The following is a 144,179-nucleotide window of genomic DNA, read 5'->3' on the forward strand; positions in this document are numbered from 1 at the left end:
TGTTTATAATTCATAAAGTCAATGAATGGTTTCCTAGCAACTTCTTGTATAACTATTATGAAATAATATTCTTTCACTTTCTCCCTTAGTCATGCTCTCTCTCTCTCCCTCCTTCCTTCCCCACCTTCCCTCCCTGTTTCTCTCTCATATCCTCTCCCTGACCACCAAGGAGTCTTTTTCTATTTTAAATAACAGAACATATTGAGGATTTGATTTTTTAAAACTGCAAACCTCTCCCTAGAAAAATACATGTAAATAGACACATACTCATTCACACTTCTGTGCATACAGTTCAAGCAGTTCATAGCACCCCCTGAAACCTACCCATAGAACCCACTTAATAACCCTTTCCTACACAGGTAACATCCCCTTAGTTTGACTTCTCTCTTATCCTGACAAGAAAAAAAATGGCTATGGGGTGGTTATTCTGGCAAAAACTTGACGAACTAAGCTTACTTCAATCTCCTCCACCCGTCCCCAGCATTACACATTCTAATCCCAAAGCATCGTTTCGCCTGCCCAGCAGCATCTGTTCTGCCTGTCTCTCCCTGCTTCCCTCCAGCTAGCTAGCTGGCAGCTAGCACATGTGAACACACTTTATGATTGCCTGAGAAAATGCCATTAACACAAGGCACCTGCAAAGCTTTCAATATGCATGTCACCAGTCTCCTCTCTCAGCCTGAGCCGCCACTGGGTGTTGGCGAGAGCCACGGCCAAATGCAAATGCTGGAATACCCTGCTCTCTCACACTCCTAAACACAGCCCAAGGATGAATTCACTGCTTCATGAGGCCCAGGGGCCTTGTAAATGTCAGGTGGTTTGGGGATAACCAGTCACTTCAGCATCATCAAGTTGGAACATCTCCTTGATCAATCCTTTATAAAATGAGAAAGAGAATAAAGGCAGATGCTACCAATGATCTCTTAGTATTTATTATGATTACGTTCCAGGCACTGGGTTAGATGCTCACCTTACATATCCTTCTTTTGTCTAAGGTATCACTTCCAGGAGTCAGTATGGTGTGGAAATTAAATAGGCAGCCTCTAGAGAGAGAGTATCCTGCTTGGAAGCCCATCTCTGCTACGCACCAGCTATGTGACTTTGGCCAAGTTGTTTAGCCTCTCTGTGCTTCAGTTTTTCATCTATAAAAGAACCCTCCTTTTACATCATTTACGTCACTATTCTAACAATGCTTTCAAATATCTCTGTTATAGGGTTGTCGCGAGGATTAAGAGAACCATTAAATATATTACATTTGGAACAACCTAGGACTTCCCAGGTGGCTCAAGTGGTAAAGAGTCTGCCTGCCAGTTTAGGAGCCTTATGAGATGCAGTTTTAATCCCTGCATCAGGAAGATCTCCTAGAGGAGGAAGTGGCAACCCACTCCAGTATTCTTGTCGGGATAACCCCATGGACAGAGGAGCCTAACAGGCTACAGTCCATGGGGTTGCAAAGAGTTGGACACGAATGAAGAGACTGAACACACACACAGACTGGCAGTAGTTAAGTGCCTGATAATGTAAGCCAATACCACTCTATCTATTTTACAGATTATAACACAAAGCCTGAGAGAGGTGAAGTAACTATCTCAAGTCGTACTTCTCAACTACATCTCTGACAAGTGATCCTAAGGCATGGAGTCATAACCAATTTGTGATGTTTCCAGTCTTTCTTGAATTCTAAACCCTTTGAAATGCTCGCCTTTTCAAAGTCAGTCATTATAACACCACATTATTCCCATGATATTTCTGTCCAAAATGCAAACCTGCATCTAACTTATAAGGAAACATCAGATAAATCCAAATTGAGAGCCATTCCAAAAATAACTGGCCCCCACTCTTGACAAACATCAAGGTCATGAAAGACAAAACTGAGGACAATCTTACATTTCAAGAACTAAAGAGACTTCAAGTATATTCAACACAGGAGCCTGAAATGGATCCAGAGTTAGAAAAATGTTTTTTTCCTTTGCTATAAAGGATATCATTAGGCCAGCTGGCAAAACTGAACAAGATCTGTGAATTACAAATAACATTACATCAATGTGACTTGCCTGATTTTGATCACTGTGAGAGACAGTCCTTGTTCTGGAGGGAATACACACTGAAGCATTCAGAGGTAAGGGGACATTGTGTCTGCAACTTCCCCTCAAGAAGGTCAGAAAAAGAAATGATAATATGTATAGAGAGAGAATGACAAGGTGAATCTAGTAGAATGCACTTTGTGGAAATCTAAGAATATTGGGGTAATCTTTGTAATATACTTGCTACTTTTCTATAGATCTGGAATTACTTTGAAATAAAGTGGTTTGGCTGGGCTTCCATAGTAGCAGAAGGAATCCACCTGCAATGCAGGAGATGCGGGTTCAATCCCTGGGTCGGGAAGATCCCCTGGAGAAGGAAATGATAACCCACTCCAGTATTCTTGCCTGGGAAATCCCAAGGACAGATGAGTCTGGCAGGCTACAGTCCATGAAGTTGCAAGGAGTTGAACACAACTGAGCAGACAAAACAAGAACAAAAACAAAGTGTTTTGGGGAAAAATAAAAAAAAGACAAAGCATCAATCTTTGTCCATGATTACCCCTGAGCATACTAGCTGCGGGGCATGTTTTCTTACATTCTTACGTATAGACACAGCCTCATTCCAGAGAAGGCTTCCTTCTTGATGTTAAGACCATAGTAGATATGCTTTTCCAAGAGAGATAATACTCCTAAACCTTCCACTGGACACTTCACACTAAATGAGAGACTTTTAAAATTAGAAGGCATTGTTCTTTTTTGTCCAAGAGGATGTAACAATTCCTTATCCCTTTCCCCACTCCTAAAAAAAAAGTGTCCATGGCTACACTCATCATCTAACACCCACTCACAAAACCCTTTTTTGTCTGCCAGATTTTCACAGGCTTCTAAAGAATGCGGTGAATTTGCTGTTGCTGAATGTGGTTCATTTGAGCAAAATTCCTCAACCCCCTATTTCCATCCTCACTTTCATCATCCCTGCCCTTTTCCCCAATAGGTCACTTAAAAACAGGACCAGAGAATGAGGGGAGGAATGGCAAGGGCAAGGGAGGCTGCAGCTCATTCTTCCGAGTAAGATTTGTCTAGTGAGCCCCTACTATGTGCTGCCAACAGGGACAGGGACCCAGCAAGAAGGAGGAGCCTGACCTGCCTGCATGGAGATTGCCTTGCAGAAGGAAAGTGGGAGCTGCTAACCAAAGCGTAGAGAGTGCTCCAGAAAAGGAGGTGCAGGGTGCTGGTGGGGCATGTAGAAAGAGAACAGGTCAAGGAAAATCTTATACCTGAAGGATGACCACATGCCAGTTAGATCAGAGGGGGTCTGGGTGAGGAGTGGGAAGGAAAAAGAATGATTTTTCACTCATAAAAATAAACACCTTACTCTCCCCCTGCCCCATGACCACGTGTCGATTCTCTGCGTCTGTGTCTCTATTCCTGCCCTACAAAAATCTGCACCATTTTCCTAGATTCCATTTAATTCGCTCAGTCATGCCCAACTCTTCAAGACCCCATGGACAGTAGCCCACCAGGCTCCTCTGTTCATGGAATTCTCCAGGCAAAAATACTGGAGTGGGCTGCCATTCTCTTCTCCAGGGGATCTTCCCAACTCAGGGATCAAACCTGGGTCTCCTGCACTGCAGGCAGATTCTTTACCATCTGAGCCACTTGGGAAGATTCCATATATATGCATTAATATATATTTGTCTTTCTCTTTCTAACTTACTTCACTCTGTATAAAGGGCCTAGGTCCATCCACATCTCTACAAATAATCCAATTTCCTTCTTTTTTATGTAGACATATATACACTACCATGTGTAAAATAGATAGCTCTGAGAAGATGTTAGCACAGAGAGCCCAGCTCGGTGCTCTGTGATGACCTAGAGGGGTAGGATGGGGCAGGGAGGTTCAAGAAGGAGGGGATATATGTATATGTATGTCTGATTCACTTTGTTCTACAGCAGGAACTAACATTGTAAAGCAATCATACTCCAATTTTTTTAATTAAATTTAAAAAGTAAGCATGTATATACTTTCTTAAAGCAAAACCGAACAGTAGTAGAAGGAAATAATACAGGTCAGAGCAGAAATAAATGAAATTTTAAAATGATAGAAAAGTTCAATAAGTTCTAAGTAAGAGCAGTTCTTTGAAAAGATAGACAAGATTGATAAACCTTCAGCCATCCAAGAAAAAAAAAAATAGACCAAGGAAAAAAGAGAGAGGGTCCAAATAAATAAAATTAGAAATAAAAAAGAAGTTATAAAATGACATCCCAGAAATACAAAGGACCATAAGAGATCACTAGGAATAATTATATGCCAATAATATGGATAGCCTAGAAGAAATAGATAAATTCCTAGAAATGTACAATCCAATATCAAAACCTCAAGTTCTAATCCAAGCTGAAATTTCTCCCTCCAGACCCTGCCCCCTGCCCAGCACTCGGTTCAAGCCACACTCCAGTCTGGAAGCTGCCATTGAGGAGTGGGGACCCGAGGGTCTTTTCTCGCCCTGCTCCAGCTCCTCTCCTACTCCCTAATGCTGTTTCTGGTCCCTCAGGGGCAGGGGGTGAGCAGGAGCTAAAGGAAGCTCTGACTTGGTTGGTACTTGCCAGGTGGCCAGCCGTGCAGCAGATGAGAATGATTTTGTGGTGGTTGGAGATTCTCTCCCTGGTACTTCTCTCTAGCCCTTCTCTGGCCTAGGTGACCCACCCCGACTGACCGATTGCCGCAGCCTTCTCCCATCACCCCGCACAGCCCGCAGCTCACCTGGCAGTTCCAAGGAGAGGCGTGGGTCCTGCCATGGTGGTCTGCCATGGCTCCCTCATCCATCCTCCACCACTGCTGCCCCAGCATTGGCTATCCTGTCACGAGCCACTCAAACCAGCGTCTCGCCTTTAAACCTCTCCAAGCCAGAATCTAGCAACAGTCCCTGCATCTCTGCATCGATCCCCAGACATCCCCAGATTCTCCCAAGAGCTCTCTAATTACACTCATCTCCAACCCAATGGAGGCCTGGAGGCCAGGAGTTTGCACAACTCGGGCAGTATCAGGGCAATGGGCATATTTGTTTGCTTCCTGGTGGCCCTCTCTACACTCTGTGAAGGGGAGCTCCCAGGCTCTGACAGCTTTCTGTACACAAAATCCCCCCTCCCCTTCTTTCCTTGCTCTGTCTCATATCTTTCGGTTTAGTCACTCAGTCATGTCCGACTCTTTGTGACCCCATGGACTGCAGCATGACAGGCCTCCCTGTCCATCACCAACTCCAGGAGTTTATTCAAATTCACGTCCATTGAATTGGTGACGCCATCCAACCATCTCATCCTCTGTCATCCCCTTCTCTTCCTGCCTTCAATGTTTCCCAGCACCAGGGTCTTTTCCAATGAGTCAGTTCTTCAAGTCAGGTGGCCAAAGTATTGGAGTTTCAGCTTCAGCATCAGTCTTTCCAATGAATATTCAGGACTGATTTCCTTTAGGATGGACTGGTTGGATCTCCTTGCTGTTCAAGGGACTCTCAAGAGTCTTCTCTTGAGCACTGGCTGAAACGAGTGATGGCTACAGGTCACAGAGCTGGTCTGGGACCACCCTGTACATGGGTGGTCTAGCACAGTGGGTCTCAACAGGAACAGTTTTGTGCCCTCCTCCACTTCAGGGACATTTGACAGCGTCTAGGTTGTCACACCTGGAGGGGTGTTACTGGCATCTAGAGGGCTGAGAGGTAAGGGTGTTGCTAAACATTCCACAGTGAGCAGGACAGCCTTTCATAGCAAAGAACTAGCTGGTGCAAAATGTCAATAGTGCCGAGATATGGAGAAACTTGGCCTTGTACCTCCCTTTATATAATGTTGGGGGGAGTGGAGAAGTGCCTCTCAGGTTTGGGACCTTGGTCAAGAGTAAAAAAAGTCCCATTAGACATCTGTCCTTTATTATTTTTATTAAGAGCTCCCGAGGGAGAGTAGCTCTAGACTGGATCAATCTAGTACCTCAGCCCTGCTTCAAGGGCCCTTTGAGAGGGACTGGGGCATCCCCGGTGCCAAACTCACCGTGCTAGTCCACCTGCTTAGGCTGGCTCCACTCATGTTCCCAAGAGGGCTGCTTCACCTTCCAGACTCGAAGTCTGGGGACAGAAGAGGGAATGTGCATGCATGCATGCATGAGTGCTAAGGCTTTTCAGTCGTGAATGCGACCCTATGGACAGTAGCCACCAGGCTCCTCTGTCCATGAGATTCTCCAGGCAAGAATACTGGAGTGGGTTGTCATGCCCTCCTGCAGGGGATCTTCCCAACCCAGGGATTGAACCCATGGCTTCTGCAGGTGGATTCTTCACTGAGCCACTGGGGAAGCCCCAGAAGAGGGAGTGATTATCTTTTTAATCCACAAGGATAGCTATTCACAAAGACCCTGTTGACATCCGTTCCTATCTCCCTGCCAGCACTGGGTCACTGCGGCAGCAAGGAGGATCCCTGGCTTTCACTAGTCTGGATTTGAGGTTGGAAGTGTCCAGTCTCACCAGGACACAGCCACCCATGACCTCACACTAAGTTTTGTCCTGGCAGCAAGTACAAAGTGGAAGGGTGGCTGATGGGTAGGAACCCAACAGTGTCTGCCACGTCCTGATCCTATGTCCCTGGCCTACCCCTCTCACAGCTCAAACAACTTCTTCACATAGTGGCCCTAGGGCAGCGCTTCTCCAGTATCAACACACATCACTGCCACCTGGAGACAGAAGCTTCTGCACTGGGACCCTTGCAGATTTCCCCTGTGTACCACTTCCTCTGATTGCTCATGTGTGTCCTTTAAATGGTCATCATTCAGAATAGAGTTTCCCTGAGTTCCATCAGGTCTTTCTAGTGAATTATCAGACCTGGGGCCTAGGTATCATGGGAAAACAAAAAAAAAGTGAAAGTATTAGTCACTCAGTTGTGTCCAAATCTTTTTGACCCCATGGGTTGTTGCCCACCAGGCTCTTCTGTCCATGGAACTCTTCCAGCAAGAATACTAGAATGGGTTACCATTCCCTTCTCCAGGGGATCTTCCTAACCCAGGGATCAAACACGGGTCTCCCGCACTACAGGCAGATTCTTTACTGTCTGAGCCACCAAGGAAGCCCCAGGGATCATGGGGACTGCTGAATTTGTAGCCAAGTCAGGTAGGATGTGTGTAGCCTGGAGACTCCCACTTGCTTCTCACATCTGAAGTAACAGCCGTCTTGTTGGGGACCTGACTTGTGGAACCTGATGCTAACTGCAGGTAGTTAGTGTCAGAATTGAATTGTGGGACACCCATTTGTTGGCAGAGAATTGCTGCTGGAATGCATCAATCATTGAATTGATATTATACACATATGTTCTAATCATTCCCATTTTAGAGATGAGAAACTGAGACCGAGTGGATTCACACACCCACAATCACACAGGAGGAAGCCATAGAGCCCAAATTTACACTCAGATTTGTTTATCTCCAAAGCCTGAGCACGGTGCCAGGGGTAGTGCTAACATTTTGTTCATGTGGATGATCCTCCTGCCATTGTGCATTATTGTGAAATGCACAACAGCACTTCCCCAGCATTGGCCGGACTTGCCTGATCACCAAAATCACCTGGGGCATGTAAACAGGCACCCCCCCCCTCCTCCGATGGCTCTGACTCAGTAAGTTTGGGGTGGGGCCTGGGAATTTTTATTTTTAACAAGTTCCCCCCAGTGATTCTGACAATCAGGTGGTTTGGCAAACACTGCACTGCATTTACCAGCCTCCTCGCTCAGGTGTGTCCACCTGCCCCAGAACCCAGCCCTCCTGTTTGTCAGGGACCTGACGTATCTCTGTGCAGAGTTTCTAAGAGCTGGATATAGCCTTTTCCAATCTCCATTCTGTTGCTCATTCTTACATGGGAAGACTTTTCACAAATCAGGCAGTGTGAGTCCAACTCAGCAAGGCCAAAGCCAAAGCCATCAACAGCCCCCCTTCTGCTTCCTGCTCTTCCTCCTACGTTCTCCAGCTCAGCAAAGGACCCACCATCCACCCAAACAGCAGAGCCAGGAATCTTTGGCACATCTTTGCTCCACTTTCTCCTTTACTCCTCATTTCCTGAGCACAATTTTCTAGTGATTTCTACCTCCCACATAATACAAATCAAGCCCTCCTCTTCTTCTCCTCTTTGTTACTGCTTATTTGACATCCAACTCCACTTTTCACCCAGACCAGCTTGCTAATAAGGCTTTCTGCCATCATCTTCTGTTCCCATAGGAGACAGATTGCATAGTCCAAAGATAGTTACAGTATCTCCCATCTCATACATTCTTCTAGAATCTTGCCACTACTCCATCAAAAGGTAGGGTATAATATCCCTTCTCTTGACTATAGACATGCTTTTGTTACTACTTCAATCAATAGAGTATGCAAAAATGATGCTATATGACTTCTGAGGCTAATTCCTAAAGGTGATTCAGATAACCCTTTACTCACTATGACACTCACTCTTGACACCTCTAGTCTCCATCTATGCGTCCACACCAATAGTCAACTGTTCTGAGATCACCATGGTGAGAGGAAGCCCAAATTAGCTCACAAGAGAGATCTCTTGACATTGCCTTGAAACTACACAGAGAAAGAGAGATGTCTGATCAACCCCCAGTTGCTCCACTCCAGCACTATTAACAACCCCAGCCATCTCCAGCAACAATTGCACAAGAGACCCCAAACAAGAAGTGACCAACTGTGCACCTCCCAAAATGCAAAGAAATCATGCTGCTGCTGCTGCTGCTAAGTCACTTCAGTCATGTCCGACTCTGTGCGACCCCATAGACGGCAGCCCACCAGGCTCCTCTATCCCTGGGATTCTCCAGGCAAGAACACTAGAGTGGGTTGCCATTTCCTTCTCCAGTGCATGAAAATGAAAAGTGAAACGGAAGTCGCTCAGTCGTGTCCAACTCTTAGCGACCTCAAGGACTGCAGCCTACCAGGCTCCTCCGTCCATGGGATTGTCTAGGCAAGAGTACTGGAGTGGGGTGCCATTGCCTTCTCTGAAGAAATCATGAGAGATAATAATAAAATAATTGTTCTAAACCAGGAAGTTTTAATAGTGACCTTTTTGTGCAGTAAACCGTGAACTTCCTGATGTTCAAGCTGGTTTTAGAAAAGGCAGAGGAGCCAGAGATCAAATTGCCAACATCTGCTGGATCATCGAAAAAGCAAGAGAGTTCCAGAAAAACATCTATTTCTGCTTTATTGACTATGCCAAAGCCTTTGACTGTGTGGATCACAATAAACTGTGGAAAATTCTGAGAGAGATGGGAATACCAGACCACCTGACCTGCCTCTTGAGAAATCTGTATGCAGGTCAGGAAGCAACAGTTAGAACTGGACATGGAACAACAGACTGGTTACAGATAGGAAAAGGAGTACGTCAAGGCTGTATATTGTCACCCTGCTTATTTAACTTATATGCAGAGTACATTATGAAAAACGCTAGACTGGAAGAAACACAAGCTGGAATCAAGATTGCCAGGAGAAATATCAATAACCTCAGATTTGCAGATGACACCACCCTTATGGCAGAAAGTGAAGAGGAACTAAAACACCTCTTGATGAAAGTGAAAGAGGAGAGTGAAAAAGTTGGCTTAAAGCTCAACATTCAGAAAATGAAGATCATGGCATCTGGTCCCATCACTTCATGGGAAATAGATGGGGAAACAGTGGAAACAGTGTCAGACTTTATTTTTGGGGGCTCCAAAATCCCTGCAGATGGTGACTGCAGCCATGAAATTAAAAGACGCTTACTCCTTGGAAGAAAAGTGATGACCAACCTAGATAGCATATTCAAAAGCAGAGACATTACTTTGCTAACTAAGGTCTGTCTAGTCAAGGCTATGGTTTTTCCAGTAGTCATGTATGGATGTGAGAGTTGGACTATGAAGAAGGCTGAGTGCCAAAGAATTGATGCTTTGAACTGTGGTGTTGGAGAAGACTCTTGAGAGTCCCTTGGACTGCAAGGAGATCCAACCAGTCCATTCTGAAGGAGATCAGCCCTGGGTGTTCTTTGGAAGGAATGATGCTGAAGCTGAAACTCCAGTACTTTGGCCACCTCATGTGAAGAGTTGACTTATTGGAAAAGACTCTGATGCTGGGAGGGATTGAGGGCAGGAGGAGAAGGGGACAACAGAGGATGAGATGGCTGGATGGCATCACGGACTCGATGGACGTGAGTCTGAGTGAACTCAGGGAGTTGGTTGTGGACAGGGAGCCCTGGCGTGCTGTGTTTCATGGGGTCGCAAAGAGTCGGACACGACTGAGCGACTGAACTGAAAGTTAACCAGAGCCTCATTCGATGGGCACACAGTGGCCAGAACTGCATGAAACATAACTACACAAAGTGTGGCCCCTGGCCCAGGGCTGGAGAGTGAATTGTTTGTTACCAGTCAGTATAGAAAATGAGAGTGAGTATTAAGAAGCTTTCTTGGGGTGGTTTTTTGAATCTAATAATTTTAAAAAGTTGGACTTTTGTTCTGTCTGGATGTGGGCAGACCTGGGTTCAAAGAGCAGAGAGGAAAGCATTTTCGATTGGTTGGTTAGACACAGCCCCTTTGGGAGACAGCAAGGCATTGAAATGATGGAGAAAGGCCTTGGGTGAGGAGCACGAGGAGAAAGAAGACCAAGCAGAGGTGAGAGTATAAGGCAAGTCCCAATCTAACACAAGAAAAAGAGTGACACGTTCAGGGGACTAAATGCAAGTGAGGTGTCTTTAGACAAATGCTCACCTTGAGAATCCCTTAGCTGCATGTCTCAGGAAGCCCTTCTCCAGGGGCTTAAATAAATTGTGGTTTATTTTTCTCGTTGCATCAGAATCTTGTTGTGGCACCCCCATATCCTCTTGGCAGTGGACGCTTCTTGTGCACACCAGGCAGTCTTCCAGAGGCCAGAAAGTACAACTCTTCGAGGGCTTTCTCCAAAGTTCCAGAAGGTCATTCTGCCCTTGGGGAGGATGAGGAGTGTGTGTTCTGTATGGGCTCCCAGATGCCCAAGCAGGATTCAGCCCCAGGTGCCCAGAGGGGTCATACTGAATAACCCACCTTTTATCGCCTTTCTTCTCCCCCCTGTCTTCTGCTCCATGTCTCTCATCCACATTTCCAGGGATCACTTACTAAATAAACTACTTGCATTCTACAGAGCCAAAGCAGCCTGAGCAAGATAGAGAATGGTCGGTGGTAAGTAGAGACCAGAGAGACAGAAGGGAGTAGACTTGCCTGCAGACACACAGAAATCATCACCCAGCTAAAATTAGAAGATGCTCCCACGTGGTAAGTCTGTCTATTTCATGAGGCTGCATTGTGCTTACTTAGAAGTCTGGAGCAGAATGGTCAGCCTCAAGTTGCCTCCAAAACCATCCTGGTGATTCTTCCTACAAAGGACTCCACCCAAATTCTTAACTCCTCATGGGTTCCTCCAGCCAGGTAGCACCTACCTCAGAGACTCTTAGACCAAAAACAAAGAAAAAAAAAAAAAAGGTTCAGAGGGCCTGGGAGTGTCCCTACTAGTATGTCCACATCAGTCAGGTTGAAGTGGAAGAAACAGCCCTTGAAGTCACAGACTCTGCTGCACGTATGCCTCCTCTGTCTGCTTGCTGTGCGACTAAGGGAAATTTTATTAATTTTTCTGTGCCTTTTCTGTAAATAGACATAAGCTCACAATGCTGTCTTGCTGGGTCATTTTGAAATAAAACATGGAAAAATGCTGAAGTTGTGCCTAACACCCATTAAGTGCTCAGTAATGGCCAATCTCCTCTAATACATTCCCTTTCACTACAGAAGGAAAGGTCAAGGAAAGATATATTGGCCAAATAATCAGCTGCATTGCCTGGCATTTCTCATCCCACTTGCTTCACATGATTATTTCTATGAGGCTAATACCTCATACAGTATCACTGCACTCTAATACCAGCGGGTCCATAAAAAGAGGCCCAACTAAAATAAAACCATTATAATCATGGCCCAGTTTTAATCACTGGCCAGTGGGCTCCCCAGTGGTTTGATTAAGAGCCAGGCCATAGTCAAATAATCAAACTGCAGATGCTAGGAGAGCAAGTCAGCTTGGATTTAAACAGTGGCAGCAACTCAAATGGCAGTGGGGAGAAAAATGAGATGAGGAGTGGAGAGGCAACCTTGCACAATGCTGGAATTTCCCTTCCATGTCCTCCCGAGTTAATTGGCCCATAAAATAACCAGGCTTGTTAATGAATAATAGGCTCATTCCTGAGTAGTCCCTGGGTCAGGCAGTCACTCGGGCCCTGCTGGCTGTCAACTCTGCTCTTAGAGCTGAAAGGAACCCCAAGGGTGACATGAAGGCAGAGGCACTGTGATCTCTTCACACTGACTGCTCACGAGAAAGAGAATCCTGAGTCCTAGAACCAGTCAGGAGAGGAAAGAAGAGACAGATTAGCTTGAGGAGCCTCAAGCTTGTTCCCTAGTGGCTTAGTGATAAAGAATCCACTTGCCAATGCAGGAAATGCAGGGTTCGATCCCTGGGCTGGGAAGATCCCCTGGAGGAGGGCATGGCAACCCACACCAGTATTCTTGCCTGAAGAATCCCATGGACAGAGGAGCCTGGCCGGCTACAGTTCATGGGGTTGCAGAGTTGGATTCAGCGGAGCGACTGAGCACGCACACACACAAAGCTTATACAACTGGGGTGGGGGTGGGGAGGTCCTCTTCGAGAAAAACCAGACAAAACTATGCACATAGAATATGCAATACCACCTTGGAGGAACACCATTCAGTACCACCTTGGTCATCCCAAGTCCGCTCAACCCAAGAAGTGTGAAGAAGATGAAGTGGAGTGGAACGAGAACAGCAGGCGGAGCCCACTGCAGCTAAAATAGCTTTAAAAAGCCCACAGCCAGGTGAACACGAAGCCAGGGACACACCTAAGCAACTGGGGGGCCCTCAAAGCTTCATTAGCTTCATGGTAAACTCAACCAGTCCATTCTGAAGGAGATCAGCCCTGGGATTTCTTTGGAAGGAATGATGCTGAAGCTGAAACTCCAGTACTTTGGCCACCTCACGCGAAGAGTTGACTCATTGGAAAAGACTCTGATGCTGGGAGGGATTGGGGGCAGGAGGAGAAGGGGACGACAGAGGATGAGATGACTGGATGGCATCACTGACTCAATGGACGTGAGTCTGAGTGAACTCCAGGAGTTGGTGATGGACAGGGAGGCCTGGCATGCTACGATTCATGGGGTCGCAAAGAGTCGGACACAACTAAGCGACTGAGCTGAACTGAACTGAAACTCATCTCTGATGGAGACATAAGACCATGAACTCCTGAGTTTTCCAGATTTTGTTTCCTGATGTCATTTCATCAAACCAAGAACCTGATGCTGCCTAACTTCAGAGCTCGACTGTCAATAAGAGCGTGGCTTAACTAGTCATGCTGAGCAGGGCAGAGGATACCTGAATGTGAATGACAGCAAGTAAGACTGTTTCCAAAACCAAATCATCAAGGGATTTTGATTCCCCAAGTTGTTCTCTCTTCTATCCATAAGAAACTACTTTAAAGCTAGATACTTCAAGAAATAGGTGGATACTGAAGCCCAAATTCTTCAAAGGAACCTGGACATTCAAAGAGAACTACCGTTTGGACCCTCACTGGGCAGACTGTCAGTGGCTGAGACCATCATGGTTAAAAGTATAGGTTTAGGGGCTTTCTCATTTTTTAATTGGAGGAAAATTGCTTTACAATGTCATGTTTGTTTCTGCTGTGCAGCAACATGAGTCAGCCGGGTGTCCCCTCCCTCTTGAGTTTCCCTCCCCTCCATCCATGCTGCCCGCCTTGGTCGTCACAGAGCACCAGGCTGGGCTCCCTGTGTTATACAGCAACTTCTCACCAGCTATCTATTTTACACATGATAGTGTAGGTTTTTAAATTAGGCAGATTTGGGCTCAAGTTCCGCTGTGCTGTTACTAGTTCTGTGACCTGAGATAACTTACTTAACTGCCTTCAACATCAGTTGCCTCTTATGTAAAATTGAGGTAAAGATAATATCTATTTCATAGAGACTAAAGGGTTAATTAAGATAATTCACATAAAGCACTTAGTCCAGTTTCTGACATATAATCACAGGAGACAGATTCACTGAGATTAAGAATAAATCTGCTGTCCCTTTCTCTAGCCTGAAAGTTTGTTACCTCCCCAAAATTCATATGTTGATGCCCCAGCCCGCAGTGGAGATAGGGCTTTTGTGGAGGTAATTAAGGCAAATGAGGTTATAAGGTGGGTCCCTGATCCAGTGGGGTTAGTGTCCTTATAAGAAAAGATAGCTACCAGACAGTTCTCCAGGTGAGGACACAGGGAAAGGGCCCTTTTAAATGTCTTTTGTTTAAGCCACTCCAAGCACTATCTAGGGACTGCCAGTCTTCCCAACCCCATCTCCAGCTACGGGGGTGGGCCAGCAATCCAAGATAGCCAACCAGAACACTTTATCTCTGCAGCTACAGGAACTGGACAAGAAGTGGACACGTGACCTGAGCCAGGTTAATCAGTCTTCACTGAGACTTTTCTGTTAAAGCTATCTGGGAGGACAACTTCCTGTTACGGGGGTTCTTGGGAGGATGGGTAGTTACAGCTTCCAGGTAATCTTCCTCTATCACAGGGAGTTAACCTGTCTATAGGAGGAGAAAATAAGGTCAATGCAGAGAAGGAAAAAGAGCAAAGAGATGAAGAAAAATAGAGCACTCTGAAACTGAGTGAGGCTTTGATCCAACTATGCCTGAAACCTACCTTGGACTTGCCAGTTACATTTTATATTTTCCTTAAGCTAATTTGGCTTGGGTGGCTGTGGATTTTTGTTGTTGTTGTTGTTGTAACTTTTGTCAAAGAGAGTCCTAATACACTTCATAAGATACACAACCTGACCGAATATTTTTGGCTTCATTCAGTCAGATGGGTCACTGTTGGGCAGCATTCTCCCACATTACTCCATACTCAAAAGTGGCCATTCTTCCTTGTCGTCCAGTCCTTAGCCACCAAGTGGCATCAGTGGTATCATGCCTACAGGCCTCTGCAAAGCACATGACCCACACCACAGCATTTAAAGCGGGAAAAACCAAGTCAGGGCTGCTCTGCTTAAGTCTATCCCAGGCACCTTTAAAACTTGCAAAGGCACTTACCTGAGGGAAAGTTGGTGGAGTCTGCCAGCCCAACAGGTTCAGCCTGAGGGAGGGATCAAAGTTTTTTCTATCGCTCCCACAGCTGGCTTCCAAAGCTGCAACCACAGTTCCAACGTCTGCTCCGGAGAGAGATGCAGTTTGTCTGTCTCGGCTCCTCTGCGCTGAGGAGGAGCCAGCACTTCTATTCACAGGACACAGAGAAGTGAAGCCAGCTTGATCTGAAGAGTGGCCAAACCATCTGACGTGGGGCTGGGGGGCACCAGCTCCTGGGCAAAGCACATTCCCGTGTATTTGGTTGACAGCCCAGTGCAAGCGAAACAGAGCCATTGCTGGGCTGCCACGTCCGCCCCAGACTCGCTGGTGACAACACATCTGGGAAACAAGAAATCAGAGCTTCATAGCATTTCTTCCCCTTTAACCTGTGAGAGGCTTTCACAGACAGCAGCTCCATTCAAGTCTCCCCCAAGCCCAAGGATGGGAGGAGGGGACCAGGCAGAAGGGACTCTCTTCCATGTACTACCTAGGGACACTCAGGTTAAAACAGACTAAATTGGTTTTTCAAAGCCACACGGCCATTTCCTTGCCTCAATTTCCCTGCCTCAGCCCTTTCCAAGTGTGCCTTATTTTGGCCCTCTGACCCATCCACCCCCAAAACCCGGAAGTGATCCCTGCAGTGTCCTGTCTGAGCATCTTGGAATGAGGCAGAAATTTCTTCAACACACAGACAAACAGTTCCACACAAGCACATCTTCTTACACAGGCACACACACACACGTACTTACACTCATTCATATGTTCACAGACATGTCATGCCCCCAGGCTTATCACGAACACATACACAAATACCTATGCAGGATACACAACAAAAAGACACATTCACCTCTGGTAGAGTTTAGCACCTGGCACCCCTTTAGGCAAGGGTTTCCCTGGTGGTTCTGTCAGTAAAGAATCCACCTGTAATGCAGGAAACTCATGTTCGATCCCTGGGTCAGGAAGATCCCCTGGAGAAGGAAATAGCAACCCACTCCAGCATTCTTGCCTGGAGAATTCCATGGGCAGAGGAGCCTGGCAGGCTACAGTCCATGGGGTTGGAAAGGGTCAGACTTGACTTAGTGACTAAACCACTACTACCCCTCAGGCAGCTTCACAACACAGACCCTTAGAACTGATGCCTGCTTTCCTCTGTTGAACTGAGTCTTCCAGCCTGTGACCCCTCCCTTACACACCCAGAGCCTAGTGATTTCATCCAGAACCAAGATCTGAGTTTTTCTTTATTCAAAACTTCTTACTGATGCTCCAGGAATATAGGTCTGTCACAATAGCTGGAACAAAATGTGTCACTAACATATGTGGAAATGCAATGAAGAGGAGGTGTGATCCAGTGGAAAAACCAGCAATGGTTCACTTGTGCCAAAACTAAACATGGAGAAAATGCAAATAAAGAATCATAGTCCATATTCACTAAAATAGATGATAAATTCCAAATAAATATTAACATCAGATTTAGCACTGTAATAAAAGAAACACAGTCATGGAAAGAGTCATGAAGTAAGACATCCATGATTGTAACTTACTACATTAACTCATTCAAGAATACTTATTGTGTTGTTTGAACACTTACTCTTTGCCAATGTAGGACTGGCTCAAGTACAGAGCAATAGAACAAAATAGATGGATGACCATGATTAAGGCTAAATACATAACTGGAACAGGAGATCCCAGAGACAGACTGATATCTAGAGACATACCATACTTTTTCGATAAGGGTGACAATATAACTCAGAAAGGACAAAAAACTATTCAATACATGATGTTGACACAATAGCTCAATTACAAAGGGAAAAAATAAAATTAGATCCCACTCAATGCTATTCAAAATAATATATCCCAGATGCTTTAGATTTCAATATAAAAACCCAAATTACAGAGTATGTCCCATAATAAATGAATTCAGATAAAGCACCAGTGATTGGCAATTAATTCTCATCTTCAGGGCCTGAACACCAGCCCCACTTCTTAAGTGACAATATTTTGGGCCCCACTTCTAGGAACATGACGGGGTTTTAATATACCTAAAGAGAGCATGGGAGAATATTTTTACAATCTTGATCTGGGGAGAAGTCCATTGTAACTAAGACACAAATTCAGAATCTGTAAAGAAAAGACAGACAGATACAACTACACTACAGTTGGAAGTCCGACAGGGCCTCCCTGGTGGCTCAGTGGTAAAGAATCTGCCTGTCAATGCAGGGGATGCAAGTTCCATCCTGGATCAGGGAAGCCTTCATGCATCAGAGCAGCTAAGCCTTGTGCCATGCCTGCTGAGCCTGTGCTCTAGAACCTATGTGCCACAACTACTGAAGCCTGCATGTCCAGAACCTGTGTTCCGCAACAAGAGAAGCCACTGCAATGAGAAGCCTGCACACTGCAACTAGAAAGTAGCCCCCACTCTCAGCCAGTAGAGAAATCCCACACAGCAACAAGGACCCAGCACAGCCAAAAATGAATAAATAATTTTTTAAAGATAAATGAAAACCTGACAAAATATTTTTTTTAAAGAGAAGGCCCTGTTACATTAACAGCAAGTGAAGTTCCAAGGTGAAGCACTAAAGTAACCACTAATAAATGTAATAACATAATTGACCATCCAGTCTTTTGATGCAATCTTAGTTCAGTTCAGATCAGTTCAGTCACTCAGTTGTGTCTGACTCTTTGCGACTCCATGGACCAAAGCCTTACGTATGGAATTTTATATGGAATCTTAGTACTGGTTACCAAAAGTAATGCAAAGTTATATGTATACACGTGGAGAAAATTTCCTAAGACACAGAGCTGTGTCAAAAACGAGTCACAGAACTAATGGGATAGATGTGAGATGATAAATCTCACTCACATTTAAGGAGCAGCGTGAAAATTATCAGTGAACTCCATAGAAAATGAGTAACACTCATCCATGATGAAGCATTAATAAGAGCTATCGCTGAAAGTAGGCCAATAGGTAAGGGGAAATTTTCACTTTTCACTCTATATGCCTCTGAATTTTTGAATTTTTACAAAAAGAGTGCAGTTGTATATTCCATGTAAGAGACAAAGAAAATAACATGTGAAATCAGTCAAGCTGTCATCCTAGCTCCAACTTAGATCATCTTTCTGAGCTCTGGCAATTGACTCTGTCAAAATGAAGCAATAACACCCTCCTCATAATAATGTCCTGAGCACTGCATATATTATAACTACTGTTTATTGAGTACATACCTCATACCTTACATGCACTACGTGCTAAATCACTTCTGTCGTATCCAACTCTCTACATCTCTATGGGCTGTAATCCACCAGGTTCCTCTGTCCAAGGGATTCTTCAGGCAACAATACTGGAGTGGGTTGCCATGGCCTCCTCCAGGGGATCTTCCCAACCCAGGGATTAAAACCGTGTCTCCTACATATCCTGCATTGGCAGGCAGGTTCTTTACCACTAGCAGCACCACATTACCTTTTAAACTATTATCATGCTGAACTGTACTAGCAGCCTTGTCGCTATTGTGTTTTGCTTGTAAGGAAACTGAGACCCAGAGGGGTGAAGTGATTTGCCCAGGATCACAGAGCTGGTAAGGAGCAGAGCTGCAGAAAAACGTGGATCTTTTTGACTCCAAGATCCTCTCAGGGTCCTTTCATCTTCTCTCAGAGGGGTGATGCTTGCCCTGGGCTGAAGCAACAGTCCAGAATAAATCTTCGATCAGCTCCAGGACAGCCCCCAGCCTAGACCCTGCAGAAAGGGGACCAGGAATTCCTGACTCACAGCCGCAGCCGATTGCTCACAGACAGTGTCTGGAGGCGCCTATCTCCCACTTCCTCTGAAAGAGATAACAATGGCTATTTTAGCCTGAAATGCCCCTGGTGTAGACATACAAAGAGTGATAAATCTCGGTCTGAAAAAAACACTCTTTGTAAGATAGTTAAGGATAAGGAAGCCTGGCGTGCTGCAGTCCACAGGTTTGCAGAGTCAGACATGACTTAGCCACTGCACAATAACAGTAACAAAGTGACAGTCAGGGACTTTCAATTTAAACCCCCTTACCCTGCTACAGCCTGTGGAAACTCCCACTCTGGGGACCTCCTGCCAAAGAAAGGAGAGAAAGACCAGGGGACGGATAAAACAGTAGCAGGCTAATTAGAACCTTTAGTGGCAGAAGCTGAACAGATGTAATTAGCCAAGAATGGCTAATCGGCTATTGAATTTTTTATGGCAGGGTACAGATTTCCCTTGGTGAATCCGAAATGTTCAATATACCTGCAAATATTAGCCAACTCCTTTTAAAACGTATTATGTACCAGGAAGTGTCCTAGGAATTTTCACAAAATGACCCACTTAATCTCCACAATTTAATTATTATCTCAAATTTCCAGACGAGGAAACAGAGGCATAGAGAAAGTAGGTAAATTGTCCAAGGTCCCAAAGCTTGTGACAGGCCCGGGAAGTCTGACTTCAGAATCCCTGCCCTTCACTGCCATGCCACACTGCCTCTCAGACCTTTGAGGGAGAGGGGGTGCTTTGCATTGAAATCAAAGTAGGAGCTGAAAGTTAGGTTTGGGTTGATGTAGCTCAGAGAGGTTCATCTCAAGGCCAAAAATGGCCTAGGGAAGTCAGGAATATTCAGAAGTCTGGAGAAGAGAGTTGGACTGCCTGGAGAATGGGATGAGTTTTCAAACCAATCTTATCTGGATCTCAGGGGTTCCAGAAACCCAGCTGTTGTCTGAGTTATGTTTCTGAAAGACTTGACCACTTTTCCTCCCCCAGATCTCTTGGGAGGTCAAGAATTCCTAATGTGTGCTGGTCCTTGGCAGCTGGGTCTCTCCCTTCTAGTCCCCCTCTCATTCCCCAGTCCAGTTTCTGGACTGTTTTACCCTTGTCCTTGCTTGGCTGAGTTGGGATTTGAAGGGATCCATTCTCCTCTGCCATGAAGCCAGGCTTCAACAGCTGTGAAATTCCAGATGTTCAAGCTGGATTCAGAAAAGGCAGAGGAACCAGAGATCAAATTGCCAACATCCACTGGATCATGGAAAAAGCAAGAGAGTTCCAGAAAAACATCTATTTCTGCTTTATTGACTACACCAAAGCCTTTGACTGTGGATCACAACAAACTATGGAAAATTCTGAAAAAGATGGGGATACCAGACCACCTGACCTGCCTCCTGAAAAACCTGTATGCAGGTCAAGAAGCAAGAGTCAGAACTGCACATGGAACAACAGACTGGTACCAAATTGGGAAAGGAGTACATGAAGGCTGTATATTGCCACCCTGCTTATTTAACTTTATGCATAGTACATCACGTGAAATCCTGGACTGGATGAAGCACAAGCTGGAATCAAGATTTCCAGGAGAAATATCGATAACCTCAGATATGCAGAAGACACCACCCTTATGGCAGAAAGTGAAGAAGAACTAAAGAGCCTCTTAATGACAGTGAAAGAGGAGAGTGAAAAAACTGGCTTAAAACTCAACATTCAGAAAACGAAGATCATGGCATCTGGTCTCATGACTTCATAGCATAAGGAAACAATGGAAACAGTGAGAGACTTTATTTGTGGGGGCTTCATAATCACTGCAGATAGTGACTGCAGCCATGAAATTAAAAGATGTTCACTCCTTGGAAGAAAAGTTATGACCAATCTAGACAGTATATTAAAAGCAGAGACGTTACTTCACCAACAACAGTCCGTCTAGTCAAAGCTATGGTTTTTCCAGTAGTCATGTATGGATGTAAGAGTTGGACTATAAAGAAAGCTGAGCACCAAAGAATTGATGCTTTTGAACTGTGGTTGGAGGGGACTCTTGAGAGTCCCTTGGACTGCAAGGAGATCCACTTAGTCCATCCTAAAGGAAATCAGTCCTGAATATTCATTGGAAGAACTGATGCTGAAGCTAAAACTCCAACACTTTGGCCACCTGATGTGAAGAATTGACTCATTTGAAAAGACCCTGATTCTGAGAAAGATTGAGGGCAGGAGGAGAAGGGGGTGACAGAGGATGAGATGGTTGGATGGCATCACTGACTTAATGAACTTGAGTTTGAATAAGCTCCAGGAGTTGATGATGGACAGGGAAGCCTGGCGTGCTGCAGTCCATGGGGTCTCAAAGAGTCGGACCCGACGGAGTGACAGAACCAATTTGCCTCTGCTCTCTGCCCCCAGGGCAAAATACCTCTAGCACTATAAACACAGAAGTCAGGTGGGGGGTAAAGTGCTGATTTTGTATTGTCTGGCTGGAGAACACAGCTAATAGCTCCTGGCTAATGGGGTTCTTATGAGTTTCCCCAAATGTCCAGCCCAGTGCCATCCAGTTGAACTTTCTATGATGATGAATATGTCCTGTACCTGCACTGTCCAATAGGTAGTCATAAGCCATGTAAGGCTCTTGAGCAGTTGAAATGTGACCAGTACAATGGAGGAAGTGAATTTTAAATTTGTATTTAATTTTAATATCTACATATGGCTAGTTACTGGGTTTCCCTGGTGGCTCAATTCCTGAAAAATCTGCCTGCAATGCAGAAGACCCAAGTTCAATCCATGGGTCAGGAAGATCCCCTGGAAAAGGAAATGACAACCTACTCCAGTAATCTTGCCTGGGAAATCCCATGGACAGAGAAGCTTGGTGGGTTACAGTCCATGTGGTCTTAGGAGTCGAACACAACTTAGTGACTAAATCACCACCAATGGCTAGTGGCTACTGATGTGAACAACACAGCTCTAGACCTTGGAACACAGCCCATGAAGATGAGCCAGACACCACACAGCAAGAAGGGGAATTGCTGCCTAATAGCAATTGAGTCGTATTAGTATCTTACTGCTGCTGTAACAAATTACCCAAACTTCATGGCTAAAAGCAACACAAACATTATCTTATAGTCCTGAATGTCACAAACGTGTATTAATTTCACTGGGCTAAAACCCTATTGTCAATGGGCCGTGTTCCTTTCTGGTGGCTCTAGGGGAGAATCTTTCCTGCATTCCTTGGCTCACAGCCCCATCCTCAATCTTCAGAGACACCAGCACGCATCTTCAAGACTCTTTATCACATCACCTTCTGTCTATAATGACTCTGTGATTTAACTGGACCCACCCAGATAAACCAGAATGAGCATCTCAAGAAGACTCTTGAGAGTACCTTGGACAGCAAGGAAAACAGACCCGTAAAATCCTAAAGGATATCAATCCTGAATATTCATTGGAAGGACTGATGCTGAAGCTGAAGCTCCAATACTTTGGCCCTGTAATGTGAAGAGCTGACTCATTGGAAAAGACCCTGATGCTGGAAAAGATTGAAGGCAGGAGTAGAAGTGAATGACAGAGGAAGAGCTGGTTGGATGGCATCACCAACTCATGGACATGAGTTTGAGAAAGCTCCAGGATATGGTGAAGGACAGGGAAGCCTGATGTGCTGCAGTCCATGGGATCACAAAGAGTTGGACATGATTTACCCACTGAGCAACTCAAGATCCTTAACCTATTCACATCTGCAAAGTTCCTTTTGCCACATAAGGTAACATATTTGGAGGTTTGGGGGTTTAGGATGTGGATATCTTTGGGAGTGAGATGGCACTATTTTGACCACAAACAGCCTAAATGAGGAGAGCAAGAGATGCACTTGCCGACCTGCCTCTAAAAACTGTCTCTAAGCCCTGATCCAGAGGTGTTTTCCACTGGAGGCTGGAATTGGAGAAGAATGAAGGGCTAGCACCCTGCTCAACTCTAGGGAGTGCCATTGCCCCTTTATGCAAAGGACTGCAAGGAGTTCTGCAGTGCACAACATGAGCAGCTACATGTGGGAGCCCTGGGAGAAAGGTTTCGTCCTACAGACAGGTCATAATGAAGGAAGAAAGAGAGAAAGAGGTGGGCATATATGTTCATTCTTTCTCCAGGTTTGGCCAATCAGATTAGATCCTCTTCATCCCTTGAGGGAAGAGTCAGTGAGCAAAGGTGGAAAATGCATTATTTCCAAATACTTTCACCTCCTGGAAACATGAGGAAAGAGGGAAAATTTCTCCTGAAGGGCTTCTTGGTTCAAAGCATCCAGCTACTAGTTGGCCAGAGTAAAGATTCCTCCCCACATCGCAACACAACCCAAAACCTCCCCACCTCAAACGCTCCATGGACTGACGCAGCTGGAAGACCAATAAACCCCAAAGTCCCTCACAACCGAGATCACTAGATACAACTGGCCCACAAAAATGTCCTGTGGGGTTGGCTTTTTCCCATTGCAGAGGACCAAGTGAAATCAGCATTCCTTACCCCGCTCTCGGTCTCAGTCCCATTCACCATACCCTACCTCCCTTCAAGAAGAGGATTTGTCATTTAGCCACAGTTTTCCCCTCTACCCAGTACCAGTAACAAACAGAATTTCTCTGGCTCCAACCCCACACATCTCTCGGGAGATCCAGCCACCATCAGATTCCCCACAGTGAGCTGTGGGGGCCCCAGGTGGGGCTCAAGTGTGCTCACCAATGTCCCCTCCCAGAGAACAATGACCACTCTTCCATCCTGCTCCCACAATGACATGTCCTGGCCCTTGATGTCTGGGCCATCACATCCTCTCTCTTCTCTGACCATTATAGGCTGGGATAGGTCATAGCCTGACCTGCTCTCTGTTTCACAAAGGCTACAGTGCTGAGCCTGGAGACAGCAGGGACTAGCCATCAGGAGACTGGACACTTGGGATAGTCTGCCCACTAAGAAAGATGATTTGAGCAGAGTTTCTCAATGTCCACTTCCATGTCCCTCTAGAAGTGGCCAGATAGCATTCTGGCTGCAAAAATAAAATGAAACCCACAGATGCAGTAATAAATGAAATGCTCACTCACTTCATTAACAGTAGCTCCTCACTCAGTAAACGAACTACATCTGAAATATTAAATTGGTCACACCTTAAGTTGGCTGCTCTTATGCTACCACTGAAAATCTTCTAATGGTCTCCCATGCACTTTAAAAAAAATCATGGATACATCCTTATCCAGATGTTAAGGCAGCACTAGCAGCTGTATCAAGCACACGCCCAAATCTCAGTGGCCAAACCCAATAGAAGTTTAATTCTTACATCTGTGCTGTGGACTGAATGTTTGTGTCCACCCCCTCTCCAGCCCTGGCCCACCCAAATTCATATGTTGAAACCCTAATCATCTATGTCATGGTATTTGGGGATGGGGCCTTTGGGAGGTAATTAGCTATAGATGAGACCGTGATGGTAGAGCCCCCAGGATGGAATTGCTGTCCTCTTAAGAAGAGGAAGAGACTACAGCCATCTCCCTCTCCCTCCGTCTGTGTGTGTGTGTGTGTGTGTGTGTGAGCCATAGAGCATACAGCAAGAAGGCAACCATCTGCAAGAGAGACACCTGATCCTGGACTTTGCAGCCTGCAGAACTGTGAGAAATAAGCGTCCGTTGTTAAAGCCACCCGGTCTGTGCTGTTCTGTTATGGCAGCCAAAGCTGGCCATGTCATGGATAAAGTCCAGACAGGTGCTCCTGAATGAAGAGTACCTGGCCTCTAAACAATGATTCAGGATTCAGGCTCTTTCCATCTTATGGTTCCACCATCTTAAAATGTGGTTTCTAATGTTATCATATTGAAGAAAGAGCGTCAAGTACGGGGCTAATGGAGGTGCCATTGCCTAGAACTCAGTCGTGTGACGACACCTAACTTCAAGGAAGGCTGGAAATGGTAGTCTGTGTGCCCAGGAGGATGAGGAGGACATCTAATAGGCTTGCCCTCCAGGTTTACAATGTTCCTCACAATCTGGCTTTTGTCTACATCTCCCACTTTCTCCCAGGATCCTCCTGTTACCTGCTATCCTCAGTCTTCTTTCCATTTTTGAATACCAAACCCCAAACCTCCCAAGCTTTTCCTGCTATGAAACTAGCTGTTCATCTGCCCAGAAACTGTTCATCTTCACCTGATCCCTCATTGACTAAATTCTTCTCATCAGGCTCATCTTTATTCAAAGGACATCTTTGACCTAGAAATTCCACTGTAAGTGACTTTCACATATATTATCTAATTTTCAAGTCCTCAATGGATGTCATATTTTTTTTTGCACAGCAGGCTACAACAGCAAAACTTCCAGGAAGATATGTATGGACAACTGTCCTTATGGTGGTGATTGGGAACTGGTAGGGGTTGAATTGTGTCCTCTCCCCAAAATTATGAAACATGTCAAAACCCCAGAACCTCAGAATGTTATATTATTTGGAGACAGAGTGTGAACTGAACAACAATACACACACATATACAAACACACACGTATATTTGTTGTTGTTTAATCCTAAGCGATATCAGTCCTGAGTGTTCGTTGGAAGGACTGATGTTGAAGCTGAAACTCCAATACTTTGACCACCTGATGTGAAGAACTGACTCATTGGGAAAGACCCTGATGCTGGGAAAAATTGAGGGGAGGAGAAGGGGATGGCAGAGGATGAGATGGTTGGATGGCATCACCGACTCAATGGACATGAGTTTGGGTGGACTCCGGGAGTTGGTGATGGACAGAGAGGCCTGGCGTGCTGCAGTCCATGGGGCCACAAAGAGTTGGACACGACTGAGGGACTGAACTGAACTGAATCACTAAGTCATGTCTGACTCTTTTGCAACCCTATGGATTATAGCCTGTAGGTTCCTTTGTCAATGGAATTTCCCATGCAGAAATACTGGAGTAGGTTGCCATTTCCTTCTCCACACACACACACACACACACACACACACACACATGTAAAATTTACAGGTGTATTTATAGGTATTTATTTATTTACTGATTTATTCATTTATCTATAAATATTTTTAAATCCTTGATAAATAGCAGCAATTAGTTCTGGATGGTAGGCTTATGGGTGATTTCTGGGTGTTTTTCCCTTTATTAACTATTCTATAAGAGACATGTGTTACTTACATAACATGTTTTTAAGTTTTTTTTATTATTTTAGAAGAGTCTTTGAGATTCTGAAAATTATATTGTAACACAGTGATATACAAGTTGATCAGCAGCCCGTTAACAAAAGATATTTTCATCCCTGAGACCTGGGCTGGGGTTGTTAGTGTCAGGGAGAAAGAGACCTGCAAATTTGCCATTGGCAGGATTAAGCCCTTCTTCCTGTTCCCAGATTGGTCAGCATGGGGAGGAAGAATGTGGGTACAAAGAAGGGCCCACAGGACACAGCCCAGGAGCAGAGGGTAAAGCTAAACCTTGCAGGCAGGGGATCTGGCTTTTGATGATCACTCCCTCCAATCATGATGTGTGTCTATACCAGAAAGGTCTCAATTATTTTTTAACTTACGTTCATTCCATTTATTGCATTCAAGAAACATTTACTAACTACCTACTACACATGAGGTCTTGTATTGAGAATAAAAAGATGATTCAGATGCAGTTCCTACCTTCAAAAAGCTCACATTGTCCTTGACATTTTCTTCTTTTATATTTACACAACCAGCTGAAAAGATGAAGTCAGACATCTGAGAAAGAAAAGTATTCCAGTCCCATAAAATGCAAGCATTCCAATTTTTGACACAGGAAACCCCTGCCAGGTTAATAATAGGCAATAAAACATGTGTACAAAGCTCTCTGCAAATCTGAAATAAGGCATTGTAAAAGATCCTGGACAATGTGAAGAGATATATAGATGATAACAACAACAAGCAGTAATAAGGGGATGAGATGGTCAGATGGCATCATCGACTTGATAGACATAAGTCTGATCAAACTCCAAGAGATAGTGAAGGACAGGGAAGACTGTGCTGTAGTTCATGGGGTTGCAAAGAGTCAGACAACTTAGTGACTGAGCAGCAAAAATATCTGGATAGCATTCTGTAAACTCTCTCCAGAATCTCAAGTCTCAGACCAAGAGAACCCAACTGCTTCATATCATTATCTCCCAAAGGCTGAGTTGCCTCCTTCTGAAATGTTACCCCTTGGGTTGTGTGTTTTTCGACCTACACTACCTGTTATCCTTAAGACTCCTGCAAGACACAGAGAGAGGCTCTGAAACTGAGGTAGGTCAGAAAAGAATAGAATTTGTGAAGCCTGGGAAGAAGGAGATTAACAAGCCCTCATCACCTCCATCATCACCATCATCATCCTCTCCTCCAGGAGATTTTATTGAGCACAAGCTATGTGCTCAACACAACTGCGGCTACAGCATGAGCAACCCAGAGGAGACTTCTGCCCTCATGGAGCTCCCGTCCTCATCAAAGAGTGACAATGAAACAATTTCAGAAAACACCAGATAATGATAAATGTTTTGAAAGAGATAAGACAGGGTGACGTGGTAGGGAGAAGCTTGGGTGCTCAAGCGGGGAGAAAGTTTAGATAAGGAGATGGGAGGAAGCATCCTTGGAGGTGAGAATCTAGGGATAAGAAGGAGCCATGAAGCTGAAAGTGTGTGAGGACCAGTCTCCGTGCATGCGCCTTCCCTGGAGACCCAAGTTCGATTCCTAGTTTGGTAAGATCCCCTGGAGAAGGAAATGGCAACCCACTCCAGTTTTCTTGCCTGGAAAATCTTATGGACAGGGGAGGCTGGCAGGCTACAGTCCATGGGGCCGCAAGAGTAGGAGTTGACTTGGCAGCTAAACCACCACCACCGTTCCCCATGCAGAGGGAAGAACACAGGCAAAGGCTCTGAGCTGGGAACAGGCTTGGCATGTTGGAAAAGGCAGAGGAAGAGTGGTGTTGGCAACAGTGTGTAATCAACAGCAGGGAGAGGAGAGGAGCCAGGGTGGGAGAGAGATGAGGGACCAGAGCATGTGGGGCTTGTAGACCATGTCAGGGAGGTTGAATTGTGTTCATAGTTTTACTGACCGTCTATTACCTCCCAGGCATTTTACAGATACTCTCTCTTTAAATCTCAGAGTAACCACCTAAAGTTGATGTCATAATTGCCATGTTACAGATAATGACGATATAATGCAGGGAGTTTACAGGATGTGCTCTATGTCCCACAGTAAAGGGCAGAGCTGGAATAAATCCACATTTGTTGGGCTGCAAACCTTGTGCAGCTAACCACTGCACCACGCTGGGTAAAAGGATAGGATTTTAGTGGTTACAGTACCACTGTGTTTTCCCCTCTCCTCCCTCCTCATCACCGCTCCCCCCCCCCCCGCCCCCGCCAACTCTTTCCCTCAAATATCTGTGGTATGTGAACAATTTGAGGGCCAGTGCAAGACAGCCTCCCTAGAACCTTCCACAAATCTCAGAGCCCAGGACTCTGTATCAGTAAGCACTTCTCACCATTGAAAGGGAAACTTTCTTTCCCTCCCCTGGAGTAACATTTCTAGCTTCTCTGATTAATACGTACTTAAAAGACTGGGGCTCAAATCCTGGCTCTTACTGGTGAACTTTATGACAAGCCCCCACCCACTATCTAGGCCTCACTGCCGTATCTGCAAAATGAGTAAATTTAAAAAGTAAAAGCTCTATGCCCTGTTGGTGGAAAGGTAAATGATTATAGACATTTCCAAAAGCAATCTATCAGCCCTGAGTTAAATTAAATGCATCTATGTCCTCCTGGGTACATATATCCCAGAGAAATTCTGGTTCACAGTAAGGGTTTATGGTAATAGATGTTGCCAGGGGAAATAAAGTTAAATGTAATGAAAGTGGTCCATGGAACATAGTGTTACAAGGAGGTGACAAATTACACATCCCTAGAGCAGAGTGGTGGAGAAGGCAATGGCACCCCACTCCAGTACTCTTGCCTAGAAAATCCCACGGATGGAGGAGCCTGGTAGGCTGCAGTCCATGGGGTCACGAAGAGTCGGACATGACTGAGCGACTTCACTTTGACTTTTCACTTTCATGCATTGGAGAAGGAAATGGCAACCCACTCCAGTGTTCTTGCCTAGAGAATCCCAGGGATGGGGGAGCCTGGTGAGCTGCCATCTCTGGGGTCGCACAGAGTCGGACACTACTGAAGCGACTTAGCAGCAGCAGCAGCAGAGCAGAGTGGATAGATTTCAAAGGGATGGTATTAATATGCAAAATAAGCGAGCAGCCAGAAACACATGAAAAGACCTACAACCTTTACTCATAATAACAAAAAAATGCCAATTAAATCCATGGTAAGATACCCTTCTCCCCTATTGTGTTGTTTAGTCGCTAAGTCATGTCTGGCCCTTTTGCAACCCCATGGACTGTAGCCCGCCAGGCTCCTCTGTCCATGGGTTTTCCAGAGCAAGAGTACTGGAATGGGTTGCCATTTTCATCTCCAAGATACCACTTTTCACCAATCAGATTACTCCAAATAGACGAGTGTGACTTCACTCTATTGGTCACTAGGAACAGGGCATCTGTCTTCCTGTTCCACTGACCTCATCTGATGGCTTTGGCCTCTAGGTCATTTCATGGTCCAATACGAATGCCAGAATGCCACAGATGCATCTACATTACAGGCCAGATAAAGGGGGAAGTGTGAAAGACCAAAGGGAAGAAAAAACACTTTGTCCCCTCCCTTTTAAACTTTCCAGAAGCACCAAAAAACAGTATACTGTGACTACATTTCATTTGATATAACTTAGACACTTGGGCACGCCTAGATATTAGGGCCCAGTAAGGGAACCCAGGAAATACCATCCTTCATTCTGGAGGATGCACCCAACTGGAAATGATGGTTTGTTAGTGAAGAGAGAGAGTCAACAGGAGTTTGGGTAGGCAATAGCAGCGTCTGCCAAAGGAGAAGGGAAATGGGCTTTTTGAGCACAGATTATGTGCTAGGTATTTTAGCAGACTTAGCACACCTATTCATAGGTTGACCAAAAATCTTTGTTTGAATTTTTCCATAAGATCATATGGAAATTTTTGGCCAACCCAATATATGACCATAGAGCATGGGATACAATTTTACTAAAAATTTATTTGTGGCTTAGCTGAAATTTGAATTGAATTGTGCATGCTATATTTTTGTTCGTAAAAACTGGCACTCTTACACCCTCAGGTGATAAAGGCTAGCAGTTAGCCAGGAAACCGTATGGTCTAGCAGCAAAGCAAGCCAACTCCAGGGTCTGAGTACAAAGGTTCAAATCCCCACAGGTGATGGGACCTTGAATAATTACTTAGTGTTTTTAGTCTCTTTCTATGCTTCAAGTTCTTTGATTGTAAAATGAAGATAATAATAGGCTCTATTTCTTAGGGGATAGTCGTTAGGACTGGATGAGCTATGTGAACAAAGCACTTGGACAGGGTGTGTCTAAATACATATAGGAAGTCAGTTTTGGATAAAGGACCCAGTCCACTATCTTGTCCTTCTTGCTGTCTTGTCCTCCTGTCAGCCTAACAGGCTGTGGTCCAGAGAGCATGTAAAACCATTGACTTTCTATATTTCATAGTCAGTACTATTGGTAATTAAATGATTGATCATAATAGCAGGAATTCTAATCATCTATCCTCTGTGCTTTATGAGGTATGAAAACAATCTCCCTCATACTAACTCATGCTCTCAGCCTCCATTTCCTCATCTGTAAAATAGCAGTGATGAGGCCACCTCTGGGGCTGCAGTAACTAGTGAGTGAGGTCATGTGTGTTGCGTGCTTGGCACATAGTAGGTGTTCAACAATCATGTGCTTCATTCCTGTGCTCTACTGTGTAACCCTAGGTGTGCACCAAATAGCAAGTGTTTATATATTGAACATTTGTTTCATGTATATTTGAATATTGAATGTGTATTTATATCTTTATTGAATATATAGGTTGCTATTGTTCAGTCACTAAGTTGTGTCCAACTCTTTGAGACCCCATAGACTGCAGGACCCTAGGCTCCTCTGTCCTTCACAATCTTCCAGAGTTTGCTCAAATTCATGTCCATTGAGTCAGTGATGCTATCTAACCATCTCATCCTCTGCCGGCACCTTCTTCTTTTGCCTTCAATCTTTCCCAGAATCAGGGTCTTTCCCAAAGCATTGGCTCTTCGCATCAGGTGGCCAAAGTATTAGAGCTTCAGCTTCAGCATCAGTCCTTTCAATGAATATTCAGGGTTGATTTCCTTTAGGATAGACTGGTTTGAATATACAGGTATATATTGATTATTTATCATAAATAAATGCCTCCATGAACCAATTCTTGTCAGTGCCACTAGTCATCCTCAAAGATAACTTATTGGGGAGTCACCCGAGGCAGTTTTGAATTGGGGTTTCCCCCTCTGGGGGTCTGAGCTTAGTTGTTTCCATTTAGCTCGGCCTTCACACCAGCATAGTGACTTAAACCTCATAATCACTGGCCAGTGCCTCTTCTGCTCCAAAAATCTTGAGTAGAAAATGGGCTGCAAACAACAGCGGGTTTTGCTGTTGTTCTTTCTGGTGCTGGCCTGGCTCAGAGCTAAGAGGATATATGGTAGAAGAAGAAAGGATGCAGTAAGGATGCTAGGTAGTACCTGCAGTGCTGAAAGCACCAGGTAGGTCCCAAGACCCAAGGAGTGCTGTGACTGCTGGCTATTCCTGGGTGAGTGGGATTCTGAGGACTCCATCCCATTTCCTGGCAATGCCAGGTGGAGAAAGACAGCCAAGAGGACAGGAGAGCTGGTATCTGGTGTGAGTAGATAGGAGAGACAGAAGGGTGAGGCTTCCTCATGCAGGGGGAGTCTCACCAGGAGGGCTCAGACATCCCTTGTCTGAGTCTAACATAATCACATCTATGAAGTCCCTTTGCCATTAAGACTGGAGTCTTATAGGGGCTGTAATTCTGCCCACCACACCTTTCTCTCCTAACCTACTCTGCCAAGCCTTAAATTTTTCTCCTTGCTCATTGATCAGCTTAAACCAGGTTTGGAAAGAAAGAAAAAAGTGGAAGCAAGTGAAGTCACTCAGTCGTATCTAACTCTTTGCGACCCCATGAACTGTAGCCTGACAGTCTCCTCTGTCCATGGAATTTTCCAGGCAAGAATACTGGAGTGGGTTGCCATTTCCTTCTCCAGGGAATCTTCCTGACCCCGGAATCGAACTCGGGTCCCCCACATTGCAGGCAGACTACTTACCATGTAAGCCACCAGGGAAGAGGTTTGCCTCCCTTAAACAGATTGATTGAGTTATTTCACAGACAGCACTGCATCTGTTCAAGTTGGGACTCCAAGTCTCCAGGATGACCCGGAACCCAGAACCTTCAGTCTATGGAGCTCAAAGAATAGAAATGCTGCCACCAGAGCCCTTTACAAAGTGAGGAGTGCTGCAGTAAGGAAAATCTGGTCTCCAGCAGCCCGAGTAGCTAATGTGGACTGATTGGAGACTAGCCAATCAGCTTCCAAGTTTTAAATTCCCTGAACCCTTTAAATTTCACCCTAGATTCTGGATCAGGGAAACAGACTTGTGAGCTTGGCCTCCTGTCTCCTTGCCAATCGACCTCCCAATACAGCTCTTCTTTTCTCAAAAGCCAGTGCCGTAATGTTGGCTTCTTTGTGCGTCACATAGTGAGCCCCTGCTCAGTAACACTAAGACTGTTGATCTGTCCTAGAAAATGTTTTACAAGCGCGATCCGATCTGTGCTTTAGAGAGACACCTGTGGTGGCAGTATGCAGGAGGGAATGAGGAAAGAAGAAGGCAGTATGCAGAAGGGAGTGGGGAAGGAAGGAAGAAAGATGAGCTGGTGTGGGAAAGGATAAGGGTGAAAACCAGGACTCTGGAGGTGAGAGCAGACATGGCATGGAGGGTGATGGAGGAACCGACTGGAGACGGAGGTGGAGAGCCAGCTCTTCCTAGGTTCCGTCCTCCTCTGATGCCTTCAAGCAAAGCGGGAAACTAGAGAGGAAGAAAAGCAGGTTTGCTGGGTGGGGAAAAAGTGGCTTTTATTCTAATGCGTTGCATGGGAGAGGCCTGAAAAATATCACAGTGAGCATGTATCCCCAGGTCCCAGGAGAAGGCAGAGGGACTTGAGAAAACAAAAGTTATAGCCAAAAACAGCGAAAGGAAAGGGAGGGAGGAGGGATTGGGAGGGAGTGGGAAGCACAGTCAAGGAGGGAGAATTCAGAGCGTCTCAAACATGTGAGAGTGCTGTGGAGGACTCAGATCCTGCCGGCTGGGCTCTGTCCGACATGTGACTTCAAGTTCCCATCTGCTGCCTAATCATCCACGCCAGCCACTGCTCCCAAAGCACAAGGCTCTTAGGCTTCCCAGCAAAGCTGCAGCTTGGCACCAGCCGGCTGGCCTGATTTTGCAGAGATAAAGGCTGCTTGCGGGGACTTCATGGAACTCCAGATGGCACTCTGGGACGCCTGCCTGCATGCCTTATGCTTCCCAGTTCAGTTCATTTGCTCAGTCGTGTCCAAGTCTTTGCGACCCCATGGACTGCAGCACACCATTCCTCCCTGTCCGTCACCAGTTCCTGAAGCTTGCTCAAACTCATGTCCATCGAGTCAGTGATGCCATCCAAGCATCTCATCCTATGTCGTCCCCTTCGCCTCCTGCCTTCAGTCTTTCCCAGCATCAGAGTCTTTTCCAATGAGTCAGTTCTGGGAAGTCAGTTATACTTCCCAGGCCCCTGAATTCTCCTCTTTTCCTGCTTCCCATCCCCAAATGGCCTACGCAGCAGCCCCTTATCTGTCTCCTTCCTCCTGCCTCTGCCCCGTGAAGCAGTGGAAAGATCATGGACTCAGGAACCCAACAGACTTAGGTTAGTACCTTCACCAGCTGTGCAGTCTCAAGCAAGCTTCTTAACCTCTCTGAGGCTCAGATTCTTCACACAGAGAAAGAAATCAGCAATACCGGTGTCAACAGGCCTGTTGAGTGTAAATTGTCTAATACAGTGCAAAGTAGAAACCCAATCAGGGTCAATCCCCATGTCCTGCCTGACACACAGCCTGTGGCTCTCTTTTCAGAAGCAGTAAAGCTACAACCACAAGCTCCAGGGCCAGAGTGACAGCGATGAGCACAAGCTTTACAGTGAGAAGGAAGGAGTATGTAATTGTGGGCTCATCGTCTATCTAATCTCTCTGAGCTTTGTCTTCCTCGTCCAGGAAATAGAGGCAGTAATAGCTCATGCCTATGCTGAGGTTCTACCATGTGTCCCTCCAGAAGTACTCCCCACCTTTTGCCATGTGCTCTGAGCCCTTAGAAAGTGTCGATCACATCAGAAGATGTCCCTGCCCTGTGGGTCCCATTGAAGTTCAGCTGAGGGCGGGGTCGGGGGGAGGGGTAGCTACTGGCAGATCAGAGGAAGGAAGAAGAGTGCTGGCTCGGTCAGTGCCAAGCTCCCTCCCTTCAGGGTCACTGTGGAGCAGTATGGTGCCCAGGTCGCCAGTCCCAGGGGAAGATTCTAGACACTTCTACCCCCACTGCATCTTGTTACCAGAGTCTTCGAGAACACAGTGCAGTCAAATACAGGATGGAGCAAAGCTTTACTTTCACAGAGGAGAGATGGGACAAGGTCAGCTTCCAACAGTGGGTGTGGGTCCCCCCGGCCATCAGGTCTCTCTCGGTGGTGGATACAGGGCAGCTGGCCTATGTGGACGCCTCTGTGCCACCGTGGGAGGAACCTGTTCCCTCCCCGGGGACAGGTCTAACAGTGCTGCTGGCCAGGTGCCATGTGACACACACGCTTTAGAAAAAGCACCCATCGCACCTGAAGCAGGGAAAGATAATCCCACACATAGTGGGAGGCCCAGCGCAGGTGGGGTGGGCCCTTTCTCATGAAGGAAGCCATCATTAGGCAGCTGAGCGGAGGTTGAAAGACGGCCGGCTGGAGACCAACTTTCCCAACAGTCCCCCCAGCTGCTGCTTCCCTTGATAACAGCTCCTGTCCTTCCAGAGTTCAGCATCTGCCCCCTTCATCACACCGACCTCACTACCCTTGGGGGCTTCGGAAATTGTCCTTTAATTAAAATATCATCCTGTTTCATGCCAGGACCCTGCCTAAAGCTGATAAGGGATGAATTGATTAAAAGATGCCAAGGGCTTAAAAAATTTTCTGGTATAAACACTAAATGTCAGCTCTTAGGTTACTTCACAGGGATTTTGTGAAAATTTAATGAGATTATTTTTGTAAAGTGCTTGGTAACGTGTCTGACACAGAGGAAGTCCCCAGCTAATGGCAGTACTAGGAAAGTATTTATTCTTCCTGCTTTGACAAAAGGGAGGGAACTACTTTCCTACTTAAGAGGGAATAGCAGGAATGTTTTATCCTTCTCTTCACCCCTCTCTCCTATGGGACAGAGTGATCAGCTAGTGAGAACAGAAGAAGGGCACAGAGCAAGGTCATCTAAGGACACTTTGGGTCACTCTCTTGCTCAGCATCCACCCACAGAAGCCTCGGGTTCTTCCCTTGGTCCCAGGTGAGGCATCCTGTGTGGAGGAAGCTATGTTGAGCAGTTTCTCTGCCTCTCACTGCTTCACGTTCACCTGAAGAGAAGATGCAAAAAGGCTCCATATGGTCTAAGGGCTAAGCTGTAGTCTCTAATTTTGCTTGATCATCAATATAGCTAATGATAAAGCTAATACCTGGGGCAGTTTTCAGAAAAAATGAAATTGTTACCCTATCTTAAACTAGAAGTTGATTTGGTATCATCATCACCATCATCATTATTATTGTTGTTATTCTACTAAAAAATAACTTGCAAACAAAAGAGAAGCAGCATCCATTGCTTGGCTTTTTGAGGAAATGTGCCATATGAACCTATTTTGCAAAACTTGTCAAATCTTAGTCTTCCTCTAAAGTATACACCAAGTTCTTAGGGCCAAAGATGCTATAAGTTCAAACTTAACCTTCCCTAATATGGTAAACACTGTGGATATTTGTCATCCACCTAGCTGCCTAACATCTCTGGACTCTCACCCTTTGTCCAAAGAAGTTCTCATCTTACGAGGCTTAGTGCAAGGTAGAGGTTATTATAGAAACCAGATAGTCACATCCCTTGCTGCTAGGGTACAGGCATGTGACCCAGTTCCCATGAGTCAGACAAACCCATGCCCAGTTTTGACCCACAGGCAGACCCTACATGGAGTCTATATTCTGGAAATGGAGGTAGCTGCTATCTCCAATTTTCAGTGGCATCTGTGACAAATATTGTATCATTAGTGTCCTGTCCCCAGCATCACCTTGTCAGATGTCGGCAGAGCAAGGGGCAATGTCTGGAACTGGCTGGGGCATCTCTACCTAATAAAATCTACAGCATAACTATTTCTATACCTGCAGTCTTAACGTCTGGCCGTCCCAAAGGTTCTATGTTTACAAAATAGCCTTTAATAATTTCCATTTCTACATAAAAGACCCAGAATTTGATTCTAATGTTTGAAGCTAAGAACTCTGACTGATACAGCCATTGAAATGACAGCCTCTTGGACCATGAACAATGTGAGGGCAGAGGCCAAGTCTGTCTTGATCACCACTGTACCACTAAGAGTTCTCTTTGGCTTTTTCTTCCAGATTATGCTCAGAAACTGTATCAGACAAGAATTCTCTGGTCGCAAGTGAGAAATCCAAATCAAATTAATTAAGCCTGCCCCCAAAGAGACTAACTCTTATAACTGAAGCCTTGGGTTACTGTTGTCTTTGTGCTCAGTCGTGTCCAACTCTTTGTGACCCCATGGACTGCAGCCCGCCAGGTTCCTCTTTCCATGGAATTTTTCAGGCAAGATACTGGAGTGGGTTACCGTTTCCTCCTCCAGGGGATCTTCCTGACCCAGGGATTCAACCCAAGTCTCCTGTGTCTCCTGCATCGGCAGGTGGATTCTTTACTACTAGCACCACCTGCAAAGCCCACTGCTTTAGGGACAGCCGAACCCAGAAGTTCAAACAATGCTGCAGCACACATTTCATTCACTTTCTTGGTTCTTTTTTTATCTCACTTGCCTTCATTCTCAGGTCATCTTTCTTATCACTTGGTTATAAAACTGCCACCCTATGTATCTCTAGGTTTACCTCATTCTTACCATAATTCCAGAAAGAAAAGGAAAAAACACGAACCCCTTTCTCCCAATATTCACACCTGATTACCCAAATGACACTGACTGACCTTGTTTGGGTTTTGGAGTAAATCTGGGACCCATCATTGGGTCCAGGAGAAGGAGAATTCCAACTCATTAGAGTGGGTAAAGCACTCACTTGTGCAGTGTAGAAGGTAATTACAGCTGGTGGTGCCTCACAGGAGTCACGTTGCTTTAGGAGGGACTATTCCCCAAAGGGAAGTGACAGAGAACATGCAGAAATGACAAAAGGGGCAGATTTCCACCTGGAAACCATAAGTGGCACAGAGTTGATAGTCAATAAAAGCCAGTAGAAAGGAAACAAAAAGTCTTCTCCTAAAACCAGTATATTTTTCTCTCTCTCCTATCTCACTGGCCCATACATTCACATACAAGGAAGTGGATTCAAACAGTCCTGGGATCCTTGGAAAGTGGAGGAAGATCACCCCACTATTACTTAGGCCACAAAGCTGAAGTCTCTTGTTACATCAGGTGGAAAAGACAAACCATGAACTGAAGCATAAACTTCCTAATTGTGAGGCCCATAACTGGCAGACAGTGAATACCTCATCATTCTCAAATAGATCATAAGCTTCAGGAAGCCTTCAGTAAATATCCTTTTATGTTGACATGAATAAAGTTGATAAGGTGTGGGCTATGTTTGAGGTAGTAGAGACTGAAAAGAGAAAAGAAAAAAGTCTGGGTTTCTAATATCCCTTTGCATCTCACTCATTTCCAGATACTGACATTGAACCACCACAACGAGCCAAGTATCATATTCCCAAAATATCTGCCAGACATGCTTGCCATTTCAGCCTTATTGAATTACAATGTGGTGCAGCCTTAGAAATATAAATCATGGAGAAGCAGGAAATGCATTTATTTCATTAACCCATGTAGCCTTCATTTAAGGCCTGCTTAAGCCTCTCTTAGGAACAGCTCTGCAACTTCACCCTGCAAATACATTACATTTTGCTTTCCAGCTGTGGCAGACCTAGTGATAGACCATCATTGAAGTCCTGCCTCTCCTCAAAAGTCCTTTCTTTCCAATGCAGTTGCCCAGATGGAGTGCAGAGCTTTAAGATGAGAACATCTTTGTATGTTTTTGTTTGTCATTTCTTGGTCTCCTGGGCAGTTGTTGGCCAGACTTGCTTTTTGCTTCCATTCCAATCAACCAGCCACGTAGGGGAAGAACTCATTCCTAAGTTTGGCAACAAACATCTGGATGACATGCAAGAGCCCTGATGACCTTTGGCACAGAGCTTGGTGCTCTGCGGAGGGGCTGCATAAGCAAGATGCTCAATTGATTGCACGAGTAATGAAGATGGATGACTCGGTTACAGCAAGCCACTTTGCATGCTTAGATGACAGAGCAGATTTTAGGATTGGAGTCTCTGGAGTTACATGGCCTGAGTTCAGATTCAGGCCATGCACTTACCAGCTGAATGACTTGAGTCCATGACTTCCCTTCTCCAAGCATCCATTTTCTCAGTGGGATTAATGCTTACCTCCAGGGCCTGTTGAGAGGCAGCTTCAAGGAAAAAGATAGTATGGAGGGAACCTGGAACCCAGGGGTCTCCAACCTCTAAGATCTAATGCCTGATCCTCTAAGGTAGAGCCGATGTAATGATAACAGAAATAAAGTGCACAATAAACGAAATGTGTTTGAATCATCCTGAAACCATCCCCCACTCCTTCCAATCCATGGGTAAATTATCTTCTATGAAACTAGTCCCTGGTACCAAAATGTTGGGTACCGTTGCTGTAACCTATAAACGTTACTTGTTTTGTTATTGTGACACCCAGACCAAAAAAGGCAAGAAACATATGCTTGCCTCAAGGGGCTCAGCTTGAGGCAAATTTCAGAGTGTATCCTTGCCACCTTTCCTGTGAGAATTTCTTTGTATTTTCATCCAGTCCCATTTCCCAAGGAGCCATGTTGGTCTGCATTCTTATTCTCAGTTAGCCCTTAATACATTTCTCCTGAAGCACTGATGGCTGGCTTGTGTTCAGTGGCTTGATATGTGATTCCTCCTGGGGATTATGGTGCTTAATCAGAAGGAGACCCTAACTTCTCTCCTAACCACTAGAGACCTCACCAGAGTCCAGGGAGACATTCTGAAAATGTCACCATCTGGGTGTTTCCCACACGATCACATTAAAGTTTTGGGAGAATGAATAAGGAGAGGAAGAAGAAAGCAAAAGAGAACCTGAGGGGAGTTACTTCTTGTCCCCCAGCATGAAGAAAAGCCTAGTGTCTGGACTGTGGTAGTTATTCCATAATCTTGAATGGATAAATAATGATAGAGTGAATGAATGAGCAAATTAAGTGAAGAGCCACCCCGCATATTCTTCAGTCACAAGTGAAAATAATAAATGAAAGCTCACTTTGGCAGGGCACCTATGAGAAGTAGCCAACTACAACGGCAAGCTCCTGGACTAATCCTCTTTACTGGAATTACCAGTAAGCAGAATAATCAACTTGCCTTTCATGGACAGGATTTTTACCTGCCTGCTTTCTGGAGTGTGTTTTTAAAAAGAGGATTGGGATGGTGAAGAGGAACATGATCTTAGTAACAGTGAAAGCCACAGGCTCTAAGCTCTGTCATATCTGAGTCTAAGATCCAGTTCTGCCATGAATTATTTCTGTTTGGACAAATGACTAAACTTCGACTTCTATCTGTGAAGGAGAAACTCCTGTGGGATACACCTTGCCCCACTCTTTTTTGTTTTGTTTACATTTTTTTCTTTTACAAAAAAAAAAAACCCTGCAAGACAGAGCAAATATATTAAAGAGTTGTTTGCAGACATTAGACGATAAGCAACCTAGGACTATAACCGCCAATAGAAAGGAAAAAATGAGGTAAGAATTTAACCAGAGGGCAATCACCAGGAGAGGAACACCTGGTGAGAATCACCAGGAAGGGGAACCCAAACAGAGAAAGTGACAGTACTCAGGAAGACCATGAAGACTAAAGCAACTAGATCTGGGGACGCAGAGTGCTGGAGAGGAGGGCACTATGCAAAGAAAGATCTCCAGAAATCTGCACAGGGACACTTTTGAGTCTTTAAATACTAATCTGCTAATGTGTAGGGGGAACGTGAGCAAAGAAAAATAACATAAAAAAGAACTTTCTCAGGAGCAGCAAACCAAACAACTTCTGAGCTCACCCAGGCTGGAAATAACTCAAATTCCCACCAGCCAGAGTACAGAGACATTGATGAATTCATGTAAGTAGCCAAAAGTACTTTTAGAAATGAAAGTAACAATATCTGAAAATCACACATCTGAAAATTTCACTAGACGAAATTAACAGCAGATTAAATGCTATCAAAGAAAAGTGAACTTGAAGACATATTCCCCCTCCCCCTGCAAAAAAAAAATCCATAACAAAGCACAGAAAGACTAAAAAATAGGCCAAAAACACCTCATTGTTTGAAAGAATAAAATGTGTGAACAATATCAAGCAGTATAACATATGTAACTGGAGTTCTGGAAAGAGAATAAAGAGTATCTGAATACATAATGGCAATTTTAAAATTGAAGTTTTAGCAAAAACAATAAACTTATAAATGTAAGTAGCTCAATGAACCCAAAGGATAAACACAAAGAAAAGCATACCAAGAGAAATCACAATCAAATTGCTTAAGAAAAAGTGATAACTAGAAAATACGAAATGTTGTTCAGAAAAAAAAGACATGCTAGACATGCTAGACACAGAGAACAAAGAGGAAAATGTTCACAGACTTCTCATCAGAAACTATGGACACCAGAAGACAGAGGCATATCTTTAAAGAACAAAAAATAAAAACTGTCACCTAAAATGTTATAACTGGAGAATATCTTTCCAAACTAAAGTTGAAGATTTTTTTTTCAGACAAAAGCTCAGAGAAGTTGTTACCAGCTAATCATTATTAGAAGAAATATTAATGAAAGTTTCTCATAAAGAAGGAAAATGATACCAGAAAGAGAAACTTGGCACACAACAAAGTAGTGAAAAATGCAGCAAACGTGAAATCAGGAGTAAACGTGAATTATATGGTCTGATTCTTTAATTAAGATAATTCTATTTTAAACATAATATTAAGATAATTTAAAACAAACAGTAATGTACTGTGAGGTTTCAAACATGTAAAAGTAAAATGTGTAAAAACAGTAGGGGAAGTGAAAGTTTTTATGTTATATCAAGTGGCATAATATTATTTGAAGGTAGACTGTGATTAAAGTTGGATGCAGTAAACTTGTAGAGCCATCAGTTTACCAAAAAAAGATCTGTCCTCCCTCTGATATGTAGTTGCGAAGATCTGGGGGATTTCTAGCCATCCTTGGGCCATCTCTTTGCAAGTTTCAGGAAAATAATCTCTCCATATATTCCATGTGGGCTTCTGTGGCTTGGGATGACACAGCCGTCTACCTCCTTGGTATCATCTCCAGTCATTTTCCTAATACTTCTCTGCTCCAGTTACCCTGGTCCTTGTTTTTTCTTGAGTTCCTCAAATGTACTCCTTACTCAAGGCCTTTGCACTTGATGCTTCCTCTGGCTGAATACTTTCTCAGGACACAGCTGCAGGGCTTACTGCGTAACTGTCACCTAATCAATAAAGCTTTCTCTGACAACTGTACCAAAAATACTGTTCCTCATCCCATCCCCATTTCCTTGTCCTGCTTTATTTCTTCCATTGACTCATCATCATCTGTCATATTGTGTGTTTGTTTGTTTGTTGCCTGTCTCCTCCGACCCACCACGATTCTGGATCCCAAAAGGACTGGGCATGTGATTATGAGTTGTTTCTCTCAAAGGGGAAGCATTTTTCCCCAAGTGTCTTAGTTCATCATCATGATGCCCCATATGGTGTTTATGAGAAGTCACCCTAAAGCAGTACCCACTACCTGGGACCATCTGTACTTCATAGGGATTAAAGCCACAGCCATGGCCTCTTTGGAGCTAACCAGCAGGCTTGGTTCAGAGGTCCACATCTGGCTTTCTGCTTTGCATGCATCTTTTGTCTGGTCTCCAAAGTCTGATGGCTGATGCTTCTGGAATGCCCTAGGCACTGCTGAATCAGATGTTTTTTAGCTTCAGTGATTCACAAATTCCAATTTGCAGGACTTTCTCAGGGTGGCCATTTTGGGGAGCTTCTTTTCTCCATTGCCTCTTAAATGAATTGTTTCCATCCTGAATTTCACCTAACCGCAAGGAGTTCCTCTGGATGTCCAGCTGGAACCATGCCTGTACAATGGCCCTGCTCTAGGCTTTGAAGACATGGTGATGCTCTGCGTCTTGTGTGATTGAAGTTGCTGTTGCCGTGCATGACCCCAAGCACATCCACGCAGCCCAGACTGACATCCTGTGTTTCCATATGTTTCCAAGAAGTTGCTTTGTGCTCTCAGTTCTCTAGGAGCAGGGTTGTGTTAGGCACACTAGCACAAGAAAGAATGTGTGGAGCTCTCTTTGGGGGCACATGTGATTTCATAGCTTTGGACAGAAGGGACCTGGCCACTGAAGGCCTATGTCCTGTCTACTGAGTTCTAAGGCCCAGCAGGTTCTCAGGATGGAAAAGACTCACTGTTTATCCCATGCCGCTCTAGCATAAACAACTCTGAGTCAACTATGTTAACTCCATCTACTGATATCAGGTCTTCTAGAACCTGATACCAATGGGGTGTTGGGGGACTATTGCTCTCCTATCTGTGTTTGTTGGGAGAATGCACAGACTTGGGCCAGCATCTTCATTTCTGATGGTATCTACTTAGCTTCTGCAGGAAAATGCCATTTCCATGAACAGGAGTGGTGACAGGATGGGGCATATGATCAAGGAGCCTGACTTGAAGGATCATCCCAGGTGCACAACAGAGCAATTAAAGTCTTGGACTCAGAAGCTGGTCAGTCTGGTTTGTATTTGAACCCAGCTCCGCATTTAACCACTGGATGACCTGGACAAACTACTGTATGTTTCCAAGACTGCTTCCCTATGTTTGAAGTTTTAGTTATTCGGTTATGTCCAACTCTCTGAGATCCCATGAACTGTAGCCCACCAGGCTCCCCTGTCAATGGAATTCTCCAGGCAAGAATACTGGAGTGGGTAAGACATTCACTTCTCCAGGGGATCTTTCTGGTCCAGGGATCAAACCCGCGTCTCCTGCATTGCAAGCAGATTCTTTACTCTCAGCCACCGAGGAAGCCCTTCATCTTTAAAAACCAGAGATAAGGAAACACAAGGAACATTAAAGGTGAAGCATTAAAGGGAAGACTCAATGCCTGCAGCTCAGTAGGTACCTGGTCGCTATTAACAATACTGATTTTTGTTTATGCTGCCCGCTCACCCATGGTAAACAGATGGAAGTTACGACAGAGCCATTGTTATGGGTCCATCTGATTTTACTTTTCACTTTAAGTACTATAAACTTGAAGACTGTGCAGGAAGTTTGCTTGGGGTCAGGTGACTGATCTCTAATGATGAGCACCACATCCAGTCCTGATCATTAAGAAGTCCTGACTTGTGCTCTCTCTTGCCCTCATTGGAATAGATAGAAAAGAAGGACCCCAAGATGACAGAACCACAGGATGAAAGAAGCTCAGATCCTGGAGTGCCCACGTGGAGATGGCATGCTAGGAAGAGCTGCCCAAGTTATATTGCACTTGGTGAGACTAAGGGCCACTGAGTTACCCACATTTCAGGGTTGGTTACTTTAATATAACATAGCCCATCCAGACTTATTAAAAAATGAAAACTAGCACAGGGCGTGGACAGAGGAGCCAGTTGGTCAAGATAGAGTTGCTATTCCCAGTCAGGTAGGGACAGGAAGTGTAAATTTTTTATCAGTAAGAAAATAACTGTCAGTTTTAAAGGAAAATGGATTGCTAATTTTCTACACAATTCCTTACTGGAACTACACAGTTGTGATAGAATGGGGCATGTTTTATGATATGAAAACTTTAGTCTGCATTTTTCTGGTCTTTATAGAACATCACTGCTCCGCTTCCATGCCCCAAACTTCACATGGTTCTGTGGATTAAAAAAAAACCCTCTCCATAAATGTCAATACATTGGCAGCGAATTTCTGCAGTGGAAACATATTCTCCTTGAAAATTGCATGTCCTGGCATATGTCTCGTCTGGGGACCACCTGTCAGAGGAAGCAGCCATTTGTAATTAAGGATACACAGAATCATAAATGATCACAGCCAGTTCACATTAGAACGTGGCCACATATGTTTAGCAAAACACCAGACTTCCTGGATCATGATTGTGCTATACAAATGGACCTGAATTTAACCCTATAAAGCTCTGTTTTAAAGACACCAAGGCCTTTGCATACATTGTTCCCTCTGCCTGGAATGATCACTCTTCGTATAGTTAGTTCTTCATCTTCAGACCTCTCCCCAAGTGTCATCTCTTCAGGGATGCTCTCCCTGCCTACTCTTTCTACAAGAGGTAGCCCTCCCTTAATTCTCTGATTCTGGGCCCTGTCCATTTAATTTGTAGCTCTTATTACAATCTAATTTGGGGTGGTGTTTGTGTGTGTGTGTGTGGGGGGGTGTTTGTTTACTATCCATTTTTGGTATTTGTTATTTACTATCCATTTTTCCCACTAGACCTAAGTAACCATGATACCCACCCTATCTAAAATTCCAAATATATGAACTACTAAAGCCCCTGTAGTATTTAAACCAGTTTCAACTGAATTTTCTGATGTTATACCTGATTTTACAGCTAAAAATCATCCTGAAAATATATATATATCTCCTTTCTATATTATTACCTTTCCTGATTTTGTTTATAAATTAAAAATCTTCTGTGTCAGATTCTGTATTAAGTGATTTATCTCATTTAATCTTTACAATAACTCTGAAAGTTAGGATTGTTTAATGCTATTTTATAGATGAGGAAATTAATGTCCAAAAGTTGCAACTAATATGGGTCACTTTTTGTCAGGTTTACATCCCTTCTTTTTGGACAGTGGCCCTCCCCAGCTCTGTGATTCTGAAGGAGCTGTCACTCAAGTATACCACAAAGGTGTACACATGATCCATGCTAGAGCAGTCAGAGCATCTCTCCACGTGGACTCTGTGATTGGGTCAGAGTGAGACATGTGACCCCAGAAAGCCAATCACGGTCCTTTCTTGGCACATAAAAGCTAGTATATTAAACATCTCTCTTGATTCTAGGAGCAGACACTAAGAGGACTACATGACTCTGTGACTACCTGGAGCTCTCTTGCTGCCATGCAGAGAGAACCTGCCCCAAAACAAAGCTTACATCCGGCAACAGTGAGTAAAAAAGAGACTGAGGAATCACTTGAACTCCTGGATCAGCTGTGCCTGAGACATACATCTTGGACCTCTCAGTTGCGTGAAGCAGTAAATATGTCTTGTTAGGTAACAGGGTCTGCATGTGTGCATGCTAAGTCGCTTCAACTGTGTCTGACTCTTCCCAACCCTATGGACTGTAGCCCACCAGGCTCGTTCTATCCATGGGAGTCTCCAGGCAGGAATACTGGAGTGGGTTGCCATATCCTCCTCGAGGGGATCTTCCTGACTCTGGAATCGAACCAAAGTCACTTATGACTCCTGTATTGCAGGCAGATTCTTCACTGCTGAGCTACCTGGGAAGCCCTGACATGGTCTAAATTGGGTTTATACCACTTGCCACTGAATGCGATGAAGCAAGCACCCATGTAGAAGCTCAATAAATAGTAATTCTCTTGATTTTCCTGAAAGTTACCACTTTACATTAACCTCACATAACCTCAGTGACATAGCTGATAATATGTTAGCTGTGACAATCCAGCCAGCTCTGTTTTCTGGCTACCCCTTACATGTCACATTTGATTCAGCCTCTTCAACAGGGTTTCCCAGGTGGCACAGTGGTAAAGAATCCACCTGCCAATGCAGAAGACACGAATTCAACCCCTGGGTCAGGAAGATCCTCTGAAGAAGGAAATGGTAACCCAGTCCAGTATTCTTGCCTGGGAAATTCCATGGACAGAAGGAGCCTGGTGGTCTACAGTACACAGGGTCACAAAAGAGTCCAACACTTCTTTGCAACTAGACAACACCTGCCCAGATGAAGAGAACCCTGGCAGGGGGCAGGCAGAGGAGGCTGACATGGGAAGCAAGTGTGGCTGAGTTAACCTTTGATGCTATCTCTAGTACAGGTTGCAGGAACCTGGTCAACTTTTTGGAAACTAGAACTGAGAACATGTGAATGTGTAAGCTATCAGGTAAGCCAAAGTGGGTCATTAAAACCTGGGAGGAGAAAGTAAGGCTATGGAAACAGAATAATAAAATCGGACTGTGAGAAGGAGCAGAAAAGAGGGCCTGGATCCTCCTTTTTCAATTCCTGGTTCCAACTGCACTGCCAGCTACATTTCCTCTTCTGAGAACTTGGAAGAAATTTCCCTTTTGTGCTTAAGTTAATGGGTGGGTTTCTGTTACTTAATACCCAATCTATCTCTTAACTAAGAGAAAAACAACCAAATAAAGATGCAAGTTTCCAGTTCAGTTCATGGCAATTTATTTAATTTAAAAATAAAAACAAACAAAAACAAAATCAGTTCCCAATGAAAATACAAACACTTTGGGTGGTTATCCAGCTTTTTTTTTTAATCCCCTATAGGTTGCCCTGGGCTCAAACCAATCAAATGAATGAAAACCAATTTTGACTGGAGCCATAAAGCATGTTGCACCAATTAAATTACACCAATATATTATTATAATACCTTTGAAATGCCTTTCAGACCAATAAATAAAAAAAGACAAATTCAAATAAAAAAGTCAACTTTTTATTACCAAAAAAAAATAGAAATTAAATAAAAGTCACAACATGGATTAAAAAAAAATGTGCAGTCAAGTTTCTCTTTTTTTTTTTCTTCTAGGAATGATACCATGCCAGTAAATCCCTACAGAACATTTCCAGTTTGGCAATAAGCAGTCAGTCAGTCATTCACATTTGTACTCAAGACAACAGGCTTGGCCAACACTCACCTGAGCTTCACCCCAAAAGGTACTATTTGCCATCTGCAGAAGCAGCACCTTATAACAGGGATGGAAATTCAGAGAGCACTTGGCATTTTCATTTCACCTGGGGTCTTGAAGCACTTCCTGAAAACTGATCATGCCTTGAAATTTACCTGTAAAAAGAAGTATTAACTCTACTCCTTTGGCAGATGTGTAAACTAAGACACTGAAAGGCCCACAGAGGCAAGGAAAGGACCAGGAGAGCTGACTTCGAACCTCCTGCCTGGTCCACCAGGTCATCAAAGTGTCTCTCACTTGTAATTCCATGGAAATAAATCAAGCATGATTTCCTTGGCTGGAAGGGATGAGAGGACTTACTTAAGAAGGAAGGGAGCTGCTTTGTGGTCTTTTCCCTCTATTCCAAGTTTTTTCTTCCTTTTTTGAAAGGACAGAGTCAACATCATATCCAGAATCAGAGGATGTTAGCAGAATGTCAGAACTAGGCAGGGACTTGAGAGACCAGCTAATCCAGTCCTCGCTGAAGAGAAAACTCAGCCCCTGAAATACTGCAGGTTCCTAAGATCACCAGCAGACTAGGACTCAGTGCAGTCTCTGCCTCTGAATGGAGAACTGTCTTTGCCACAATCCACTGTCTGGGTCTACTGAGAAAGAGAAAATAAATGTTTTCTCTTTTGGAGGCTAGGGATAGAATGACTTTCCTTAATAGTGTCACTTTTACTTAAAGATTATAAGGATGGAAAATACCAAACAGACACAATCACTTGGGCAAAAGGAAACTACATCAACCAGTAGGTAGATGATATACCTAAGTCACACTGACAGCTACCAACTAGACAGGCTGCCATGCATGAGGGACCAGCAATGTGGCAGTATAGGCTGTCCAGAAAAGGTTGCATAAAGTGATACAAGGAAGAAGGAGCTTTAGAGGTTGGAGAATGCCAACCGTGCACCCACATACCCCACATACAATTTGCTAGCTATAGGCTTTTTTCCCTTTGAACCTATATTGGAGTTCAGGAAGAAGGTGGAATTGAATGAAAGGAAACCCACAAAGCTTCCCATATTACACTACTCAGCTCAACCTGAAGGGATGCACAAGCTAAAACCCCAGAGCTGGTGACAAGGAGAGAACTGGAGCCATCTCCTTTGGCAAAGGGCAGTTTCATTCTAATCAATGTTCTTAGTGTCTGAAGGTAAATTCCTTCTCATCTCCCATGTTGGTTTTCCCCCAAACACCTCCCAAGACTAGTTCTCCTTAAATATCCAGGTGGCTTTCAGAAGTTGGCCATCTTGAAACAAGAGTTTCAATTAGCTGGGGCCAGTAGAATCTGAGGTCCTCCCGAACTCCCAAATATGACCATCAATCCCAAACTCAGTATCTGAAGATGTCCCATTGTGGGAGTGATGTCCTCTCACCTGCAATCTGGGTGTCCAGAAGTTACATAAGTGAGTTATGTGACTTTTCAAGATAAGAGTCCTGTCACACCTCTCGTCTGCCTCCTCCAGAACCATCAGGAAGATGTCCAGGGAAATGTTCCCTCTCCCACTTTCTTCCTCCCAACCCCCTCTGCTCTTTCAGCAGCTTATTCACTTGAGTGGCTGGAACCTTTCCCTCAAAGTCTAGGAGTTCAAACCCATGACACAGAATACCTAGATTTGAGGGGGAAAACACCTTCTGCCTGACTTGACTTTCCTCCTTCAAATATCCCACCTACACACTAACTCCCAGAAGCAAACTCGCCTACCTCTGAGGATTCTCCACTGAGTGGATGAGGAAACTGTTTACTGTGAGTAAATAGGGTAAATAGTTGACTCAGTTACTCCTTTGGAGACCGTAGCCAGTATCACATCCAATTCAAAACATTCACGCAGGTGAGAATCCAGAAGGCAGCATTCCAGTTAATATTGAGACATTAAAGAAATTGACAAGTTGCCCCCTTGCTGGTATGGATCAATTTCCATTCATTTAGAAAGATCATAGAGGGTCTCGAGCACTGTCCTACACCATAGTTTTGACCTCTGACACCACCAGCTTTCCCCCTGTCCACCCTTGGGAGGTTGTGCTGAAGAGCCAGGCAGACACTAGGAAAGAAGAGGCAGACCACAAGAAGCCAAACAATCACCATGGGCTGACTCTAAGTCCTTAGCAGTGTCCAGAGCATTCCTTCTCTGACCAAGGCCCTGTCTTCCATTCAAGGTAGAGTAGCAAATTAACAAATATCCCACAGTGGCATAAAAGAGATGACATAGATCCCATGGGATCTACACTAACACTCCCAGGGCTTAGCCAGGTCAAGGATGACAATGACAAGGCATGAGTGCTACTGCACCCCTTCCCATCCCCATGACAGCCATTACTAATCAATCACAGCATTCCTTCCCACGGGGCTACTCAAACCAATGCACCCAGCAGCCCTTATCAATCAATCACTGATTCAAGCTCAGATAACTAAAATCGACATGTGCACCCTATGCAGTCAGACCAAGCCTGCTAATAACATGAGAAAGAGCAAGCTCTGAGTGATTTTGCAACAGATGGCTATAGTCTGTTCTGCCCTCCTCCAGAAGCATGTGGATGACTTCTAGAGAAATGCTTCCCTCTCCCATATGCTCCCTCCCTATCCTGGAAGTGCTGGCCAACACCACCTCCCCTGGACAGCTGGTCCCCTAGGAGATGCCATAAAGCAAAATGCCAATTAGGATCCCAATTCTAACTGGCAGTCAGCAGGACTGGCCAACTGCCCACCTCTCCTACATAGCCACTGACTCAGCTTTCAAATTTGGCCAAAGCCAAACAGCACCAATCCCTTTGTCAGTCTATTGTCATGGCCAGCAAAGAGGTAACCAGCTCCAAAGCCCAGTCATCATTCCTACTCCTCTCCCTCATACCCACCCCACCCCACCCCTGCACCCCGGGAGCTAGTTGAGCTTGTTGCAGATCTCCAGAGCCTTCTTGTAGACCTGAGTGACGTCATCCATGTCCGTGAGGAGGGAGAAGCTGCTGTCTGCCAGCCGGTTCCGGTACCGCTTCAGGTACTGGGGCCGGGGCCGGTTCTGGAGCCCCTCAAAGTCCTGGATCTGGAGGAAATTCTCGGCAGAGACACAGCTGCGGATGCGCTGGCGGGTGGGGCGGTTCTCCTGCAAGTCGAGCAAGTCGAAGGAGTCGCTGGACAGGACGCTGTCATCGCTGATGACGCTGGAAGGCCGGCTGTAGCTCCGGGAGAGGCCCTCGGTGGGGACGCCTGGCTCTAGCAAGGATTCCAGTGTGGGCATTTCGGGGCTGGCCAGGGCCGGGTCCGTGGTGCCCGCTGAGTACTTGCTGCTGTGCTTCAAGATGCCCTTTCTGCGACAGGAGAGGCTGTGGGATGGCACCCTGGCCGGGTCCGGGGGGCTGGGGGAGGGGATGCTGCTGCCCAGCCCATCATTACTGTCCAGCAGCTCTGAAGACTCGCTGCGCTCCGGGGACGAATAGTAACCCGATTCTCTCTGTTGGGTCTTTTTCAGGATACCTTTCTTGGGCATCGTGACCGACTGTTTGGGGCTGAGTTTACCTGGCACTTCGGCCTCGGGGGGGCTTGGCAGGGGCACGGCAGTCCGGCACAAGTCCTGTTCCAGCTTGAAAGTGGGCGGTAAGGCCGGGCTGACGACACCCTCGATGAAGCCAGTGCTGTGAGAGCGATGCTCGCTGTTGCTCCGCTTCTTCAGGATCCCTTTGGGCCGCTTGGAGCTCAGCTTGGATGGGCTCTCAGGCACTGAGTCCTGGCCAGACTGAGGGAAGTCGTTCTCTTTCTTGGACTTCTTCAGCGACCGCTGACGCTCCAGCACGACCTCGGGGGCCCCAGGTTTGGCCAAGCCTTTTATTTTGGCTTCGGCTTCAGCCTGCAGCCCCGTGGAACGGTGGTGCCAGTCGATAATGCGGGCCAAGAGTGGGGACTCAGAGCTGTGAAGGGCATCACAGTCACAGACACTGCTCTTGTAGCCCCAGTTCACCCACCAGTGGTTGGCGATGTCCTCGATGGTGGCCCGGCGGTCGGGATTCACCATCAGCATCCACCGAATGAGGCCTCGAGCATCTACGGGACAAGAAGCAAAAGGAACAATACATTTTTTTTGTTTATTTTTGGCCGTGCCCTGCATGGCATGCGGGACCTTAGTTACTGGACCAGGGATCAAACCCATGCCCCTTGCCATGGAAGTGCAGAGCCCTAACCTCTGGATCACCAGAGAATTCTAGGAACAATACATTTATGGGGGCTTTGGGCTTTGCCACAGGGCTGACAATCCAGGAGACACTCATTTGAGGAAAATCCAGAGGAAGCCCTAGTTCAGCCACACTGTGGAGCGGGAAGCTGCAGCCTTCCAGACTGGACATCAGAAAGCACCAGCCAGACTCAGAGCCACAGGCCAGGGGGCCGTCACAGCCTGGCATGCTTCTTCACACAGGTAACGCAATGTCGAATTGCTGAGCTTTCCATCAACTCAGATCTTTATAAAATGGGGAAGACCAGGTAACCAGGAAAGAATCCAGGCCCAAGTCCAAGCAGAGCCCCACCATTCTTTTGGTAGGTATCATCTTACCAAAAGGGAAAACAGGTGTAGATTACCATGATTTTCTTTAGTTCTCCAAAGGTAGACTTATATAAATACACACTGCTTGGGTCATTGGGAAAGTATGTCAGCACAGAGAGGAAATTTTAGGGCTAAAATGGCAAAAAAAAAAAAAAGAGGCTTCTTACCAGAGAGGGAGAGGCAGAGAAGGATGGAGAGGTGCTCATAGCTGGCACACCTGGGCACTGAAAGGTACTGTGCTCAAGGCTGGCCTGAACCCCAGGGCCTCAGCCAGGCTGAGACCCACACCCAGCGCTCACCTCCTGTCCCTCTCTGATATAATCCACAGCCTACCCAGCTGTCGGATCAGAGAGCTGATCTCTATCTGCTATCCATTTATGGCCCGTCTGAAAAATTCCATTTGCAAATTTCTGCTGCCAAAGAATTAAGGGAAAGCCCCAAAGGGATGTTGAGGAGGCCACAGGAACCAACTGACTCTCGCAGCTTATAAATCACCTTTTAAGATCAAACTGTGCTTCCCCAGTGGGAGTTGAATTATATCCCAGGAAGGCGCCACCTCCCCTCTGCTACTTATGCAGCTAATGAGTAGCTGGCAGGGGCCTCGCAATGGTGCTGGGGGTGAGACACACCTCTGTACAGCAACAGGATGTTCATTCATTCGGTCAAGAAATAGTCTCTGGACCCCTGTAATGTGCCAGAAACCGTGTTGGCACCATTTGGCTACTGACCAAAAAAGGCTACCATAGAGGTCACCCTGAATTTTCTCCAACAAACCCCACAGGTTGGCTCACTGAAAAATATATACAGATATATATGCGTGTATATCTATATCTATTTATATAAAATAAGTCAATGTTCATTATTCAGATTCTGTATTTATAAACTTGCCCACTCACTAAGCTGTATTGTAACCCCCAAATCAATACTCAGGGTGCTTTCCACAGAGGAGAAAAAATGAGTTGCCCCCACTGTGCATGTGTGTTCCCAGCTGAGCCAGAACCAGGCAACAAGGCACTGTCTTCTTATTTCTGCTCCTGTGCTGGAAGTGTCCTTTTCATAGCCCATTTAGTCCATGCTTTTCACACTGCTGCCCTTTTTGTTGGTGATCTCACTGTTGGAACGGCCCCCAAATGTGGTGCTGAAGTGCTGTCTGGTGATTGTAAGGGCAAGAAGACGGTGAGGTGCCATGCAGAGAGAATGTCAGGCAGGTATCAGACAAGTGTCAGACAAGCTGCTCCCAGGCATGAACTAAAGCGCTGTTGGCTGTGAGTTTGATGTTCATGAATCAATAGTATAGTTTGAAAGAGGCACCTTTGAACAGAAATGTCCATAAGACAAGGATATGGAGTGATCCGTTGACAAAAACATTGTGACCAGAGGCTCAAAGGAGTCGAGCCCTGTATCTCCCTAGGAGCAGCAGTTCAGTATTCATGAATTCAGCATTCACAGCAACTGTACTGAATTGCCGCAAATAATGAGAATCAACGTGTGTGTGTGTGTGTGTGTGTGTGTGTACACACATGTGGGATGTGTGTATATGAAAGGTCTGTTAATTACATTCTAAAGTCGACTACCTGTACACACCCCTTCTATACCCACATGATGCTCTCCTGTCAAGAGATGGAGCTTATGGCCTTGGTCACTTTGACTGATAAAACATGGCAGAAGTGACCTTATCTGGCTTCCAAGGAGACATTAAGACCTGGCAGCTACTTCTTCCTCATTCTTTGAGCCCTGAGCTGCTATGTAACAAGCCCAGGCTACCCCCTGGAGGGACAGGCCTGAGGAGGCTGCTCATAGAGACAGCCCACACAGAGGGACCCCAAGATGTCCCCACAATTGGCCCCAACCTCAGCTACCATCTGACTGCAACTGCAGGAGAAACCCCAGCCAGACCAGAGGAGCTCTCGCCAATCCAGGGAACCAAGATACATGGCTCACTGAAGTCATTTAAACCACTGAGTTTGCTAGGAGGTGGGGGCAATGGGACAAAGTTGTTCTCAGCCATGGTAACGAAACAACACTCATGTACCACACCCACAGCGGGGCAAGGTGTGAAAAAGAGTAGTTGCCACCCTCATGCACTCAGAGTCTACCAAGGGAGTTTATGTCTACAGACTGGAAGGGATTTCATGTAATACCTTTTCCAAATTGTGCACCAATAGCAGAAAACAGAATCTAAACATGGTAAGAGCCTTGCCCAAGTTTGCACAGCAAGCAAACAGGACTCTTAGCCTGCTCTGTAGAACAACTGATCTGCAGGTACCACAGTGGAAAGGTTTGGGGAAAGCGGACTAACAAGTCAGCTGAGCAAAGATCTGGGGAGAAGAGGAATAGCAGGTGTCTTCCTTACAGACATCGACACAAAAGTGGGATATGTGAGCTGGCCTCGCCCGGCCCAGCCGCTGGCCGTCCACAGGCACGCACCTGAGGGCTGCGTGGGTTCCCGATATTCACCACTGCTGATCTGCCGGATGAGGTTCTTGTGATCGAAACCATCAAAGGGCATCGTTCCGTAAACAAGAGTGTAAAGCAGTACGCCCAGGGCCCAGCTGTCCACCTGAAGCAGAGAGAGACAAGTAGATTCCCTTCCCAAACATCAGCATCACAGACCATGAGCAGCCACCCACAACGACCCCAGGAAGGGAGTTTAGCACCTGGCAGCCAGATTCCCACCATGGCCTGACACCTGATAGGCAGTGCACCTGGGGCCTGCTTCAGAGCCTGACCTTTTCGTTTCAAACAGTCCTAATTCACAGAACTTTCTTCAATAGATGATCTTTGATCCTCACTATAATTTGGGGAAACAGGTAGGGCCCTGCATTATTTTCAGCTCCATTTGACAGATGAGGCCCAAGGGAGTTAAGTGGTTTCTCCAGAGATGCCCCATCCCAGTGATGGAGGTCAGACGGGAACATGGGCCTCTGGACTCCTTACTCAGGAATCCTGCAGCTTCTTCCAATGGCTCAGAGGCTACAGACCCAAATGGCTACAAGAGCCAAGCAGGCAACAAAATGAACAAGGCAAGAGACAAGGTGGGGCTGAAGAGACAAGTGCTGGTTTGAAGGCAAACTGTGGAGGGCAGTCCCCACCTTAAGCAGGCAGCCTCCGCTGGCCAGTAGGGGCCACTTACTCAAACAGGCCCAGCACTATTAGAGCCTCTGGCTTTTCAAGAGAAGTCAGAAAACAGACTTTTATGTGAAATAGCCCATTGATTAAATGTTTGTTCACTTTTTTAGAAAGACTAACGTGGCCAAATAAAGTATGCTTGCTGGCCAGATCACAGGCTGCCAGCTTGTAACCTCGGAAACAGATCATCAGCGATCACAGGAGCATTCGTTATCTATGATAAATTTAGTGTCGAGTTTCTGCAGTTTTGTAAATTGGATCCTAGGCTCCTCTCTTACATTCTTATTTTAGAAAGACTTTACTGCAATTGACGGAGGCTCTTGGCATCCATCTCTCTACCCTCTTGCCCTGCCCCTAAACACTCTCAAACAGATAAATATTTGGAAGAAAACATTTTAATCCACTGAATGGCTGCTATTTAAAGGATCCTAAGTAGATGACTCTTTCTGCAAATAGAACTATCATTCTAAAAATGAGTAATCAGTCACAACTCACCCATTTTCAAAAGGACATTCTCACATACACGTCTTTTATTGGCCCTGATAAGTTTAGGCATATAGAGAGATGCATTTCTCATGAGTCAGAAGATGCAATTAAAATGTGTTTCCTTAATCAAAAATACATGCTGTCCAAAATGCATGCAAAAAGATTCACTGCAGAGTGAGAGTTTGCTTTCTGTTTTGCCTGTTTTGTTACAATAGGGAAAAACTAAAAACAATCTGTCTAAAACTAGGTAAGTGATTAAATAAATTATGGTATATCCATAAAATAAGTGTGTCATCACTAAAAACCATGTTTTTAATAACAAATTTAGAAAATATGACAATTTTAAGTTAATAAAAGGTGAGATATACATGTATATAGTGATCTCAATTATTTGAAATATGAGATCTACACTGGGGGGGGGGGAAACTCTTTTTAAAAACCACATAAATATTAAGTGGTTATCTCTCATGGGGAAATTGGAGGCAACTTTACTTTCTCTTTTAGGCTTTTCTGGATTTTTCTTCCAGATATATATATAAACATATATATTATGGCTTTTATAATCATATAAGGTTTTGCTTGCTTGCTTTTATGGTTTTTTTTTTTTTTTAAGTATTCCTAGGTTAAGTTCCTTCCTTCTCTCAAGCCCCCCACCTTACACACCAGGCAAGCTGCTTACCTCTGGCCCTCGGTAAGGTCTCCCATTGACAATTTCAGGAGAGGCGTAGAGTGGGCTCCCACAGAACGTTTGCAAGAACTTGTCCTTCTGGTACAGGTTGGAAAGCCCAAAGTCCGCAATCTACAAAGAGAAGTGAGACCCAGAGAGCCTGTTAGCACTGCAGTCACTGTCTGCACTAGCTCCGCTCACACCTCCCAGACTAGAGCATCTGAGGTGCCCCTGGCTGGCTCTGCCAGCTGGGTTGGGTCGTCCTCTGCTCTCCAGCCCTGAGCTTTCACAGAAGGACCAGTTCGTACAACTGGGCCTGTGACTCCCGACTGCAGTGCTTAGCACCCACTGCATGGTCTATTACTTAAAAATCACTCCGTGCAAGGACTCTCTTCTCACATCAGTAAAGATATGCCCTGAGAAATACCCACAGAATCACATGCTTGGTGTTTCTGATGAACACTAAAGTGTATAGTTACTACTCTGAGAACTGTCTGCGGCCTACCGAAAATCTCGCGGCATCCATCCATGTGGTATATGCGCCTACCTGTGCATACACACTGATCAGAACTGTGTGGTGCACACCTTGGAACCCTAGATGAAATGGACCCAGAGCAGCGGGCTCTGTGTCACCATAGTGCAGCCCACACTCCACCACCAGCCATCTCTGTGCCATGGAGCAGAGTCACTTGGCCACTCTGAGCCTCAGTCTACCTACAAGAAAATGCAAACCCATGATCCCTATCGTGTACTAGATTGCAGGACTATTGTGAGAATGGTAAGAAAAAAATTAATCAAGGTGAGATTGTGAAGGCCAAGGTGCTTTGTAACTTTCAAGTCTTTAGAGTCCAGCCAAATGTTTTTCTTAACCTTGCTTCTCTTGTATCACACACCCCTTGGAATCACTCTCTTCTCCTTTGGTTTCTTAAAGTGTTTTATTATCCTTCATGGCAGTGCTCTTCTGTGTGTTTGTGTGTGCACCTATTCATATATACATATAAGGTATATATGTTACATGTATACACATATTGTCACATACATACGTATATTATGCATGTATGAATTATCACGTATATTCATATATACTACATATGTACATATAAATTTGTATATACATATATCCTGACATATACATAAGTATGTAGTATATATAAGGTCATATATACTATACACTACTTATGTATGTATGTATATGTCAGGAAACATATATACAAATATACATATATATATAAATTCACCTTGCATACTAGGTTGAGTCCCCCGAGTCAGGTGGCAGGTTCCACATCCACCCCTCATCTTTGTATCATCCACTGCTTAGCCCCTGTCCTCATCTAAGAAACACCTGTCACCAGAATAGGCCTTATATTTTGAAAAGCACAAGATAATTAGTAGATAATAGAAAATAATAATAATAAACTTAGTTACCACTTATTGAACAACCTCCAGTTATTAGGCTCTGTTCTAAGCACCTTAGTACCTTACACTCTCCAATTTAATCCTATCTAAAATCCCATTTACACAACAATGTGAATGTATTTCATGCCACTGAATGGTACATCTACAAATATCGAAAATGGAAGATTTGACATTATGGATGTTTCATCACAATTTTTTAAAAACCCACTGAACAGATGAGGAAACTGAGGTTTAAGAAAATTAGGTTATTCATCTCAGGAGAGCTAACTAGCAAGTGACAATTGTAAACCAGGTGTCTCTAAAGGTTCAAATTGCTGTCTTTTGTGCTACCCATGGGCAATCTGCAAATTCAGCCAGTCTAAGACAGCCTTCCACGCTGAGCCTCTGAGGACTTCTGCCCTACCCTACACACATTTCCACTGGAGGCTTATAAACAGGATGAGTGATTTCATCCATCCAGCTGAGGCTCTGAATGCAGCGCCAAGAAGCCAGTTTTGTAAAGTTGCCCCAAATAATGGAATGGCACAGAAAGCAGTTGGCACAAAACCGCACTCAGAAAATGCATCTCGGGACTCAGATTGCACTTAATTGCCTTGAATTTCACTTTCTTATCAAGGCCCCTCCCTGCCTGGCTTGCAGGAAGATGGTTAGAAGCTTTATGAAGTATGTCCTGTCAATCAGGACATGAAGGGACCAGCTGCAGCCCTGGAACATTCCAAGAAGTTGGCTAAGGCAGGAGCCGACACAGCACTGTGAATGCTGGTGGCATCTGGGGCACTGCGTGAGCTTCCAAACACACACACACACACACACACACACACACACACACACACGAGACATCCACCACTACGTGCAAATCCCCACATGCACACCCGAGCGCTCCAAGTCTAGGCATCCTTGCTTTCTTTGTAGCCCTTCTGAGAAGCGTGTTTATGTTATGTCCCACTCCCATCCTTACAGACTGATGTCTATCGGCCTCTCCCAGTAAAACTGTCATTGCTGCTGACATAAAATTAATAGAAATCTAGATTAGTCCAAGTTCCTGGCAATTCAACGGAAAAGCAATATTAATCAACACATACACTTTTCCATCTTTGAGCCACTGAAACTTGGGCTGCAGCTCTAAAATTCCACACTGCATGGAGCGTATAACAACAATAAGATAGGGAATGGCCACCGGTTACAAAACTTCTCAAAGTCTCCATTTCTCACCTGTAAAATGGAGGTAGGAATAGTATCCAACCCCACGATGTCCTGGTGAAAATTAAACGACATAATATATGTCCCAATTACCATTTTAAGCATTTTTACAAAGTTGGAGCTCAAATACATGTCCCCCCTTTAAATCCACACAGGTAACTTGATTAGCTTCATTATACTCAAAGCAATACTGGTTTTCCCTTGGAAGTAATTATGTAAGGTTTCTTTTTCAAATACATAGGATTTTTTAAGTGAATTGAACTCAAAAAAATATGAAAGTGAAATAGCACAGAAGATACTAGAAAAAGGCAAAATCCATAAAGAGAATGAAATAAAAGATATTTGGGGATTTGGGGAAATGATTACTTTAAACATAATAAAACAAAAAAGAATCCCAGAAATGGTTCCAACCTGAAAAAGTCATAAAGGAGCTAGTCCTGCCCCCTGCTCTGGAAGTGAAGCACATGGTTAGAGGACTTAAGAAGATAATGTATGAAATAGTGAGAACCACTGTACCGCCCAGGGAACTCCACTCAGTACACTGTGGTGACCTGAATGCAAAGTCCAAAAGGGAGGGGGTGTATGTACACATATGGCTGATTCATTTTGCTGGACAGTAGAAACTAACACAACCTTCCAAACCAACTATACTCGGATAAAAATCAATTTAAAAAAGAAGAATCTCTGCTGAAGATCAGAGACAGAAGACCCATGTGAACACTGGGTTCTGAAAGACTCTCTGTAGCAGAACATCAGTTGTGTATTGAGACTGACTCTCCACCAAGGAGGCATCTGGTTTTGCTTTCAAAGTTGTATTTTGCTGACACACTGGTAAGCTTTGGAGGAAGGTAACCACTTTGCATTTGTACTGCTAATGGACTGCTGCTCTGCCCTGTTCAGAACCACCTCTGTTCAATTCAGCCTGAACTCTGAAAAAGACGTCAACGCTCATGTCCTTAATTTCTGGAGTTTTGTTGTTTTCTAAAGGTGTGCCCTGCTGGATCAAAATCAGAGACACAAACTGGAAAATGATTATACACATTTCAAAAGAATTAGCCTTGCTACAATATGGATGAAACTTGAAAACACTATTTGCCTAAGTGAAACAAACCAGACACAAACGGATAAATATTACATGATTCCACTTATGTGAGGTACTTAAGAGGAGTCAAGTTCGTCAAGAAGCGGGGATGCCAGGATCGGGGTGGGGGACGGAAGTGCAGGGTCAGGGGTGCAGGAATGGGGAGTTACTGTTGAATGGGAACAGAGTTTCAGTTTGGGAAGATGTAAAAGTTCTGGAGGTGGATGGAAGTGGTGGTTGCAAAACAATGTGAATGTACTTAACATTACTGAACTGAACACCTAAAAATGCTAAACTTTATGTTACATACATTTTACCACCATTGTTTTAAAGATTATTGTGAGTAATCCCTGGGAGTTCACCCAATGAAAAAGGAAGTACTGGCTTGCTGATGGTTAACCTCTGAGAAAGAAAGTTGATGTTGATAACATAAGCTATAGTCAGACAGTAACTGCAGCGACTAAGAGGACGTGCACTGGACAGATCAGAGATTGTGGAGCCAGAAGAACCTGGAGCTAGCCTTAGACTTGGCACGGCCAGGTGATGTGGGAACTGCCACCAATTTCCTCAACAGCAAAACAGGAATAATAGTAGAACCCACCTCTAAAGCTGTTATGAGGATTAAAGACATGTATGTAAAGCCCTGCAATAGCCCTAGTACTGGCCAACTCTATTAACTACAGCCATTAGGATAATGCCAATAGTTTGGTTTACTTAACAACTGTTTGCTCAGAGTCCACCAAAGAGCCAAGAGAAACGATTAACATCCATTTCCAAAATAAGCATGTCCAGCCTTACAGAGGCTGCATCACATGATGGGAAAAGCAAGGGATGCTGGGTTTGAGTGTCTGAGCTCGAATCCTGGCCTTGCCACCTACCAGCTGGGAACCCATTGGAAACCGAGGCTCCCAGGCCCCACCCAGAGCCTACAGTGTCAGCGTCTGCACTGTCACAAGATCCTCAGGGGACTTGCTGGACATCAGCCACTCTGACCCTGGGTTCCTTCAATGTAAGTTAGAGGATGATGGTTATGATGTAACCTACCTCACAGGGCTGATATGAAATCAAATGAATTGGTAGATGGTAAGTGCCTTAAACCATGCCTTATACATAGTAGGCCTTCAGTCAATGTTAGCGATCACTACTTCCAACTGAGTCTGTTTCCTTTGCTGGAAAAGGGAATGGCAACAGCCCCAACCACATGCTGTTGTGAAAAGCAAAATCAGACTAAATGAGAAAATCATATAACGGCAGCACTGCTACACAACAGTTGCCATTGTGTGAGTGGTATGTATACTAAATTCTCACACCAACCCTAGGTGCCAGGTACCACTGTTATCCCCATTTTGCAGATGAGGAAGCTGAGGCCAAGGGAAGGAATGTGGCTAGACTGAGATGTGGGTGAAGAGCTGCGCTGGCTGTAAAGCTCCACATAAGGGGGAGTTATGGCTCTCGGGGGGTAAAGAGGACATGGGCTCTCTGTGTCACTCTTCAGGAAGACACACTCCATAGCTCTCTTGGAACCTGGAGTTCACTACTGTGGCTCTTCCCATGACAGCCTTGCTCAAGTTGTCCCAGAGTGAAGGTAGGGAGTGAACCAGTGAGCAGGAGTAAGTGGGCTTGGCTTCTATCTTAAGATCTAAGATCACACCTCCTCCCGAGAGAGACAGGAAATGACGCACCCCAAGCCATCTGAGGAAGCTCCATGAAGCAGCCTCTCAGGGAGGCGCATTCAACCATGGTTTCGCCATACAGCTGCTCTGGCCACAGCCACCATTGGCACTTGGAGGGTTTCCCCCTGGGCTTGCTGTCTGCAGGCCACCTACACACAACGTCAGGCAGCTGAAGCAAGAACACTTGTAAGTGTGAGGATGCACTGGGATTTAGAGCAAATTTGGGTGGGAGAGTTAGAGAATTTATCAGGTGCCTGGTCTTCACAGTCAAACAGCCCTTAGGATGGTAGCCAGCCCCACTGCTTATCAGCTATGGGAGCTTCATCTGTCAAATGGTGGTAATCAGACTCACCTTAGTGGAGGCATTCTCAGAACCAAATGAAATAAGGCATGTGGAAGCTCTGCCACAGGGTTCTGGCCTCTAGCAGGGGCTCAGAAAAGGTTACTTTCCTAGTCTAGCCTCCATGACGTGCCCTATTCCTGTGTTTACTGCTTCTTCCCCTTGGAAGGTCATCATCACATTGGGCTTCCCTGGTGGCTCAGCTGGTAAAGAATCCACCTGCAGTGCAGGAGACCTGGATTCAATCTCTGGGTTGGGAGGATCCCCTGGAGAAGAGAACAGCTACCCACTCCAGTATTCTGGCCTGGAGAATTGCATGGACTGTAAAGAGTCACAAAGAGTCAGACACAACTGAGAGACTTACACTTTTTGTTTCACCCCTTGGAAGGCTGTCATCATATTCCTTTCTATTGAACTCCTACTTATCCATCAAAACCCAGTTCAGTCACCACAACCAGAGCAATGGCTTTCTGATCCTCCCATAGTTCAGACCCACTGCTTCCTTTTAACAGGAAGGTCACAACGGTGCTCTAATGCACACAGCAGAGCCATCTGGGCCTGCTAAGAGATAAGATAAGGACCAAAGAAGGCTTTCTGGAAGAAGAGGACTTGAAGGTGAGACTCTAAGGATGGGTAGGTAAAGATCAATAGGAATAGCGTTCCAGGTGGAGGGAACTGTGTGTACAAAGGCCAAAAAGCCCAGTGAATTTGAGTTGAGTCCTCTGCAAGGGGCCGTCTCTGACTGCCCCCACCCCCACTGGCCCCTAGCTAAAATAACACCCCCATCCTCCAGCCTCACTCTGCATGGATTTTCATTACCACCAGAGAATTACATGATGTGTTTGTTTATTGTCTGTGACCCCAACTGGAATTCTAAATCCATTAGGGCAGGTACCTTACCTTCCTCATTCACCTCCGTAACCTTCTCATGCCTCATTATTACTACAGCTAGTTTAACAACTGCTAGAGCCTGAGCTCCAAGAAGAGAAGAACCTGGCCATCTGGTTCACTATTAAATTCCCAGCATCTAGCACCACGTCAGGTACACGGTAGCAACTTAGTAAATACTTGTGATCGAATAAGTAGTGCTCATGGGAGATGTTCAATCTGCTGAACGGATAAGTGCAAGGATGCAGGAGTGAATACAGGCATTCATGGGTATATCTGTACCCACACACACACACAAGTGGACAAATGAATAAGCAAATGAATGGATGTGTGAATGCATGAATGCAGCATCCTCACATTCATATAATCAAAGCCCAGAGGCCTATACCCTGAGCTGCCCATCCTGGTCTTGTTAAGCCTCGGGCCTTCCATTTCAACTCAGCCCTGGCCATTCAGAGCCGCTCTTATCCGCAAGCAGCGGCTGTTTCCATTGTCATCAGGGGCAACGGGCCATTTCCCCTGCATCTTTCTACTCTGAGCTCTGGGAGCTCACCAAATTCCCAGCCCTCTTTCCTGGGGGTCGGTTGACCCTGGTGCTGGGCCCTCTTCTCATTGTCAGGCACTTTAACAGGAGCCATCTATGGGAATTGTCGGCATTCCATTCTCCCAGAGAGTGGGATGCGAATCTGGCCCGTTTTTATTAATTGCAAATTAATGCTATGCTGGGTGTCTATTTTGGTAGACATGCTTCTCCACAGAGGATGGAATGCAACCCAGAGAAGCACATTGCTCTCATTCTTTCTGCCGACTGACTGTGTGAATATTTTTAGAAGCCGCACCCTTGCGCAGTGGCCAGATAAATAATTCCCAACGCCAGATGTGCTCTTTGCAAGTCAACATCAGGCAGGGAAGGGAAGAGGAATGAAACAAGAGCTATGGCTCACACCAAAATTGCAACAACACGTGACAAGTTTCCACCAGTAATATTTTTATAGGCTTCTTGGGCAAAGGCCCTTTACCCTTGAAATACAGAAGATGGACCCACCTTTTGAGAGGCACCTGCTGCTCATACTCTGCTGGCTGATAATAGACCTTCAAGGTCAATGCCCACCTCCACCCTTTCCACCCCCCGCCCCCCGCCCCATCCAGACACTGATGACATGGGATCTCTTGAACTCAGAGGCCAGCTTGCAGCCATGTGTCTGTCTGTCTTTGCTACAAGTGCCCTTTCTAAATATACTTCCAGCAAAATGCTGAGTCAGGAAGAGCCGAGCACATGCAGCCAGAAGAGAGATCAACAGCAGCTGAAACACATGTTCAAAAACCTTGGAAGTGGGTGTGCGATGATGAAAAGAGAATCTTCCTGGAAGTCAAACATGTGAATTCTAATCCTGGCTGTCATCCCTTCGCTGCAAAATCCAACAGTTCAGAGTACCTACTGTGTGACAAGCTCTGTGCCACTTTCCAGGGAAACAAAGACACAGTGATGTACTGAGGCAATCAGACTTTGTAGGCCATTGGTTAAAACAGCGGTCAGAAAATGACCTGAAGACTCTTTCAAGCTCTAGGTTTCTCAGATCCTTTTAGGAGTCCTTGAACAAGCAGAAGGAAGGGTTAGCATCAGAGAAAGGGAAGGTTATAGCTTCCCAGGTGATGCAGTGGTAAAGAATCTGCCTGCCAATGCAGGAGGCTCAAGAGAAGTGGGTTCAATCCTGAGTCAGGAACATCCCCTAGAGGAGGAAATGGCAACCCACTCCAGTATTCTTGCCTGGGAAATTCTATGGACAGGGGAGCCTGGTGGGCTACAGTCCATGGGGTCACAAACAGCTGGACACTGAGCGCACACACACTCTTCTCACTCTCAGCATAGGCATTTTAGCTTGGTAAATGCCAGGAGTAGAAATTCTTAAAGACTCCTAAGGCAAAAGGACCAAAACCTCAATTTTCATAACATTTAATGTATCTGCTTTTTCCCTACATAATGGTCAGGGACCCTGGATGGAAGACTTGGTCCTGGGAGCTGAGAGGCCCTATATCACTGCCCTTTTGCTTTATGTAAATGAGCCATTCTCTCAGGCCTCCTGCCCATTGTTCCCAGCACAATTGCTTTCTGAATGCTAACCATTCTTCTCCTCCACTGGGAAATTCTATGACTCCATAGGAAGCTATGCGCCTTATCATTTCTGCGACTACATCATAGGACCAGGAGGTCAAGCTGTACCACAGAACCCAATCCCTGAATGACAGGCTTGCATTCCAGGCCTTGTAAAGACTACGTCTTGTTTTGAGAGCTCTGGGAGCAGGTGGCAGGAAGAACCTGCAGAGAAAGTTGCCAGAGTGGAAGACACAAACCCTTAGAATGTGTCCCTTGGAGCAGAACCCAGTTCTCTAGCTGTGGTCTGACCACCAAGCCCCAGGCACCTTCAGTGCAGCTGACTTCCTGTTCAACTTCCTCCTGGACAGCCAGCCTTATCAGCAGGTACCTTGGATATGAAGAGTCAAGTGCTAAGAGCTTTGACTGTCTAAATTCCTCACATTTGTCATAGATTGTCCAGGACTAGGCACAGGGCCTGACATATGGTAATGAAGAGATAACCAACAATCCCCAAAGAAATGGGCTGGCATCTCTACTGGACAGATGAGGAAACTGAGGTTTAGATAAATGAACAATTCCTCTAAAACACTGCTGTCAGCAAGGGGCAAAGCTGCATTACAAAACCAGGCCATCCAACCCCAAAGCTGCTTTTCTTAACTTTGACTCACTGAACAGTGCTCAGATAAAGCTAAACAGAGTATCTTGTTCAATCCTCAAGGCAAGCCTGTGGGCATTACCACCTCCCTGCTTTATGGCTGAGGAAACAGGGTTAAGTGGCTCCCCTAAGGTCAAGCAGCTAGTAAACCACACAAGATGGAACTCTTTTTAACCCTGCAGCCATTGCTCCTTCAAGAATCATCCAACCACTTTGCCAGAAATGGAGAAACCTTGAGATTTCACTTCCTGTTCCTAGAAAGACTAATTTGACCAACTGTTTCCTTCTTACATTATGGACTACAGAGAAATATGTGATCACAGCCAACCACTCACAAAAAAAAAAAAAAAAGAGATCACCCTGACGTGTCTTCCAGGGGCCTCTCATAGGACTATGGTGACTAATGGTTGCCGCCATGATCCACGAACAGAATCCAAACAGCAAGGCAACTCCATCCTCCCCAGCAAGGAAATAGTCTCCCGGTGATGCACTCCCCCAAGTGAGAGCAACAACCCAAGGAGGGGATGATGCAAGGTCATTCCCATGCCTAGTTTGGGGACCAGGGATGAGGCACTAACGTCACCAGCAGCCAATGAGAGGGACCCCTGGTGCCGGGAGTACCAAGGCCATTTCATAATGAAACCCATGCGGCGAGCTCCCGTTTATTTTGAAACTGCATTTGCTTATTTTGTAGCCATGATCAAAAGGCCATTTGGAGTGCTCTGCGGGAGGCACTGGAACCCTGTTGGCCAGGAGAGCTTTCTCCAGCTCCAGCAGCAGCCAGCAATAATATTCCCCGTAAAAGTCAACCCCATCACTTGCTGGTATGTTCTTTTCCCAACGGCATTTCAGTTGCCCAGTTCCACAGCTGGGGTGGGGGTGCGGGTGAAGGGAGAAGTAGGAGGCAGGGGATGGGAGTGACAGAGGAGTGACCGGGATAGATAATAAAAGTGGGGGCCTGCGGGCAAACCCAGCAGAATGGTTCGAACTTGGGCTCAGTGGATCAGAGAGACGTGGGTTCAGACCCCCAACTCCTCTGCTTACCACTGTGTCATTTCAGGACGGTTATTTAACATCTCTGTGCCTAAGTTTCCCTATCTGTTAAATGATATAAATAACAATCTCTATCTCACACGGCTGTTGTGAAGATTCTATTTAAGTGATATCAGGCAAATATGATATGACATACAAATGCACTGGGCTATTGTAAGTATTTTGACAGTGATCATTACAGACTATGAGCTTCCCAAGGGCAGGGACGGTATTTTAAGTCAGCTCCTAGGACAATGTCTCGCATGGAGTTGGAGACCGATAAATGCTCGTTGCATGAATTCAACCGAACTGAGGGCTCAAGCCTCGTGATGCTCCCCACCCCACCAGCCAGGGAAGGAAGTGGCTGTCTTATTCGTAGGCTGCAGCCTGGAGCAGTGTTTAACCACGACCCCTCTGCCCCCCGACCGGCTACAATCCCCAGGTCTGGCACATCCATCAGCAAGGCAAGTGCTTTACCTTAATATTACAGTTGTCATCGAGCAGTATATTTTCCAGCTTTAAGTCCCGGTGGACCACACCATTCTGAAATGAGAAGACATGGAGAGAACTGAATGGGAGCAGTTGGGAGGAAGGGGAAGGAAGGTGAGCAAAGGGAAAAATCTTTGACAGATTAAAGTGCACCAGCGCCGGTGGTCTTCGCCCCCATTCTTCGGGGGCCTCTCTCACTGTCATGAAGTGCCCTGCCAGCGACCAGCACCAGCGACAGGAGAGCATTAGTCACTTGCTTCGTGGTTAAGAGAAAAATGACTGGAATCCATTCTCCCCCAGAGCCTGTAAAACAGCGGGGGGATTCTCTGTGGGAATGTCATTCCACCGTGTGAAAGCAGTATCGTCCCAGGCAGGGGCAGACACCGCCTGTCTGTGATGGCAATTCCCAGGGAAGAGGCAGATCTCCCTGCTGGCGGCTCAGAATGCAGGGCTCATAGACCTGGCTTGTCTGTCTACCTGTCTCCCCAACACTGGGTTCAACCTTTTCGGACCCAGAAAACCATGCACAACTGTCCTGAGGTTAACAGAAGCCCTTCCAAGGGTTATTTCCTAAGCAGCTGGGAGGGAAGGTTCTGGAAATCCCTCTCTGCTGGACAAAACTCAATGTGAGGTGAAGAGTGAAAGGTGGAGAAGCCAAGGAGACCAAAGCAGGCCGCTGCCATACTGCAGGACCTTTCCATTCAAGCAAACACTGGCAAGGCTGGCTGCTGAGCCCAGTGACAAGCAGCCAGACAGTTGAACAGTGAAAAGAAATCCTTAACCAATAGGCCGCTGGTCTATACAGCAGTAACAACTGTCCAGTTCAATTCTTTTTAAAACCCAACGATCTTTTAAGGGGGTGGGTGGGCAGGGAAAGAGAAGAGGAACTGAAAGAACCAGCTACTCAGACAGGGAGATGTTTTTAACATCATTCAACATAAAAGACCTTTGCAATTGAAGCTGCCCTCTTAGGCAAACCAACTGGCTAGGAATTCCCTTTCATTCAGGATTCCTTTAGTTCAGACTCTGCATGTTCACAGCTGGTACTTTATTGCTTAGTTTCCTTTCCATTTGACAATTCTTAGTTTCTCCAAAAACACTGACCGAAGAGGCTGAAAACATGTATTTCTATCACTCTTTCTAATTCAAACCTTCAGGGATGTGTTCTGAAATCAGAAATGCACAAAGCAGGGCTCCTGGACAAAAGATACAGATCACAAGATGGCTGATTTTGTTTAAGCATTGGCAGTAGTTTGGTTTACACGGCTGCATTCCTAGTTTTCATAAGATGGAAACCCCATTCATACACAATCCAAGTTTCACACTCTTAAATAATGAAAATAGTATCTATGATGCTTTATGATAATGCATGATGATAAGATACAAAACACTGTACAATCTGAATCATAAGTGCCTTTTGAGTCAGCTAAGAAGTCAACTAATGTTCATGGGTTAAGGATTTTAGATTGTAAATCATTAGAAGATGGTCATCCCAGAGTTACTCTCAATTAACTGGAATATTGAACAAACCAGAAGGCCCTGTGTTGTAATCACTTCAATGAAGAAACTGACTCTAGTTTGGAGGCTATGCTGGATTCAAGTCACTACAGTCCTCAAAGTGAGGGACTGTTCCAGGTGTGACAGTTCTGTGGAAAAGTATGAATGGGATGAAAATCAGGGCTAAAGTGATAAATAATAATTGGGTGAAGTACGGCTTGGAGTTATCTGTGTACTTCACTCCCTTCTGCAGAGGACAAGGGTAGCTAAACTGGGGGGATTAAGAGTGCATCCCATTAGTTGTGCTGCAATAAACTGTACATGTGTGTACATAATCTGGCTTCCCAGGTGGCGCTAGTGGTAAAGAACCCACCTGCCAATGCAGGAGACTTAAGGGACTTGGGTTCAATCCCTTGGAGGAAGGAATGGCAACCCACTCCAGTATTCTTGCCTGGAGAATCCCATGGACAGAGGAGGCTGGCGGGCTATGGTCCATAGGGTCACAAAGGGTCAGACACAACTGAAGTGACTTCCCACACTCGCACACTTGTACATAACCTACGTGGATGTAACCTATGCAAGGGAAAGAAACCAGGACATAGAAAGGTTCAGAACCTATGGTCTACTAATTCCAGTTCTGGAATTTCTCTTAAGTCAATTATTCAAATGATAGAAAAAAGGTTAATGTAGAAAGATATCAATCATTATTTATAATAACCAGAACTTAGAACATCTAAACATCCAATAATCACAATAATGATAGAGAATATTTAGTAACATAGGAACCTGTTTAAATTAAAACCCTAAGTGAAAAAAGTAGCAAGACAGAAAAGTAAAAATGCATACCAAGTGGTGTCTGGATTGGATCCTGGAATGGAAAAAGGTCACTGGTAGGAAAACTGGTAAAACCCAAGTAAAATCGAGAGTTTTGTTAATCACTGTATATGAATGTGGGTGTCTCAGTTTTAATGAGTGTACAACAATCCTGTAAGATGTTAGCATCAGGGTAAACTGAGTGTGGTGCATGGGGACTCTGTACTCTCATGGAAGCTCTCCTATAAACCTAAAATTATTAAATAAGCTTTTAATAAATGTGAGGAGTAGAGGGAAGAAGATTGGAAACAAGCATGTCAATAGTGGGTGATTCCTGGATTGTGGGATCCAAGGTGATGGTGATTTCCTTCTTTCTAGTTTATAAATTCTCTGTATATACTACAGTGACTACAACGGCATCACCGACTAGAGGGACACGAGTTTGAGCAAACTCCAGGAGTTGGTGATGGACAGGGAGGCCTGGCGTGCTGCAGTCCATGGAGTTGCAAAGAGTTGGACACGACTGAGCAAGTGAACTGAACTGATACTACAAAGAACAGATGTCACCTTCATAACATGAACAGAATCACGTGGTGCCATGGAGACCACCTGCGGCGGAAGTGGTGGTGGGCGGCCATACCTTGTGACAATAGTGCACGGCGGAGACGATCTGCCGGAAGAAGTGTCTGGTCTCCCGCTCGCTGAGGCGCCGCCGCTCGCTGATGTAGTCGTACAGCTCCCCTTTGCTGGCGTACTCCATGATGATCACAATCTTATCTTTGTTCTCGAACACTGCGGGGGGAACAGCGACACACAAACAGCCTGTTTAACCGCCAAGCTCACTTAGGACTGCAGACAGCGCAGTGGAGAGAGGCGACGATGGAGATGTCGCTGCACAGCGGGCAGACCAGTCAGGCCATCAACGTGACGAGGAGACGGGCAAGTTGCCCAGCCAGGTGGACAGTGACATCATCGCTGCTGTGACTGGACTCGCCTTGCTAATGCTGCAGGATAAGTGCCTCTCTTCTGAGGACCCCACCCCCCTCACCAGGTTCGTTTCTCACAAGCCCCTCCCACTTCTGCATCTCCCTTGTTGATGGGATGATGGGGAATAACAAACACAACGACCATTTATTAATCACTGGATATGGACCAGCTACCTGGATCCCCAAATGGGTGGCTGAACTTGTCACCTCTTTACTCAAAACCTTCCAGACTCTCCATCTTACTCAAAACAAAACCCAAGCTTCCAAATGTGGCCCCCAGGTCCGACAGGTCCCATGGGCCCTTCTTATCCCTGTTACACATCTGTGCATTTATTCTGTCTGTCCCATTAGAATGTTAAGTAGGCTGGGCTGTTTTATTCACTGAGGTATCTCAAGCATTAACCGCCTTTTGGCAAGGGAGTTCAATCAATATTTATTAAATGAGAGGACTCAAAACTTCATAAATTCATTCTGGACTGTTACAGTAAAACACTGCATGGCACTAAATGCTTCTCTCTGCTCAACCCTGATATTCTCTATCAGTGATGCTCAAACTCTGCTAGACTGACCTAGGAGTCCCAGGCAGTCAGATGCCCATGGGGGCAGGTCAGAGGAGGCCATGAAAGACGGGCTCCAGGTCCTCAGCTCCACCTCAGCCAAAGCCACTCCACTGCTGTTTTATAAGCAGAAAGCTTGGGGCTTTCACATATGATGTCTTTTGAGCAAGAACAAAATAATCATTGTGTTAAAATCCATCACTCCCAAAGGATATAGTATAAAAATGTTTGTAGGATACCCAAGACCCTCCTTCCCAGGTAGACACCTGCCTACCTCCCTCCAACTCATCAGCTTCTGCCACTCCCTGTCCGGCCCCCTATGCCCACTGATGCCAGCCTGTTCACTGTTTGTCACTATCACACACACACACACACACACACACACACACACTGCTGTTTCCTATCTCCATGCTCTTCCTTCTTTCTTTACTCCCACCTGTCTGACCTACCAGGGCCCCTCCAACTCACCAGGAAAAAATAAACTCAAATATGGCATCCAGGTTGCCTCCTTTCTACCTCTTACTGTACTTTCAAACTTCGTGGATATATTTGCTGACTTACATATTTATTTCCTCTGTCTAGACTATGAGCCTAGACTTACAGAGGTAAAAACTAGTTTTGGAACCAGACACTCCTAAGTAGATTTCTGGATCTGCCTCTTACTTGCTGTCTGACTCTGGGAGAGTTGCTTGCCCTCTCTGTGCCTCATTTTAATAAAGGGTAAAATGTGATTATATCAGTGCGTACTTCTAGAATTGTTGGGAGGATTTATTGATATCAGGTATTTTAAATGCTTATAACAAGGCCTGCCTTTTCACTCAGTAATGTTAGTTATTCTTGTTGGTATCAATACTATTGGACCCCAGGACCTAGCACTGAGCCAGACACACAGACACACTCAGTGAACTGGAACGTGCCCGGCCTGGGTCCCCTGTCCTCCCACACCTTGTCACTAGCTGTAGAAGCTCAGGCCCCTCCAGTTCCTTTTTGGCTCCTTCAAGTCCAGCCAAACCTCTCTGATAAAAAAAAGAAGGGAGAAGCAGGAGGGCAGGGAGGAGGAGGAGGAGAGAGAACAGCCAGATAAAACTGGCTGCTCCCAAGTCTCCCGGCCTCGCTGCACCCTGCGGTCTTGGCTCCTGCTGGGGATTTCAGCCTGTTGTGCACTTTTCATTAACAATAAACTCTGGAAACTGGAAAACCTGCCTCAAGATGCATGGCTCAGCCTCAAAAAATGACAGACTGACAGGCCAGCGGAGAGGGCAGCAGGTTTTCTAATTTTAAAAGTTGGGGTGGCAGAGCAGGTTTGGGGGGAGGTAATTAAGGGGGAGAGAGGGAAAGTATTTTGACAGGGAAATTAACACGGAGCCTCACACTTCCAACAAGCCTGATACGTGCTTAAAGGAGGCCAAAGCCACTGGTCCCTTCAGTGACCAGCAGAAGGTGTGGTCACTGCCTGCATGCATACAAAGGGCCTGTGACAGTGACCAGACATGTCCCTTTCCAACTGGCTAACTTGGTGTCAAGGAGGTATAAACACAGTTCTGTTTGACATAGTTCAATGTGCCAAACATTTTACTAAACAGCTTCCAACAGTCAGTCCTGCTGCTCCTACCTCTAAAATAGACCCTGGTTCTGTCTCACGTTCCCAGGCATCCCTTTCCTAATAATCTCCCCCAATCCTTTCACTCTTGTTCCTTTGCTGACTGTGTTTCGAGGGGCTGGGGAACAGTTCCAAATACATGTTTCATGGAGCACTAGTCCTGCAAGACATCCAGAGGAATAAAGGTCAAACATCCGTAAAATATTTGGAAAATGCTGATACTTGATCACCCCTGGAGAACCTGGCTTCTTTAACCCTGAGTTTTGCAGGGTGATTTGGCCATTTCAATATTCCTACTGAACTAACTAGGAGCCAGTTTGGGAAATGCTGAATGAATGAGGCAAGAGCCCCACTGTTGCCGGCAGGGCTGGTGGGCAGCTGGGTTAAGAGAACTGTCCACGTGACCAGGCCTGGCTCTGGAACCCCACTCTTCAGTTCTCCAGCAGGAAGCAGCTGGAGTCTCGGGGTCAATGCCATAACTGCAACCCTGGATAAGGTAACTGCAAACATTTCTAGACTCGGAGCATCAGTGATTCATCAAGGAGGCCATAAAGTGTTATATATGAAGCTGTCTGAGCCCTTCCTAATAATAGCATTTATGGAAGGCCTACTATGTGCAGGCACTGTGCCAATATTGCATGAATTATATCACATGGCTTTGGCCCTATGACTATCCCTGTTCTACAGATGAGAAAGCCCAGGTACAGTGAGGTTAGTGACTGCCATGGCCACAGACCAGATACAAAGCCTGAGCCCTCGAATGACTGCACACTCCACGCTCTTAGCCCCTATCCTACTATCCACATGCATCAACCTCTCTGAACCTCAGTCTCTTCATCAGTAAATAAGGCCAGGAACCTCCTCACACAGTAAGGGGGGATTCAGTGAGCTTACAGGCCCTAGCCCCCTAAGCATGGTGCCCAAGCCACTGCTCAGTCACCGTGAGCTATTCTTGTAATTACTCCGTCTGCTTCTTAGGCAGCTCTGGCAAAACAAAACCCTAAGACTTTCCTCTCCCCACTGGCATCACTCTTTAAAACATGCGGTGGCTGCTTCAGAATCACAGGATTTTTGAGCAGGAAGAACCTTAGAGATCAGCTATTATTTTTCCAGAGTAACCCAAGATTTATCACATATAAGAGCAAGGCCTTGGGAATTCATGCTGAAGAATGACCGGTTTCCGCACCCCCAGCCCACGGCTCGGGCTTGCCCACTGTAAGGTCTCTATCAGCCAGGTGATAGGAACACTCTCAGCCATTCTTTGGGTGAAAAAGGGCCGCTTCCCTTGGGCACTTTTACAACTGGTTATTTATAAACCCAGAAATCTCGTCTGTGTTTATGTTATTAGTCACTAAGCAAAAGCTTATTTTCCACCAGTTGGGAAGGGTTTCCTTTCTGAAAAATGAAAGCCTGTGTCTCTTGGCCAGACAGTTTTACCCAGAAGCCTGGTGGCTCCAGAATGGTAAGGAAAACTATGGCCCTTGACAAGCCAGGCCTACCAGGAAAATTAAACCCCTGAATAGAAACTGAGCTCAGCTTGAGTCAGCCTGCAGTGTGGGGCCTGAGTCCATGTGGTACAGACCCAGGTTTTTAAGAGAGCAACAGAGCTTTACAAAGCACCCATGGGGGATAGTGGAATAAGTCTTTACCAGGGTAAGAAGGGGAGGAGACACCAGCCGTCAGAAGGAGCAGCGTGAGTGTGGGGGAACCAGGAGCGTGTTAAGCAGGATCACCAGAGTGGACAGTGCTAGAGACTAAGACAAGAGAAAGAAGGAGCAGACTGTGAACAGAACACAGAGCCCTTGAGTGCCCACAAGGAGCTCAGCAGACATGTGACTGAGCACTGCCAAGAAAAAGAAACAGATGGAACAAGGGACAGGGTGGCATCTAGGATCCTGGACCCACGAAACAGTGCAGGATTTCATCACATCACCCCGAGAACTTCTCCAGACAGTGATCCCTCCTCCCCAAGAAGGCTGATCCATAATCACTGTGCACTGTTAGTCACTCAGTCGTGTCTGACTCTTTGCAACCCCATGGATGGCAGCCCACCAGGCTCCTCTGTCCATGGAATTCTCCAGGCAAGAATCCTGGAGTGGGTTGCCATTCCCTTCTCTAGGGCATCTTCCAGACCCAGGGATTGAACCCAGGTCTCTAGTATCACAACCGGATTCTTTATGGTCTGAGCCATCAGGGAAGTTCATCATAATCACTGTAGTGAACATTTATTGAGCAATTACTACACGCCGTGGATTGTCACATCCAATCCTAACAATCCTATGAGATTAACATTATCCCTACTTCATAAATAGGGGACCAGTGCTCAGATCAAGAAACAATGTGGCCAGCACCCTGCAAGCACTCCCCATGTCTTCTTCGGTCACTAACCATCTCCCCAGGGGTATGTATACAGGCCACTATCACAGATTAGTTTGGGATTTTGAGTTTTCTAAAAGTGGAATCACAGTATGTAGTATATTCCTTTTGTGAATGGCTTCATTCGTTCAACATTATATTTGTAAGATTAATCCATGCTGCTCTATGGAGTCAAAGACTGTCCATCCTCACTGAGGTAGAGTACTCCAATTTGTGAACATATCCATTCTGCTGGTGAGAGACATTTGGGTTGTTTCCAGGTGAGGGTCACTACGAACCAAGTCACTATGAACATTCTTGTGTATGTCTTTTGATGCTGCTCTGTATGCATTTCTGTGGGGAAGATAACCAGTCAGGATTTGATCCCAAATGTGTGTGACTCAAAAGTGTATGTTCTCGTCATGACTCCCCACCACCTTCCTCCATCATAGGTTTACCCTTCTTGCCTAATACTCAATAAAGATTCTTCTTCATTAACCAACATCACTTCCTTTTCTGAAAATGCTTGTTTATCAGCTTATCTGAAGCATTTATCTGAGCATCTCACTTCATGATAAAGGGGATACAAACATAGCATAAGACACTGTTTTTTGGAGGAGTTGCTATCTAGTCGAATAAAACTGCATGCATGCATGCATGCTAAGTTGCTTCAGTCGTGTCCAACTCTTTGCAACCCTATGGACTGTAGCCCAACAAGGCAAGAATATTGGAGTGGATTGCCTTTCCCTTCCAGTACTTACAAGTCAAGGGCTAACCTGTGAGATACAGATTTTAAGTACCTAGATGATCAGAGAGGAAGATGGGAAAGGCAGTCTGAAAGGGCCTGCAGAGATTACTAGAGAAAACAAGGGTGGAACTGAACCATCAAAAACGCCCTGCACTGTGTTTGCATGAACTGGTTTTACCATTGTCTCAGCAAATCCTAAAATATCCAGACTCTCTCCTTTTTCTCCTACTGTTCCACAGAAGGGCCTTCTTTCCAGACACTCACTTGAAGTATTTGTCCTGTTTTCTGTTTATTTTCCATTTCAAGGGAGAGTGGGAATTGGTTACTATGGTAACAGCTACTTCTCTCAATTAATTCTGAATTTCATCAGATGTTGGGTTTGACAGTCCAGTTCTGCCTTCTGATTGCCTGGCTTTCACAATCTCCCTAATTACCCGACTCCTAACCATTCCCTCCTGCTGCCCTCAGGGTTAATAACACAACTTGTAGAACTTGAGAAAATGCATATGATAAAAACAATGCCCTGGCCTGGGAGAAATGCTGATGAGTGAGGAGATTGTGGGATTTCAACCATCCACTGGCTGCTTTAGAGCCAAAAAGAGGCCATTTAGGAAGAAAATGGGCTTGGGAAGGGAGAGGGTAGGAATCATTTAATGTTCCAAGAGAAGCAGGTTATAAAAGTTAGAAGCTATCATTCTGCTTTACATGTAACCTCAAGAGAGGCAGGCAGGATTTCCATGGTGGTCCAGTGGTTAAAAATCAGCCTTGCAATGCAGGGGATCTGTGTTCGATTCCTGGTCAGGGAACTAAGATCCCACCTGCCTCAGGGCATAAGCCCACATGCCACAACTAAGACTCAACGCAGCCAAATAAATAAATTAAAAAAAAAAAAAAGAGGAAGGCTCATTTGTTAGTTTTAAGCAAAAAGCCAAGGGCCTAAAATGGATCAGTCAGAATTCTTTTCACGCCTTTGCCTTCCATTAGCTCCATTTTCTAAATCAGTTCCAGGATGCTGCCCTTCCCTCCGTGGTGGGGCCTCCTCACATTGCCAGCGTTTTTATTACTTTCCTAAAACCTCAGACCATTCCACTCCTCAGGGATGCTCTTTTATTAAAGTTGAGAAGGACCCTCGCAGAAAGCCTCTTTCTTTTTCATTTCAGAAATAGAGTGATCTTTCCTTTGCAAGAATTGTCTGCAGCCTAATTAGGTCATTTAGTCAATACAAGATTCATTCTTCAAGAGTTCCCTCCCCAGAACTAAATTCCAAACACCTCATGGGCTGATGGATTCATAAAACGGTCTTCTAATCCCTTACATCAGAAAGCCTAAGGCAGTGAGAGTAAGAAAAATAACCTAAACTGGCAGCTCTCCATTGTCCGTGAGTTGGTCAGAGTTGACTCAAATGTGTTTCCTGGTTTGGACAATGAAAGGCTCTTTAATTCACTCATTGTCTTTTCTTAAACCAAAACTCTGGATGTTGGTTGGCATGCCCAAGGAGAACCAGAGCCAATCAGGCCACCCACAGCCAGCAGTGGACTCCACAGAAGGCAAACGAAATGAAAGAAAGTGTATAAACTACCTAAGGAAGAGTGGATGCAAAAGCCTGGCCAAGAACTATTTATCAGTGTTATCTGAAGGGACCAACAGCAAATACTGGGATGGCAGGAAAACAGCCAGCAAAGAGGGGTTGTGTGGGAGAAGGACGCCAGTCAGGGAACCATGTTGGACCAACTATGGACTCCACCCTCCTCCAGTGAACTTCCAGGAAAAAGCATGCTTCTCTGTGAAAACAACCTTCATCTTGCTCCCCTGAAAATCACCATAGGACTTCTCTATATGGTTTCATTCCACCGTTTTTTTTTTGTTTTTTTTTTTTAACTTTCTATCTTGTATTGGATTCCTTCAGGATCTAACTTGCAGAGTCTGAGATTTCTTTGATTTTGGAATATGTGCTCTGTCCCCTCCTATAATTCCTGACAGTGGGTTCATCTGGTACGTGTGGCTCCGAGATTGCTTGGGAACTCCACTGGAAACTGAAGAATGGACTCTAGTTAAGACAGCCAGTCCATCCTAAAGGAAATCAACCCTGAACATTCATTGTCAGGACTGATACTGAAGCTCAAGCTTCAATACTTTGACCACCTGATGCAAAGAGCCAACTCACTGGAAAAGACACTGATACTGGGAAAGATAGAAGGCAGGAGAAGGGGACGACAGAGGATGAGATGGTTGGATGGTATCACCAACTCAATGGACATGAGTTTGAGCAAGCTCTGGGAGATGGTGAAAGACAGGGAAGCCTGGCATGCTGCAGTCCATGGGGTCGCAGAGAGCTGGACACGACTGAGCGACTAACAACAATTTTGTGTTGGAGTATAGCCCTTGGACTGCAAGGAGATCCAACCAGTCCATCCTAAAGGAAATCAGTCCTGAATATTCATTGGAAGGACTGATGGTAAAGCTAAAACTCCAATACTTTGGCCACCTGATGTGAAGAACTGACTCATTTGAAAAGATCCTGATGCTGGGAAAGATTGAGGGTAGGAGGAAAAGGGGACAACAGAGGATGAGATGGTTGGATGGCATCACCAACTCAATGGACATGAGTCTGAGTAAACTCTAGGAGTTGGTGATGGACAGGGAGGCCTGGCGTGCTGCAGTCCATGGGATCACAAAGAGTTGGACATGACTGAGGGACTGAACTGAACTGATAGCCAATCAACAGTGTTATGATAGTTTTCAGGTTCATCCCACCCTTATCACTTAGGGTGGAAAAGTCAGATTTGTGATTATCACACTTTTGGTTCTAGTCACTGCTTGACCCTCCAGGAGTGCCTCATGACTTTCTTTTCAACCATAAATCCTAGTCTGCTTCATTAGACAATAGAATGCAGAGTTTAAGAGCCTGACTCCCAGAGCCAGGCCACCTGGGTTCAAATCCAGGTCTGCCATTTACCCAGCTGAGTTACCTCGGCAAGTTACTTAACCTTTCTGTTCCCTCAGATTCTTCATCTGTTAAATGGAAGCTTGTAACCTCATCATAAGGATTACCCCAGCATACAACAGTAAGCAGACATGTAAGCATGAGCTGTTATTATTAGGCAGCGGGTCTTAGTTTAAAAATGAAGAACAAATGAAGACATGCATGGATCAAATCCAGGATTATTATGAATCTGTGTTGGCAGAATCCACTCCTGAGATTGCTTTTGTGCCCTTGGATGAGAGGGGTTCGAGAACAGAGGAGGTGGTGAACTAACACTTAGAGGTATCAAAGGACTCAGCAAGCCTGGCTATCTTAACTAGGCTCCATTCTTCAGTTCCCAGTGGTGTCCCAAAGCACCAATGTCGATCTTGGAGTCACACCTACCAGATGAACCCACTCTACAGAAGTATTGGAGTGGGCAGAGCACAAATTCCCAAATCAAAGAAATCGCAGACTCTGAAAGTCATAAATTACAGTTCCTCAAGTCCAATCCCCCTTTCAGGATCCAAATGCCCCTGGAGGGTATGGCCACTGTAAAGACAAGTCTCCTACACTCCATGAGCCTTCCTAATAGTTGCAGCTTTGGCAGATTTACAGAGACATCCCAGTTCATTTCAAAAGACCTTATGTTACATGGCAATACAGTTCCTTTTTTTTTTTTCTTTAAAAATTAGCTTCAAGTACAAGTGGTATTATTTGAGGCACTAGAAAATATTGAATTCCAGGAAACCCAAGAGGGCGAGGCTGGACAGCCAGGGAGTAGCATTCGTGTTTGGTTGTTTTATGTCTAATCTCTTGCCTCTAGAAAAATGACTTGGGTGTAATCAAATGAAAACAATGAAAATAATACACTTGAAGGTCAAACAGCTAACTTCATAGGAAACTCATTAAAAACGTGACTGGACAGATTCATAGCCCAAGAGCTTGTTCATCTGATTCTAAGTGAAGAAAACTCTCTGGGGGCGGTGCGATTGATGGGGGGTGGGTCCTCCATTTGGATCCAGTCTGATGAGAGAGACTTCATGTGGAACTTGTGAATCTGGCAGCAGAGGGAGTGTGTTAAAATACTCAGCAATTCGCCATGGGTTCAGAAGAGTAAACACAAGCATAACACACCACTTTGCCAAGTTCAACAAACTGTTTCATGGGGCTCTGAGTCCCTGATGAGGGCAGCAACCAAATGGCTGAGGAAGGAAACCCAGGCCCAGAGGTATCGCCCACGGCTCAGTGGTGACGACTGCCAGACGCATGTTCTGCTCTGGAATCCACTGATGACAAATGATCGGACCAAGACAACCGTTTCCCCCTAGTTGGAGGATCAAGCCAATCTTTCTCAGCCCGGCCAATTAAACTGAAATCTCTAGGGGTGGCATCAGCATTCCTTCTTACAAACACCTCATGAGATTCTAATGTGCATCCAGAGCTCAGAATCACTGACTTGGGCAATCTGGCCTCAACCCCACCACCACCCAATGAAAGTTTCTACTCCAGCCAGCAATGACCTCTCAGATCTCTAACATCACATCAAGAATAACCAGTATGACTTTATTGAACGTGGACCTCAGACCATGCTTAGCAATTTTATTCATTATCTTTTTTTCAAGATTTTTTGTTAAATGTGGACCATTTTTAAAATCTTTATTGAATTTGTTACCTTACTGCTTCTGGGGGTTTTTTAATGTTTTGATTTTTTGGCCATAAGGCATGTGAGATCTTAGCACCCCGAGCAGAGACTGAATCTGCATTCCCTGCATTAGAAGGTGAGGTCTTAACAACAAGACTGCCAGGGAAGTCCCTACCCATTAGCTTAGTCCTCACAATCTTATAAAGTAGCTAGCTATTGACCTCATTTTATAGCTAAGAAACCAAGCCTCAGAAAAGGTTAAGTCACTATCCCAAAATCACACAGTAGTAATTGCAAGGCAATTGATTCATTCAAATCTAAGCCCATTTGGACAAGAAATACATACTCACACTACTAGACCAGTACCTGGAACATAGGTGCTTAATACATTTTTGTAAAATGAATGAATGAATGACTACGGAAATGAAGAAGAACATGCGGTACTGTTAGTGACCCACAGATCTTGTTAGATCAATTCAGCTGTCCCCTGCCTTCAAAAGGGCCAAAATCCAGATCTGCTTACTGCCTGAAAACCCTGCTGCCGCTGCTGCTGCTAAGTCGCTTCAGTCGTGTCCGACTCTGTATGACCCCATAGACGACAGCCCACCAAGGCTCCCCCCTCCCTGGGATTCTCCAGTCAAGAACACTGGAGTGGGTTGCCATTTCCTTCTCCAATGCATGAAAGTGAAAAGGGAAAGTGAAGTTGCTCAGTCGTATCTTAGGTCGTACTCTTAGCGACCCCACAGACTGCAGCCTACCAGGCTCCTCTGTCTATGGGATTTTCCAGGCAAGAGTACTGGAGTGGGGTGTCATTGCCTTCTCTGCCTGAAAACCCTAGATTAAGGTTTTTTCTGCTAGAGGAGAAAAGTGTTAATTGCTTCTACTATAGGTGTTTCCAAACCACTGATGCTCACAGCGCAGCCCTGCTTTGGTTTCTAATCTAACCTACTGAGCAATGGTTATTCTAACATGGTGCTTCTCAAGCTTGAGAGTGCTTTAGAGTCACCTAGGGGACTGGCTATTACACAGCACATCCAGGCCCACCTGCAGGGTTCTGATTCCATAGGTCTAGGGCGGGGCCCAGGAGACACTGATGCTACTGGTTCTGAGTCTCTGTCAGAGAACCATGCTCAGATGTATTATTCGGCAGTTTATTGGGATCCTGTCACCCTCAAGGGGTTCTTTTCCAGGGCAGCAACAGTTTCTGACTCTAGGACCTTTGCTGGGTTCGTGGAAACACGTTTTACTGGCCCAAATGTCTCTGGCCACAAGTTGTGAGGGAGGAGAAGGCAGGAACATCCTTCATTGGATTTTTAAAGCAGTGATTCTTCACTAAGAGACAAGCAAACTCTTTACCCGCTGAGCCATGGGAGAAGCCCATATCCCCTTCCAGAAAGATCTAATGGAATCTCAGAAGGCACAGTTTGCTTGAGAAAGCATATTATGTTTCTAAGAAGCTGGAAGGAGCTTTTAACTGATGTAAACTCATGCAAGACATCTCTATGGTAGGAGTTCTGAGAATTGAGTAGAGTACAGTCTCTTTCACATCTTTTCATGGGCAGCAGGTTTAAGGCAGATGGAGCCAGGCCATGAAAGTCACATGATTATCAAGAGACACATTTGCTTGCCATTTTGTTTCTGAAGTTCGAGAGACTCTCCCAAAGGCAAGCGATCACAGCTGACAAATGCCAAACAGCCATCCTACTTTGTCCCAGAAAGCCAGGCTCCCTCTTACCTAAGACAAGGGATGTGATGAAAAGGCTAGCCAGTTCCGGAATAGCACACCGCAAAGGGCCAAGAGAGAGATGTAATCTTTCAGGGCCAAGAAGAGAGATTTCCAGGGATGAAAATACCCAAGGGCATCAAAGTAAAAGCAGCAACCCAATCTCCCCCACTCCCCACCTTTTTGCTTTTACGTGCGTGACTGTTACCAGATGGGGTGCTGTTTCCCTGAAGTGTTATGCAGCAAGACACTGCTTCATGCATGGTTTTGCAGATTTGAATCTCCGGGGCTTTCAAAGGGGAAATGGGGGTGAGACAATGTGCCTTTGATGTTTGAACTTGGGTCCTGAAATCAGAACCCCAGGCAAAAACCGTTTTTATCTCTTCCATCCTAGGCAACCAAGTTGAGTGCTCAGGCGGGCACTTCCTTTTCAGCTGTTCTTTCCTTATTGTCAATTACCTCCCTGCTGAGAGAATGGAATCCCTTTGACTGAAAACAGGGGTCCATCTTGAGAGGGGACTAGTGATTTCTTTCTTCCTTTTCTCTCTTGATTAGGTTACCCTTAGCATCACACGCTAGAAGGTAGATGTCTATCCCCTTTTATTTACTTAGCATTAGGAGCCAGTGATAGTTTGTGTTTACACAGAGTTGACAAATTTGAGGGTCAATCACGTTCACCTACAAGTCAACACGAGAGTAACCCTGTGGTCTGGTTTAAGAAAAAAACATTTGAAAGGAATTATTTGGGGGAATTGGTGACCAGCAGCACTGATTCAGTGAAGTTGCAGATTTTCTGAGCCTGCAGATATTGTGTGGTGGTGGTTTAGTCGCTAAGTCATGTCTGACTCTTTGCGACCCCATGGACTACAGCCTGCCAGGCTGCAAGTACTGTGAATAGTATACAAATAACTTACATTCCCATGAACTAAAGCTCAGAAAACACTTGACCAGTGAGTTCACCAGACTGGGGACCCAAGCTTCTTCTTAAGATATATGCAGAATTATTTTCTAAGGTACACACCATGCTGAGATTGAATGATCTCACATATTTAAGACAGTAACCACTATGAAGTCCAGGAATTTTGTCATGACTGCTATTGTTGTTTCTGCTACTGCTGCTGTTGCTAGGGTATGTCTGGTGTGTATGTTTGTGTGTGTGTGTGTGTTTTTAATCACAAAGGTCTTTGTTTAAGAAGAAATTGTAAAGTTCACTTGGCTAATGTCCCAACAGCCACTTAGATGCTTGGGCACTGATTTTTCACCCCCAAAATTAATGCATCTCAGCACTAAGCTAAGGCTTCTGATTGGCTCATCAAACAATCAGCTGTCAAGAAGAAGGTTCCCCTTTCACTCTGTGAGCTACAGAGAGACCAGTGTATTAACTGATAAACTCGGGTTTCATCCTCACTGCTGTCACCACATTGCCCCTGCCATGCTCCAAGGTTCAAAAGAGGGGGGAAAAGGCCAGGCTGAGCGGGATGCCTGGAACACAGTGGTGGGCTGCAGAACCAGCAAAATATGACATGAGGCCAGAGGTCCAGGGCTGAGGACTGGCAGAGGAAAAAAACAGATGCAGTAAGAAGAACTTTGTGCTAGAGCCATCAACTGCTCAGCACACTCAATATTACAAGCTGAATGTGCTGTGCTTACCTGTTCAGTCGTGTCCAACTCTTGGCAACCCCATGGACTATAGCCCGCAAAGCTCTTCTGTCCATGGGGAGTCTCCAGGAAAGAATACTGGAGTGGGTTGCAAGGCCCTCTTCCAGGTATAAGCTGAATATCCCCCCCGAAAAAGTTCATATGTCAAAGTCTAGTTCTTCAGAATACAACCCTATTTGGAGTCTTTAAAGAAGTGATTAAGTTAAAATGAGGTCATTACGGTGGACCCTGATCCAAAATGGGCTTCCTTGGTGACTCAGTGGTAAAGAATCAGTCTGCCAGTGCAGGATATGAGTTCAATCCCTGGGGGAAGGTCCCCTGGAGGAGTCAATGGCACCCCACTCCAGTATTCTTGCCTGGGAAATCCCATGGACAGAGAAGCCTGGCAGGCTACAATCGGTGGGGTTGCGAAAATGACTAGTGACCTTCTAAGAAGGAGAAATTTGGATACAGATACATACAGATGTGAAGATACACAGAGAAGACAGCCATCTACAAGCCAAGGAGACAGGCCTTAGAAGAAACCAACTCTACCCACACCCTGGTCTTGGACTTTCAGCCTCCAAATCCATAATAAATTTCTATTGTTTAAGCCACCCAGTCTGTGGTAGCAGCCCTGGCAAGCCAACACACCCAGCAAGTCATGAACCTGCCTCAGGTTCTACAACCACAAAATGGGAACACCTGGGCTGATTACCTCCTGGGTAGGCTGCAGGGATCAAACGAGAGTAGGTATAGGAGAGCTCTGTGCACAAGGCAGCATTCTACAGATAACATCAGGATGTCCTCACTCTGGGCGCTGCGTTCTCAAGTCCTGGACAGGGGACAGATAAAGTCACAAGACCTGGAGACTCTGGGGTCACAGGTGGAGGGTCACAGCTGGAATCACACTTTGGGGATCACCTGTTCCTAACCCCTTGGGAAGGGAGGGGAGCTGACCTCCTCCACAGTTATTTAGTGTGGATGTGGGAGAAAAAGAACTTGCGTGGGAGAAAGGAAAGAGAACAGAACAGAAACTGGAGATCTCCAAGAAATTAAAAGAAAAAAAAAAAGGCATATTTAAATTCCTGGGCGTTCTCTGGATTAAAACAATACCTTTTATTTGTAAGGTACACGGCCGGTCACAAAACACTTAAAGGCAATATAGTTCTTTTTAATCTATTTGAGGTCAGGAAGGGCTTCCCTGGTGGCTCAGACAGTATAGAATCTGCCTGCAATGTGGGAGACCTAGGTTCAATGCCTGGGTTGGGAAGATCTGGAGAAAGGAACGGCGACCCACTCCAGTATTCTGGCCTGGAGAATTCCATGGACTGTACAGTTCATCCTTCTGAGAGTCTGATGAAAGCTATGCATTCACCCCCTACCTAGAGAAAAATAACTCATGAACTTAACACATAAAACATTATATACCAACACAGTCCCATCCTGCAATAATGAAAATGCTCTTTATCTATGCTGTCCAGTGTGGCAGTCACGAACCACTAGTGGCTGCTGAGCCACTTGAAATGTGGCTAATGTGACAGAGCAACAGTATTTTTTATTTATTCCAATTAATTTTAATTTAAATATCCATCTATGACTAGTGACTTCTGTTTTAGACAATATATTTATATACTATTCCAGAGGATTTACAGACCCCTGCTGCTCACTCCTGAAACACCCTTGTCAATAGACCACACATTAAGAACCACTTGGGATGAAGCTGACATAGACTTCACATCAATGACCTTTTGGAACCTACCTGTATATGTATCATCTCATTTAATCCTGCTGCCAAACCCTAGGAGGAGTAGAATGGCTATCCCCATTTTATGAGGCACTGCAAAGCCAACCATCCTGCCCAAAGTCTCACGTCTAGTGTACCTCAAGCTCTTCCTTGACTCCCTAGACCAGTTCAAAGGGTTTTAGAAACTGAAGCCCAAGCTCTCGCCTGAGGCCTTGGTAGAAATTCTTTCTAGTCACCCAAAGAACTTTAATTCATGCAGATACCCTTTTTTAAAGTTACAAGCAAAGGCTTCTCTTCTGGAAGCCACCAGCAAGGGCTGAACTAAGGCCATTTTGACCTTGATAATAGTATATTATTCCATTGAGGTTCATCTCTGGCCTTCCTTTAGGAAGTAGATAGACTCCTGTTTCCCATTCAGCCTGAAGAATTCCCAAGGCCAAGGTGGGCATGATGCTAATGAAGAAGCAGGCTTCTTGATGCCAGATTTCTGTGACCGCAAACTGTTCCAAATAAAGAACTGGAAACTTCATGCTGAATTAAAACTCTCTCTGCCTTTCCGGCAAAGAAGCCTTCAAGCTCTAAGCCAAAAAATCTCAAACACAGAAGTGCGCACAGAACACGTGACCCACACTGGTCCATGCCATGCACAGTGGCCTTCAGGTTTCCATGTTTCCATGGCAATTGGGCCACACTGGGCAAAAACACTCCACATTTAATAAAATTCACTTTCATCCTGCATTTTGTATCTCGACTCACTTCTCACTTCTGGAAATTCCACTCAGCCTGGAATTCTTCTTTTGTCAGCTCTTCCTCGGGCTTCCCTGGTGGCACAGTGATAAAGAATCTGCCTGCTAATGCAGGAGACACAGAGATGTGGATTTGATCCCTGGGTAGGGAAGATCCCCTGGAGGAGGAAACGGGAACCCACTCCAGTTCTTGCCTGGAGAATGCCATGGACAAAGGAGCCTGGTGGGCTACAATCCATGGGGTCGCAAAGAGTGGGACACGACTGAGCACACACACAGGCTCACAACTCTTCCTCAAGAAAAAACTCCCTTCAAGGCCCAGCCTGGCTGCCATATGTTTCCATGAAAACTTCTAAGCTTAGGTCTCTATGGTCCCAGAATATGTTATTTACATATCTGCAGCAGGCCCTAGGACTCTTACATTTCTAACAAACCCAATTTATGTTGCTGCTACTGGTCCAGGGGCTGAAATCAGAGACTCACTGCAAGAGATGTTTGTGGAATGAATAAATGACTGAATAAATATAAATTTCCCCTAAAACCCTATCCCCAAGGGCCCCCAAAAATGAGCTTTAGAAAAATCAAGATAAAAGATATTACCAGCACTTACTTCTAGATGAGGAGCAAAAACAGAAATACCAGGGTGGGGGTGGTGGGGTGATGGGGAACAATAGCAAAAATCAACAGGGAAACAGAAGAAGGAAAATTTGAAATATCAGAAAAACTTTAGGGTTACCATCTGGTTTCCTCTTAGCCCTTACTGTATAAATTATGATGAACAGACCAGAAACTAAAAATAGGTTTATTTTTCTGAATCATATATTTAAAATATTCTGTAGAACTGTTTTGACTCAGTAAGTCCAGGACTAGGACTATTTCATAAGAAAATAATCAGAAATGAATGTAAAAAGTGATCTGCAAGGAAAGTCATTAAAAGCCCTGTTTATTATAACCAGAAATGTGAAACAATTTATATATTTGACAAAAGGAGATGATAGAGCCAATAAATTATGGTATGCCCATAAATGGAATACTACAAAGCCTTTCAAAAATGTCCTTATAGGGGAATATTTATCCACATAGGAAGTGATATATGATATAAAAAATGAAAAACAATAAAGCTAAAACCCAGTATAAACAGTATGATTTAATTTTGGATTAAAAAAACACATACATGTACAGAGAAGTAGATAAAAATCTAAATATGGATACAGAGCTATTTATCAAACTAATAATTATGTTAATTTTAACAGTTATACTTCGATCATTTTTGCAATAAACACACGTTGCTTTTATAATTTTTTAAAGGCTATTTTTTCTAATGTGAGACGTTTATTTCTTCCTGCGAAGGGCCACAGAAGTGAAGCATGAGCACATATATAAGCTTTTTCCCTCCCCATGTTTCACCAAACACCAACAACGTACGTTCTATTTGTAAAATATCTGTCACACCAACTGATCCCTCTTCTTTCTTGGTATTTCTTGGACCGGTTGGAAATTCCCAACTCAAAAAGGCTAACTTTCAATAACTAATGACACCACCCCTGAAGCGTCAGCTTTGGGGGATGACATTTACAACACATCCACCGTTACTTGGCCACCCAGAAAACTGCCATTTTTCCAGAAACCATGGGTGTCTCACATACTGGCTTTCAATAAGGTGGGTTGCTTAGCAACTGCGAAGAAACTGGGAAGATGGAAGAAGGCATCAGCCAGAGCTATTTTATGACCAAAGTACACTGTGCTACGTGTGTCTGGTTGCATTCAAGGTAACCAAATAAGAGATAACACCAGGCTATTTTTGCATCATGAGGAAAAATACTTGGCTCCTGCCCAGAAGGGCAATTACCTAAAAATCTTGGCAGGCCCCATGGTATGAGAAATGGTCACTGATACGGGGGTGAAAAAAAAATCACTGACCTTCATAAATACTGATGATATGAGGATGGCTGAGGGATGACATGATCTCAATCTCTCGTCTGATGTGAACCATGTCTTGTTCATCCTTAATTTTGTCCTTACGAATGGATTTTATAGCCACCTATAAAGTCAGGAAATGAAATGTTACTCAGAGACCTAAACAGATGCAAATCAGCCATTGGGAGAGTTTAGAAAATAAATACAGATGTTACTTGTTGGCAGAACTGACAATAACCAAAACAAAACTTTGAAATACCCCTATCATGTCTTTCATTCATAGCAAAAACACCCTTCTCCAGACAACAGAAAACATCAGGTTTTAACAGCCTCGGTTCGGGATGGTATTTTCCCCCCACAAAGCAAAAGCCTCCTTCAACAGGGCCAGATCCATTTACTCTAGGAATCCTGATCCTTTTTGAAGAAAAAAAAAAAGAAAAAAGGAGAGCTTGGTGTACAGGAGGTGGGTGACTAACACCAAGAGATGAAATTAGCATCAGTCGGCCCCACCGTGCAGCTGCCACAGTGATGGACAGAAAAGGCTTTATTGCATGGCCTGTCTGGAGGCCAGTTCTGATTAAAGCTTGGATTTTAAGACTTTAGCCTTTGCTGTGCTAATGCAATTGCTCAGAAGCCAAATCCTCTCTACATCCTTCCTCTCACTAAGGCACCTTTGATAGCATGTGATATGACCAAAAGGCTCTGCTAAAGAAAAAAATCAGAATAAATCCAAGAAAACAAAGCTAGACTCCCTGCCTGGCCCCGGTTGATCCCAAAGCTCCATGCCAATGTCGTCTGCAAATCCAAACTGTAGAGAATTCCCAGGGCCATGACACAGAGCACTTACTCAAAAGAATCACAGAAATAAAAAAAATTTTTTTTTAATTTTTTTAAAATTAAATGACAATGCGAATCTTATAGGGAAAAACTATGTTTGCCAATGGATTCTCTGCTCATAAACAAGTTGGTTGATAACTGCATCTGCCCTGGCTCTAAAGGGGGCAAAAACTACTTTGTTTGGGGTGGGGAAGGTGGGTTAGGTAAGAGGGAAAGCTCGCCAAGGGTTTTGCTGCCAGCTCTGAAAGCCTGCTTGGTTCCCTCCAAACTGGTCCTCTTGTGACCTCAACCCTCAACTTAGCACTCTTTCTTGGAGGAAAGGAAGTAAAACCACCCCTCGGATTGCAAAGGCACAAAGCACTCTGGAGAAAAAGTCCTTGTTAGCAGCCACCCAGGGTCACACCTCGCCTATCTCAGAGTCAAGCAGGGGCGGTCTCCCCAGGAATGCACTCATCTCTGTGAACATTTGCAACTTCCGACTTGCAGCAGATACCCATGCAGCCCTAGACTTGGAGATGCTTCCATAAAATACAACCAGTCCAAGAGAACTAGGAAACTCTCATTATTCTTGATTTTGCTATGTGTTGGTTAAATCAACCAGCAGGTCCCCGGATTTCTCTTTTGCAGAACTTTCCCCAGGTGTTGTTAAATCCATATTGGTGTCACTACTACACTAGTGGGGATCTCATTCACTGCTTTAGCTCCAGAGCTTAGCAACAGGCCGGGTGCATGGTAGGCCTACGAAAACCCTGAGCATGGGCAGGCAGGGAGAGGGAAGGAAAGGGAGAAGGAGAGAAGGAGAGTGGACAACGGGGAGGGGCTGATGCTACTGGATGGCGGAGAAGCCAGACCAGGGAAGTGACAGTTGCACTGAAGCACAAAAGGAGGGACCATTCCAGTCGAACGTCACCACCAAGACAGGAACGTTAGGTTGATGGCTTAGGATTTCTTTGCATCCTACCTACGTGGGCAATCGAGGAATGGGGAAAGCAGTGCAGAAATACATGATGCCCGGCTGTAAACCCAGGGGCAGGCAGCATCTGCCCTACACTGTGGGTGTACCACACGGCTGGAGACAAAGAGGCTGCACAGAGATGAATGAGCTTCCAGCTTCAAGGCCCCCTTTCACCAGGGTGTCAGCCCCCCGAGCTCACCCGGGCCCTCACCTCAGCCCCATTCAGGACACAGAAAGAAAAGCCTGCCTTTGCTTACGTCAAATGTAAAGACATGACTGGAAGGCTTTATTTTATCTGAGCGGGGCCTGCAATCCTGGGAGCCTGCTCTGAAGGAAGCCGACAGTGAACACACACAGGCCAGGGAGGATGTGGGTGGCTCTTGGACCAACTCCTGCATTCCTCTATGAACTAAAGATGGGCTGAGGGGAGAAACCACCCCTGTGATTATGGAGCAGGCTGAACTTGGCCTTGAGGAGGCCCTATTGTCAAATGACAATAGAAATAAATTCTTTCACCATTCAGGGTCAGGCAAGGGTAGTGACATTCTCGGGGGTAAGAAAATAATCCCATCTGTCAATCTCCCCAACAGTCCAGTGAGAGGCCAACGGTCCCACGGCATATCTGCCAGGCGTATGCTTCCAGCCCAGTGTGGAAAGGAAAGTGCCCACATTTTAGCAAACCCCACTCCAGCACTGAGAAAACTAAAAGGGCTCCATATATGTTAACAGCCATTGGCTGTCCCTCTACAAAAGCTTCCCTTATCTGACAATGAGTCTTCTATTGAAAGTGTAAAAGAGGGCTCATTCTGCCCCTATGTCAAAGGCATAGTCGGAGACAAATGCTAGAAATCACTTGGAACCATGCAACTGTCAAGGACAGAGGGAAGACATTCAGTTCAACTCCCAAGAGCGGTGTGATGACTCACCCAAGGTCACAGATCCAATTACTGGCCAACCATGAGAGCAATAAGGATAAGAATAATAGCAGGCATTCAAGAGGCACTTAATATATGGTACAGACATCAGACCATGGTTCTTTACATCCTTAATGTTCAGGCTTCAGCTCCATGGTTCCTTAGGGAGACCTTCCCTGTCCCTCCAGCTGCTTAGGCCACTCCTCCCCTACTCTCTCACTCCCTTCCCGCACAATATGAAATTAGCCTGCTGCATATTCAGCCGGAAGCCAAATCCAGCTACCAAGATGCTTCCAGAGGAAACCCAGAGAGCTCAGAACGGTTGTCACGTTTTTGCAGAGTTGTTGAAAGAGGAGAATGAGCTCATAAATGCTGCTCCTATAACGTAACATAGTGCCTCCTTTGTGGAGTGGAAGGGTATAAACGGAGGGCAGCACACGGTGAAGCAGTATGGCAGGATGGGCTATGAACATGGCTTTGAGTCCAGGCTGAAACCACGTGCCAGCTGTGTGACCTGTAGCAGGTGGCAAAACCTCTCTGTGCACTTGTTTCTTCATCTGTCAGGCAGGAAAATACAGCACCTGTCTCACAGGTCCTTATGAAGATTAAATAAATGGCTCAGAACATACCTGGCCCAGGATAAGAGCTCAACGTATGTTTAAGGCGGGGAGAACGCCCCATAAATAGAGCCTTCCTTCCTTACCCTCCACGCTGGGAACAAACTTAATTCCTCCTGCTACCTCATGGGGCAGCAGGAGAAGGTTTAGGGAATGGGGACCCCCCTTTGTTCTCACAGTGCGTTAAGTGAACGAGAATTTCTCTCCTGGGTCTTTAAATTGTACCCTCAGCAGAAACTTCCAGAAACTCAGAGCAGCTGGGTTCATGGGAGCATCATGGCTCCTGAGTCTGAGACCAGACAGGAGGAGGAACAACTGGAATCCAAAACACAGCCTCAGGGCCATTTTCCCCCTTCTTCTTTCAGTGGCTGCCAGGTGAATATGGGAATCGAATGTTCCCACTTAGAGACAGAAGTCTGACTCATGGCATCCACTTGAGCCTTTCTGGATTTTGACTGTTCGTGGACTTAATCCTTTTGAGTGCCCACCTGGGACCGAGCAGAGTGCTGAGATGTCATGATGCAAAGTGATTCTGCCCCAGCCCTTGGGGAGTGGGGGATGAGAGGACAAAGGCAATAAGCAAAAATCACACAAGTAATTACATGATTACCCTCATGGCCAAAGACACCCGCAGATACACGATGTTACGGAGCAAACCTCCTCTCCAGTTTTCCTCAACCCTCACCCATATCTCCCAGGTGGCTCAAACAGTGAAGAATCTGCCCGCAATGCGGGAGATGCGGGTTTGATCCCCAGGTTGGGAAGATCCCTGAGAGTAGGAAATGGCATCTCACTCCAGTATTCTTGCCTGGAGAATCCCATGGACAGAGAGGGGAGCCTGATGGACTACAGTCCATGGGGTCGCAAACAGTCAGACACAACTGAGCAACTAACACACATACCCATATCTACAAAGAAACAGAAGGAAAGGGCCCAGCAGGAAAAGACTACCAAACGTCTGAAATCATAAACCCTCCAAAAAAAAAGGTTCAGTTTGTTCCTGCAGGAGTTGGAGAGATTTCACTGAAGCTGGGAACCCAGGTGTTTAAGCCCAACACATAGCCCAGCCCCTTTCCTAAGTGTTCCCAAGTCTAGACAGCATCGTGCGCCTTATAAAATGGTCTGCTTTTAAATAAGGCCACCTTATCGTTTAATGATTAAACCTTCTGGCTGTGGACCTGCAAATTCTGCCCCGTGGTACCTGCCTGTTTAAGAGGCAAATAGCCCAGCCAACTCTGATCCCTTGTTTAATGTAACAGCCTTCTCCTCTGCAGCGTTCATTTCTGCTTTTTTGAATAATCACCCAAAACCACCCCACTTTTCCACAGTGGCTATTGTGAATGTTAAGAGCTCAGGGATGTAGGAAGGGCTATGCAGAGCAAAGCAGTATGATGAAAGCTCAGGCTTTTGCTGACTGGTTGACCTCAGGTGAACCCATATGTCACAGGTCTCAGTTTCCTCATCTGTAAAATGGAGTCAGCAAGTCCTAACTCTTGGGGCTGTTATAAGCAGGGGAAATACTGTAAGTAAAGTGACTAGTACTCAGGTATTCACTGAATGGCAGTGACAAGGTCTGACAAGCTCCTGACAGGACAATACAGTGATACAGGGCCCTGGGCCACATTAAAGGCGTGACAAGCGCACAGTATATATATCATCATATAGACTTTCCCCCTGCAGATTCCTCCCACACACATCCTCCCCTTCCCCATATTTGTACTGAGGCAAGAATAGGTGAAAATTTATATCCAGCCTGCCTGCCTACAAAAGAGCAGGGCAGCCAGCCATCTTCCTGGCCTGCTTTGAAGAGCGGGGGAAATCCCAGGCAGACTGCATATTTGAGCCTCTAACCAAGAGAATCACTACCCTCCACCCTCCACAGCCTCCTCCCATGATGCTCATTGATTGACACATATCAGTCTGAGGAGAGGGTTCTAGAACAGTATCTGTCAAAGGGGTCCTGGGTTTTGCATCAAAAGTGAAGATTTTGAATCCAAAGGTCTAAGATGGAGCCGGGGATTCTGGATTTCTAGCAAGCTCCCAGTTAATGAGCCAGTGATGTCAGCCCAGGGACCATACTTTGAGGAGCAAGATCTTAACACTTTGTCTTGAGCCTTAACGTTACCAACATTCTTAAAACAGTTGAAATATTCCTAATAACAACAACAGCTAATATTTATAATGTGTTAACCAGATGCCAATGGACCGTATCTCATTTAATCCTAACTACAATCCTAATCCCCAACTGTACAAAGCCACCAAGTCACCAAGAACATAAATACTGCCTTAAATCCCACAGCCTATAAAAGACAGAGTGAAGATTTGAACCCAGGCTGGCTGAGCCCAGAAGCTGCTGATTCTTGAGGTTATGGATAAAGTTGGGGTGGACAGCAAACATGGCAGGTGAGAGAATTACTCCGAAGATCCCAAAGAATCTCCAAAGCCCAGTGTGAAGAGCATCCTCCAAGCGGATGAAGTTTTTGTATGGGGTCCCATGTGAGGTCCCGGGGAGGCAGGACTAGGGGACCAAGCAGCAGGGAAGAAATGGGGCCATAAATATGGCATTAGTCTCACTTAGTGAGAACAAGTTTGAGTTCTGTTCCAGCAACAGGAGCTGGCCACTTCCCTGCCATTCATAGGTATGATCTCACACCTGGCCACATTCCACAGGAGCTGCAGGGCACTGCATCAGAGGTAGCTTGGGGGATCTTTTCTTACCAAGGGGCCCAGAGGCCACTAGCAGTGGGAATGGTTAGCCAAGTCAAGCTGGAGGCCAGCAGAGGTAGGGGTTCCTGCCCTGGTCTGGCTGATGGTCAGAGTTCAAGGCCAGGCACAGCTCCTCGTGGGACCCATGGGTCCAAAGTTCCCCAGGATCACCAAAGAACTCCCATTCAGAAAGGCTATGTTCAGCTGTGACCATGGTGATGCCAGCCAGGAGACCACCTTCTAGCCAAAGCCCCTGATTCATTAGATGACCCCCAGCATTTTGTGAGGAGCTGGGCCAACTCAAGACAACACTCACTCCTGCAAGTTGCCGTGATGCAACCAGCCCCGCAGGGACGCGAGCCAGCTCCGCTGCAGGGCCTGTGGGTCTCTTCCTCTCTGGCCTGTTGATTCATGTCGATACACGGATGTTTTTTCAGACAGAAGCAGGTTGGAAGCCAAGAGTTGTATCAACAGGCTCCGAGAAGAGGCATCCTGATGCCAGGGAGCACGGCATGTGTAAGAAAGAGCTTTTTCTTCAAAGAAAAGCATCCTACCATTTGCTGCCACCAGCCCTTTAATTGTGCAAGAGGTTATGAAAATATAATCCTAAGTAAATCACTCTCAATCTTCAATTTATCAAAATTCCCCATAAAAGATGCTGTTTCCTTAGATGACACTGATTTTTTTTTCTCCTGCCATGAAAAATGTGTTCTATCTCCAGAACTAAAATGGCAAACCAGACTTTGATTTGACCAGGCCAGGGCCCACCTAGGAGAACCTCAGAGGGCCCGGGGACATTTCTATCTACTTGTATAGCCATCCCTGGTTCCACGCCCGCCCCTTCAAGGGTTGAGTGGAGCATGTCATCATTACACGTGGCAATGCTGCAAGGGAAGTGGAATTAATGACTAAGAAACTAAGGGCAGATTTACACTCCCTATATGGCACTGAGGTTTGTAAACAGGAGACAGTGGCCAGGGCTGACCAGGTAGAAACCAAAAGAGCCACCGATGGAAAGTTAGTGCCAGCAGCAATGCCAAAGTGAGCCACGAGCCTGCCCCCAGGGCACAGTTAGATTCCAGGGGACTGCACTTTGCCAAAGGTTGGTCGGCATACCACCCGCATCAGATCCCCTGGTGGGGAGGAAGGGGGATGCTGATTGTTCAAATGCGAACTCCAGGGCCCGCACCAGACCTACTGAATTCGAGCGTGAGGGCAAATTGTAGGCACCCAGGTGATCCTACAACAGTGATGTCTGAGACCCACCACCTTAAACCGCAACCAATGTGGCTAGAAGGGCACTCATTCCGTAATTTAAACCATGCAGGGGACTTCTCTGGTAGTCCAGTGGTTAAGACTTCACCCTCCCAAAGCAGGGAGCATGGGTTTGATCCCTGGTCAGGGAACTATAGGGCTTCCCAGGTGGCGCAGTGGTAAAGAATCTAGCTGCAATCAGGAGACAGAAGAGACATAGGTTTGATCCCTGGGTCAGGAAGATCCCCTGGAATAGGAAATGGCAACCCGCTCCAGTATTCTTGCCTGGATAATCCCATGGACAGAGGAGCCTGGCGGGCTATGGTCTACAGGGTCACAAAGAGTTGGACACAACCAACCACATACACACAGAGAACTAAAATAAAAACAGTACACCCAAAAATAAAAAATAAATACATAAAAATGAATTAGATAGAGCTTGAGTCAAAACAAAAGAAAAAAGAAAATACCTTGCAGCCAAAAAACTAGATAATTTTAAAAAGCTAGATAATTCAGGGAAATTCATGAACTGCCTATCTATAAAGAAAGGAATTTAAAGCAAGTTACTTCCTTGAGGAGACTCAGTGACCTGAATGAATTTGCCCCTGGGAAAAGGAAGGTTTGTTCCCAGAGGACATCTGGGTCATCTGGACATCTGGGGCCTGTCCTAACCCAAGGCAGGCCTGTGGATGCCCGGAGACCACAGACGCTGGCTGCTCATGGGTTACTTACGGCTTTGCAGGCCACCTGGAGCTCCTGCACCGGATCAAAGTAAATGTGTCTGGAGGAAGAAAGAGCAAATGAGCTCTGGAGCCCCGCCCCCAGTCCTGCCTGCTCTGTGAGAGAGGGTCTGGCTGGGGCTGTGAGGAACCCCCTCTTACTGGGATCTGCTGGAAATCTCTAAGAAACAACCCCAGGGCTCCTTGCAGGAAAGGGCTTCTGGTAGCAGAAGAGATGCCACAAAGGCAACACCAGAGTCGCAAAAAGACGGAAAATGTGAGGCTGGGACCACAGGGTTTATCTGGGGACTCACACTGAAAGTGAGATGCCACAGCAACTCAGAAATAAAATACAACAGCAACTTGGAAATCTAAAGGGCAGCAGCTCTTGCTCCAGGTTTCAATCGTTCTGGGGAAAGGACAGACCAGACCAGAGGGCTGAGGTTACTTCTAAGTAGGACAGCCTCAAGCAGTAGCATCTGATCACTCTGACACTGTTTACACCACAGCTTGAATAAGCTTAGGGTTGTGCAACTCTGATTCATCCAGCTCCAAGCCCAGCAGAGCCCCAGCCAGCAGCCCTGCTAAGAAAGCGAGCCTCAGCCCCTCAGCCCTGTCATCAGTCACAGGAACATGGCCCAGGAGCCCCCCCTTCACAGGGAGGTCCTCGGGCCACCATGTCACAGCCTCAGTTACCTTGTCTGTAAGGGACGTGACAGAGCACCAACCCCACAAGGTGGCTGTAGGGATCAGATCAGATCACATCTTGCAAATACTGGCACAGCCAGTATCATTACTGCCAGCAGATGTCTGAGCTGCAAGGACCCCAGAATGTTCTATGCCAACCCTCTTGTTTTACAGCTGAGGAAACTGAGTCCCAGGGAGGTTAAAGTACAGATCCAAGTTCACGAAGTTAACAGCAGCTGGAATGGCAACAAGGGTCCTCAGTTCCTCTCTAGTCTGGGATATAACACACCTAGGGTGAGGATTCCTAACAAATTCCAAACCACAGCTAGCTTCAGAAATGAAACTGCCACCCCCAAAATACCATATATTAATGCACATACATGGCATCTAGAAAAAAATATACTGATGAACCCATTTGCAGGGCAGGAATACAGACGCATAGAGAACAGACTTGTGGGCACAGTGGGGAAACGAGAGTGTGGGAGTAATTGAGAGAGTAGCATTGAAACATATGTCTTACCATATGTAAGACAGATAGCTAATGGGAAGGTGCTGGATAACCTAGGGAGCTCAATACAGTGCTCTGAGACAACCTAGAGGGGCAGGGTGGGGTGGGATGGGAAGGAGGTGTAAGAAGGAGGGGACCTATGTATAAATATGGCTGATTCATGTTGTATGGCAGAAACCAACACAACGTTGTAAATCAATTATCCTCCAATTAAAAATAAAAAATTTTTAAGGGGTTTAAATTAACATTTACATGTAAAGCAGGCCCCAGCACAACGAAGTTCCTTTTATTAATAAATTGAGATGGGGGGGGTGGGGCAGCGACAGCCACTCGTAAGTGTGCTGGCAAATTAGGACCCGTTTCACAGCACGACACATGATTTCATTCCATTTGATGCCAGGGAGCTGTCCTCACACAGACATGCTAAGGACGCTGTTTGCAATCCAACCCAGTCCAAACCTTGCTCCAATTCCTGAAGCCTGATTTGATATCACACATGAGTAGACATATCTGGGAGGTTCTTATCCCATTTTTTCTTAATTCACTGAAAACACTTCTTTTAAATATTAACTTCAGACTCCCACTGGATCACTGACCTCGGGAACCAATGAAAAAGGGACACAAAAGACCTAAAAAACAACATTAGTTTTCCAAAGGGAGAGGAAATTAGCTAAGTGAGTTTGGCTGATCCAGGTGAACAGAAGAAAGAAAAGAAATTCTTAATGTCTTAAGATGGTAGGGTACACATAACACACACATACACAAATGAAAGGGCAAGACTTTAAGCTCTACATTTTTTCCATGGGTGATTTCACAGACAAGTGGAAGAAGGGAGTCTTCAGAAGTAATTTTTATCCTAACTCAATCCCCCTTGTCTGAAAAGGGATGTATAGCAATTAGGGTGCACAGACAGAGCAGACAGGAAGGAACAAGAGGATGAGCTGCCGTCGGTCCCCCCAGAGGCCTCACTCATCATCTCCTCAGAAGCAGCAGCTTCTTTTTGAGGAAGCTCTCAGCGGCTCTCAGTGTCCATTTGCCAGAGAGTTCACAGGCTGGTCCCTGCTCCACAGCCCCCCACAAACACCCCCACAGTCCATCTGGATGCTGTCAGCTCCCTAATTACCACCCTACCATCCTTCCAGGGATGCTGTCACAGCGGGACCTCCAGCTACAAACACACAGACCCCACCCAGCACTGACAGCCCGACTCTCAAGGAGCAAGCTCAGTCCCCTTGTGTCTGCCACCACATCAGGCCGGTTGCCTCCGTGACCCTCACCCAACAGCCATCACTCAGCTCCCACCCGTGGGGACAATGGGGCAGGGTCTGTTGGTCTCCACAGGGACTCAGGGAGCAGCCTGTGTGTCCACGGCCCTGGACATTTGTGCTTGTCATTTCCTCTGCCCAGATCCCTCCAGGCCCTACTGTCTGCAACTAACTTCTCCAGCTGACCACCTCCTCCACATCCAGGGGCCTCATCACAGGGATGCACCCCCACGACACTCGCACAGGCCCCCTTGCATAACCTGAGTCACCATTACTTGTAGCTTTCACTCACACACAGACCGTTTCTCTTTTATTCACTGCAAAGTCTCCAGTGCCTAGAAGGTGGCTGGTGTTTTGTATATGCCAAAAAGCTGTGTCTGAAATGACCCCCCGCATATCAGAAAGACCTTTATAAAACCCTAAAACAATAACAGGGCATCTTATTCCACCCAACCTAGCCCCCAGCTTCCTGTCACTGACTCTTCTCCGAACTTGCTGAACTCTCAAGTGTTAAATCCCTACTTATCCCCAAATTATTGAGCCTGAAATTCCTCGTCTTTAAAATGGAGTGGTAATAGTGCCCACTCCAGAAGGGCTGGAAGAGAATTCACAACAACAGCTAATGGTAATCATAATAATCACCAGTTATCAAGCCCTTATTGTGTGCCAGGCACTGGGCACCACTCTGTTAAACCTCTCCACCGCTCGCTCACTCATTAAAGTCTTGCTAAAACATTATTTCTGCTTGCTTGATGAATTTAAACGGAGTCTGAGGGAGGTGAATAACTTGCCCTAGGGCACACGACTAATGAATAGGAGAGCTGGGTCTCACCAAACCCAAAGACCACATTCCGAAATTCGGTACCAGCACTGACAAAGCAAGGAGCACAGGGCCTGGCATTCAGTGCATGTTTAGAGAAAAAAAAGAAAGAGCTGAATCAGAGTCTCTAGAGATACAGGTCCCACCAAAGCCACACTGCACCGCTTTGTCCCCACCCTAAGTCTTATTTTTTTTTTCATTTAAATCATTTCATCTTCAAAAACACGACCACTGCTGTTCCTTGCTGCTCTCTGTGGAATCAGTCAACACAGCTGAACAAAGGGCAGAATCAGACAGGAAGGTCTGGGAAGTGCATCCCTAAAATGACGCAACAACGAGTCAATTCTCCAGCAAGCAATTCTGGGAAATCTGCTCTGGATAAGGCACTGATCAAGGTCTAGCAGACCACGGACCGACCCTTCCGGTTGCTTGTAATTCCCTGGGGAGGGCAAGGAACAGGTGGGCTCCGTCCTGCCCTGCACCTGTTCATCCTTCCACCAGCAGGAGCACCCTGACTTTGCACTGGGGATCACCCCTACCCCACTGGATACAGTTTTATAGAGACTACCAGACGAGATGCTTCACATTCCCTGTGCCAATGAGTAGACACATGACCCAGGGTTTGACCAAGGAGATGCTCTTTCTAGGACTCTGAGTCCCTGCCAAAGGGTTCTTTTGTGAGATAACAGGCAGAAACTGATGTCTGTGTGCAGAGGCAGGGCCTCGTGAGAAGCCCTTCCCTGCCTCACTCCCCATCTCCACCCCTGAGTCTCACTCGTGCTCCTAAACACGGAAATGAGTCCCACTATGCTCAGAGTATGAATTTTCCCATCCCCAACAAAGAGACCCTCCCCTGTCCCCTTACACACACTCTTGTCGTGAGCCTTACTCTTCATCACCTCCAGTATAAGACGGACCTCTGACTACTCCACTTGACTGGTACTAGTCAAAATACCATCATGAGGACCCAGGAAGGTTAATTTTTACAATTTCCTCTCACACCCCAATAAAGCCAGAGTAAATTTTTACGGAGTTCTGCCCTTTTTTTTCTGGCTGACAGGGGGGTCCAGTCAGGTCATTTTGATCTATCTTGCAAAAGAGGCACAGGAAATCCAACTATATTCTCTGCCAAATGATGTTCACCCCTATAAAATATGTGTGTGTATGTGCTCAGTCGTGTCCAACTCTTTGCCACCCCATGGACTGTAGCCCACCAGGCTCCTCTGTCCATGGAATTTTCCAAGCAAGAATACTGGAGCGGGTTGCCATTTCCTACTCTAGGGGATCTTCCCAATCTAGGGATCAAACCCGAGTCTCCTGCATTGGCAGGGGATTCCTTACCACTACACCACCTGGGAAGCCCCTATAAAATATTTACCAGTTGTTATAAACTGAATTGTGCTCCCTTCCCCCCAGCATTCTTGCCAGGATAACCCAACGGACGGAGGAGGCTGGCGGGCTACACAATCCATGGGGTCACAAAAAGTCGGACGTGACTTAGTGACTAAACGACAACTGCCATGTATACAATGTCATCCACTTCATTTTGCACTCTCTACAACCCGTAAGGCAGGCTACTTATTTTGCAGAAGAAGGAAACTAAGAAATACTGGGGAAAGGAGTGCCCCGAGTCCCTGCAGGTCATCAATGCAACATCCCAAGTTCAACCGAGGTACCTGAATTGTGCATCCAATACTACTTGGGACATACCTGTTTCCAAGTGTCACCAAATGGAACCACAGGGAAAAGAAGAAACACCCCCAAGTCCTGGCACTGCGATGCTTCCTTTTTCTGTCATTTAAACTTTGGGGGAAAACTAGCTCAGGACTATTCCCCATGGGTGATCTGGCGGGAGAGCTAATCAGAGCAATTTGAGTGCACGGCTAAACGAGGACACCCCTTCCTGGACCAAGCCTTGCCTTTATGGCAACACTTCATAAGAATCATTCCCTTACAACAAAACTGTCAAATCCAGCAACCACAGGCCAGAAACATCCCAGCTGAAGCCCGCCAAGCTGCTTTCTGATGTACTGTACACACAAATACCAATATTCCCCAGATGTTCTCCATGTAAAACATTTGGTTTGAGACACAGCCCTCCCTGCCCCAAACTCTTACATTTGTTTAATGGACTCATACAGTTCAGCTAAAATATCCTGGAGCTGACATCTGAGGCCAGCCGGGCTCTGATGCAAACACCCCATCTGCAGAAAACACGAACAAGTAAATAAGACCGTCCTCCCCGAGATTTATGCGCCCTGCATCTCTAAGCAGGTCATAAAATGTAAGCTATGTACGGAGACTGGTGCAAGTTGCTTTCAAGTGTGTTTCTGCGTCCATTTCGGTATTAATCTAAGACTGATGTTCAAAAAGACAGTAGGTCTGGCATGCTGAAGAGGAGGCTGCATCCTGCTTCTCTTTTTTTAACTGATTTTATTTATTTATTTATGTATTTATTTTTGGCTGTGCTGGGTCTTCGTGGCTGTGCAGGCTTTCGTTGCAGCAAGCCCAGGCTACTCTCTAGTTGCAGTATGCGGATTTCTTTTGCAGTGGCTTCCCTTTTGCCAGAGCACGGGTTCTAGGGCATGCAAGCTTCAGCATGCATTTGTGGTTCCCCGGCTCTACAGCACAGGCTCAATAGCTGTGGCATGCATGCTTAGTTGCTCCACAGCATGTGGGATCCTCCCAGGCCAGGAATCGAATCTGTCTCCTGCATTGGCAAGCGGATTATTTATCACTGAGCCACCAGGAAAGCCCTGCATCCTGCTTCCTACTCCTTCAGAAGTTAAAAAATCTGTCACTTGAGCAACCTAGGTGAATGCGGTGAAGGTAGGTTTTCTCCTGGTTTTAGTTTTCCAGATATTCCAAAGTCATTTATCCCTTAACCCACAATCTGGAACACAGGCAAAATGTGAACAAAATGGAAAATGCAGTGGACCCTGAATCAAGAGAACCAGCTTACCCACATACTAAACTGAGTGAGTCTGGCTAGCCCAACTCCCCACAAAATGGCTCATTCCATTACATGAGAAAACAGTACTTTTCTAGGTTCACTGTCATGATTCTAGACTCTAGATTCATTTCTAGATTCATTTCCAGATTCGTGGCCCATTCATCTCTGAAGATTGTATGAGGAAGGGAAATAAACTCTTAGAAAAGCCACCCCAAGAAATGGCCTAGAATCTATCCACTGAGCCCCTGAATATGGTCGCCCAGTGTCTTCCTGCTAACACAGTTTTAACAAGCTTGTCATGGCAAATCTGTAGGGAAGTGGGAACATGAAACTAGGAAGCCACTACAGACAGCCTCACTGATGGATCAAGGCAGGACAACTAGCTTTACTTTCGTCTTTAACTTTTCTGTGCCTTGTGAGTTTTCAGTTACCGAGCATGCATTATGTTTGCTAGAGGTGAAAGAAAGACGTTATCATGTAAAAGGGTCACAAAAAGTCATGGAAGCTAATGAAGGAGCAGATTGAGAAACTACGAATAGCAGGCATGGGAAGGCCAAAATACGGCACTGGAAACAGTCTAGAAGTTCCCCCAAAGACATCAAGAAAACGTTTAACTACCTTCGAGGTACTTTGTTTTAAGAAGGAAGGAAGTGCACATCTTGAGAAAGATTTCCTTAAGAAATGGCTACAATTTTTTTTTTGAAAGACTGGCTTGTACACGGATGAGTTTCAATTACCTGAAAAAATATATTTGGAGCCCTCTATTACAACTTTTTAGTATTTCCACTTGACCAATGTATCAGACTAATGAGAATTCTCCACTTTCTTGATTGGGACTCAAGGCAGGTTGAATCCTAGGGACTGCTGGGCTGCTTTCTGCTTTTCCTGCTCTCCTCCGTTCAATCAGCCAATGACCGACCACCATCCCAGCCAAGCCAACTGCCCCAATATGGCAGCTTCTATAGTCCATGGAACACCTCATCCTCCCAGTGTGTGCAAGTGAAGAATAAAAGTCACTCAGTCATGTCCAACTCTTTGTGACCCCGTGGACTGCAGCCTGCCAGGCTTCTCTGTCCATGGGATTCTCCAGGCAAAAATACTGGAGCAAGTAGCCATTCCCTTCTCCAGGGGGTCTTCCCAACTTAGGGACTGAACCCAGGCCTCCTGCCCTGCAGGCGGATTCTTTACCATCTGAACCACCAGGGATGCCCAAGAATACTGGAGTGGGAAGCCTAACCCTTCTCTAGCAGATCTTCCCAACCTAGGAATCGAACTGGGGTCTCCTACATTGCAGGTTGATTCTTTACCACCTGAGCTACCAGGGAAGCCCCCTCTCCTCATCCTCCAAAAAACACCAGCAAGCCAGGCTACAACTGTAACTTCCTCCACTCAAGGATAAAGATCCCCAGATTTCAGAAGTGTTTACACTCATTATTGCCAAGAAAAGGCAAAATGCAATGAGACAATGTATTAAAAATGCCCAATACTGTCCAACATACAGTACATGCTATGAAACTGCTTTTTAAATTATTATCATTAACAAATAGGCCATATGCAGAAATGTGTGTAAGTAAAAATCTTGCAGCAAAACCTTCCAAATACAAGGTTAAGAGGACGGTGTCAGAGGGCAAAGGGAGATGGGGGTTGGGAGACGAGGAACAGCTGTAGCCTCTTTTGAAAGGGGACAATTCGGGTCACCCCAGTAAAAGAAGTCCCTCCAAATGTACTTCTGTAGCACTCAGGGAATCGATTCTGCAGGATGGAATTATTTCCCTGAAATAAACAGACGCACAAAGGTCGCTACAATTGAAGCCTAAAAAGAAAACAAGCCAGCTGCCGATTTACGGGCAGCCTCTGATGCAACAGAGCAAAAGGTCCCCGGCTCAGGTCCAGTGGGATGGCTGAGGCCAAGCCAGCCCTCCCTGGAGGAAGGGGGCCACACAGGGGGGCCTTGCTGCAGGCAAGGTCCTAGCGTGACCAGGCACGGAGGGGACACCTTCAGGAGTGCAGACCCTAGGGCCCCTGTCGTCAACAGGCTCCACCATGGACTCAGCTATGCACTGAGGCATCTGTTCAAAAATGGTGCTGCCTGGGCCCCATCCTCAAGGGCTTCTAAAAGGGCCCTAGGCTATTCTAATGCTCAGCAGGATGGAGAACCCACAGTGTAGGGGGAAGAGCCCACAGTGGGGTCAGATGTGCCTGAGTCTTTAACTCAGGTGCTACCCTGCTTCCTTGAGCAGATGAGTTACCCTTTCTGAGGATCAACTTCTCTAAGCGCAAAGTAAGGAAAATGGTCACTTCACGACAGAGTCGCTGTGAAATGGAATGATGGAGGGTGATTATCCTACCAAGCTCACTTTATTCTCCTTCTTTCAAGGTTCTCCCAAGAAGGTCAGGAGTTCTGGCATCTCTCAACTCTAAGGGGTTGCCTGCCTTGCTAGGTGGAGGGAAAGGGCACATCGTTCCTTATGTTGAATCCCCCCTCCCCATCACACACAAAAAATACTCACACTCAGAACCCCTACTGGGTGATACAGGCTTGTGTGCTAAGTCACTCCAGTCATGTCTGACTCTTTTCAACCCTATGAACTATAGCCTGCTAGGCTCCTCTGTCCAAGGGATTCTCCAGGCAAAAAATACTAGAGTGGGTTGCCATGTCCTCCTCTAGAGAATCTTCCCCACCCAGGGATCAAACCCACGTCTCCTGTGGGCTCCTGCATTGCAGGCGAATTCTTCACTGCTGAGCCACTGGGGAAGCCCCAAAATAGGCATATTCTACAGCAAAACTATGTAAAGAATGGAGTCACAAGCAGCAAAATGAGGGAACACCTAGTTGTTAAGATTTGCTTTGCTCTTCCTGTCCAGAGGACAACCTAACCTGGGGGCAACGCTTTCTTGGGAGGTCCCTGCCCCTGCCTCTGTCTCCTCTATGAGCTGCAAGCCTCTTTCACCTTCCAGCACCACACAGGGCAGGGTCATCTTAAGCCCAAGGGAATGTCTGAACGAATTATGCTCCTTGAAGCCAGGGATGGCACTTGTAGACCCACAGAGCTCCTAAGGCCCACATGTGTTAAGTCCCTAGACAGGCATTTCATAGATATGCCTGAGCTTTGATTCTGAGAAACTGGCAGAAGAGGATGCAGAGGCACATTTGACTTTCGGGGAGCAGCAGCTCAAGGCCCAGTGACTGACAGCAGAAGCTTCGCAGCACTGCAGGGTTGCAATTCCACCTACAGGTAGTGTAAACATGGGCCAGTGACTTGATTTTCTGTGCCTCAGTTTATCCACTGTAAAATGGGGATGATAATGCTGGGCATCTCCTAGGGGGGACCGTGAATTAAGTCAGTGATTCAACAAGCTTAGACTACTGCCTGACCCAATTCCTGCTATGTAATTGTTTGCTATTATTATTATTCCTCCATGGAATAATAACAGACAAAGAGATCTCAAACTATGGCTCCAATGTAAAGGTCTGGGGTTTTAGGGGGGCTCCAGCTATCACAAAAGGTGTGGAGTGAAGAAAGTGGGGTGATATATCCTCAGATGAATGCAGACAGCTTCCCACTGCTGTGTTTCCCAAGGCCACACCATGGACCAACCCCATCACGCTTCCTTGTGGTATTTGGTTAAATGGCCGAAGACTCCCAGGTCTCCATAAGTTCCCCCTAGCCCGCTGGACCAAGCTCTCTGGGGTGGGTGTGAAGGATGGTGCATTTTAACAGGCACACCCAGAGACTCCCATGTCCCTGCAAATCTAAGAGCCCTTAGACTGGCTAAGTTCCTTAACTAGAGAGTCATGTCCATTTGCTCACCATCACAGCCTTTGAGCCTTGCACATAGTATGCTTGACATACAGTACCTGCTGGACAGGTATCAGGTGAATCCACTCAAGGGTTACAACTCTGTAAGTATTCAGTCAGTTGTTCTGAAGGTCTGCTATATGGCAGCTACATGCAAAGTGATGCTAAATTAGACAGACAACTTCATTCATTTACTCAAAATCTTCACCATGCTTACTATATTCTAGGTAACTGTGCTAGACCCTGGAAACGCAGAAAAGATGATGAATCAGGTTGCTTAGAGGTAATTACAGATGGTGACAAGAGCTATGAATGGAGCTAATAAACGAGGTAGCTGATGGAGCATGCTGTCATTAAACTCAGCCTCTAGAGCAACACCATCCTTTAGAACTTTCTGTGATGATGGAAATTATCTTCCCCACACTGTCCAATGGTTGCCACTAGCCCCATAGGGTTATCCAGCACTTACCATGTGGCTTAAGGAACTTAAGGTTTTAATTTTATTTCATTGTAACGAATGTTAATTTTAATAGGCACATGTGTCCACAAGAGACAGTGGAGGTCTGGAGGAGGAAAGAGATTAGTAAATGGGAAATTATAACACAAGGCACTCAGTGCTATGGGGTCGGCGAGGGGAGGTCAAGCACCATGTGTTATCAAATGCCTCTCACCCAATTACCAGATGCTCTAACATTCTCTGGCTCTGGGAATAGAAAGAACAAGGTCAGGTACAAGGCATTGTACTTGGGCTGGAATTTTTATAGGCCATGATCAGTTGGAAGTGGTATGCAGCCCGGCCAAGCCCCAGAGACCGTGGTTCAAGATCATACCATCATCCACCAAAGCCTGCCCACAGCTGCCAAAGAGATCTCTCTCATTCCGTCATTCCGCTGACGGTCATTTTGTCCTTGGCTACAACGTCCCACTGGGCCTTGCATGGATTTTATGAGATTTCTCCGCTTCAAGCATAAGTACGAATACAAGCCTCCTAAATTCCACCGGAAAATTGGTGGCTAATCCAAACATTTCATAAAATTAGAACTCATTGTAGGACTGAAAGGAATTCAGACTGTGCCGCCACCAGAGAAATGCAAAATATTTGTTATAATTTCTTCCTTCATGAGCTGTTTCAAGCAGCAAGGGCTCTTTTCGGCTTGAAGTTAAAGGAGGCAGTGGGGTGGGGAGGGGAGGGGTGAGAGAGTTTTTGTTTTTGTTTTGTTTTCTTTGTGGTTTGCAAAAAGCATCACCAGATGATGAAAAATCGAGGAATCCTGCCTGCCTCCCTAATCCCTTGGCTAGCAGGGATAATAAACTGTCCCCATCTCGGCTGTATCTTGGCTTTATAAAGAGGGTGTTTTTCCTGGAAAACGGTACTTTTGCTCCGTAATTTTCTTCTTGGGCTTTAGCGACAGAATTTTTGATATCCTGAGATTTCATCAGCAAGAGAGATACCTGCAATCATTCATTCAGGCGTGCACGCAGGCAGGTCAACAATACTGATTTGCCAGGCCCTGTGTGAGGCACTTGGGCTATACCAGGAAACAAAGTTGGTGAAAATCCAAGCCCTGGGAGAGCCCGCCTTCCAGGGAAGGAAGACCAACAACGGAGGATTCAGTGACTCCCACTTTGAAGCAATTTGGAGACCAGACCTGAAGACTCACCAATTGCAGAATCTGGACAGGGCTGGAGTGGAAGTCCAAATCAATCCTAGAACTCTCATCTCACAGAGAAAGTAGCTGAAGAAGTACAGAAAAAGGGACATAACTCTCCCGTGGTCAAGCAGCTCACGTGGTGGCAATGGAGGAACCAGCCCCCGAGCTTCCTGACCACATCCCCAGACTCCTAACACTCCACAGCCATTCAACAGACATGGACCGCCTTCTTCTTGTGCACCAGACACGGAACCAGGCACCAGGAGTAAGACATGGAACAACTGGCTTCACAGAAACAAGTTCCTCCAGTTGCTATGTTCACAAGCCTGGAGACAACAGTGAGTCTGGCTGGGTTCAGTGGGACTCTACCCCCGGCCCCCAAGTGTGTGTGAAGAACCAAAGCAGGAAGCTGCAGAAGATTCCAAGGATCCACACCCGTGAGAGGCCATGGAGCCCAGCGATTACCACCTGGAGCCTGAAGGCAGACAGCCCAGCCCTAGAGCCCAGCTCCATGATCCTGCGAAAGTCATGTGACTTCTCTAAGACTTTCCTTCCCGGTATGCAAAACAAACGTACTAATAATGCAGGTTCAAAGGAGAGGAGGCCCCTAAAGTGGTTAGAACAGTGCCTGGCACACATGCACCATTCAATGCGTGTTTCCTGCTATTATGATCATTAGGGAAAGCATCGTCCTTCCACTCAGGACCTTCCTACACATTCAAGAAGGTGGCTACGAATCAGTGGAGATTTCCACTTCTTCCCGTCTCCAGGATTGATACCACCAGCTGCCAGCATGCCCACTCACACACTGGTTCCCTCCCAGAGCATTCCATTTGATTCTCCCTGGGAAACAGAGATCAACTAACTGTGAGGAAGACACAAAGTAAGGTTCTCCTGAGCGGGTGCATCACGGTCCTGCCTTTCCATTCAAACACATCCACGTGCTGGGCTCTGAGCTCACCAGGTCAACCCGAGGCTCAGTCTCTTCCCTCCCACAGCTTCTGCTAGTTGCAGAAAGATTCACTTTCTAATCTACCCAGAGCTAGGCAAGCTGGAATGTTACATCAAGGACCACTGAGAGCTTCTCAAAGTTTGCTGGCATCTCTTCTAATTGATAACAAGAAAGTCAAGGCTATATAGTGAAAGTATCTGATACAAAGAGATGAAATTCTAAAAGATGAGAGAAAGGGGGAAAAAACACACACAACAGGGAACGGGTCTCCTTCAATAGATGGGCAGGAGGGCTAAGTGTACACCACAAAGGCTGGGAGGCTGGAGATGTAGAAATGACAAGGGTAGCTGTATGTTCTAGAACCCAGAGCTGGTTGAGTTCCTCTGGGGCAGAGGCTGTACTCTGTCCCCTTGCCCCGGCCTCCCCAGTGCCTACACAGTGCCTGGAACAGAACAAGAGCTCAGCCAAAACGTGCACAAATATGTTTAAACGTGCGACCTAGGAGAGGCAGAAGGAAAACTGACAACTGTTTCTACTTCTTGGAAGCCATCTAGGGTCATAGCCGAGAGCTCAGACAGACGTGAGTTTCATTCCAGCCATCATCCCCAGGTTGTTACAGACAGTGCATCCCTGGGGGCTTCAGTTCCCTCTGCAGTAAAACGGGGGCTGTGATAGCATCTTTCTTGTGGGAGGAGGGAGAGTCTAAGAATGACCAGGAATTCAGTGAGACGATGCAGGCAACACACTTACCCCAAGGCCTGGCGGATATAAAGTGCTCCACAGAGGTGAGTCTGATGGCGTGATTTCATCTTTAAGGACGAGAGAGTAGTAACCATGAGCGTCTATTCTGCCTTTTAAATGAGGCTGCCAAAAACATGCCTTTCTGTGGGGAGAGGGCCTCCTCCCTGAAGTCTTGCCTCCACCCACCTATCCCCCGGATGAAGGAGTTCCCTGGATGCTGAATGCCCCCATCACTGCTAAAAGCACGGGCACACCCAAATGCACAACAGAGAGCAGAGGTAGCCACAGGCCTGCAGCCTCCAAGGCAAAGTCCCCTAAACTCAAAGTACCCAAGGAATGAGTGAAGATCCCGTCAAGCAACCCAGCAGACCATGAGACTGCCTTCCTCTGAATCCCGAATAATAACAGCCTATAATTATTGACAACCAGCTACATGTCAGGTAATGTTCTTGGCACAGTCCCTGACAACCTGGGAAGTAGGTTTTACTATCATGCCATTTTATAGATGAGAAAACTGATAGCTTCTTTGAAAGTATTTTCTAACTCACATGGGTTGTCCAGTACCCACTTCATAAACAAGCTTAAAAAGCAATGCCTGCCTCGAGCTGAAAGGAAATGCAGGCTCTCCCTACACTTGACAAAGCCTGCACCAAACAATCTTAAAAGGGTTTAGAGAGCCGAAGATACTTCCCTTTCCCGCAACAAAGAGACCTCCTGCCAAAAACCAGGCAAGAGGAAATGAAGTCTGTTTCATCAGTTCCATTCAGCAAATCCCAGGATTCTCTTCCTATGAGCTGGCAGGGACCTTGCTGAGCATTTTGTCTTGGTCTCTCGATTTATAGGTAAAGAAAAGGGACTCAGCACTGTGTGCTGTCCCATGCCCAGGCTGCTGGAGGTACAAAGACGGCTGAGCCCCTGTCCTGCCTTTCTCAAGAAGAGGGCTCCTTCAAGGATAACATTTCTCTATGGGCCAAACACTTTTCTAAGAACTCGACAGACAATTCGTTGATCCTCACAACCACTCCCCATTTCACAGATGAAGAAACTGAGTCTCAGATTTACACAGGAGGTTAGAGCAGGGTCTCAAACCCCAGTGCCTGGCTCCAGAGGCAGACTCAGAACCACTCCTTTTGTACACTTTCCTTCCACCTTCCTGTAGGATTTTGGGCGTATGAGTGTCCTTGGCAGCTGGGGTGAATCATGCATGAACTGACCCCAATCACAATGAAGTGGCAACAGCCAGCAAGGATTCCCTCCAACCTGCACCCATCAGTTGCCTTTGTGGCTTTAGAGTCAGAAGAACGAGCGATACAGGAAGCGTGACACCAGCGGGAGAGGATGGGGCCCTAAGGAAACACTGACAAAGCAGCAGCTCCCTTTTCTTACAGTGGGGAATTGCCCCTTTGGCCACAGAGATGCAAGCTGCACTCTGAGCCGTCTGGACACCGCCCTTCCTTCCAGGGAAAGAGGGAACCAACCAAGGCGGCCTCTTAGCACCCTCCCACTAAACACCTCGGGCTGCCTCTCAATACCACTAATGAAAGTAAACCAAGTGGAATTCTTTTCTCGAGTTTTAAAGGCAAATCATGACAGTGTTTTTTTTCCAGACATACATTAACTCTGCACTCCAGCTGGTTTACAATTCTTTAAGTACTTGATTTACAACCCAGGGAGAAAATGTTTTGAAGATCTTGCAAATGCATTTTGCATCTCAAGCTTGCCTACTCGCAGAGCTGATCACCGGGGATTCTCAGACAGGGTGGGGGATGCAGTGAGGGGGCGGCGGTTGCTGGTGGCTCCCAGAAGTGTGGGAGTGACCAGGGAGGCCTGAGAGTAGCAAAGAACTGCGGGAAGCAGCCGCCAAGGGTGGGAATCAGCTCCCTTCCTCCTCCGTGCAGCCTCAGCGCAGAGCTACGATGGAGAGGCACCTGGCCATGCTGGGCCGACACCCTCCACAGCTGTCCAAAGGGTGGTAAGGAGAGGGGTGACCCGGAAAAGGGGGAGGATGGGGGCCCAAGGGGTCTTCCCTGCTGCCTCTCACCTCCACAGACCCCTCCCCGCTCAGGACTGCTGGTGCACTCTTCATGCAGCTGTTTCTTCATTCATTCATTCATTCATTCACACTGAGCATCTACTATACCGCCTGGCTACAGGCCAGGCTGCAGTGGTAAGACAGTGACCCTGCCTCCCTCCTAATGGGGGAGGAAGGGAAGAGTGTGGACAAATCATCAAAGCCACAAGCTCTGGAGGAAACCGATACAGGCCCAAGACAAGAGGATATGGAAGCAAGAGCTGGACAGCCAGGCAGGACTTGAAGGATGTGGCAAATTCAGTTTAAGTCCTCAGCCACCCATGCAAGAGTTTAAAGCAGGGACAGCCACAACCAGGAAGAAGAAGGCCACCAAGGTGCTCGTTGCTTGCACTTCTCACTAGCTCTGGTTTCCAAGAGCCTCGTATGCACAAACTCTGCATCGGAAGGCTCCCAGTCCTACTTCTCATGGCAATCCCACTTGGTTGGATGTTGGCAGCCGCATTTTCTAGAAGAGAAAACAGAAGCTCAGAGGATATGTGACTTTGCCCAGGATCATCTAGGTGCTGAGCTACAGGGGAGACTAGGAACCCCAGTCTGTCTGATTCTACAGCCATTTCTTCCCCCTCATTCATACCCTTGTGCTGTGCTCAGTTATTCCAGATGTGTTCGTGACACGCCCCAACTAAGTCCCCAGTACCTCCATGGCAAGAAAGAAACTTCCCACCGTCCTGGGCACTTTAGGAAGCCCTCGGGAAATATACCTTGCCAGAAGGAAAGGGAAAGATGGGCCGACCCTAGTGGAGGCTGTGTCTTCATGACAGGGAATCTTTAGCCCAGCCTCGGGTTGAACATGCAGTTAAAAGTTTACAGAAGAGCCTCACTGTGAAGTCAACATCTGGCTGCCTCTGGACTATTTCCAGAGAATTTTATCAATACAGCCAGACTCTACTCATGGGTGGGTCATCTGGCCCGGCCCCTCCTGGGCCCTGGGCCTGGGATCTTCTCATTCCTGCACTGCACAGTGTCGTCTGGGCCGGCGGGATGATAAATGCATTCTGCTTTAAAGCAGATACTTCGCAAATCATAACTTACAGATGCTCCAGGACTTTCATGTGGGAAAGACAAATGAGACTTAGGCTGTCTGACTCCGGAGCCACTGAGGACAGGAAGCCACAGCCAGGACGGCTCTCTCCTCTCCACGAGCACAAGACCGAATGGGAATTCGAGCAGGGAAGGATCTGCCTGACTTTGCAGACACTGCTATGTTACCCGCCATTCATTTCCAGCCATTGTGTTTTGAAGCCCACAAATCAGAAAGCTCTTTGAGGTCAGGGGTGATGACCTACAGCTCCCATACCTCCTGAAATAGTTATTCGCTATTGTAATCCCTTTTGTGCCATCCCACAAGCCTTTTGCCTGGGACCTCCTATGTGCCTGGCACTCTGCTAGAAATGGACAGCAGGTCCAAGATGGCTGGATGGGGCTTGTCAGCAGACGAGACACCTTGACTCAATCCTTATCTCCTGCAGCTTCCTGGGAGGAAGTGAGATCAGACATCCCAGAGTGGTGAGGGAGCACTTCTGTCGCTGGAAAGTGCTGATCTCCAGAGGCCCCCAAGGGATTCCAGAACCTGAGGCTGCTGAAGGCACAAAGAACTCAGTGTGTGCCCAGGAGAAGCGCTCCTGGACCTGCTTCATTAAAACAGACTCGTGGCTCAACAAGCAGACCTCTCTCCCCCCTCACCCCTGACACCATTCCGATCTTTATCTTCTCATAGCTCAGCTCTTGCGAAAACCTCCAGGTTGGCTCCCTGCTCCAAGCCAGCACTGCAGACCCCTGGGCTGGGAACCCCACTGTGATCAGAGCCCAGCTCAGCCCACTTAGGGGAAGGGAGCTGGCCACGGTCTTCACATTCACGCTGCCTGAGTCCAGACCCCGGCTCTGCTGCAGCGTGTGACCTCAGCAGGCTAGCAAACCTCTCTGTGACTCAGCCTCTTCATCTGGAAGATGAGACGATTACAGGATTGTTATGAGAATTAAATTAGTTAAATGGACCTGGCATGTTATAATCACTCAAGAAGAATTAGCTGCTATTATTTATTGTTATTAAATGTTATTATTATCCTCCCTATTCCTATCTTACCTGCCTTGCCTCCTACTGCGTCCCAGCATAAAGCCCACATTCCAAGAGATCTGGCCTGCTCACCCCGGAATCTGCCCTCTGCCTGAAAGCTTCCATATTTTGGTCTTTGGAAATACAAATCAAGGGTCATCTTCAACAGCCCTTGCCCTCCCTAATCCTACCGTATTCCCTGGCCCTCTCCCAATCCCCTTCCTGAACAATGAGAAACCTCTCAGGAGAAGCATCTCCCCATGGCTAGTTCTCTGGAACATGAGCAAAACACCACATCCAAATCCGGCGGTCACCCAGATAAAAGGTTCTCCACGTCTCCAGCAGCAGTGGGTCTCAAAATAGATTTGTTTGATGCTTCCTTGCTACTTAACCCTGGGCAAGTTACTTAAACTCCCCAAGTATTGTTTTCCCCATCTGTTAAATGGGTCTAAGGTGAGTGCGTGCCTCTTAGGGTCATGGTGACAATCAGACATGAGAAAATATCTGTAAAGCACTTAGCACAGCCTGACATACCCCAAACTCTCAAAAATATCGGCTGGTAGTAATAAGAGCAGTTGTGGCATTTGAGGGAATGGGTGCATGGCACTCAAGTTAATTAACTGATCTTCAATGAGCTATGTTTCAACTTGAAAATCTCCAGAAGTAATCAATTCCTGTACAGAAGAGGTACCCATAGCCTAGCAACTGCTCACTCTTGTCTCCTCCACCAGACTATATGTTCCTTAGGTCTTATCCATGTGTATGCCCCAGAATTTAACATGGTAAGAAGCATATGGCAGACGGTAATAAATCTTTGTTGAACTGAACAGAATTAGTTCAATATTTGTAAGTACATTTCATCATTGCTACTAGATTATAAACTCTTTAAGGATCATGTCTTGTTCTAGTAAAGATGTATTAAATGAGTTATGGAGAAAAACCAAACAAAGAATCGGGTTTTTTAAACTCAGCCTACTCAGTTACTAGCTATGCAACCTCAGAGAAGTCACTTGACAATTCTGTGCCTTATTTTTCTCACCTCAAGGATGGATGAAAAGTTTGGACTACACATCTGTCGAGGTCCCTTATACCTTAAAACTGGGTTTGGGCCTTAGCTGCAATATGGTGCCCCAGCCACCCTGCATGTGACAGTCATACACCCTTGGTTCGGCAGGCCAGCTTACTAATTTGCACCCCTGAGCTGCAGTTTTCCAGCATCAAGCTATGAATAACTTTGGGCCAGTGCTTAAAACACCCACTTTTAGTCAAATCAGCTCATTTGCTGGGTGAGGATGCTCCATCACCCATCCCAGGGCATCATAGCTATCTGGGGGCACAACTGACTCACCAGCCCTGCCATTCCCATGTCAGACCCTCCCAGAGACCTCCTTCCTGCTCACACCACACCTCATACTACTCACAAGAGATAACCTGGAGCAGAGAGAGACTTGAACTTAGCTGATGGTGAGCTGATCGCATAACACATCTCCCCAAAACATTGTTTATTTTTGCTCTTGGATTTTTTTGGCAATTCTCGGTGCAGCCTGAGGGTCCAGGGAGCTTGGCTCAAAGAAAATGCCATGTTATAACACAGGGGGTTGCTCTGCAGCCCTGCCCGAAACTGTATCAAAACGAAAGTTGTGCAATAAACAAAGCCCAAATTCAAGGCCTTAGAAATGTGTTCAGATCCTATCAGAATCTGGCTGACAGTCTTGGTTTCCTATGGGTGCACTTCCCTAATTAACCTGAAAAGTTGATTATTTCTCCTACCTCTCTCTGAGTGAGTTAATTGTCCAATGCATCATGCCTCTCTGATGGTCTTAAAACCTAAATGAAAGTCCAAGTGAAATGAAGGGGGAAAAAAATCTACTAAAAAAAGAAACTGAATTTGCTAATTTCCCCTTTTGAGGCTTTCTAAGGGCTTCCCTGGTGGCTCAGCTGGTAAAGAATCCACCTGCAATGCGGGAGACCTGGGTTCGATCTCTGGGATGGGAAGATCCCCTGGAGAAGGGAACAGCTACCCACTCCAGTATTCTGGCCTGGAGAATTTCATGGACTGTATAGTCCATGGGGTCGCAAAGAGTCAGACACGACTGAGCAACTTTCACTTTGACATAGGTTATTTTATTCAATTCTCACAACTAGTTCATGAAGCAGTACTATATTAGCCCATTTTACAGATGAGGAAATGGAGGCTTCTGAAAGTTACATAGCTTCCCCAAAGTCACAAAGCTAGTCAGGAATCAGTCAGGATTGGAATATAAGCCAGGGCTCTTAGTCCTTCTGCCAGAGTGCCTCACTTGTGCAGCTTATGAACTCTGGAAGAAGCCACTTTGAGTCCTTTCTCATAGACATGCTCAGACAGTAGCAGCAAGACTACATTTGGGATGGATGCCTGGAGAATGCCTAGACCACTTAGAGGGCTGGACCAGCTGACTCCAAGTTCCTAATTCTGCAACCTCTCTCTTCTGAACTGCCTTTCACAGAATGTTGATGCTCCATGGTGTGCTGTTTGACTCAGAAGGCCCTTCCAGACATGCAATTAAAAGCCACAAGATTCTTAAACAATTCTCTGTCTCAAGGGTGCTGATTTCATAGCATCTCAGGCAGCCTAACACCCAGCACTCTACTTGGGCCACTTGCGTTGGCAAAGCAGCTGAAAGGCACAGCGCCTCTTGGAAAGTGCTCGGAAAGGCTTGGGTACAAATAAAAATAAAGCATCACTTCGCAATTCTACCCAAAGACCTAAAAGGCAGAATTGAGACAACATGCTCTGAATTTGGAATTGCACCTCAAAAGCAAGTGGATATTCAGTGTATCCTTGGAACCACAAGAAAACTCCAAAGTCACACTTCAGATGAAAATTTCTTGCTCCTCTTGACAGATTCTGAGTCACCAAGCACTGTACAGGCAAGAACAACTTGCTGACCAATTTTTTTTTATGTATGTTTTATTTTTTGTCCAGTCAGGCATAGGGAATTTTCCACCTGACAATTTCTGTTTCTCACTTAAGTTCTGACACCATCTGTGAGCAGTGTGCTCCGCGAGGGGGGCGAGGGGGGACAGACTTGAAGTCAAGGAAGCCTTCCCTTCACCCAATCTCAATTTTCTCATCTGCTTACTGCCTCTACTTAGATGATTTTGCTAACATCCTAAACTTATCTATCAGGTAGAAAGCAGTCTGGGGATTGCCAGTTTCTGGATGTGGATCTGCTACCTGACTGAGAATCTTTACATAATCTTTGAGTAAAACAAGAGATTGAGTTGTAATGAGTAGCACAATGGGAAACTGAACGGAGGAGGGCTGGACAACAGAGCAGGACTCAACAGCTTGCTGCTGTGAAATGAGCCTCTTCCGTTCTCAGGGCGCCCCCTAGTGGCCATTCGATTAAATTCCGAAGGAATGTTCAGAGTTTCTGCAAATAAAGGGAGAAAGACACCCACCGCAAGAGAAAGGCAGGCTCGCGCCTATTGATGCAATCAATCCCTTTCGCTCTATCCTAGTCCGTGGATCAGACAGCTATCAGAGGGAATACCTGAGGCCCCAGTGAAGCTCAGAAAGATGTCTGCCATAAGACAAGTTTTCACTCTTGCAGTTGGCGGCAAGCTACTCAGCCTTCCGGAGTCTGTGCCCCTCACAGATCCCAGACACACCCTTACCACTCAACCCCTCACAAGCTCACATCCTTAACCTGCAGCTCCAACCGCGTCTGGTTTTCATTACTCCGCTTTCGAACTTCCCAGCGTGATTCTTCAACAGCTATTAAGACAACATGAGCAAGGAGCTAGGCTTAGGTTTTGCTTATTCAACATCCAGCCTGGGGAATATCGCCTCAGACAAAAAGCATGAATGAAGCGCACGTTTCTCAGCCTCCTCTTCCACAGACCTTCAAGTGTGCTCCTCAAAGGACATTTTTGCATCTCCTCTCGAAAATTTTCAATCTACAAAAATGGCACCGGCCCTCTCGACTACTTGCTATAGATTTTGTTGATAGGAGACAGCTTTAAAATACTATGTACATTCTCTCAAATTTCCAGTTAATCGATAATGGACTTTAATTTTTAGGATTTGGGATAAAGCTGTATCAACCCAAAGAGTGAAGCCTAGAATGAAGGAATCATCCAGATAAACCAATATTTGAGAACTGAGCTGGCTGAACTTTCTGATTGGTGCCAGGTTTTGTCCACAGAACTGTCACTGCACAGGTGCAAAAGAAAAACACTGACATCAACCCACCACTTACTTATTCAGCAGCCCATTTTGCTTTTCCCCTGTGATCATTTGTTAAGTTTATAAGCAACCCTGGGCCCCCAAACACCCCTCAAAAGTGTCCACAAGGAGTTCCATAATTACTTCCTGACTTTGGCCCTCAATCGATTAAAATCCATCTGATATGCTAAAAATCAAAGAACCATGTTAATTTTCTGCCACACACCACACAAAATTTTTCTGCAATAGTCAGTCACTTTGAACCCAACCCTCTAGCCACAAGCAGCGTGGATTGCAAGGGCCTGTTCTGCAGAAAGGAAAATGACAACAAGCCAAGGTCGGGACAATGCAAAGACTCCAAAGCACTCAAGATGTTACTTGGGGCTGAATAAACGGCCTTAGGACCCTGGCAGGGTTACAGCTGTCACAGAGTGGGGCGGCTAGGTCAGACCCCTTACACAATACAGCAGTCTTGCAGCCGGGGCCTGAAAAGCAATTGAATCTGCAACTCAGGGTGGCTAATCATGCCCTAGGCATTTCAGTCCTCCCAGAAACCAGCAGCAAACTGTCACAACCCTCAGGCATGAGGGTTGAACCTTCACTTCTATTCCCTTAACTTCTCTCTTCAAAACAGGCAGGAGTCCGTCCTCCCTTGCAGCGACCTCAGCACCGCGGCGACGGGGACTGGAAGGATGCAGGGGAAGCGGGGGGGGGGGGGGGGGTCTCATTCATCTATAGGATACGGGACGAGGCGAACCAGCTCCGAACTGCGGATGTGGCTCTGTGTGGAGTTACAGCAATAAGGCATTCCAGGGCATGAATGCGTGCCCGAGAGGGAGACCCCAACGGTCCCGATGGTGCAAAGTGTTTGGAAATCATAAACACTACTTTGCTGCTGGGATCAAAACCCCCAAAATATGCGCAGACAGGATGTAACAAGTGTTTCGGGAGAAAGACACGCCTGAGCCACGGGGGGCTGGAGCCGGGGGTGGGGGGCGGTGGTGAGAGTGAGGAATCTGTCTAGGGGTTCCGGAGAAGCCCCCTCTCGGACCAGAGACCCCCCTCTGCGCCCCAAACCCCGTCGCGTGAGCGCTGCGTCCCCAGCCGCGTCTAGACCGAGCCCGTCGGGATTCCCCCCAACTTACCACTCGGCCCGAAAACCTCTCGGTGGCCCGCTTGACTTTGCCGTAGGTGCCTTTGCCCAGGGTCTCCTGCAGCTCATAGCGGTGCTTCAAGTTGTGTTTGTGGTGATGCCGCTTCACACCGTGCGGCTTCCTGGGTTCCGGGCCCGCCGCCGAGGGGGCTGCGATCGCACCCGCCTCCGGCGGAGAGCCCGGCGCCCCCGGCCCCAAGTCCGGGCCGGCCGCGGGCGCAGCGGCCCCCTCCATGTCCGAATGCGGGGCGAGCAGGGCCGGAGAGGGCAGGACCGAGCACGGCGCTCGCGGTGTCGGGGTCCCAGCCGAGAGAGAGCTGGGCGCGCTCAAGGTCGCCCCCGCAGCATCGGGAAGGCGGCCGGCTCCCGCCGGGGCTGCGGCTGGGTCACTGGCGGCGGCGGGGACTGCACATCTGGCGCCCCGGGCGCGCACGATCCGCGCACCGCCCACCGGCCGCGGCGAGCTGCGGCGCGTCGGGCGAGGTGGCGGCGGTGGCAGGGGAGGCGGTGGTGTTCGCAGGAGGGAGGGGAGAGGGGTGGCCCCGAGCGCAGGAGGGGGAGTGTTATGTGGGGCGCCGCGCCCCCAGACCCCTCCCCGGGAGGACGCGCAGACTGGGCGGGCGCGGGGGCGGGGGCGGCGCGCGGGCCGGCCCCCGGGGAGGGGGGCGAGGGGCGGCGCGGCCGGGGCTCCCCCCCAACTCCCGCCCGCCTCCCGGGCCTGGGGCCACCCCGAACTGGGAGGGGGATGGAAGCGTGTCGCGACTCGCCCTTTGTGCAGCGCCGGCTAGGCCGCGCCGGCGGCCAGGGGGCTTTGTCTTCGCTCGGCTGGGAAAGAGACGGGGGGTTCCCAGCCCGGGCGCCCCCTCCCCCGGCTCGCCCGCCGCCGCCGCCGCCGCCGCTACCGCGGGCTCTCCGCCGCCGCCGCCTCCTCGGACTTCGGCTCCGGCCGCTCGGCCTCCCTTCCTGCTTGCGCCCTGGCTGCGGCGACGGCGGCGGCTCGCCGAGCCCCGGCGCCGGGTAGACGAGAGCGCTCGGAGCCGGGGGCCCCCGGGGCCCGCTGGCGATCCGGCCGGGGGCGCTGCGGGCTCGGGCGCCCCTTCATTTTCTTTTAGGTGTCGCCGCGGCCGCCAGGCCGGAGACGGGGAGAGGCGGGGGAGGGGAGGCGCGCGGGTGTTGGGTTACAGGCGGTGAGTCACGGCTCGCCCTCCCCCGCCGCGGTGCGCAGCCCCTCGCGCTCAGCCCAGGCTGCCACCCCCGCCTCGCAGACCCCCATCCCGGCTGGCGAAGGGCTACTCTCCCGGGCCGGGGTCGGGGCAGCAGCGCGCCCCTGAAAACCCCAAGAGGGGCGCGTTGACCTCGGCCCCGCGCCCTCGCCGGAGAAAGGCGAAGGCGGGGAGGAAGGGAGGCTCCGAGGCTGAATCTGCGGCCGGTCGCCGCACTGCCGCCCTCCGACACTATCCAGGACTCCCGCCTGGGAGAGGAGGAGAGCTGGGTCGCTAGAGGTGCCTGATGCAGCTGGGCGCCTACCCTGCCCGCCAAGGCTGTGTTTGGAGATGGGCAAACCAGGGACCTCGGATGGAGCAGGGCCTGAGACTGGCTAAGCCAGGGGCGACAGGCAGGCCGCTTGGCCCCTTGGGCGTTTGTATTTCTCCTTTAACTGAGGTGGCCAGATCCTGGAGATGCTACCCAGTACCCCACCCCCACAAGCGAGGGTCAGGCAGGAAGGCCTACGACGGTGGCAAGGCTGCCACCTTCTAAGAAGCAGCAAGGGAAAATAAAAAGGCAAGAGGAAAGAAGGCTTCGGGAGTTTTTTCAATAGTGTGGTATACCAGACTGGGATGGGAAAAGAGGGGTGAGGAATGTCTGGTGCGTTCTGCAGATGGCCTGGTGGTTCATTTTTTCACCAGTGAGCCGGACTTGCCCTTACTCCGCAGCTCTCAGGTTCAGCCCTCTGCATTCCTGCTGTCTTCAGGCCTGTCTATGCCTTATCACCTTACCCTGGATCCCGCAACAGCACGTCCTCCCTGCAAGTCCCCTCCGCAGTGCCAGAATAATAGCCTGTAACAATAGTCACCATACCTGTCCTCCACCCTTGCAGGGTCTCCCTGCCTGCCTCCTGCAACTATTCTGCTTTTATACAAAATCTGTAGACTTTGCATATGTAGATTAGAGAGTCAGTATAAATAACAGGCAGGTTGAGCCTGGCTTCCCAGTGGCTAGGCTGTGTGACATTTGTCAAATGACAGAGCTTCGGTTTTTTCTTGAAGTGTAGATTACTGGATCTGTTTTACAGGTAAACGGATCATGTCTACAGTGGTAATTAAAACTGTTAACCCTGGCTCTTTCTCTTCCCAGGGACGTGGTGTGCTGTGCTTAGTCACTCAGTCATATCCAGCTTTTTGTGACCCTCTGGGCATGGGATTCTCCAGGCAAGAATACTGGAGTGGGTTGCCATGCCCTCCTCCAGGGGATCTTCCCAACCCAGAGATAGAACTGAGGTCTCCAGCATTGCAAGCAGATTCTTTACCATCTGAGCCACCAGGGAAGCCCATGAACATGGTAGGAATCCACTACCCCATCTGTTGAAATTAAATGTGGCCACGATTACTTAGACCAATGGAATGAGAGCAGTGATGTGCACTGCTTTTAGGTGGAAACTTTGAAGGACCAATGGGTAAATGCCCATGTCTTGACAATCCTGAAAATGCAATGTTGGCAATCACAACAACCATGAAGTACAGAGATAGAGCCTCCCTCATCCAGCCTGGGCCTCTGTAATGATGGCAGAACTGGCCCAAGTAACCTGCATTGTAAAAGTAGTGTGAGCAAATATTAAACATGTGTTAAACCAGGGAGATTTAGTGGCTGTTTGTTACAGCAGCATAACCTAACTTATTCTGGCTGATGGTGATCCTCCCCAGTGCCTAGGACTTAATCAGTATCAAATAAATAGCACCTACCATGTGCTGATCCTATTTTATGACAGTAAACCCTGTTTTCAGTTGAGGAAACCATATCAGAAAGGTTAAGTAATTGGCCTGAGATTACACAGGTTGTAAATAGCCACGCCAGGAATTAAACCCTACCTGTCCAGTTCCCAAGCGTGTGTTCTTCCACATATGCGGTTCTACCTCTCCTTAATTGGGAAGGATGGAAACAGTACAATGCCTGGCACAAAGTCATGCCCAAGAACAGGGAGTTCCTCTCCAGACTGAATTCCTATAGCATTTATAATTGGAACCACACTTCACACAGTGTTATCGTGCATTGTGCTCAAGTGTTTTCACATAGATAAAGCATTTCCTCCAACAAGCCCCCAGGCTCCTTGGTTAAGAGCTTGAGTTCTAGAGTCAGACTGCCTGGGTTCAAATCCCTGTTCCACCACTCATAATTGAGCATTTTGGACAATTGTTTTCCCTCTCTGCCCTTCTGTTCTCTCATCTGCAAAGTGGAGATGGTAATAACATAGGTGGTATTGGCAGTGGTAACAGTATGTCTCAGAGGGTTGGTGTGAGGATTAAGAAATATATATACTCAGTAAATCATGGCTATTAAGATTATACTCATTTTTCACCTTCTTATGACTCTTACTAGAATTCAGGCAATCATAAGCAGGTTAGTCATACTGCCTGATTAGACTCTGATTTCTGGCTTCATTATGGATATGGGACCAATGTTGTCACATTAGCAGTTGGAAGCATAACATCCACACTGTCCTACAACGTATATTTTCATAAGGCACACGATTTGTTTTTTATTACACTTTCCATTGTCAAGGCAATTTAAAAGAAAAGAAAGTAATATTTGCTCTCTTAAATAGCCGTTTAGAAGACCTCATAATGCTAGTTATGGTTTATCTGCTATCTAAAAGTCTGCCAGGACCTTTATATATATTGGGGGCTTCCCTTGTGGCTCAGATGGTAAAGAATCCGCCCACAATGTGGGAGACCTGGGTTTGATCCCTGGGTTGGGAAGATCCCCTGGAGAAGGGAAAGGCTACCCACTCCAGTATTCTGGCCTGGAGAGTCACAAAGAGTTGGATACGACTGAGTGACTTTCACTTTCACTAAGATGTATTACCTCTAATCATCATGAAACTGCAAGATGAGCATTAATGATTGCCACTTAGCTGTTCACACTGAGGACTTCCCTGGTGGCTCAGACGGTAAAGCGTCTGTCTATAATGCAGGAGACCTGGGTTCAATCCCTGGGTTGGGAAGATCCCTTGGAGAAGGAAATGGCAATCCACTCCAATACTCTTGCTTGGAAAATCCCATGGACAGAGGAGCCTGGTAGGCTACGGTCCATGGGGTCGCAAAGAGTCGGACACAACTGAGTGACTTCACTTCACTTCTTCTAATCATCATGAAACTGCAAGATGAGTATTAATGATTGCCACTTAGCTGTTCACACTGAGTCTCAAAAAGGTTAAGCTGTCTGTGATCAAGCTTTCCTCTGATCCCTGTTCCAAGCTGCCTGACATCCCAGCTCATATCCGTGAATGCATATGCTTTGGTTAACTTAAGTCTTACATTTTTCTAGATGAGGTTTTGGAAAGTTACCAAAGGTTGTAATATTTCTAACTTAAGTATGTTGTTTGGTAGACACCTTATGATAAAAGCAACCCAGGGAAGTGTTTATTCTTCACAGTGGCAGATTTCTAGTTGTTGTTCAGTTGGAAAGTCATGTTCGACTCTCTGTGACCTCTCCAGGCTCCTCTGTCCTTGGGATTTCCCAGGCAAGAATACCTCAGTGGTTGCCAGCATTCCCTTCTCCAGGGGATCTTCCTGGACCAGGGATTGAACCTGTATCTCCTGCATTGGCAGGTGGATTTTTTGCCACTGAGTCACCTGGAAAGCCTAGATTTCTAGTTGCCCACCAAATATTCATGCTTCTCAAGCAGGTGAGCTCACAGACAGCTGCTCTGCTGGGAATGTGTGTCCCCCACTTCTCTTGCATCCCAGTGTGGCCATATGACTGGTTATCTCTAATGGCATATGAACAGAAGTGATGTGCATTAATTCTAGAGCAGAGTGTTGAAAAATGGATATGCATTCCCCTCTTGACCTAGCTGTAAGCAGAAGGCTCCAAAGCCCCGGAAGATGGTGAGGTCACCAAATAAAAGAAGCCTGCGTCCCTGCATCACCTTAAGGATAAAGCCAACCTTTGGCCAGGACACTGGACTGGTATATGAGTGAGAAGTAAGCTGCTACTGTGTTAAGCCCTTGAGATTACAAAGTTTCTTTGTTACAGCAGTTAGTACTATCCTAACAAATATATACAGTTTATACTGTGTGTGTGTTCAGTCACTCAGTCATGTCCAACTCTTTGTGACCCTGTGGACCACAGCTCGCCAGGTTCCTCTGTCCATGGGATTTTCCCAGCAAGAATACTGGAGTGGGTTGCCATTTTTCTCCTCCAGGGGAATCCTTCCAACCCAGGGGTGGAACCTTCATCTCCTCACTGCCAGCAGATTGTTTACCACTATACCACCATATTTACATATAAAGAGCACAATGGGAGATTATAACAACAATCTCAATAGTTGGAACCCAAAATGCCACTTTTATGTTCTCTGTCCACTTGCTTATTTAAGGAGAAAGCTTATTATTTAGAACTGGAAGTTTTTCCTCTAATTTTCCTTGTATTACGTGTATCTAAGATCCAAACAAGAATAGTATTCAGTAGTCATAAAATGATTTAATAAGAAACAAGTTTAGTCATTCAACAATATTTCTTGTTTTTCCCGCTTCATACCAGACATCTGGGGCTGAGAATGCACTGTAACAGGACAGGCCTGGTCTCATCTTCAGGAAGCTGAACATCTTACTCACCCAGTCTGTGGGTAATAAATACAATTTACAGTTTTCAACTGACCTCCAGCCACCAAACTTCTTGGGAGATCCCAGGCTATTTAAAAGTGGAAGATATGCTTAAAAACTAAAATTTCCTTGTACATCAAAACAGAATCCTATGCTTCTTCCCCTGCCAAGTGGCTAGAAAAACAGTAAGAATGGTGGTTAAGAGCATACGCTTCCGAATCAGAACTGGCTGAGTTCAAGTCCTGGCTCTACCATTTTCAAACTGTGTGGTCTTGGGCAGCTTCTTTGTTTCTCAGTTTCCCCATCTTTAAAATGTGGATGCAATACCTAGCACAAGGGGTGTCTGTTGAGGATTGACTGTGTTAATGCAAAAAATAAAAAGCACTAAGAACAACATGAAATGACATGAGATAGCACTCAATAAATTGGCTGTTACTATCTTTGGCCACCTTCCCACTGGAATGACATTTTGTGTATACAAGGATATAGTGGACAGCCATTTCAGGGGGCTGACATGACACCAGGGAAAAGAATTATCAATAGAATCGGTGGATATTACAAGTATTCAACTGAAATAACCCAGGTTGAGATCCTACTTTCCATTCTTCTCATCTACTTGCTGATTGAGGGGCCAGAAGAATCCTGTTGGGAACAGCATCCCTTTGGGTAATCCCTGGAGAATGGGACAACCCGTGGGACAAGAGACAGGGCTCCTGACCCATACTCTCCATACCCATACCCATGTCTCTCCTGTCCCATACCTCGGTACTTTGGCCAGGTACCTCCACCTCTCTGTGGAATCCTGTCATCAGGTGAGATGCTCCTAAGGGCCGACAATTCCCGACCCCTTTTGGAGATTTCAGTTTTACATCCCCAGCATGTTCCTTCTTTTCCTCCCTGCTTCATGCACGTGTGAAGTGAATGGGGCAAGTGGACGATTGGCAGCAGCTCCATTTGCTTTGTTTTCTCTGTCCTAAACTTTATACTGAAAAGTAAGATAGCAGCTTCCTGTGGGAACACAACAGCAGGGATTCGTTGGAAGGTTCTGTTACTGAGAAAAGAAACTGAAATGTGATAAATTCCCCATCAACAGAGAAAGCGCTGGCAGGACTCCAGCAGGAGCAAACAATACCGTACCACCCTGGAAAGAGTGGCTGCCAGAAAGTCGAGAGACTACACGTGTCACATGCAGAGACGCACTGGGGTCATGTGGGAATAACTCTAATTGGCTACAATGAAAGAGCCTTTGGGTTTCAAGGAAGTTGAATGGAGATTTCTGGGCAGGTTCGGGAGATATAATGAATTCTTGATGGGGAGGAGGGGGTAGTTAGGGAGTTCGGGGTTGACATGTACACACTGCTATATTTAAAAGTGTAACAAATAAGGATCTACTGTATAGTAGACCTACAAAGAACTCTTTATGATGTTATATGGATGGTCTGGGGTTTGGCGGGGAGGGTGAAGTGAAGTGAAATTTGCTCAGTTGTGTCCAACTCTTTGTCACGTCATGGACTACAGAGTCCATGGAATTTTCCAGGCCAGAATACTGCAGTGGGTAGCCCTTCCCTTCTCCAGGGGATCTTCCCAGCCCAGGGATCGAACCCAGGTCTTCCGCGGATTCTTTACCAGCTGAGCCACCAGGGGGTGATGGATACGTATATATGTATGGCTGAGCCTCTTTGCTGTCCACCTGAAACTATCACAATATTGTTACTCTGCAGTACTCCATTGTGAAATAAAAAGTTAAAAACTAAAAATCAAGATATTAGAGAGAGGGTTTCCCTGGTGGTCTAGTGATTAAGAATCCACCTGTCAACACAGGGGACATGGGTTTGATCCCTGGTCCAGGATGATCCCACACAATGAAGAGCAACTGAGCCAACGCACCACAATGACTGAGCCCACCTGCAGCAGCTACTGAAGACCCTGCACCTTACAGCCCATGTTCCGAAACAAGAGAAGCCACCACGATCAAAAGCCCCTGTTTGCTGCAACTAGAAAAAGCCCACGTGCAGCAATGAAGACCCAGCACTGCCATAAACAAACAAACAAATAAATAAATCTTTTTTGGAAAAAGATATTAGAGGCAGCCCTGCAAAAATAATTAATAAATAAAAATAAAGAGTTTTCCTTCATTACACTTTATAAGTGTATTCCTTATACACTCCCTGTACGGGCGAGTGCACTCAGTCACATTAGCTACATGCTCACCATAGGCTCATCGTGATTCTAGGTACTGCAGATACAGAAGTGAACAAAACCTAAGTCCCTGCCTTAATTCAGTTTTGTTGTTGCTGTTCAGTCACTATGTCCCACTGGTTGCAACCCCATGAACTGCAGCATGCCAGGCTTCTCTGTCTGTCATTATCTCCCTGAGTTTCCTCAAAGTCATGTCCATTGAGTCAATGATATCATCCAACCATCTCATCCTCTGTTGTCCCCTTCTCCTCTTGCCTTCAGTTTTTCCCAGCATCAGGGTCTTTTCCCATGAGTGCTCTTCACATCAGGTGGCCAAAGGATTGGAGCTTCAGCATCAGTCCTTCCAATGAATATTCAGGGTTGATTTCCTGTAGGACTGACTGGTTTGATCTTCTTGCTGTCCAAGGGACTCTCAAGAGTTTTCTCCAGCACCACAGGCTGATAGCGTCAATTCTTTGGTGCTCAGCCTATCAGTTTACAGATAGACAAATAAATGTATTATATGTCCTATAACCGTTAAGGGTTAGCAGGAAGAATAAAACCAGGTAAAGAGGTACAGAATGATGAGGATGGTAAGAAAAAGAGTTTCTGATAAGGTGACATTTGAGCAAAGCCTCCAGGGAAGCAAGAGAATAGACCACGTGGGCCTCTAGGAACAATATGGATATCCAGGGAAGGACCATCTCAGGTGATAGGGTCTAGAAAATGCAAATGCCACAAGGCAGGACTATCATCAATCCTTGGCCTATTGATGAAACAGTGAGTAGAGCAGAATATTCCACTGTGAGTAGAGTGAAATAGGAAGACAGGAGTAGGAGTTGAAGTCAGAGAGTTAACCAAAGGACCCAATCCTATAGGGCTTTGTGGACTGGTGGGAGAGTTCTGGGTTTTATTCTAAGTCAGGTAGGAAGCCATTGGCCAATTCTGGTTAGAGCAGTGACATAATCAGACGTGGGTTTGAAAAGTCTCTTTGTAACCACTGTACTGAATGAACATAGGCTTGAGGAGGGAGGGGAGGCATCTGGGGAGGTACCTCTGATGATGGCCAAGGAGAGGCACCTACAGAACTCCAAAGCAAGGACTATGGCTCTTTAGTTGATCTCCTCTCTGCCATCCTTCCTCCACATGGTCACCATATGTCTTTCCTAAAGCACACGTCTATCTGACCCTCTATCTCCCTCCTCTGCTACCCCCTGTGGCCTTCAGGACAAAGTTCAAACTCCTTAGCCTCACATACAGGGCAGCTGGACAGGGTAATAAGAATATCGGCATTAGCATCAGAAAGACCCGGGTCCGAATCCTGGCCCTGCCTATCAACAGCTGTGTGATTTTACCCAAGTCACTCAGCTTCTCTGACCTTGGTTTCTTCTCTTTTCTCCTTGTCCTGGATATTATTATCTGCATGTCCTTGAGAGCAGGAACTTCGTCTTGTTCCCTCTGTATATTCAGCATGTAGAATGATGCCTAGCACATAGTAGGTACTCAACACATTTGTGTGGACTCAACCAATGAGCTACTATAGAAGAAAGCATCTGTTATGGTTGCTGGCTCACAGGTACCCAGCCATGCGTTTTTCTTTGGCTGAGTAATGCCTGCTTCCCTTGCCCTGATGGTCTGACCCTAAAAGCCCTCTCCTGATTCATATCCACACCACCTCCTCCCACTTAACATCCATTGTTTCTGGGGTACCTCACTCCGTTTAATATCTCTCCACCTTTATACATGCTGTACCCAGTGCCTAGAACACCCCCTTTCCTGCCCTCCAGGTGACAAACTCCAGCTCCCCTCGCACACTGAGCCTAAGATGTCACTCTGCCTCTGATCCTGCGCTAGATAGAACAGAAGCCTCTGTCCCTAGAGCACTCAGTCCCTGGGTCTATTATAGCACTTACATCATGGTACTGTAGTTATTCAATTGTGTGCCCAGGTCTGCTCAGTTTCCTGAAAGCTCCAGGGCATTCAGGTCTAGAACAGCACCATCCAACAGAAATATAATGTGAGCCACAGATAGCATTTATTTTTTCTAATTCATCCTTTTTTCTTTTTTTTTTTTAGTATTTCTTTTTCTTTACTTATTTGGCTGCTCCAGGTCTTAGTTGCAGCATGTGGAATCTAGTTCCCTGACCAAGGATCAAACCCGGGCCCCCTGCGTTTGGACCACAGAGTCTTAGACACTGGACCACCAGGGAAGTCCCTTTATAGCATTTAAACTTTTCTAACAGCCACAGCGCCGAAGAATTGATGCTTTTGAACTGTGGTGTTGGAGAAGACTCTTGAGAGTCCCTTGGACTGCAAGGAGATCCAACTAGTCCATTCTGAAGGAGATCAGCCCTGGGATTTCTTTGGAAGGAATGATGCTAAAGCTGAAGCTCCAGTACTCTGGCCACCTCATTCAAAGAGTTGACTCATTGGAAAAGACTCTGATGCTGGGAGGGATTGGGGGCAGGAGGAGAAGGGGACGACAGAGGATGAGATGGCTGGATGGCATCACTGACTTGATGGACATGAGTCTGAGTGAACTCTGGGAGTTGGTGATGGACAGGGAGGCCTGGCATGCTGTGATTCATGGGGTCACAAAGAGTCGGACACGACTGAGCGACTGAACTGAACTGAACAGCCACATTAAAAATGAGTTAAAAAACTGAGAAATTAATCTTAATCCTATATTTTATTTAACCTATTCTGTTCAAAATGTGATTTTAATGTGCAATCAAGATGTAATCTTGACTGTAATATTAAAAAACTCATTGATGAGATATTTGACAAGCTTCTTTTTGTGCTAAGATGTCAAAAATCCCTTGCATAATTTACTCTTACTGTAAATCTCAATTCAGAGCTTTGTTTCCAATGGTTAAACTGAAATGTAATCCAGCAAGACAATTAAGTTGTATTTAACAGAAAAAGATTTTCCATTGTTCCAAGGTTTTCTACTTTGAATTTTAATTAATTGCATGAAATTAATAATTTAGTTTCCCAGTCACATAGCCACATTTCAAGCACTCACTAGCTACATGTAGCTAATGTCTATTGTATCCAACAGTACAGAGCTAGATCTTACCTTCATTCTAATAGAAATATAGATCTGACTTATAACGAATGCCATACAAACATTGGAAAGATGATGGATGGATGGATGGATGGATGGATGTGACTACCTTTACTTTCTTTCTAGTTTACCTTCTTATTTCTTACTCTAGAAATGCATAGCCCCAGAAAGAAAGAAGGAACTTAAGAAAAAGGTGAATCCATAGAAATCGTCCTTGAACTCCAATTTTTCCAGTTGCCCAATGGGCAAAGTTCAAAGGCATTAAAATTCTACTCTCTGACCCATTTCCACACAACTCAACAACCCAGCTCAACTCTTTGCTCAGATGCCACCTTACCAATGGGCTCTTTCCTGATCATCTTGCTTAAAACTACAGCCCACCCTCTCCTCCCCCACTCCCTCAGTGATGCTCCTTACCCCCTTTATTCTTCACTATTGCATCTACCAGTGTACAATATTATGCATGCTTGCTAAGTCCCTTCAGTCATGTCTGACTCTTTGCAACCCTGTGAACTGTAGCCCACCAGGCTCCTCTGTCCATGGGGATTTTCCAGGCAAGAATACTGGAGTGGATTGCTGTGCCCTCTCCAGGGGATCTTCCCCACTCAGGGATCGAACCCACACCGCTTACCTCTCCTGCACTGGCAGGTGAGTCCTTTAACACTAGTGCCACCTGGGAAGCATATAATATTATACAATTCACTTATTTGTTGTGTCTGTCTGGACAAAGCTGAGATTTTTATCTATATTACTTGCTCATGAATCCCCAGGACCTGGTATATAATAAATGCTCAATAATTCTTTGTGAAATGAATGAATGGATGGATAAATGATTTGAGTTCCAGTTCTTTCATCTGCTAGCTCTATGAACCCAGTAAGTAAGTAAAGATTAAACCTCAGTTCCCTCATCTGTAAAATGGATATCATTATAACACTTTATAGTATTGTACAATGTGATCCTATGGAATTAATACTTATGTTATAGGACTAAATAAGATGATGTCTATGAAGTGTTTAGCATGGTACCTATATGTGATAAGCATTGACAAAAAGGGAGCTGCTATCTGACTGTTTAATTAATCATTTTATTCCGTTTATTCCATCAGCTATAACAACCTTGTAAAGCAATTACAATTTCCCAAGTAATTGTGTCCCAAACAAACAAAAGAAAGAAAACCTAGGTCAGGGAAAAACAGCCTTGGGATCTAGATAGCCTACATAATTGTCTTGTTTTTATTTGTATTTCTAACCCTGGGATACGGGTCCCTCAGCCCTGCCCCGCCAAGACCCAGGGCAGCTCAGTGTCAGGCCCCGTGTCCGTTATGTTTACGGTCACCAGGGACTTAGGCACTGAACGCAGGCTGGAGAAGGGCATTCCGGGCGTGGCACCAGCAGGCCTGTGACGGCAGAAGTTCCTGGCCCACCTGCTCTAGAGCGGTCCCCTGGGCCTTAGATGGCCTGTGGCCTGGCGCCAAGCTGCCCAGGCAGCCAGCTGGTGAGCGATGTGTTAGCTGCCTTCCCAGCACCTGCAGTACGTGCCCCAACTTCCTCTCAAGGATCTGCCACTTCAGCTCCCTCTGCAGCCTCATCTCTTGAAACCCTTAATTTACCAAGCACATTGCCAGTCTCCCCTTCCCTTCACGATCTCTGCATCCCCGTGTTTTTCCATTCGCTCATGCAACAAATGTTCCTTGAGTGCCTATAAGAGGCAGTCTTTGTGGCAGGACTGGGGATCAAGAGTCATCTAATTGAGTCCTCTGCCCTCAGAAAGTTTCTAATATCTTCCATGGGCTTGCTTGACAGTCTACCAAACGCCTTCACACGACTAGCTTCTTTTCATTCTCATAATGATATTTTACTTTGGATTAGAGATTTTGATTTTTACAACATTTCACTGGATGTGTTAAGAGACTGGGTGCCTTATCTAAGTTCTCACAGCTCATAAATAGGGAACCAGGGGCTCAAACTCAGGTATTTTGGCCCCACCACAGCTAGTATCCAAGCAACATCACATCTCACAAACAGCAGTTCTATAAAAGTCACAAAAAGTCAGCTCGCTGAAAGATAAGGGCCATTTGAATGGCTCCAAAGAGAACTGCATGTTTTGTTTGGGGAGGAGAGACTGATTCCCTCCCTAAACAAGACAGAAGTGGGGGTGGGGCAGGGATCTGGGAAGCAACCAGGAATCCAGATGAATTGGGAGTCTCCCCAGATGTCTTCCCCTGGTCCCTCCAATGCATATATCTGACTTGGGATTCCTGAAACCTCAGAATCCAGAGCCCTGAATACCCAAATTAACAGAATGTGGACAAAAGCAGAAAACACATGCCCAGGTATGAACCACATCTCTTTCCCTGCCTCCCCCCAAGAAATGCCAATTCTGATGTCCCTACCTTGAAACTTAAGTTCTCTGTCAGGAACTTCCAGGTGGCATTACGAGTAGAAACATTTTCCCACAGCACCACCAAGTGGCCGAGTCTCTGCCCATGAAAATCTCTATGAAACAGGCAGGAGAAATCTGGTTCACTTTAGGGTGATCCAAGGCACAGACTAACTAATGACCAGGACTGAGAGGAAAAAAAAAAAAAACTTGGCTAAAATGGAAGCAGAGCGGAGAGTTTCAGGGGCGATCCAGGAGACGTGGATGTCCTCAGGCCCAGGAGAAGGCAGGAAGTCAGAGCTTTTTCTCAAGAATTTGGCAGGAATTTGCAGACTGCCAGGCCTGCAAGTGGCCAGCTCTTCACTCTTTGTGTTCAGTCGCTCAGTCGTGTCCGACTCTTTGCGACCCCATGGACTGTAGCCCGCCAAGCTCCTCTATCCATGGGGATTCTCCAGGCAAAAATACTGGAGTGGGTTGCCATGCCCCCCTCCAAGGATCTTCCCAACCCAGGGATTGAACCCAGGTCTCCTGCATTGCAGGCGATCTGAGCCACCAAGGAACGGAAGCCCAGGGAAGCCTATGCTCTGACAGTGGGACAGAAGAGCAACGATGTCCTCTGCGAAAGTGTATCCCCTGTCTGATCCAATTTAATCCATAAAAATCTAAGAGAGAGGTATGCACACTCCCCAGTTTTACAAGTAAGATAGAGCTGGGGCCCGCACCACCTTTCTTTGTGCCCCACACAAGCTGAGACTGATCTTCACATTATTATGTGGTTGGAAAAATCAAATAAGAACAACGCTTTATGATATCTGCAAATTATATGAAATTCAAATTTCAATGCTACACATAAAGATTTCTTGGAGCACAGCCATGCCCATTTATTTACGTACATCTACGGCTGCTTTTGAGCTATAAAAACAGAACTGAGTAGTTTCAACAGAGACCAGATGATCATCAAAGCCTAAAATATACATTGCCTGGCAGAGAAAAATACATTGACCAGCTCCTAGGACAGGGACTCAAAGAACTTGAGGAATCCAGGGAGAAGTGATATGTTGGAAAGAGTAGAAGATGGAGTTAGAGGACCAGGTCTGCCACTAAACATGTGACCTATAAAATGGGAGATAATATTCCATCACAGGGACATTGTCAAAGTGAAAAAAGAGGGGGCATGTTTGTGAAAGTCACTTGTGAAACACTTTCTATGTGGTTCATTACAGGGTCTCGATGTCCTTTTTCTAAAGAAATGGACTGTATGTAGCTATCGGTCTCCAGATTAGAGTATAGTGAGCCACAAAAAAGGCAGGACGAAGAACCCGGCCTGGCTTCAGCTTGATCTCCTGCTCTTTCAAGCTACCTCGACGTTCTCTGAAAAGGACGCAGACCAGACCACACCTTCGTTAAGCTGGAAGGGCTTTTAGGGAAGTATTTTCACCCAGGAGACTCGCACTCTGGTTCTCACCCCTAGCTTTCGTGTGTTTCCAATAGGCTTTCTCGTCAGCAGCACAACCATATTGAACTGTGTTTTCCATCTGGTGCGTAACAAGGGCTTGATTAAAGGGCGATGTTATTTTCGACTGTTGCAGCAGCTGTTACTCCTCATGCATCTTGGTAACCCTCTGCCCCTCAGATCAGAACTACCGAGAACCACCCGCTAAATGTGAATGAAGCACCAACAAGCAGGGGCTTCCCTGGTGGCTCAGTGATAAAGAACCTGCCTGCCACAGCAGGAGGCGTTGATTTGATCCCAGATTCGCAAAGATCACACAGACTGAGGGGCAACTGCTCATGCATCCCAACTATTGAGCCTGTGCTCTAGAACTGGGAACTGCAACTATTTTTAGCCCACATGCCACAACTGCGGAAGCCTGAGCTCCCTGGAGCCATGTGCTGCAATGAGAGAAGCCACCGCGATAAGTCCCCATACTGCAACTAGACAAAAGCCTGCGCGATAACGACAAAGACCCAATCAGCCACAAATGAATAAATAAAAATATTTTTTAAGAAAAGAACTGACAAGCAAAAGAGGAGCATGCTTCATTTGGTCCTCCTGATGACATCCACGAGAGCTGTGCTATTGCATTATTTTTTTTTAACTAATGATAACCCTTCCTTTATTTTCTGTAATTTACTTTTGGCCTCATGGCGTAGCATGTGTGATCTTCATCCCTTGATCAGGGATTGAACCCAGGCCCCCTGCGATGGAAGCACTGTCTTAACAACTGGACTGCCAGGGAAGTCTCAGCTACTGTATTATGGTGTCCGATCTTCACATGAGCAATGTAAGACCCAAGAGCCCCCATCCCCCACAGAAATTTGAAATTCAAGCTAAGGGTTTAGATTTCGGCTTCTGTTTGGGCCTCTGTTTCCTCATCAATTAAACAAGCATAGTCATCAAACATCATACTGGGCTGCTCAGGAGCATCCAGTGAGAGGCAGGAATATAAGAACATCACTTTTGCAACTCGTAAATGTAACAGTTCACTCTCCAAGAAATGTACTTAACAAAGCACAGATTGCCTGTTTGACTTTAGCCGAAAGGATGAAACTCTAATTACTGAATTTCAAGCATACCCAGATGAGCTTAAGAAGTGTCAGTGCGAGTGAAAGAGAACTTGCCATCACTTTTGGAAATAAGTCCCATGTGACAGTGTTGGCCAGAGGTGAGCTTGTCCTCTAAGTTATTTTCCTGGATTTGTAAAGAGTACAACCTTGATTATGATCCTGGCCTCTTGAGTGAAGCCTGTTGACAACAGAGTTGCAGAGACAGTGGATCCTGCAAACTCCATCCATGTTATTCTAGGAGTACCTGACATAGTCCCTGTTTACAAGTACCCTGTCAGAGCTACAGGGGTTTCAGGCTACAGCAAGCTGGGCTTTGTTCACTGCACTGGCTCTGCCATATGTAAGAGCCCGTCTGAGGACATCTTTCAGATTACACACACAAAGAGGATTATTTAACACTAAAAAGTCTCCCAATAGAAAATTACCTAAACTGTCTAGACTAAACCTTCGCATTAATGCAAACCCATCTACTCCTTTGAGATAAAAGGTTTTATCAAGAGAGTTCCAGAAAAACATCTATTTCTGCTTTATTGACTATGCCAAAGCCTTTGACTGTGTGGATCACAATCAACTGTGGAAAGTTCTGAAAGAGATGGGAATACCAGACCACCTAACAGGCCTCTTGAGAAATCTGTATGCAGGTCAGGAAGCAACAGTTAAAACTGGACATGGAACAACAGACTGGTTCCAAATAGGAAAAGGAGTACGTCAAGGCTGTATATTGTCACCCTGCTTATTTAACTTCTACGCAGAGTACATCATGAGAAACACTGGACTGGAAGAAACACAAGCTGGAATCAAGATTGCCGGGAGAAATATCAATAACCTCAGATATGCAGATGACTCCACCCTTATGGCAGAAAGTGAAGAGGAACTAAAAAGCCTCTTGATGAAAGTGAAAGAGGAGAGTGAAAAAGTTGGCTTAAAGCTCAACATTCAGAAAATGAAGATCATGGCATCTGGTCCCATCACTTCATGGGAAATAGATGGGGAAACAGTAGAAACAGTGTCAGACTTTATTTTTGGGGGCTCCAAAATCACTGCAGATGGTGACTGCAGCCATGAAATTAAAAGATGCTTACTCCTTGGGAGAAAAGTGATGACCAACCTAGATAGTATATTCAAAAGCAGAGACATTACTTTGCCAACTAACATCCGTCTAGTCAAGGCTATGGTTTTTCCTGTGGTCATGTATAGATATGAGAGTTGGACTGTGAAGAAGGCTGAGTGCCAAAGAATTGATGCTTTTGAACTGTGGTGTTGGAGAAGACTCTTGAGAGTCCCTTGGACTGCAAGGAGATCCAACCAGTCCATTCTGAAGGAGATCAACCCTGGGATTTCTTTGGAAGGAATGAGGCTAAGGCTGAAACTCCAGTACTTTGGCCACCTCATGCAAAGAGTTGACTCATTGGAAAAGACTCTGATGCTGGGAGGGATTGCGGGCAGGAGGAGAAGGGGACGACCCAGGATGAGATGGCTGGATGGCATCACGGACTCGATGGACCTGAGTCTGAGTGAACTCCGGGAGATGGTGATGGACAGGGAGGCCTGGCGTGCTGCAATTCATGGGGTTGCAAAGAGTCGGACACGACTGAGCGACTGAACTGAACTGAACTGAATGTTCAGGAAGGTACCTGCAGGAATCACTCACCTGTAGAAATGAGTGTTCTCTCTCTTGCCTCAGCTGTTGTCTCAGGCATCACTGTTGTTATATCCAGTCCCAAAGTTCTCATCAGAGCATGATCCAGTTCAGTCCAGTTCAGTTCAGTCGCTCAGTCGTGTCCGACTCTTTGCAACCCCATGAATCACAAGCACACCAGGCCTCCCTGTCCATCACCAACTCCTGGTGTTCACTCAAACTCACGCCCATCTAGTTGGTGATGCCATCCAGCCATCTCATCCTCTGTCATCCCCTTCTCCTCCTGCCCCCAATCCCTCCAAGCATCAGGGTCTTTTCCAGTCAGTCAACTCTTTGAATGAGGGGCCAAAGTATTGGAGTTTCAGCTTCAGCATCAGTCTTTTCAAAGAACACCCAGGACTGATCTCCTTTAGGATGGACTGGTTGGATCTCCTTGCAGTCCATGGGACTCTCAAGAGTCTTCTCCAGCACCACAATTCAAAAACATCAATTCTTTGGTGCTTAGCTTTCTTCACAGTCCAACTCTCACAGCCATAGATGACCACTGGAAAAACCATAGCCTTGACTAGACAGATCTTTATTGGCAAAGTAATATCTCTGCTTTTCAATATACTATCTAGGTTGATCATAATTTTCCTTCCAAAGAGTAAGTAAGTGTCTTTTAATTTCATGGCTGCAATCACCATCTGCAGTGATTTTGGAGCCCCAAAAAATAAAGTCTGACGCTGTTTCCACTGCTTCCCCATCTATTTCCCATGAAGTGATGGGACCAGATGCCATGATCTTAGTTTTCTGAGTATTGAGCTTTAAGTCAAATTTTTCACTGTCCTCTTTCACTTTCATCAAGACAGCCTCTGGCAGAAGACTTTCAAGGGTTACTTAGGCCAGTGAGAGAGGGACATGTAGAGGTATACAGTGTGGGCCGTACAGTGTCAACAGATGCCACCCAGCTCTGAAAGCTCATAGTTCCTGGCTCCTTTTCTGTGATTGGTTTCACTGGAGTGTTGCTGTTCACTGGAGTGTTGCTGTTGCTCTGATTGGCTATATGCAAATAAGCAACCCCTAATACGGTGATCCTAGGTATGTTATTAGTGCCCAGGCTGGCTATGCTACCCTCTCATCTATCTGTCATTTATGAAGGTGTAAATTAATCTAGCTTACTATGATGATGCTGAAAAGATGAGGACGGAAGGGAGTTCTCATGAGCTGATGTAGGTTTCCAGAACTAGGAATTCAAGATACAAGTCATATATTCATATACTCTGTATACTCCCTGGTGAATCAGATGGTAAAGAATCTGCCTGCTATGCAGGAGACCCAGGTTCAGTTCTCAGGTCAGGAAGATCCCCTGGGGAAGGGAATGGCTACCCACTCCAGTATTCTTGCCTGGAGAATTCTATGGACAGAGGAGCCTGGCAGGCTCCAGTCCATGGGGTTGCAAGGAGTCTGACACCAATGAGGAACTAACACTCTCACTTTTTTAATTTTTCATACACCCCGTAGTAAGTGTTCAATAAATACTCTCTTTCCTGATTTGATTCACTACCTCCATCATCTTCCCCAAACATGTGGTTGGTTCCCCTCCTTTGAACTTTCGTATCATCATTGAAATTTCCTTTTTTTGAAACTGTTTATCTGTTTGTTCTCCCCTCTAGACTGGGCAGAGTCTGGGTCTCTTTTTCTTTGGGTATCACCAGTGCTATTACTGTGCTTGGTACAATTGGCGCTAAGCAAATATTGAACTAAGCTGAGCTAAAGCCCACGTGTGTAACTATAAAGAAATGAGACTGGTTTTAAAAATACATTGAGAAACACCACAAATCCAAAATAAATGGTGTCCATTTCAGAGTACTCACCATGGGGTGGGGGAAGAACACTTGCTGGACATTTTTTGGGAAGAGCATTTTAGTGTGTAGCACATTCTTTTGAACAGCCTTAGTGAGAATGTACCTTTCTCCTGTCATGAGAGGATTTATATAAAAATGCTTTTAACAGCAAGGAACAAAACAACTAAGTAAAAGTGACAAACAATGAAGACATATTATTCTCTTACGTGACAAAAAGCCTGGAGGTACATTCTTCCAGAGATGGCTCAGCAGTTCAAAAAGACCTCAAGGACACAGACTCTTTCTATTCTTCTGAACCGTTCTTAGTTTATTGGCTTTTTTGTAACTTTGGGTTATTGCCTCATGGTCACAGATGGCTGCTATAGCTCCAGACATCACATTCTCATACTATTGCTTTCAAAGTAAGAAAGGTTGGGTTCGGGTGAGCCCTTCATGTGTCTTTCTCTCCTTTTATGAAAGATGAAAATACTTCCCAGCCTACTCCGTCCACCAGAACTTGGTCACATAGTTACATTTATCTACAATGCAGGCTGAAAGTAATCGCCAGGCACATTTAGGTTCTGTAGAGGGAGGCAGGGAAGGAGAAAGGAAGCTGAGGGGCAAGTAAGAAAAGTTATCAGAAATTTGATCTCCATTAGATTCAAAATTCAGTTAGAGCCAAAAGAATCCAGTAGTTACCTTCAAGGTTTGGAATCACAAATAATAACCTGCTGAACACTAACTGTATGCCAGCTTTGTAGTAAGGAGAAGGAAAATGACATCATCCTCAAAGCCAAGCTGAGATCGCTAGTCCACCCTTAGCAGTACACACCTGATCCTTTCCTCTGCCTGATCCCTGTTCTTTTCTCAGTTGATTTACATCTAGAGGGGAGGAGAAGGCAATAGGGTCATACCAAACCCCTAACATCTAGAATGCTCTGACCTCTCCCAAGTTCTCCTATGGCTAACACCTACTCATTATCAAAAAAAAATTGATAACAATAGCTAACACTCACCTAATGCTTATTATATAGTCACTGTTATAAGTACTTTTCAAATATTCATTTAATACTCATGCAAACACTATGAGGTAAGCACTGCTTTTAACATCTGCATGTTAAAGATGAGGGAACAGAGGTATAGAGAGGTCAAGTGACTTGCCCAAGATCACACCCCGATTCAGAGCTGGGTTTCACTTTGGGCAAAATGGCTGGAAACCATGGCCTTAACCACTATACTTTACTGCCTCTGACTTCTCTACATCTCACCCCTACTCCCAGGCTGGATGAGGAGAGCCCATCTCTTATTGAGGTCTGCAATTATCCATCCACACTGCTAAAGGCCGCCCTGACCACGCTGTATCAGAAGGATCTGTTTATGCATCTGTCTTCCTTCTTGGCTCTGAGATTCTTGAGGACAAGGACAGCATCTTATTCTTACTTTTATCTTTTCTGCCTAATAAATTGCTTCTATTTATTTATCCAACATTTCCTGAGCATGACTAATGGCAAGCGCTGTGTTAAGTGCTGTTTCATTATTTCTCCCATTCACATGATGTCCCAGATGATAGCAAACTTGTAAAGTTAGAATGATAGATTGTTTGCAAAACCAGCCTGCCATCGTTCCCCTCCTTGAATCAATTTGCCCATTCCTTGGATCTGGGCTGACTTTGTGACTCACTCTGACCAATAAAATGTAGTGGAAGTGACATTTGGTCAGTTCCAAGCCTGAACCTCAAGGGATCTTGTCCACTTCTACACTCTCTCTTGAGGTCTTGGACAACTGCCACTGGAACAAGCCCGGACTGGGTCACCCTGTTGGAGGATGGGAGGCCACATGAAGCAGAGATGAGCCAGCACAGCCGAGGCCACCCAAGACCAGCCAGCCCCCAAGCCATCCTGCAGCTGACCACAGATGCATGAACCTAGCATTGTAAGTCACATCTGGCCCAGATAAGAGAAGCAGGGAGTCACACCTAGTCTCATGAGCTAAATAAATGGCTGTTGTTTTAACCTACTAAGTTTTAGAGTCTTTTGTTACACAGCACATGCTAACTAATATAACTGGTAACTCTGGTGTGCACAGAATGGTAGTGAAAGTTGCAGTAATCATGTCCAGACTCTCTTAAGGACAAAGAGGCAATAAGCAATCATCTGCTTCCCTTGTCACCTGGGTTGGACACCCCAGTTCTGCCTCTTCCTTTTTTCCTCTCACTCCAAAGACCAATCACATGGCCTGTGAGAAGAGAAAGGATCACAGTGGTTCCAAATACTCTGTGAAAATAAGTCAGACAATCAAACAGGGCTTTCATTCCAGTCTCCAAGGGTTTTCATCTACTGGTTCTCAAACCCTGAGATAAATCTTGCTCTACCAAGGAATGGCTACTGTGTATCCCCCAAATTAAAATATTTCAAAGGAATGTTCAATGAATAAAACAAAGTGCCAGGAAAGCCTCTTATTCCTTTTGAGGGAATGAAGCCAGTTCCTTTGGAAGTGAACTTGAATCCTGGAAAGGATTGAAAACATGTCTGTTTTTCTGGTTAGTGATTAAGGACTCAGCATTTCTGGAAAGGGATGAAATCTTGCTGTTCTCTCACCAAGTCTTGGCTCCTCTGCCCCCAAAGCTTTCACTTTTCACCTATCTGGTTCTATCACAATCAACTGAGATAGCTCTGATCCCTCCATTAGCTTTTTGTGGCGTGGAGGTGCCTCCGCACTGCACGGTATACAGTACTTTAGTTCCCCAACTAGAGATCGAACCTGCACCACCTGCATTGGAAACATCAAGTCTTAACCACTGGACCACCAGAGAAGTCCCTTTATTAGCTTCTTAGCTGCTCTGCTGACTTTATACAACCCATGTCAGGAGCCTCAAGTTGCATTTCTAGGAGTATAAGTGGGAGAGCAGAGACAAGTTTCCTAGGAATAGTCTTTATCATGTTTTCACTGAAGAAAATTCTAGTAAGCAGGCACTGAGCTAGGTTCTGGAAATAAAATGGGGTTAAGACCCAGGACCTGACTTCCCAAAGAAGGAAATGGGGAAGGAAGACCAAAAGTAGAAGATGATCTTATAACTACCAGTGGGTTTTGTTCCTTTAGTTAATGTTCCAAGGTTTGTTTTGCTTGAAGCTTTCCTATTGTAGAGCCTGGAACTGTGCTGGGCTAGGAAAGACAAGAGTTAAGAAAATAAACAGGATCCACTTTCAGAAATATAACAGTAATTGTTATTAATAATAACATTATATATACACTACTATACTACTATATATATGTAGCATATACATATATATGTATATATATATATAACTTCCTTGGTTTGGTTTTGTCTTGCTACTTTTTGTGGAAAAATATGCATAGCATCAAAGCTACCATTTTCATCACTTCTAAGCGTACAGTTCAGTGGTATTAAGTACATTCACACTGTTGTCCAGCCATTGCCACCATCTGTCTCTGCATCTTCATCTTCCCAGCCTGAAACTCTGCACCCATTAAATACTGATTCCCCTTCCACACTCCCTCCAGCCATCACCATTCTACTCCTTGTCTCTGTGCTTTTGACTACTCAAGACACCTCATTAAAGTGGAATCAAACAATATTTGTCCTTTTGTGACTGGCTCTCTTACTTAGCATAATGCCTACAAGGTGCATCTGTATTATAGCTTTCATCAGAATTTCTTTTTTTTTCCGAGGCTGAACAATGTTCTATCCTATATCTCTACTACATTTTGTTTATCCCTTCATCCATCCATGGACACTTGGCTGCTTCTACCTTTCAGCTTTTTTGAACAAGGCTACTGTGAGCATGCATATCCAAGTATCTCTTCATGTCCCTGCTTTCATTTCTTTGGGGTGTGTACCCAGAGAAGGAATTGCTGAGTCAAATGGCTATTCTGTAGTTAACTTTTTGAGGTTCCACCATTCTGTTTTCCACAATGGCCGCACCATCTTACGTTCCCACCATCAGGGCACAAGGATTCTATTTTCTCCATATCCTCACCAATGTTCATTATTTTCTGAGTCTTTTTTTTTTTTTTAAATAATATGCATCCTAGGGAATTTCCTGGTGGTCCAGTGTTTAGGACTCTACACTCTCACTCCAGGGAGCACAGGCTCAATCCCTGTCAGGGAACTAGGATCCCACAAGCCACACAGTGCAGTCACAAATAACAATAATGGCCATTCTAATGGATATGGGATGCTGTTTCATTGTGATTTTTATTTGCATTTGCCTAATGATTAATGATGTTGAGCATCTTCTCATGTGTTGATTACCCTAATTACCCATCCATATGTCTTCTTTGGGCTTCCCAGGTGGCACTAGTGGTAAAGAACCCAACTGCCAATGCAGGAGACACAAGAGGCGCAGGTTCAAGCCCTGGGTTTGAAGATCCCCTGGAGAAGGGCATGGCAACCCACTCCAGTATTCTTGCCTGGAAAATCCCATGGACAGAGGAGCCTGGTGGGCTACAGTCCGTAGCATCACAAAGAGTCAGACACCACTGAAGCGACTTAGCAAACAAGTACACACATGTCTTCTTTGGAGAGATGTCTATTGAGGTCCTTTGGTTTTCTTTTTCACAAGCATATGCTGTCGTCATGTTTTGTGCCAGGCATTCTAGCATGCTCCACAGATACATTATAACATTGCACTTAACCTCACGACAAGCAAATGAAGGGTTATTGTTCCTATATTGCAGGTGAGGAAACTGAGGCTCCTTTCATTATTTGCTACCTAAGAAGGGGCAGAGAGGGCTTTCAAGGCCCTGCCTCATCTCAGGCAGAGGAGACCTGTGGGACAGCAGCCAGGTCAGGGGCTGGGGGGACCCAGTGCAGTCTGGTCCAGAAGGGCTGGTCTTGCCATCTCCTGTGTTCCTTCCTGCCTTTTGCTACACCTTGTGCCTCTTTTTTCTCTTCCCCTTCCTCTTTCCCTCCTTTCCTCTCTGAGCCACTGAATGTCTCCTCCCTTCCTGCCCAGATCTGATAAACTCTTAGCACCTCAGTGAAAATAGCTCCTTCCTCCAGAGGATTTTCATAAAGGCTTGAACTGGAATAGAAGTACGCAGAAAGACACTCTAGAGGCCCTGACTGTGAAAGCTGAATCTCACATGGACTGAGACTACTGGAAAAAGGGCAAGCCAACCCCAGCCCCACCCCACCCTGATGATCTGATGGCTGGTTCTTTTTTATTTCTTTGCATGAGGAAGTGTTGTCCAGCTATTCACTAGTTCGGAATACAATGGGTTATTGGCATAGCTACAAACTGGTAACTACTCTGTGCCAGGTAGTGCTCTAAGCACTTTACACATATTCACTCATCCTCCCAACCTGATCCCATTGAGAGATGCAGAGACTGAGCCTCAGAACACGGAGATAACCAGTTCAAACTCTGACTGCTTATAAATGGTCCAGCCAGCACTCCAACCCAAGTCATGCAGTTTCAAAGCCTGAACTTAGCTGATACTTCATCATTTCAGTTCAGTTCAGTGGCTCAGTCATGTCCGACTCTTCGCGACCCCATGAATCGCAGCACGCCAGGCCTCCCTGTCCATCACCATCTCCGGAGTTCACTCAGACTCACGTCCATCGAGTCCGTGATGCCATCCAGCCATCTCATTCTCGGTCGTCCCCTTCTCCTCCTGCCCACAATCCCTCCCAGCATCAGAGTCTTTTCCAATGAGTCAACTCATCTCATGAGGTGGCCAAAGTACTGAAGTTTCAGCTTCAGCATCATTCCTTCCAAAGAAATCCCAGGGTTGATCTCCTTCAGAATGGACTGGTTGGATCTCCTTGCAGTCCAAGGGACTCTCAAGAGTCTTCTCCAACACCACAGTTCAAACGCATCAATTCTTTGGCACTCAGCCTTCTTCACAATCCAACTCTCACTCCATACATGACCACAGGAAAAACCATAGCCGTGACTAGACGGATGTTAGTCGGCAAAGTAATGTCTCTGCTTTTGAATATACTATCTAGGTTGGTCATCACTTTTCTCCCAAGGAGTAAGCATCTTTTAATTTCATGGCTGCAGTCACCATCTGCAGTGATTTTGGAGCCCCCCAAAATAAAGTCTCTCACTGTTTCCAC

General features: G+C 46.0%; 1 protein-coding gene across 1 annotated transcript; it reads right to left on the reverse strand.

The window, feature by feature from the left end:
* Positions 1-49,991: 49,991 nt before the first annotated feature.
* NUAK1 (NUAK family kinase 1) lies at positions 49,992-118,849 on the reverse strand. Its single transcript, XM_068971962.1, has 7 exons — positions 118,607-118,849; positions 87,730-87,850; positions 69,743-69,894; positions 66,781-66,846; positions 55,936-56,055; positions 54,069-54,201; positions 49,992-51,145 (listed from the first exon to the last, which is right to left on the reverse strand). The coding sequence occupies exons 1-7, from the start codon at positions 118,847-118,849 to the stop codon at positions 49,992-49,994; spliced, it is 1,989 nt and encodes a 662-aa protein (XP_068828063.1).
* Positions 118,850-144,179: the final 25,330 nt, after the last annotated feature.

Source organism: Capricornis sumatraensis, chromosome 4 (assembly GCF_032405125.1).
Source record: "Capricornis sumatraensis isolate serow.1 chromosome 4, serow.2, whole genome shotgun sequence".
NCBI classification, from domain to species: domain Eukaryota; kingdom Metazoa; phylum Chordata; class Mammalia; order Artiodactyla; family Bovidae; genus Capricornis; species Capricornis sumatraensis.

Coding starts and splice junctions, on each gene's coding strand:
- NUAK1 (XM_068971962.1), bottom strand. CDS start 118,849: ATGGAGGGGGCCGCTGCGCCCGCGGCCGGCCCGGACTTGGGGCCGGGG. Junction 56,056..66,780: donor ATGACAACTGTAATATTAAG/GTAAAGCACTTG, acceptor TTCTCTTTGTAG/ATTGCGGACTTTGGGCTTTC. Junction 51,146..54,068: donor GGAACCCACGCAGCCCTCAG/GTGCGTGCCTGT, acceptor CTTGTCCCGTAG/ATGCTCGAGGCCTCATTCGG.